The 144,179-nt window shown below is 38.2% G+C and overlaps 1 protein-coding gene across 1 annotated transcript; it reads right to left on the bottom strand.

Moving 5' to 3' along the window:
- Positions 1-127,163: 127,163 nt before the first annotated feature.
- LOC149204696 (uncharacterized) lies at positions 127,164-127,619 on the bottom strand. Its single transcript, XM_089397186.1, has one exon. The coding sequence runs from the start codon at positions 127,617-127,619 to the stop codon at positions 127,164-127,166; it is 456 nt and encodes a 151-aa protein (XP_089253312.1).
- Positions 127,620-144,179: the final 16,560 nt, after the last annotated feature.

Here is a 144,179-nt window from a genome sequence, read left to right as displayed (position 1 = left end):
ACAGCACTACAGGATAGAGTGATGAGTTGGTAAATCAATTTTTGCATATATAAACCCAATGTGACTATGCTAAGAACCTAACAATCATTGAACAACAAGTTCAAGAAGCCCAAATATCAGGCCTAGTTCATTACAGATCTCAAGGAGATCCAGAAAAGGGTAAACGAGTTCGTGTGGGACTTTGATAAAATATTACAATGTCTAATTCAATAGGCTAATATGACCATTACAGATAATAAACATAGAGATTGGTACATTTCTTCGCTCCGACCTCATCTGAGATTACCATTGTCACAGCCGAAGATAGGAACGCAAGCGGAAGCAGTAGAGACTGCCATGAGATTAGAAGCTTCACCAGTGAAGGACACGAATATAGGGGTACAACAGATTTAGTCATAGCTCGCGAGACTGCACATGGAGTTGCTGAGTGTGAAGAAGGGAAAGGAAGTCCAACCTGAGGTGCACGCAAAATTTTGGTGTCTAAAGTGTGAAGGCCAAGGTCATGACAAGGATCACTATCCTGTTTATTAGAATTACCTTATTGGGGGAAGTCATGTTCCTCTAAAGCGAGTAAATATCATTGGACCAAGCGCAGGTGTAACCTTGTGGTGCGCTATCTGACACATAGCTGCAAAGCATGTGACTTATAATTGTCATCTCCTACAGAAGTTCATGAAAACTCCGTAACATTTGATTTGTAATTTTTGTAAATCGATAAGGCATGACAAGCACAACTCCCGAAGATACGAACTGATGATGGAGCAAACCCCTACATATAGAATCCATATGGAAAGTCAACCTTAGGATCAGGGCATTGGGGAAGCACACGGAGGATTCAAGGGTTGAGGAAGAGGACGAGGAGGAGGGGCTGGAAGGGGTTGCAGACAAGTCATTTGCTATAATTGTGGAGAAGGAGGTCATTTTGCACATGAATGTCAGAAACTAATGCATCCCTCATGTCTATATTGCCAATAGTTTAATCATGTTATGGAAGATTTCCCAATACTAATAGCCAAGATGTAGGAGAAAAGGCTCAAACACCAATGTAGAGTATTCAGATGATGAGAGTAGAGCCTCGTGAGGAGGAACCTAGCATTAATATAGTGACACGATGTGGTATGGCCACTCGAGAAGATAAAGGAAAATAGCCATAAACTAAATGATGGGTACACAAGGTTGCCAAGAAGGAAGTTGGATTCGATGTAAACCAGTTTAAGGAAACCTTTATGGAAGGCAAAAAGAGATTTTCTAAGACCTCTACCTCAGGAAGTCAAGAGATGTCTGGTAGAAAAAACGAAGCACAAGACCTAGATCCTTTGTTATTAACCAACTTTCTGAAGACTTGTATGAAGTTGTTTCAGGATAGAAAGGCGGTAAAAGGGCTCCAAGAGTTGATTGATTATTGTACAACTAAGGTTTAGACTCCCTTAGAATAGTGTGTCATACGAAAAGTGGGCAAAAGTATGAAATGAACAGGTTGTGAAATGAGGGTATTTGTGCAGATCAAAGAGTATGAAATAGATCAGCTAATTCTCAATCCAGGATCTCATGCAAATGTGCTATCAAAACAAACAAGGGAGAGAATGGGAAGATAGGTGCTGTAGTGGTCTCCTATTTAGCTATGCATGGAAAATCAATAGAAGATCATTCTGATGGGGCACCTGTAGGGGTTACGGTGGATATCGAAGGAGCAACCACTCTAGCTAACTTTGAAGTGATCGAGATAGTGGACGATAGTAATCCTGACCCTTCACTATTAGGCATTGATTAGGCCTTCGATATGGATTTTGTCATTAATCTTAAAAGGCACAGGATGACATTTGAGAGGAATACGCTTTGCATTATTGTTCCATTAGATCCAACTAAAGGTGCGCGATACACGGAAGCATTCCACGATTATGAAGGGGAGGATGATCTTGATCAGATATATAAGATCACTACATGTGATGAGGACTGGATCAATCCTATAGTAGATGGATGAATTAAATGGGATAGAGATATCTCCTACACCTCAAATTCCGATGTAGAACTTGAGAATTGGTAGAACAAACTACACGAAGTCTCCTTGTTGTGCTGCAACATGTTGACAAAATCACTTCATTCTATATCCAGGAGGTATGAAATCTACCTCATTATGATGGTTTAGATGATGTTAATTTTTTTTTGGAGAGGTTCGAAAGGGAGCTGTCAGATCAACATCAGTTCCAAGCACTCAATCTGGCACAATGCGCTATGCCTGCTCGCTAGTGGGGTACTCACAAAGATAGATTTGCTTATTGGAAAGAATACAGGTGAATGATGAAGCTAAGATTCAGGTACGCAAATACCCGTATGATGGATAAATACATAGGAAAAGATGATTTGCGTGAGAATTTGGTGTGGTGGACTAAATATTGGGGAGAGGAACCTCAACCTGAATGGGTGCACATCTTTTATCACAATTTGGATACCATTTCGATGAATTGGGACCTAGAAATTGAGCTATGCCATGGAACGACCGAGTGGGATATCCTCAAGGAAATTTTATTATTGACCTTTAGCTTTGAGGATGGCTTTTAATGCATTGATGAGGCGCTCCAAGAAGTTAAGGCTCTAATCTTTAAAATTCCTAAGGAACCAGTAGAATGGCTTCAACGAGACTAAAATATGTAGTTACACCATGTGTTGGAATGTTATAACATGATAACAAAAGAAGAAGAAGAAGATGACCCTAGAAATATCAAGATTTCGGAGTCTGAGAGATAGCGCGTAGTTTAAGGACCTAAAGCAACCATACCTGACATATCAGAGCCTTTGAAGACTAGACAGGTAAACATTGGATCTAACGTGCAGTTGAAGTTTGTAAAGATAGGTGACAATTGGTATGAGGATACAGTTGATAAGGTCACAAAACTGCTATGTGAATACCAGAACTTGTTTCCCACCAAGTTCTTAGATCTAAAGGGGATAGTAGGGGACATGGGTGTGATGAAAATTACTTTGAAGCGAGACACAAATCCTATAAAACAATGACCCTACCATTTCAATCCCAAGTACAAGGAAAAGGTGCACAAAGAGTTGGAAAAAATGTTAGAGCCTGGCATCATTGAGCTGGTGGAGGAGTCAGATTGGGTAATTCCTATGGTAGCTGAGTGAAAGAAGAAACAAGATGAAATCCAAATATGTGTCGATATGAGGAAGTTAAATGATGCATGTGTCCACAACCCATTTCCAACACCATTTACAAATGAGTCCTAGAGAATGTTGGAAGGAAGGAAGATTACTTGTTTGCTGATGGGTTCTCCGAGTACCATCATATCAAGATCACACCAGAGGATCGTAAAAAGACCACCTTCACTACGGAATGGGGGTGTTTTCAATACACAGTAATTCCATTTGGACTGAAGAATGCTCCTACGATCTTATCAAAGGTAGTAATGGTTGCTTTTAAGGAATTTATCCATAAGTTCTTAGAATTATAATTTGATGATTGGACTGTATTTGGGTTGGTAAAGTGCCACATTACTAGTCTGTACCTTATGTTCGATATTTGTCACAGACATTAGATCACATTGAATCTAAAAAATTCATCTTCTTTGTTCCTTATGGAATATTGTTGGGTCATGTGGTTTGCAAGTAGGGATTCATGGTAGGCCCCACAAACTTAGTTGTTATTATCAATTTTGAAGTCTTTAAGAATGTAAAATAGTTGCACACGACACTGGGACATACAGGGTGTTATATAAAGTTTATCAAGGCATACACATAAGTCACAGTGCCAAAAGAGAAACTGTTCAAAAAGGACACGACACTCTACTGGGATGAAGAGTGTTAGAATAGTTTGGACATTTTGAAGGAGAAAATGGTCACCACGTGCATTCTGGTGTTACCAAATTGGAAAAAGGAGTTTCATGTTCATGTGGATGCTTCTTGTATTGCTCTAGGTTCGGTGATGACCCAACCAGGTGAAGGTGATATTGGTCATCCTAGAGCATTTGCGAGTAGGAAATTGTGAAAGGCGGAGAAGAAATAATCAAATACAGAGCGCGAAAGATTGGAAATGGTGTACGTGCTACATAAATTTTGTCACTATTTGTTAGGCGCGCACTTCATGATGTCTACATACCATTCTGCTCTAAAATACCTAGTGAATAAGGTTGTGTTGTGGGGGAAGATATGCAAATGGTATTTTATCTTTCGAGAGTACGACTTTGAGTTGATTGTGAATCCCAGATGATTGAATGTTGGTCCTGATCATCTGTCCTAGATTGAGATAGGTGATGAGCCTACTAGTTTTGAAGAAGGGTTGCATGATTCACAACTCTTTTTTATTCGTGTCGCAGATGATCACTTTGCTGATATAATCCAGTTTTTAACAACTAGAATAGCTCCAAAGGGATATTCTACACAACAAAATAAGGATTTTTTGGTTCACGCGGGTGATTTTTTTGTGATCACTAGAGACCTATATAAATGGGCTCCGATGAGATACTGCGTCGATATGCCCCAGAGTTTGAACGACCAAGCATCCTTGTAGAAGGACATGGAGGAGTAGCGGGAGGCCACTATGCAGGAAGAACGACTGCGTAGAAGATCGTACGAGCAGGACTTTGGTGGCCAACGATGCATCAGGATTCAATCAAATATTGTAGGGTGTGTGATGCTTGCCAAAGGACGGGGAAACCATCATGGAGGGATGAATTCCCTTAAATCCAAGGATAACTTTTCATGTGTTTGATAAGTGGGCGATTGATTTTGTGGGTCCAATCTAGCCACCACGGAAGAAGACTGGAATATGATATATTATTATGACAACTGAATACTTGATGGGATGGGAGGAAGCGCAAATGGTGAAGGATTGTAGCGCAACTACCACTGCAAAGTTTATTTTTTAATTTATATTGTTCCGATTTGGATACCTTAAGATATTAATGAGTGACAGGGGCACACACTTCTTAAAAAAAATGATTGTTGCGACGCTTGAATAATTCCAGGTCTATCATTAGAAGGGTATACCCTACCACCCTCAAGCTAATCATATGGTTGAAGCCTTCAACAAAATCCTAGAGAATGCTCTAATGAAGGTTTGCAACGTGAAGTAGAATGACTAGGATGTGCGCATACCAGCAGCCTTATGGGCATATAGAACCACTTGTAAAAAGTTGACAAGCCAAGCCCCCTTTAGATTGGTCTATGAGCAGGAGGTTGTGATGCCCATGGAATATATTGTGCCGAGTTTGCGGATTGTAGCACTGACCAATATGGCTAATCATGATACTATGGAGGAGCATCTTGCACAGCTGATGGAATTGGAGGAGGATCATTTTTTAGCATGATTTCACCTATAGGCACAAAAGGAGCATGAAATGGAATGGCTTGATCAACATATAAAGTAGCTCACCTTACAAGTTAATGATTTAGTATTATTATATGACATTAATTTTATGAAATTTCCTGGGAAATTCAAAATTCATTGGCTTGGACCCTATGTGGTAAAATAAATTATAGATGGTGGCATAGTTCAGCTCATGAAACTAAATGGAGAATTGTTTCCAGGTAGAGTCAATGGCAATCAAGTAAAATTTGTACAAGGGTTATCCCACCCCTGCGTAATGACTATATGATGGTGGGAAAGCCTTAGTACTCTAGGCAGCTGCAAGGAATTACAGGACTCTAAACTACACTACCCAAAAAGTGGAAAGACGATGTAAGAGGATTGTGCGATGGAAGAAATTAGGGCATCAAGGGGAGTTGTGCCAATTTTGTTGGGAGCCTATCGGGATGGTGTTGTGGGGGAAAGTATCCAACTCAGAATGACCCTAACCCACTCTAAGGGTGACAGTTCCTTAGCAACAGCTGAAAGCAAAGCTATCTAAAGTTTCTTCTTTATGACATGCAAGAGATAGAAGGAAGAGATCCACTTACCGATGTCTTGCGCAAATGGTCGATCCAATCTCCTTTGTTTGCCGCTTGCTCCCAGATCCAAGTCTTTTCATGGGCCCAGCTACACGAGATCCTGCAAATAAGACAAGAAAAGGAAACTACAAGAGGCATGCATTCATAATCGATTCAAGGATTAGCATAAATCAAAGACGCAAGTAAGACAATACACCATTGAAACACATGCGAATAGAAGAACCTCAAATGCTTTATTAATATATGGAAGTAAGGTTCAGGCGGTGATACAACCATGAGAGGTCCAATCCAGCATCACCTTCCTGACGGAGAGAAATCTCTTCTTCACCTCCCTCAAGCAATCACCCAATACTCACAACTGTAAACCAACAGCAATTCTTTGCACAAAATTCCGGCCTCCTCTTGATCCCATGGGATGAGATCCTTATATAGAGTTTTGGAGTGGAGATAAGTCAGCTTGATGTGTGACTTGTTGTCCTCTTCAACTCCAGTTGTTCTTCAGTTCTTCACTCGGAGTTTCTACCTTCCACTTGGAGTTTTAGAAGCTCTTAACTCATCATTAGGCGAATCTTATGATCAAGTGTCTTTTTGGAAGCTTCTTGGGCACTGGCACATTGAGAGAAAGATTCCTCCACATGTCAAAGTACGCCCAGCGCAGGTAGCCTTTGTTGAACTTGCGATGCAGTGCAGGTAACCTTTGTTGCACTTGCTATGCAGTGCAAGTAGCCTTTGGAGCAGCTGCTTTGATCCAAAATTGATCTGTTTTTGAGTGTTTTTCAGTGGAGAATTGATTTGCAGTGCTGTGGTTTGCTGACCTTATTCCTCTAAGGGTAAGAACAACATGTTTAGGGACTTTGGATCCCTCAGTTTATTGACATTTCATGCTCCATGCTGTAAGGCACAAAAATGTCTATAACGGTTGCCCCCTAAAGTATGAGGTCGTTTATCGGGTGAAATTCTTTATTAGGAGGATCCGAAGTTCATTCAAATCGTCGGGAGGTGACCTGTAACAAAATACAATACAATACATTATCTTTTCATACTTTCTTTTCATGATCTAGCTGAGGCGGGCATTTCCCATGCTCAGCTTTATAAATACATTTGCTGTACATAAACAGACGATCGTCTGATAATAGACTGATAATTCTCTGCTTTTAATTATCATCCTTTTAGTAGGATGATCATCTGCTGCACATGTCTATGTTTTTATCTCCTGAATATATATCACAGCCCGGATGGATGAAACTAGATCCGGGGTCTTCAAACTTGTCCGATCTTCACTCTAGTACAAGTCGATCCATGTGAGAATTTCTTGAAGTCGAACATGGAAAGACATCGCTTGATTACCAGTCAATAACGTAAACTGTTAACAAGCGCGAGAGGAATCACCGATAATGATGATGACCCTCAAGGTACTGCAGCACAATTCACGTGGTGTGAATATAGGATCTGACGTCGAACACCACGCAAAGTCTCCTGGTCGAAGGTCATTAATGTATACCTATCGCCGGGAGTGAGAAACTTGCCATTGAGGCATGCAAGCTTCAAAGTACTGAGGGGGTGTTCCTAAATCAACTTCTTGGATAGTGAGCTGATGTCGACAAGAAGTGATCCGTCAAAGGAGGGCCTTAATGAATCCCACATCAGTGACACGGAACGGAGCTAGTGATGATGGTGAAAACGATCTGTGAAATATGATTCAGGGTGGCGGTCATGGAAGGATGAAAGATGATGTACGGTAGTGGATGGGACCCGGTTGACACTTTCTGAATGACATCTCTTGAACATATAACGACACTGATGTGATGGATCGGTAGCATTACCCCATGTATGGATGGTATGGCGAGACCATGGTGAAGGGACCGGTGAATGATAATAACCCAACCCGATATTTACGGAGGCAAAAGTGTCATGTTCAAGAGCGACTTGCTACCATTAAGCTTTAAGCTTTGAGGTTCTTCCCAATTTTTCCCCAGTCATTTCTGACCAGTACCTCTTTATTTTTGTCAAGCTTGAGGAGGATAACATATGCTTGTTCTATAACCTGCCCTTCGGGCAAGCCCATCGCTATGTTTTAACGAGCCTAGCGATAGGGAAACTCGTTCTCATCTATAGACAAGTTTGTCGCTATCTAATATTTTTAACGAGCCCAGCGACAAAGACAACTCGGTCCTTTTCATTTTTAGAGAGTCTGAAAAGGTTACATAAAGTAGACTCCAGGGGTCCTTTTTCGTCATCTAATCCCTTAAGTCCGAAAAAGTATAAAACAATACAGAAGGGATGAATGTTCGATATCTTTATCGAGCTGAACCAGACAAGCGCTCGATCTTTTTGTGCAATAATCCCTCAGGTCCAAAAAGATTAAAATCTAGAGGAGGGATAGCTCTTCCGGTCCTTTTAACGAGCTGGAAGGCCAAAACTCGGAAAACTTTTCATTTTTTACGAGTCAGTGAAAAGAGCTCAAAGAAGACTCGTATTTTGAGGAACGAGTGATAAACAGGGATAGCAGCAGATTCCAGGTACAGGTTGGAATTTTCCAATCACGGCAGTGTCACAAGGATGGCTAGGTGAAACCACTCTTCGCAGCTGTTCCTCAAAATAGGTAAACAATCAAGTGGATGTGAATGATCGGCCAAATGAAAAGTGGAGGTGACGGTGCACAAACACGACCAAGGCTTTTATGGCTGATGAATTTACGGTCTCAAATGGTTATTTACCGGTTCATTTTTTCTGGATGAGCTTGAACTCTGGGGGAAGCTTGCTCACAGGTGCATTTATTTTTTAACGAGCATGAACTCTTGCTAAAACTGCTCGGTTTTTGCATGCCCCCAGCATCATAATAACGCATGTCAAAGGAGGGTGCCCCCCAAGCTTCATTGCATTCAACTTGGTGGTTGGAATGAAGGTTTACCTTTGAATTTTGAAAAGGGGATTTGTTTCATTTTTTAATGAGGTTGACACAGTAAAAGAACTATCCTCATGACTCCTTGTTTCATTTTTTAACGAGGTTGACACGAGATAAGAACCGTCCTCGGCGCCCACTGTATTTACAGTATTTCCATTAGGGCGATGATCCATGCTGACAAAATGTTTAGGAATCTTCTGAATCTGCTAGATATAGAAGATTTCATATTGTAGGTTTCCACTGTGGCTACTTCCGCCAGATTAGTTGCCGGCGGTAGGGAAAAAGTACCCATTAAGGCAGGGTCTTTTAGGATACCTACTCCAATATTTTGAAGCGAATGATTACTTTCATGGATCATTGTGCTGCTTCCCGTAACTTGAGAACTGTTGGGGAGAAATGTTTGTTGGTCGACGATTGTAATTTTTCCTTGAAAAGGAAATACAATCCTCCTGAAGTAGGTCGACACAACTGCAGCCATGGCATATATCCAAGGCCTTCCCAGTAGGATGTTGTAATCGAGGTTTCCGTCGATTACTTCAACATCAACTTCTACTGTTTTGCCCCCCAGTTCAACTTGCAAGTTACTTAAAATCCCGTATGGAGTGTATGATCGTCCATTAAATGATTTTAATGTCATTGACGATTTCGACAAGGGTGGTGAGCCTAAATTTTTCCAGCAACTCATCGACATAAGACATGTAGATGCCCCCTCATCAATAATTGTTCGATGAACAGTTTTGTTGAGGGCTTTCACTTGAATAAGGAAAGCTAGTTGAGCTGGTAACTGAGGGTCATATCCTTTATGATCAAAGGCCACAAGATTGGAATCCATTGGGCCAATCCCACTTATCGCTGATAGTAAAGCTTGCTCTTGGGAGGGGCAATTTTGCGGTACCTCAAGTGTCGACATAGCGGACGGCGATTGGGCCAGGTCCTCTACTATATTATAATTCTGTGCTATTTTTGCACGAGGATTAAATGTCGATTTGTGTACTACTCCCTTTGGCGACTTTATCATTGGTTCAGGAATGATGGGTGGCACGACTTTGGTCAAAGTTGTTGTTGAACTACTAGGTTGTTTATTTGCCTTGTTGTTCAACTGCTTTGGATTCCTGTAATCTTTATTCCTTGTCAAAGCATTATTCTGTTGATTTGAGGTGGAAAACATAAGCACTTGGGATCGGGAAGCATTTTGATTAGCAACCAGATTTTGTCTTGGATTAGGAAACGGATCAGTCAATACTGCTGGGGTTTTTGAACTCTTGAAGAGTTTCTTCACTTCAGCTATATGTGGACAATCTTTCGTCCAATGATCCTCATTGCATATATGACACCCTATCGGGGGTTTCCCTTTCCTTTTCTTTTTCTTCTTGCCCCCTGGTTGCTTCAGTTGTTTGCTCTTGTCAGTCGACATGGCATTTACTTCTGAGGCAAGAAGTTCCTCATTTGCATTTTGACTAGAGATTTTGCGTTTTCCAGTCACGCCATTATTGGCGTGAGAGTTAGTATTCGATTTAGGACGGGGAGGAATTGAAAATTCAGGTCTAGGGGCGTCAGGTATTTTGTCATAGAGCGTGCCCGACTGAGTATATACTAAGTCTAAGTATTGAGCACGAGCAATGACTTGCTCCTCTGTTACGACTCCTCCCTTGGCCACATCTTCCATTATAGCCGGAAGTAACGACTTTATAAACCATTCAGCTAACAGCTGATCGGGAACGTAAGTTTTCACCATCCTACGACGACGTCGCCACTCATGTATATGATCAGATATGTGAGTGGCCGTTGTCTGTTTGAAGTTGGTAAGGAGTTATGTTCCCGTTTCATACCTTATCGGTAATTGAAAATGGGTTAAGAAAGTCGTGGCTAAGGAGCTGAAATTGTCGAAAGAGGCTCTTGGCAATTCAATGTACCATTTAGCCGCTGGACCTGTCAATGTCCTCTGGAAGAGGCGAAGTCTTATCGAATCGTCGTTTAGAGTGTTCGATGAACACCACAGATGAAAAGTCATGACGTGATTCGACGGGTCTTCACCTGGATTTCCATTGAATTTAGGAATGTCCGATGGAAGTTTATGCGGAATTGCTGGCCACCAAGGGGCATAAGCAATTGGATCATTCGTCAACCAGTTTAGATCTGGTAATTCTAGAGTTGCTACAAAGGGCAACTGTTGGTTCAGGTTAGGCGAAGCATATCCAGGATAAGATGGTATCGCCTGAGCAATGGGTCTTTGCAGACCAGCATAATGCTGACAACTTTGACAAAGTTGATGGGCATGACCATTATAGCATGGTTGCCCATTACTTACAAAGACTTGTTGCTCAGGTCCTTGATATGATTGCTGGAATGGCGGTTGTTGAGATTGAACCAGCTCTGGTTGTTGGACCATTTGCTGTCGACCAATACTGGATGATTGACCAAGATTAGGAGTCACAGTACTTGTTTGAGCCTGAGTCGCTCCAGATAAGGAGGCACTACCCTGAGATTGTGATTGAGCCGCTGAGACAAGAGGTTGTTGTATTACAACATGCAGCGCTTGTACTTGCGACGCATTCGCCATAGCGGGTGTGGTGGGAATATTCGACTCAGGGTGTATTGGTTGCATTGAATATGCAACTCCTGATCGTTGAGGCAGTATTGGTACCCAACCGCTGGATGTAATTCCAGTTTGACCTGATCCTTGTTGTAAACTCTCATATGGTTGTTCTCTAGGAGGGAACAATGAAAGAGCATACTGCCCTCCACATGGTGGAAATCCAGTACTTAAAGGGTAAACTGGCCTTTGAAAACACATTGGATCAATTTGTTGAGTTTCAACATAAGAAGTACCAGATGATAATCCGGATGAAGAAATAGGAACTAACCATATTGTTGTCCCTGATGGGACTCCGGCTTGTTGTTGGCAATTTTCCGGGACAGATGGTATACCAACAAACATCGTTGGAGTAGCAGCAGGAGGTTCTGCTGCTGCTGTGTCAGACGACACAGTCCTAGATGTCGACGGTTGTTCAGACATATCTAGTCTATCCAAAAGATTTCTTAGCGATTCTACAAGAACTTACGATGCCAAAAGACTAACTTCGAAGATCAACGCAGGAATAGGAGGTGATTATGTTCCGTTTAAAAATGAATTTTATATGACGACGCTTTTAGACACAACTTGCTTTTTCACTTTTTAAGAGTCGAGAAAAAGCTAAAGATGACTCTAGTCTCCTTCGATGTATTAACGAGCCCGAAGTGACAAATGCTCGGATGGACTTTTTCAGTTATAGAGTTTGAAAAAGGCCAAAAGAAACTACTCTGGAGTTCTAGGCAAGGGTGTGCCAAACCTTTCGCGAAACCACAGAATACGTTTTACGGTACGAGTGGTCGATCTTCGTGAATGATGTGTTCACTGCATCGCGATCAGTAGGGCGGCCGACACGGCTTCCTATGGATAAAGGCTTTGTTCCTATAGGGGTCCCCCAATATACGCGACGGTACGCGGGGGCACAAGTCCGTATTAGTGCTATCGTCCCTCAGGAGGAATCACCCACCTTCGTAGAGACCGACAGTCACTATGTTTGAAGACGCCGGTTCACGTCTCTACCTAGACCTCTACTATGTTTCGTTATGTTTCAAAGCGTTGTTAGATAAATTCAGTTCTTTTTAGGTTGATCTTGCTTAGCAGTTTGCCTTTATGGATCACCACGTGATGTATGATACAACTCCTAAATGCAGTCTAAGAATGATAAGCAAGCTTTTTTCAATTCTTTCAACTTATGAAAATCTTAACTACTGAAGGAAAAGAAAGAAATCATCTTTTCAAACAGATCATAGAGCACACACTGATGCACTTTTCCTAAATCGACATGCAAACTGTCAAAATGCACATGCACAATGCAAGTATTTCTTTTCTTCTTCCTTAATGTTGATGTATTACAAAAAGAAAGCTGTTGTATAATTTCGAATTCAATTTCAAGTGAAAGAAAACAAGTTTTGTCCAATAATCAAAAGAACACCTTAAGATTCACTCGTTTCAACACAAGAAATACTGAAATTCGAACCATATAACGAAAGCAAATGCTCAAGCGGCTATGAACAGCAATAAACTAGCTCTTAGAATCACAACGACACTTTCTCATAGGTCTAGATCCAAGAGGTCATAGCAAGACTAGTTCACTTTCGCTATGGGAAACTATGAATGACGGCAAGAAATACAATAAGAAAAATCACGGTTTCTTCATACAACTGAGGCGGAATGAAGGCAAAGAGAAGTGGTTTCAGCTGGGTATACAGGTTGACAACAGGCTGCAAAAACAATACTGAAAACTGGGCAACAGACAGTGGGGAATCCCAGTTGCACAAGGCAAAACTGGATCAGCGCAGGTGCTGCACTGTCAAACTGCGATGCAGCGCAGGTAGCCCCTTCGGGACCTGCGTTGCAGTGCAGGTAGCCTTTGTTGCAGCTGCACTGATGAGACAACTCTCGTCTCTCTCAGATTCCGGGTCACAGTTTGCTCAAAAATCAACGGTTTTTGGCCAAATCAGAGGCTATCAGTCAAGTATACACTAGAGGATGATTGAGGGAAGATGAACACTATCACAAAGAGCTAAAAAGAGTCCTTGTGGATCAGCTCTTCAAATCATAAACATGCCCAGCACTGGGCTAGAGTAGCTTCCCTCTACTTTGCATTCGAAGGACTCGAATGCAGTTCGATTCGGTACTCCTTTGTTTAAGAAATGAATAGCAAGAAACACAAGCTACCAACAAGACACGATCCCCAGTGGAGTCGCCAGTCTGTTGGGGGGGAAAGTATCCAACTCGGAATGACCCTAACCCACTCTAAGGGTGACAGTTCCTTAGCAACAGCTGAAAGCAAAGCTATCTAAAGTTTCTTCTTTATGACATACAAGAGATAGAAGGAAGAGATCCACTTACCGATGTCTTGCGCAAATGGTCGATCCAATCTCCTTTGTTTGCCGCTTGCTCCCAGATCCAAGTCTTTTCACGGGCCCAGCTACACGAGATCCTACAAATAAGACAAGAAAAGGAAACTACAAGAGGCATGCATTCATAATCGATTCAAGGATTAGCATAAATCAAAGACGCAAGTAAGACAATACACCATTGAAACACATGCGAATAGAAGAACCTCAAATGCTTTATTAATATATGGAAGTAAGGTTCAGGCGGTGATACAACCATGAGAGGTCCAATCCAGCATCACCTTCCCAACGGAGAGAAATCTCTTCTTCACCTCCCTCAAGCAATCACCCAATACTCAAAACTGTAAACCAACAGCAATTCTTTGCACAAAATTCCGGCCTCCTCTTGATCCCATGGGATGAGATCCTTATATAGAGTTTTGGAGTGGAGATAAGTCAGCTTGATGTGTGACTTGTTGTCCTCTTCAACTCCAGTTGTTCTTCAGTTCTTCACTCGGAGTTTCTACCTTCCACTTGGAGTTTTAGAAGCTCTTAACTCATCATTAGGCGAATCTTATGATCAAGTGTCTTTTTGGAAGCTTCCTGGGCACTGGCACATTGAGAGAAAGATTCCTCCACATGTCAAAGTACGCCCAGCGCAGGTAGCCTTTGTTGCACTTGAGATGCAGCGCAGGTAGCCTTTGTTGCACTTGCTATGCAGTGCAGGTAGCCTTTGGAGCAGCTGCTTTGATCCAAAATTGACCTGTTTTTGAGTGTTTTTCAGTGGAGAATTGATTTGCAGTGCTGTGGTTTGCTGACCTTGTTCCTCTAAGGGTAAGAACAACATGTTTAGGGACTTTGGATCCCTCAGTTTATTGAAATTTCATGCTCCATGCTGTAAGGCACAAAAAAGTCTATAACAGATGGGGTCCCTAGGGTTAAATTTGGTATTTCCTTTTTGTAAAAATGTAAAGTCTCCATGATTTGTGGAAGTGGATCACGAAGATACTAAGAGTCAAAGGGGATATATTCCCTTAGGTTGTTAGGTGCTAAGAAGGTTTTGAGAGCCACCCATGGTCTGCAGACCATGGTATTGTAAATGGAAAAGATATAAATAGAAGAGTCATAGCGAGTTTGGAGAAGCACCATAAGATAAGATCATTGTCAGAGAAAGTAAGCTAAGGAAGGAAAGTTGTTTCCTATACTTAGGTGAAGGGGAAGGCTCCTATAGCTGAGTGCGCAGAGACCTTGGAAAGTCCACAAGTTGAGTGCTTGGCCCTTACAGCTGAGTGCGCAGGGAAGAAGAGTTTGTACTTTGAAGATCACATCTAATAAAGGCAGTTTTGATCCATACTTTGTGTATCTGTTCAATTGTATTTAATTCTGCTATTTATGTGGTTTCATTTTGCATATGAAAGTATATGAATTAATGTTTATATAATTCACAAAAGATTTAGATCAATATAATTTATGCATGTTATGACTAATTAAGTACCTTCGCGAAGATATAATTTTTGTGTATAATATTTAATGTTATTAACTGTTCTGGAAGGATTAGGGTTTTCGAAGATATGACTAAGACCAGTAAACCGTAGGAACCCATCACACAAACCTCTAGATGTAGAAACCTAGCTTTGTCATCCTCCAATACTATTTTGGGTGAGACTACAGCCTGTGCTACGTGGGTTTTTGCCGAAAGGGCTAGTCATTTAGGGTATTGTTGGTTGGCACAACTAATGTTGAACCTAGGTCAAGCCCAATCAAGCCAACATGGATGTTCTCATGTTTACAATTCTATAAGGAAGGATCATCAAGATTAAGATAAGCATCATCATCAATATCATCACCAACATCAGCCACATTGTCATAACCGAGTCAGTACCCCTGCCATTGTTGAAAACAATGATCACTACTAAGGGGAGGGGGGTGAATCAGTAGTGATGGACTTTATACCAATTTAAATATTTTTCCACAATTTCAACCATCCATGCATACTCAAAAAATTAGATCATCAAAACCTTTATGTAGCAATAAACTCACAATATAATAACTATGAGAAATAACCATGATAAATATCAACACAAGCATGCACACATAAGAATACAAGTATTTCTAGTGAAAACCCTTTCGAGAGAAAACCACCTTGTTTTTGTTGCACTGCTCAATTATTTTTATTAATATGATAAAAAAACTATACATGGATTAGATTACACCCATGCACTGGAAGACTTGACTCGTTGAAAATTCTGTTAGCATCTATCAATTCAAAAATTAATTTCTGTCAAGGATATCTGGACTGCCACCCGCTTGAAACTCCCACAACCAATGGTCCTCACCCAACCGCCATTCAACTGTCCAATGCCTATTGGATGGAGAAAACTATTCCTACTACTGAATGCCAAATCATTGTCTAGATTGAAGCCACCACACCTTCACTTCCTCCACGTGAACCACATTTATTAAATGTTTCATACTGGGCTCTCAGTTCATTCAACATGAGCAACCCAATAGCTCCATCATTCTACACATAAAATGTGAATAAAAAACTAGCCCGGATATGGATTTTTCTTCCCTTCTACTAATGCCCAAAAACTACTCTCAAACACACCACAAGCTCCTAAATATTCTCCACTGTACAATACATATGATCTGAATTTTGCATACACACTCTTTGCAATACAATGTGAATAGCTTCAACAAATTTTACTAGCTCACAATAAACCCAAAATAACATACTCTAACACTCTCACAACAACCAAAAAAATAAAATCAATACCTTGCTTTATTTAGCATTTTTTTAATTTGAGCCACATAGTAAATGCTACAGGTTATGGATCACGCAACAATTCTATTCACACGCTTAAGATTTAGTTAAGATAGGATTTTTGACCAAATTAACCACTAACTCAACTAGCCCTTTGATATCTTCAACCTTGATCAAGATCTAGAGATCCCATGAAATTTTCTGACCATATTCCAAAATATTTTGATCAAGAACATCACCATACACCCAAAGGTAGCTATGAAGCATTAGGAATTCAAAGAAATTTTCGTGAAAACCTTAGACGTTCCCACAAGACAATCTCCATGTGATTGGAACTCCTCAGTCACTCCCATAGGCCTTCATGCCAATGACTGGAGGTTTTGAGTCACTCCCAAAAGCTTGGGTCCATGCAATTGTGGCTAGAGATGGTCAAAACTCTATGAACTCAGCTCAAAGATTGCTCCACCCTCTTCCAGAGCTTGAAAATTCTTTGTAGGACCTCTAGAAGTCATTGGCGCCTTTGCAACACTTCACCAAATCACTACCATGTCACTGTCCTCTTCATCAGTCAAATTAGGTTGACTAATATTCCAACCAACAACCACACTATCACCTAGGCCATCAAACTGATCCAAAAACACTCTTCCATCAATATGCAGCTACAAAACCTGTCAGACATCAACTAACACTTGTACAACCATCTCAAGCATCCACTAACACATGTAGATCCTCTCCAATCCCAAATTATAACATCATCAGCATGGGAGACCTAATCAACAAGGCTACTAACCTCTAACTCTTGTAACAACCACCAAGACCTATATGCAGCAACATGATCAAGAAGATCACCATCATAAAAATGCCTCCAAGCTAGTGTGACATATCATCATCCAACTCAACAACAACATGATCATGAGGATCATGACAATAGGAACATCTACAAATCATACATGCACAAGCCACCTGCAAACACACATATACATGTATAACAAACTCACCTGTAGGCTAAAAAACTAGGTCGACGTCAATGTCAATCAAAAACACATCTAAAACACTCTAACACACATCAATGCCAATAATATCCCCTTTTGGGATTGATGCCAACCCCTGCTAAACTAATAATCTGAAACTAACCTCTGAAAACTGATCAACATCCTCAAATTCTCCCTTTTTTACATCAATGGAAAACACCTAAGCATATCAAGGACAAATGCTACAAACTCCTCTGCATGCAAGGGGTTCCATCAAAAACATAGGCTCCACTCAAAATCATATGCAGGTGATGAACAATAAAGTGCAAGACTAAGAATAACAAGAACACTCCCCCACATAACTGAAAAATATGTGCAATAAACTTCCCCTAGACACAAGCTCTGACCAATCATCAACACATTATAGCAGTAATATACATCTCCCTACCAGCAGTAATAATAAACTCTCTCACTCAACAATAGCGAAAACTGAAACATGTGCTCTCTCCCCCGAAGCGACAACAACATAATCCATGACATAATAGTAGCATCATATCAAATCACCAACACATATCAGTAGAAACATAGTATGAGAAACTAGAAACAACAATAATTGATCAACTCTATAGCAGCAACAACATATATCCCACAAACTCTAAACCAACAACAACAAACGCATCCTCTTCGCACTGAACTATCTAGCAATAGAAAACTCATACATCAATAGGATTAATGAATGTCTATATAATATGACCAAATGATATGCAACAAAGTACATGAAATACATGGCTCCAACAATACTACTAAAATCCCATACAAATATTGACTAACTCTCATGACTCATTATACAACATATGCCAAACACGGCTCTCATAACAGCTCTCTCATCAATGTATGTCTAATAGAATGTCAAGATGCAAGTACATAGATCATATGATTAACCACATTTTCTCTCTATGGTGGCAAGATAAAATCAATATAAATCATATAAGAGACATGTATCAGCCTCTCCAAATCATCAAGCTTGAATCAATATTCCACCAGTAGTAATCAACAATCCATAACAATTTATAGTGGCCCAAAAAAAGCATATATCAACATCATCATAAATCAACAACATATCACATCAATCAACCCAATATATCATCTCTCTATAGCTATACATGGTAGCAACAATAACCATCACATGGATCATGAACCTCTACAAGATAAGAAAAATTGATAGCGACAACATCACATCAACAACCATACTAAAAAATATAAGCATCATGTACCATCGTCATACTAATTTCCATGGCACTAACACATGCATAACATCATCAACCTAAAATTCATGATACAAGGCAACTGCATTTCAACTCATATAGGCAGCATAAAATTTATGCATGATCAAAACATAAACATCTGCAATGGATTAGCACATAGCATGAGATTCCTAGACAACTCCTCAAAGAAAACATGATGTCATCAAAATCTTGGAAGCATATAAAGTGCTCCTCCTAAACATGTGCCATCATTCTCCCTGATCACACCATAACAAAGACATCATCAGTGCTAAAATAAAATCCATCATCATGAAATCATAATCAAGGCATCAATACAAATTACCGCGTGCAAAAAAAAATGTTCCATATACTCCCTTGAGCCTACGAAGGCTTCATATCCATTTTGCAATCTAAATGATCTATCATGTAAAAATGGACTACAAAATTTGGTGATCTCTTCTACTCAAAATCTAAAGATGAAGAGTACCTTTGTTATCTCCTCTCTTTGCTTACGATTGCCTTCGATACATAAATACTGTCTAATGTCTTAACTCCTTTAGAAATTACCCTCTTTGATCCTTCTTTCCTAATGAAGAAAACTTTGGAGTTAAGTACCATTTCCTTACCTCCACCTACCATTTTGATCCCACTTAAAATATGGTTCTTTAAATAGTTTATGAGCCACACATTTTCTACATTGGTCCTCTTCTCCCCAAGGTTGGCTTTATCGCTTCCAAACACTCTTGCTAGTTCACTCCCTTAAAAAATAACATGACCACTATTGATTCTCTTTAGGAAGTGAATTTTTCTCCTGTCTCCTGATATATGATGGAAACATATGCTATCAATTTACCATTTATAATCCTCATCACGACAACAAAGAGAAATACCACATTTTCCTAATTGTTATTCCTTTTTCGTCAACATACCACTTGGTTGGTTCCCTTATTTTGCATGCTTCTTTGGATGTTTCTTTTGTACTGAAGGTCTCATGGGTCGAGGCATACTGTAATACTTGGCCACGTGTCCAAAGTTGTGACACATAAAACATTCTACATGACCAAGATAAGGATCCAAAGGATGTGATCTCGTGATGCTCATGCTAGATCTCCATCTTCTCATACTATTCCTACAATCAATTCCATGATGGCCAAAAGGGTTATTAGCATAACATAAAACATTAAACAAACTTGTATACCTAAAGGAAGATCCCATTATTTTCTATCCAAGTTGTTGCATAGATGTATCCGATTTGGTCTTACAAAATGCTACTATTTTCTCAACCAGATGGTAATTAAAACAACTCAATCTTGTTCATCAAAGGAGAAAATGAATTCTAATTTATCCTTTGAATTATGATATTATCAACTCTAGGAGTGAATGATTTTCTTGGCATAGAACATCCTTTCAAATCTCTTCTTTGTTGTTGATGAAATTGTTGCCTCTTTTCTCCAACATTGTCATGGTTGCTCACAAATTTCATTGTAGGAATCTTTGAATCTATTTTGTTAATCTTTCCTACATTTTAACTTACATCTCCTCTTTGAAGGTTAGAGCTATATTTTCTCTCTGATATGTTGCACTTAAATTTTTAAATTTGTTGGTATTTCTCTTCGATTTTCTTTCTCAATTTAACCACTACATTTTCGAGTGCCTCAACATAATATTTCTTTTCTTTTGTCTGTTTCACATGACCTATTCATTTATTTTTTAATCTTCCAACTGGGTTCTCAAGGTAGTGAGATCCTCCTTGATATTTTTCTCTTTCTCATCACAAATATGCAACAATTTCTTATGATCTCTACATGCAATTGTTATTTTTTCCACTTAAGCAAATAATTCTTTGATCACAATCATTTCATATTCATATTCAACTTTAACAATAGAAATATCCTTATTATCTTCACTAAGTGGTTCTACAGAATCATCATAACCATAATTCAAATATTCTTTCAAAATATTTCCTCACGACACATCTGATTTGGGTGAGAGTTCATAATTTACAACTTCTTTTGCAATGGTTCGATTTTCTTCCATTTTCAAACCCTTTGTCTTTTGAGACATCCTCTTCTTGCTTCTAGCCATAATCCATGATCTGCTCTCCAAGCAATCAAGCTTCACTGAAGAGCACCAAATCGGATACCAAATGTTGGAAAACATTATCACTATTGGGGGGGGGTGAATCACTAGTGACAACCTTTATACCAATTTAAATATTTTTCCACAATTTCAACCATCCATGCATATTCACAACATTAGCTCATCAAAAGATATATGAAGCAATAAACCTAAAACATAGTAACCATGAGAAATAACCATGATAAATATCAACACAAGCATGCACACATAAGAACACAAGTATTTATGGTGGAAACCATTTCAAGAGAAAATCATTGTGTTGCTGCTACGCTACTCAATTCTTTTTATTAATATACTGAAAAAATTGTACATGGATTAACTTACACCCATAAGTTGAAAGACTTGGCTCCCTCTATAGTATGGTCAAATATATTAATTTGGAAATCTATTTCTCTCATGGAACTATGGACTACCATCCACTGGAAGCTCCCTCGACCAATGATCCTCACTCAACTACCATTGGATTATTCAACTCCTATTGGATGGAGAAAACGTTCCTACTATTGAATGCCAAATCACTATCTATATTGAAGCTTCCATGCCTTCACTTCCTCCATGCAAACCATGTTTCATAAATGTTTCATACTGGGCTCTTAATTCACTCAACATGAGAAAACCAACAACTTCAACATTCTAACATAAAATCTAAATAAAAACTTTTCCCAGAGAGGGACTTTTCTTCCCTTCTACTCACACCAAAGCACTGCCGTCAAACACACCACAAGCTAGGAGATCTTCTCCACTTTACAATACATAAGATCTGAATTTTTCATACACACTCTCTGAAATACAGTGTGAATAGCTTCAGTAAACTCTACTCACTCATAATGCCCCCACAATAGCATGCTCTCACACTCTCACAACATCCACCAAAATAAACTCAATTCCTTCCTCTATTTATCATTTTTCTGAGTTAAGTCACATAGTAAATGCTACAATTTATGGATCACTCAATGATTCTATTTTAATGCTTCAAATTTGGTTAAGATAGGGTTTTTTTACCAAATTAGGCACTAACTCCACTAGCCATTTGATATCTTCAACCTTGATTAGCTTCTACATATCCCACGAAATTTTTTGACAATATTCTAAAATGTTTCGATCAAGAACATCACCATAACACCAAAATTAGTTGAGAAACGTGAGGAATGCAGAGAAATTCCCATGAAAAACCTCAACTGTTCCCACAATATAACCTCCATGTTATTCAAACTCTTTAATTGCTCCCATAGGCTTGCATGCCAATGAATGGAGATTTTCAACTTCTTCCATGGGCTTGTGGAGAAATGGTAAAAACCCATTCAACTTAGCTCAATAACTACTGCACCCTCTTCCAGAGCTTGAAAAGCCCTTGTAGGACCTCTCTAAGTCATTGGAACCTCTATAACACTTCACCAAATCACTACCATATCACTTTCTTGATCATCAGTCAAACTAGGGCGACTAGGTTCCCAACCAACAACCATGCTAGCACCTAGGCCATCAACTAATCCACAAACACTCTGCCATCAATATGCCGCTCCAGAACCTGTCAGACATACTCCAACACATGTACACTATCTCAAGCATACACTGATACATGTAGAACCTCTCCCAGCTCGAATATAACATCGTCAACATGGGAGACCTAATCTGGGACATGGATACCATGGAGACCTAATCAACAAGGCTATTGAACTCTAACTCCCATAGAAGCCACCAAGACATTTATGCAGCAACATGATCAAGAAGATCACCATGGTGGAAAGGCCTCCAAGCTAGTGGAACACACCATCATCCAACTCAACAACAACATGATCATGAGGATCATGACATAGGACCGTCGACACATCATCCATAGACAAGCCACCTATAGACACACATACAGATGCATAACCAACTCACCTGCAACCCAAACAACCAATTTGACACCAATGCCAACAAACAACACATCTACAACACTACAAAACATATCAATGCCAATAAGTGTATGCCACATATGCATCATTTGGTAAAAAAACTCACTATAAAATGATATTAGAGAATGATGCCAAAACAAGCTCACTCTAGAAATAGATAAAAGCATGATGTTGGGAGGTTATAGCCTCTAGGAGAATTCTCTCTAATTCACGTCCAAGTGACATAGGAATAACATCACTAATCATGTCACTATATAATGACACAAAGATAATGATTGTCCTTCACTGGACAATTTTCCTATATAGATCAAATTGATATGGGGGCTATAACCCTAATTAGGTCACTATACAATGACAAAAAAATGCCTATCCACTGAATCATTCTTCCTAATTCAAGTCAAAGTGACACAAGGACTACAACCATAATTAAGTCACTATACAATGACACTATAAGAATGTCATTCCACCAAACCATTCTTCTTAATTAGGCCTATTTACTTGACAGAGGGATAACCTCCCTAATCAGGTGAGACTACATGACAAAAGAACAATGTTAGTTCTTGATGCTATCTAATCTTTCAAATCATTTTGCCTAATTTTTTTCAATGTAGTTAACATAGGGATAATCACCCTAATCCTGGTCAAAGTACAAGACATAGGAAGAAAACATATCCATGATGCAATCATCACTCCCTGTCAATCAAAGAGGAAATCCATAAGCCTAATCTTGTTCCAAAAATACAGAAACTTCCCTCTAGAAAGCTTTTTCATCAGAATATCAACTATTTTCACATCAATGGATATATACTCAAGCTTCATTGCTCCCTTTTTTACCATGTCTTTGATCATGGTTGACTTCTACACTTGATCAAAACCTACAAGTGGCCTTTGAATCTATACTACTTCTTAACTTGCTAACTCAAGTGCAATATACGTGGCCTATGACATAGTGATTCATGCTCATCTAATAAATTATAACTAAACCCAAATGGATGTAATATATTCTTCAGAACTACTATCTCTAACACATGAGTCCTTCTTTCCTCAGAGATAAATCATATAGAATCATTCTTGATACATTCAACCAAGCTCAAATCACAAAGTATTCTTCAATCTTGAGACTTATTTTCATATTCTTTAAAATATTGAAATAAAAATCTTGTCATGATCCTCTCCCTCTTTCTAGGAAAACATTATCAACTCTTGCTCCCATTCTACCATCTGCTACATGTTATATCTTGACTTTACTTAGACACAATCAATGCATACTTCAAACTTCTCACTCCCTCTGATATTAGGCATCATTTAGTGCAATATCCTTTGAGTAGAAATTTTGGAAATTCCTCCTACTGTTCTTTGTTCTTCCACATCTTCCACCCATTTTCAAAATTTGATAACTTCTATTGTCTACCTACAATACCCACTAAGAGGTCATGGAAGAATAATTATAATCAAGAAAATAATTGAAGGACAAGAGACTAACAAATAACAATAATAGTAATAGTAAAAAAAGAGAGATATAAAGTACTTATATTTTGATAAGAATGTAAGCTCCCTCTTGATATTAGCCTTCTTACATCCATCTTGCAACTTTATTATCTTTGACCATGTCATGTGATCTGAATTGGATCCATAAAGAATGATAAACAGAGCCATGGCTGTACCAGGTTGGGACAGACTTCAAAGAATTTACAACAGTGATCAAAAACACCTCTAAACCAGTCATAATGGCAGCCAGTGTGGAACAACGAGGACCTCTATCAAAGCGTGTTGATCGAGGTCCATGGAGACTGCCTAGGAGGTAAATTTAGCCCCTGGGAGGCCCGGATCATAAAGGACAGTGTTAATCGTGCATCACTGGGTGAAAACCCTCAAAATGGGGAAGCCCCGAGCACTCGATCGCGTGGGAGCCGGGAAAACCATGGGATAAAATGGCTAAGTGCTAAAGGTGGGACCCGCTCCAAAACCGAGGGTATTGATCGGGGGCATCCATGGGCGGTAAGCAGTTTTGATGGAAAAGGAGTGATTCCACTCAGTGCCCGACGTGTGGCAAGCAGAGGAGAGAGAAAATCACTGCTCATCATGCGCTAACAGTTGAGCTAGTCAACCGCATGGGACGAGCGAACAACGTCGGGTCTGGGGGCTCAAAATCTAACGGTTGAGATCGCGCCTGATGGAGAAGATGGAATTGATGGGGGATTAAGCCATGATATGAAATAATTTGAAGTTTGGATTGACCACCATGGTGGCAAAAGACTCATTCCACGATGTAACCAAAGAAATGAACCGATGACACAGGATGGCACAGTTCACAAGAGGACAAGTGGCCACTCCCTGAGAATAGGGAACTCCAAGTGCAGCTGCAAGTAGGTGATCTGACAAAGGTGGAAGAGGAACCGAATCGCTAGGATCCTAAGTGGCTTTAAAGCCATGAACAGAGAACACAAAGGAAGAGAAGTGTTGAGAACCCAAAGAGGAACACCGAAGACAGAAGATAGAGAAGAGAAAGAATCAGTGAAGCAAAAAGTAGTAAGAAGATAGAGGGTCAAGCTGACCAAAGGCAGCGTTGAGCACTAGAGAGCTTGACAGATTCAAGCCATCCCAGAGAGGATCTATTAGACTAGAGAGGTCAAAGAGCTGGTAGAGAAGAGATTCTGTGTACTCCAGTGGTTTAGGGAATCCAGGAACCACCCTGCCAAGCCAATCTGTTTCAAGAGACTCATATTGAGCTCCTTCATTGTAATTCTCTACTTCAAGACACAATAAAAAGAATGCCACCACTGAGAGCTGGACCGGAGATGTAGCCCTGGAGGATAGGGTGAACTCCTTATTAATTTTTTTGTGTTCTTGTCTTTGCTTACTGTATTTCTCTGCTATTTTCCATTTCAAGTGTTTGTGTATTTTCAATCTGATCGATCCGTTGCTTAAATAACATAGACACACACATGAACATATGAGTCTGTAATACCTTCATTTAATAAATTCTTAACTGAGATCACTCATAGGGTGATTATCAGATCAAGTGGTATCAGAGCACTAGGCTGTAAGGTTAGACAAGCTTATGTTGGTTTAGTTGTTGAATGCTCACTAGATCAAAGCTCAAATTAGGAGAAGGGGAGTTGGTCGAAACTAATCCTGAAATTGGGAGAGTCTATCCTCAAAAGACAATGTCAGACCCTCAATTCATAGAGAGTTTCCTAGCTATAAAGTCTATGGTAGAAGAAATGTATAGGGACATTAGAAAGCATAAGGATGAAGATTAATCAGGTTCTAAACAAGATAAAGAAGAAGGTGAGTCTCATTCCCATGACCACTCAAAAGGAAAGGGAAAGAGGAAAACTTTCTCACACCTCCTAATAGCCCCCGTGCATAATAAGAAAGAATCTTTGATTAAGCTAGATGTTAAATTTGACTTGCCTATATATGATGGAGAGCTAAATGCTGAAAAGTTGGACAATTGGATTAGACAAATTGATGGTTATTGCAGAGTGCATAACATCAACTCAAACAAGAGAAAAATTCAGTGGAAAAGCCTATGCCTAGGAGGGACTTCCTTGGTTTGGTGGGAAGGAAAAACACAAGTTGACATGAAAAGACATGGTAAGACCATCTCTATCTAGGGTGACTTTATTTCTGCAATTAAGAAGTAGTTCTACCCATTGGCCTACATGCAACAAGCCATGATGAGTTGGCAAACTCTTCTGCAGTTGAAAGGGAAAAGTGTGCAAGGGTACACTCAAGAATTTAGAAAGAGAGCATTGATTCTAGGGATCTCATTAGACTCATCAGAGACTCTTTTGAAGTACATTGGTGGTCTACACAGCTACATGAGGCCTACCATCCTCATGTTTAATCCCACTAGTATAGATGAGGTGTCTATACAAACTGATCATCTAGAGGCTAGAGGAAAGAATGGAAATCTAGAAGTTGGGGGACCATCCCAACCCACTGCAAGCAAGATCAAGGAGAAAAGAAAGTAGAAGTGGAAAGCAAGGAAGGCTAACACTGAACAGAAAGTCAAAGCTTCATGCATTCACTGTAAAAAGGATGGGCATGATGATGAGCACTGTTGGATTCTGCATCCAGAGCTGAGACCTAAGAAGTCCGAGGGCAAGAAGAAGAAGACTGCTTTAGCTATTCAAAAAGATTTGGGGTCAAACTCGGGAGATGAAACAATTAATGCAGCCACAGGTATAGAAGGTAAGAATTTTGAAGCATCTACTAGTAATTTTGCTCAATCTATTATTCATGAAGAACATGAGAGAAAAAGACATGAGCTTTTCCATATTCGAGTTATTTCCAAACATCAAAAGATTGATACTTTGTTTTATAGTGGCTCACAAGTAAATTTGATTTCTAAAGCAATTGTAAAGAAATTGGGATTAGCAACTACACCTCACAAGAAACCATACCCATTAGGATGGTTGAATGATAAAGCACAACTACAAGTGACTAGACAGTGCAAACTCAAGTTTTCTTTTGGGTCAGCATTTGTAGATGAGGTTGAGTTAGACATAATTCCTTTGGATATATGTGGAATTGTTTTAGGAAGTCCTTACTTGTATGATAGAAAAGCTATTTTCTATAGAGCTGACAACAAGTATCTACTTGTTAAAGATGGAATCGAATACTTTGTCAGAGCTCATAAGCTCAATAATAATTATACTCTCATAAATTTAGGGCAGATGAAAGGAATGATAAATTCATGCAAACAATTCTTACTAATGGTTGTAAAGGAAAAGAAACCTAATAAAACCCATGTATTTGAGGGCTGTAATGCTAAGTAGCAAGATGATATAGAAAAGATTGTTTCAGACTATGATGTTCTATTTCAGGAACCTAAAGGTCTGCCACCCAAAAAGGAAATAGTACATGATATTATTTTGCAGCAAGATATTCCATTGCCTAACATTGGAATGTATAGGTTTTTTGCTTTAGAGAATGCTGATATCAAGAGGCAGGTGCAAGAGTTGCTCGAGAAGGGGTTTATCCGGCCTAGAACATCACCATGTGGGTCACCAACTGTTTTGGTGAGAAAGAAAGATGGCTCTTGAAGAATGTGCATTGACTACCGAGCACTGAGTAAGATAACAATAAAAAATCGTTATCCCCTTCCTCACATAGATGATCTTTTAGATCAATTAAAGGAAGTTGTTTATTTCACCAAGCTAGATTTGCACAATGGATACCATCAGGTCAGAGTTGCAGAGCAAGATGCATGGAGGACTGCTTTCAAAACAAAGTAGGGATTGTATGAGTGGCTGGTTAAGCCTTTTGTCTTGACCAATTCCCCTGCTACTTTCATGAGACTAATGAATGATGTACTCATACATTTTCTTGATGATTTTGTTATTGTATGTCTAGATGACATTCCGATTTTTAGTAAAATGTGGGAAGAACACTTAAATCATGTTAAGCAGACATTAGATGTTTTGAAAAGAGAAAAAATTTATGTTAAACTCTCAAAATGTGAATTTGGCAAAACATCTCTAAATTATTTGGGTCATATAGTAGGGGGTGGTGAATTGAAAATAGATCCCTCTAAAGTGGCAGTTATTGTAAACTGGCCTAAACCCAAGTCTGCTACAGAAGTGAGAAGCTTCTTAGGAGTAGCACAATATTGGAGGAAGTTCATCTCTAACTTTTCCTCAATTGAAGCTCCCTTACATGCTTTGACAGGATTGAACAAGGTGTTTCAGTGAGGAGGCACACATCAGAAAGCCTTCGACACCTTGAAAGAAAAGATTAGTACAACACCTATACTAGCATTGCCTAATCTACAAATACCATTTGAGATCCAAACAGATGCCAGTGACTATGCCATGGGAGCAGTGTTGACACAGCACAATAAACCCGTATGTTATCATTCTGAGACTTTTAATCCTGCAGTAGTTAACTATCCTACATGTGATAAAGAATTGAATGCATTAGTTCAAAGTGTGAAAATGTGGAAACATTATTTAATGGGAAAGGAGACAGTAATACATACTGATCATCAACCGCTTCAATATCTACACTCCCAAACTAAGTTGCAGCAGTCAAGACATTACAGGTGGATAGGTTTTCTACAACAGTTTCATTTAGTCATCAGATATAAAAAGGGCATACACAACAAAATTTCAAACATGTTATCTAGACCTATTATAAATGCATCTACTATACTGAAGCATAATTTTGTACTACATGAAAGATACATTGAACAATATGCTCAAGATATAGACTTTAAAGATGTATATGCAACTTTGAGTCAAGGAAAAAAGTTAGAAGAATTGGATTATCATGTGAAGGACCGACTCTTATAGCATTGTGGGAAACTCTACATTCCACAAAGTAAGAGAGTAAAGATAATTAGAGAGGCACACACTTCTCTGATATCAGGTCACTTTGGGGTAAGTAAAATAGTTGCACAATTGCCAAGATTTTGTTATTGGCCGAAAATGAATGAGACAGTTTCTAGATATGTAAAAGGGTGTACTATGTGTGCTAAAAGCAAGCCCAACAATAGAAAACTAGGCTTGTACACTCCATTACCAGTTCCTTCTCACCCTTGGGAAAGTGTTTCCATGGATTTGTTCGAGGACTGCCTAAATATAGGAAAGGTCATGATTATCTGTATGTGGTTGTGGATAGGTTCAACAAAACGTGTATAATGATACATTGTAATAAACAGATTATAGTTGAACAAACTGAAAAACTATTCCTTGAACATGCATGGGTTCATTTTGGATTACCCACTTCTATTGTATCTAATCGAGACACCCAATTTGTGGGGAAGTTTTGGTCAAGTTTGTGGGAGCTGATGGACACCCTACTGAAGAAAAGAACAACTTTTCATCCACAAATTGATGGCCAGACCGAGGTAGTTAACAGGACAGTAATCCAGTTACTTAGGGGATATTGCAGAAAACATCCTAAGGTTCAGCATGAACACTTATGTTATGTGCAGCATGCTTACAATAAAGCAAAACACTATTCTATACAAAGATCTCCTTTTGAGACCTATTTTTGTTTCATACCAAGGTCTCCTTTGGATTTTGTCCTTGGTAAAGATACCATAGTTGATGGACACAATGAAGTGGACAAGGCAACTAGGTTCATTGAACAGATCCAGGAGATCCACTAGGCAGTAGAAGAACAACTGGAAAAGAGCCAAGCCAAATACAAGGCAAAGCATCACAAGCATCGGATGGAGCATAGTTTTCAAGTTGGAGACTAGGTCTAGCTGTATATCAGCAAGGACAGGATGCAAGGTGAAGGTAAAAAGCTAAATCCTATCAGCTATGGACCTTTTAGGATACTTGAGAATATTGGTGAAAATGATTTTTGCCTTGATCTACCAGCTTACATGCACATCTACTCAGTCGTAAATGTAGATTGCTTGAGATTGTTTGAACCTTCAATGATTGAGGATCCTGAAGAGCAAATTCAATTGCCTTCTATTAATGACCTGCTACCTGAATATCTGAATGAATTGCAGGAAGACACAGTCTTGGACAGGAAGGTGAGGACAACGCGCAGAGGAGATGTTGAGTACCTCAGAATTGGACTCAAAGGTTCGAAGCCGAGCAGTGTAAAGTGGATTGAGATTGGGCAAGTGAGACAGCAGCACCCTCACTTAGTCGATGCTTGAAAGAAAACCAACTTTTTGTGGTCCAAAATCTTTATAGTGGGAAGGTTGTGATTCGAAATGGATCCATAAAGAATGATAAACAGAGCCATGGTTGTACCAAGTCGGGACAAACTTCAAAGAATTTACAACAACGATCAAAAACACCTCTAAACCAGTGGAAATGGTAGCTAGCGTGAAACAACAAGGACCTCGGTCAAAGCACGCTGACCGAGGCCCATGGAGACTATGCGGGAGGTGAATTTAGGCCCTTGGGAGGCCCGGATCAGGAAAAAGAGGAGGTTTTTGTAGCGCTAATCGTGCATCGCTGGGTGAAAACCCTCAAAATGGGGAAGCCATGAGCACTCGGTTGCGTGGGAGCCGGGAAAATCATGGGATAAAAAGGCTAAGCGCTAAAGGCAGGACCTGCTCCAAAACCGGTGGTATTGATCAGGGGCATCCATGGGCAATAAGCATTTTTGATGGAAAATGAGTGATTTGACTTAGCGTCCGACATGTGGCAAGTGGAGGAGAGAGAAAAATGTCACTCATCGCGTGCTAACAGTTGAGCTAGTCAACCGCATGGGATGAGCAAATGACGTTGGATCTGGGGGCTCCAGATCTAATGGCTGAGATCGCGCCCAATGGGGAAGACAAAATTCATGGGGGATTACGCTACAATATGAAATAATTTGAAGTCCGGATTCACGCCACAGTGGTAAAAGACTCATTCCATGACATAACATAAGAAATGAACTGACGATGCAGGTTGGCACAGTTCGCAAGAGGACAAGTGGCCACTTCCTAAGGGCCTGATGATGACCCTGAGAACAGGGAACTCCAGGCACAAGTTGCAAGAAGGTGATCCGACGAAGGTGGAAGAGGAACCAAATCGCCAGGAGCCCGAATGGTTTTAAAGCCATGGACAGAGAACAAAAAGGAAGAGAAGAGTCAGGAACCTAGAGAGGAACACTGAAGACAGAAGACAAAGAAGAGAAAGAATCAGTGAAGCAAAAAGCTGTAAGAAGACAGAGGGCCGGCTGACCAAAGGCAGCGTTGAGCACCACAGAGCTTGAGAGATTCAAGCCATCCTGGAGAGGATCTGTCAGACTAGAGAGGTCAAAGAGCTGGTAGAGAAGAGAGTCTATGTACTCGAGTGGTTTGGGGAATCCATGAACCACCCTGCCAAGCCAATCTGTATCAGGAGACTCATATTGAGCTCCTTCATTGTAATTCTCTGCTTCAAGACACAATAAAAAGAATGCCACCACTGAGAGCTAGACCAAAAACGTAGCCCTGGAGGATAGGGTGAACTCGTTATTAATTTTTTTGTGTTCTTGTCTTTGCTTACTGTATTTCTCTGCTGTTTTCCATTTCAAGTGTCTGTGTATTTGCAATCTGATCGATCCGTTTCTTAAATAACATAGACACACACACCAACATATGAGTCTGTAATACCTTCATTTAATAAATTCTTAACTAAGATCACTCATAGGGTGATTATCAGATCATCATGAAGATGATGTTATTCTTTGCTTGAAAGAGCTAGGGTTAGGGTTTTTATTTTTAGTAGAAACGTCAAACATAACATTTTGTCCATAAACTCTAGGATTCACTTACCCAACCCCTTTTTCGATTGCTAGGGTTTTAAACCTTAATTATTCATAATTCTGTAATATTGGTATATGGATTACGAACCCTAAGTATGTAATACTTGTCCTTGGATCCAATTGAAAATCCATACAGAAATGTCCAAGGTTATATACCAATATCTGTAATGATCTTTTTGAAGATATGGACTCATAGTTAAGTATAAATATTTTTCGTAGTAGGGTACATCAGCTACTATAAGTGATTTTTATTTACTCAGAGAAATTTCTTCTTCAGTCATGAGAAAGGAATTTGAATTATTCTAAGCTCAAAATATTTTTATACTCTCCAACAGTTCTTGAGATGAAAGGAACACTAGATATCAAAACTTGATTAGCAACAAGAGTTTCAAGGGGTTTACCTTCAAGTGACCATCTTGATCAAGTCAAGTAGATCAACCTCCATTAGATTTTTATAATTAAGTAGCAAGGATTTCAAGAGATTTACATCAGATTTTATAGCCAGTCTTCTCTAGTATGATGATATTCCAAGAAGAAACGACATAATCCTATTACTTAGGAAGAAGTTATAGTCTTGCAGAGACATACTGAATATCTGGACTTATTGAAGATCTACATTCCCATGTAGCATACATTATAATCGTTATAATAGAATTATGATATTTATGAACATCAAGCTTAGACATTAAATTCTAACCCTTCTTTCTAGAATTTACAAATGATGTCTTTTCTAGCAGACTTCACACAAAGATCTTTTGTAAACTTCCTTGGGCATATTTATTTAAGATAATATTAGGCTGGCTTCGTAATAAAATCGATACAAGAACACCTTCTCTACCTTTTGAGATTATGAGATTTATTATAACTATACCAAATAACCCTGGTTCATATAAATATGGGAAGTAATCATTAAAGGAAAATTTAGCCTAAAAGTGGACTCCGAAGGAAAAATAATAAAAAAAGAGCTATCAATTATTTAGGGAAAAAAACAAAGCTACTTCTTTTACTTGTATTTTTGGCTTATATCCTTATCAATTTGTCAAAATTTCAAGTGTAGATACTCATTGGATGTGGAATTAAATTCCACATCCAACGAGTACCCATTATGCATACTTTTGAGAACACCCACATTGACAAAAATTGAAGATACATTAAAAAAGCCTATTGAACACGCTTTTGTAATGTATCTTCAATTTTTGTCAATGTGAGTTTTCTCAAAAGTGTGCATAATGGGTACTCATTGGATGTCGAATTTAACTCCACAACAAACAAGTGTTTACACTTGAAATTTGGGTAAACCAATAAGGAGATAAGCTAAAAATGCAAGTAAAAAAAGTAGTTTTTCTTCTTTTACCTCCAAAATATTTACATCTTCCTATTTCTAAATTCAAAGTATTTTGTTTGGTTTACATATTATGACATGGAAATTACGTGAAAATTTTATGGGCACTTTTAGGCTGAAATTTCCTCTAATGCTTTCCTTTGTAATGCACATTAGCAATTCTTATGCATGATTGTAGAGGTTTCTTCGTACAAGGTTGTGATCATCTTTGGATTTATTTCCTCAAATCTTGAGGTTTTTGGCCACTCAATATTGGTGAAGGGACCTCTAATAATTTTGGACAGAGACTTCTCCCTAGATGTAATAATTAGTAGCTTTCCTCCATATTACTTCTTATCACATTTTATGTTTGGAGGGTAAATCATATCGGGGCCTTAGCATTGAGTTTTAATCAAATTTCAGGTGTGTTTCCATTTAATTTGGAAATACCTATGTTAACATTATAAAGGGAAAACACTGCCAAAATAAATGGCAGTGATTGGTTCATTTCTAAAAAATGTGGCACTGACAAATTAAAAGCCATGTTTTAACATCATTTTAATCAGGAAAATTAAATCCATCAGTAGAAGCATTGATGATCATAGTTTAAATAAAAATGATGAAATCATGAGGGAATGCATTCATTATCTATCCTCCTGTCATTTTAAAGTTTGATATTTTTATGACAAAGGAGAAGTAAAAAAAGAAGTGTTACCAACATTTTCCATGACACAATTTTTTCCTGTTTTAGTCATCGTCTTCAAGCATAGTTTCCAAATAGTTGGAAATTTTTTAAAAATAAAAATTATTTTCTATGCGAATGGACCGATTTACATAAAAAACTCTTTGTTTTCACATAGCTATAATGTCTTCGAATATATGAAGGAATATTTGCAACACATTTTTTTTTAGATTTAAATATTTAATGATTTCTTGTTTTAGTCATTAACTTTGGGTGCACTGTATGAGAAGTTAGTGATGCATTTAAAAAAAAAATAGGGGTTTTTATTGAATTCACTGATTTAGAAAAGCCCCTTTCATGTTTTTAAAATGTGTTTTGGTTTGGAATATTCAAAGGGATCATTGGACTCAATTATTTAGGAATTCGCGAGTTATTTTTTTTAATAAAATCACCCAATCAGCTTTTAGTTGGAGAGAAACCTCATCAATTCGTCTTGGGAATAAAATATTATTTCCTAGATTATTTGATTCAATAAGCTAAACAAGGAGGAAGAGGTTTGAGATCCATTACCTTTGGATCTTGATAAGAATGTAATTTTCTATATAAACTATAAGAAGAGTGTACAGAGGGTTGGGTTTTTAGTGAAATCTTTGGCTACAATATATCAAATTGTGTTAATATTGAAGGAATATTTTCAAGAAGATTGGAAAATTTCCTAAATATTCGTGTGATGCCATTTTATGGTCTATTTTTCTAGTAAATGTCTCTCTATCTATGTATTTCATATTTTTTATTTCCTCAATATCTGAATGATTGCATATGGAATTGGAATTCATATTTGATGCTTTGATTCATTAAAATAGAATCCATCTTTGATGTTCTACTCTATCACATTTATATATTTTTCCATGCCCTTCTAATATTATTACAAAACTCACTATTGTTAGTGTTGTATTTTCATTGAACTGTTTGTTTAAATATTATTATCTACATTACCTTTGAGAACTACTTGTTCCTTAGTTAAGCATTCAAACCTTTGATTAATATCTCATTTATGACTCCATGCCCAATGTATTTTCTCTCTATCCGACCACTCATTACAAACTTACCCTACCAAATATCTAACCACTTATCTAATCACACGACTAGATTTTGAAGTGACCTTGGAAAGCTAAGTTGTAGAGAGATCCCTCTCTAGGTTGGAACAGCTAGATTCCCATCTCCAACATTGGTTCAATGTTACCTCCTAGTTTTCCTTTCAGAGGTGGGAAAATTACGGATTGATGATAGGACCATTTTGACTTCATTAAGATTTGAACTTCGGTGAAGTCTAATTGGTTTTTGAGACTTTTGTATATTGTAACCAATATAAATGAAGACCAAGTGTGACAACTAACAATGGACTTCTGAAATAACTTTGTTGTCCTGAGATCCTTAGCCATTCGGTCCATAATGACTGAGGTCCGAAACTTTGATCTCTCACAAACTAGGTCAAAAACATTTCTTTGATACTTCTCTGGGACCTTATCTTGGATACCATGTTCAAATTCAATAACAAGTACAATTTCTAAACATGATAATTACTTGTGATCAATTTATATGTTTTATTTTGAAATTATTTTCATTTAATTATGTCATCAAGCAATTATACATTGAAATAAGAAGTATAGATCATAATGAATAAAGACAAGATACACCAAAAATTAGGCTAGCAATTAGGGAAAAACTCATAACTATAAAAACCAACAATCCTTTCCCTATAATTTTCAATAAGTGATAAATCCAAGTCATAGAAAAACTAACCAAAAAACCAATTACCTAAGTGCCCAGTCAACCCTCCACCAAGCAACAATTATCCACATGAAATCTGTCACAAGATGCCATATGCATGTCCATAAGTTTATTGTAATAGCCAAAATTTCTTATCCTAATGTACACAATGTAAATAATTTTATAAATTAAAAATGTCGAGAGAGGGTCACAAATTCCATTGGTTAATGTAGGATATTTCTTGAGGAAATTTTTTATTTAAAAATAATTCCTTGGTTGGCTGAAGAGTTTACTTGATTGGGATGCTATAGGATGCTTGGTGTGTTTTAATGGATTGGTTTTCAAAATTAAACTAGGCAATAAGAGAAGTATGTAGACCCATGCTGCATTGGAAAACATTACGAGGCAGGGAGGACAAAATTTATAAATATTGGACTACACTGGCAGTAAGGATAGTGGGAGGAAATCACTGCATAGGAGTGAAAATAAAAGGTGGAGGAAAGGAGAGGGGATATTCTCATTCAATGCTCTCATTCGACTCTTATTGAGTAAGGGAGAATATCAAATGAATATAGAAGGGATCTTGCCTCACTCACTAACCTAGTCATTCACACACTTGAGCAACATTCAACAAATAGAAAGAGAGTGGAGCCAGAGAAAGAAAGATTTGGAGCTACATTGTTGAGCTTTGGGGAGAGTAATCAACCAACTAAAGGCCCTATCGAAACTTGTTGGGCATAAACATTACAAAGAGAAGTGGCTTTCCTTGAGGAAAAAGGAAGGGTGGCCTAGTGGTTCTTGGGTTCAATTGTGTATTCATTGTAGGTGTCACGTGAAATAACTACACCTCAAGATTTGGAATATGGCTTGGGGGTGATAGCTATAAGTAATAGTGGTTATAGCTACTCTATGGTTGGCTGGAGAGTTAGAGTCCCACTATTTGTTGGAACATTTTTGTGTTGCTTAAGACAAGTGTTCTTATACTTGTTTTTTACAATAAAACATGTTTTCATCTCTGTTTTAGATGATGTTATTGTTTCAAGAGGCATGTCTACATTATTACTACTTGTAGGAATGGAAAACGTTTTTTTTTTAGGCTTGAAAGTGTTGGAATAGAATGTAAAGGATATTGAATATTATTGCAATGTTTAGCATGAGTATTTTACCTTATTGTAACATTATGGCTACAAGATTTCAAGATTGCATGGGCGGTGATTATGTGTCCACATGGTGAGATTGGGGGTTCCTCCCTTTTCTCCTCATTGGCCTGTTAACTTGCTTGTTTTATGAGCATGTTGTCGTTGAATAGTTTTACATAGTGTTGACCCTAAGTTTGGGTCAGTGTATTTACTCTTTCCAAATCATAGAGCCAAGAGAGTCCTTGTCCCAAACTTAGTTGCCGAAAACATTCCACGATGAGGGTTCTTATGCATTTGTAATGCTAATGAATATGAATTTATATTTCTAGATTGCAATTGTGCTTATGAATGTGATGAACATGTGTTTTCGTTTTTGGATTGAAATGTTGTGTTGTGTGAAATTCTTGAATTTGTTATTAATATCACATAATAAATAATAAATATGAAATGTATAAGAGAATTGAAAGGATCTATGGGGATCTTAATTGAGCATGATGACACTTGGCACACATATTTCTTTCATTAATTGTAGAATGACTACATTAGGGACTACCTGTTTGACAGGGCCTGTTCATATATTGGATACAAGTATGTGATTCAGTTTATGTGGAATTGTGCTAACATTGAGGAATCTATTCCTCTTTTAAGTATAATAACCTATGATTGTACATAAGGGGATATTTAGAATGCTGATACAAATTCCCTATTGTAGGGCTACATTACTCATTGACATGGGTTTGGTCCAAAGGACCTATGTGCATTTTGAGTAGCATCTAAGATGTGAGAGTATGGTTACTTATTTCCTAGATGGTTAATAGTAGCCATGTTGTTTGACAAGTAATATCTCATATGGAAGGGAATATTAGTGCATCATGTCTAATAGCCAATTTCCCTTAAAACATTTGAATGGTGCTATAGAGCTACTTGCAGGGTCACTTTGAAGTATGGTGCTCTTGATATGTAGCAAGAGAGGTGGAGGCCCTTCAAATGTTTGTGACAAGTCCTTAGAGGTGGGTGGTCAAAATGTTACCAACGAAGACATGCATGGAACTCCATGTCCCTAAGAGGGGAATGCTGAAGGATCAAGAATTTATTCCATCTAGGCATGTATGTAATGTGTCTGCCTATATTCAAACCCTCAAAAATATTTCCCCAACCCTTTGAATAATTCCAACTCTCATGTGGCCTTCATATCACCTTTTCATTCCTGTGGGCTCAAGAAGAATGGTTCTAGCATCAACACAAGATGGGTAGCATCGTTAAGTGCTTTAGTAAGTCATAGTAGCCACAAAAAAACATTGGCATAGATCTAGAGGGTAGAAGGGTCATTGCATATGAGTCATGAGTAAATCCATGCTTGAATGGCGAACTTTGGCATAGAGTTGCGCTATAGTGAGGTTAGGTGAGGCCTTAGTCTTATAGCTTAATTTGATGAGCTCATTGATAGGTTTTGGGGAATACCTAGACGTGGAAGCCATGGATTTTCTATCAAGATTCTACCTTATCATAATTCAACAATGGAAGCATGATGTGGCCCGAAGGCCACTTCCCGAAACCTTTGATCGATGACGCTAGGAGCATGCAGGGTGAATGGGTGCCAAGATGGTTGGGTTCACATCTCAGGGGTAGAGAGAGATCCAAATAATTAGGATAGAGCCCATATGATAGCCCATTCCTGAGAAAAAAAAATCTCGTAAGTTTTGAAAGTGGAGATTGTAATGGAGCATGGGATGACATGGGGCCGGGACAGGGTAGCCTCCACATAGCCCCGACTACAATAGGATTGTTGTAGCAAGAACCCACTTGAAAAGTCCACCTAATGGATCAAACCCTGAGCATTTGCAAGTGTGCATGATGAAGGGAACGAGGTGAGTCATCACGGGATGTCGTGGTAGTGCAATGATTTTGCACTAGTTAGGAGCGAGGGTCGTATGGGGTGTGATTCACCAACCCACGTGTTCTAGAGGATCACCCCAGAAAGACAAAGAGATGCATACATGAGGAGCATCATGGTGTTGGGGTTGGGATGACGCATCTTAGTGTTCCCCAATATAGGGGTGTAATATGTGTCGGTTGTAGGCATTGTCAAGAGGACAGGACTGGGGTGACATGTCTTAGAGGTTCCTACCCTGGTTAATTAAAAAGGAGCAATGGAAGAGGGCACTAGGATGGTATGCATCAAGGTGATTTGGTGCTTGAACCACATGGGCTGATTAGAAGCAATGGTATGTGGAAGGGAATGGCCCATAGCCTCCATGTGCCCTAGAGGTCCCATCCCAAAGGTTCACAAAACAGTAGTTAGGAGAGCACTGGGATATTAGGACCGGGTTGATGTAGCAAATTGATGAGCTACATTTACTGTAGTGCGCTCATAAACATGTTTATAAACTTGATACCACCTTTTTGAAACCTCTGTGATTGTTTTGGAGAAAGGTGATGGAGGGTGTCGAAATAATTTCTAGTCGTCAATCTAGAGATGGGCAGGTTTGATAAATCACCCATTCTGTTGCCCCTACCCTCATTAACAACCAAGCATGTTGACTATTGGATCCATCTGTTGTGGGAACACAACCAAATAACCTATACATACGTACATACGTACATACGTACATACATACATACATACATACATACATACATACATACATACATACATATACATATACATATACATATACATATACATATACATATACATATACATATACATATACATAAATATATATATATATAGATATATATATATATGTATATGTATATGTATATGTATATGTATATGTATATGTATATGTATATGTATATGTATATGTATAGCTAGACCAAACCCTTCTTAGCACTTAAATCCATATATATATATACATATGGTCTAGCTATATATATCTATGTATGTATACGAAAATGGAGGAGACTCTAGCTATGAGGCTCAGAAGAAGACTTGATAATTCCAGTCAATCAACTAAAACCTTAGAATGAGAATTGGGAATTAGAAATGGATGAAAGACAAAAATAAATTACTACAAAATTCCTCTAAATTTACTTGAGGTGTTGGGTTAAGTCAATAGCCACACCACTAGTAAGCAAGTGGATTGGTGTTGTTATAGGTGGTATCAAAGCATCGAGGTTCAACACTTGGACTGGATGGGCTATATGATGGGTAAGTGATGGAAAAGTTACCCAAAATAGTTTTCATAATGTTCTTTAGTGCTTGCATGGTAATAATGTATGGATCCTTGGTTTTGCAATGGAGTCCAAATTCCTTGCATCTTTAAAGAATGAGGCTGATTTAGTCAATGTTGAGTTTTAATTCTTATAATACATGATGGTGCATAAAATGATGTCGATGTAATGATTGGCTCTAATTAAGTTCCTTAAAGACTGCAGTTGCTTGATTACCAACCATGGTGCAACGGTTGAAATTAAACTTCTAGTTGGTATCATTATAAGAGGTTGAATGGAACTAATGATGTTGGCTTTAGCACAGTAACTTCTCTTAATCTTGGTTGCACTTGACAAATAAAACATAGCTATAAATAAGTTGATCCATGCATGTACATCTAGCAACACTAGTGTTTTGAAAAACTTATGAATAATATGCTTATTTATGTCAATGGACTTCACGTCATGTGGCTAATATATAAATTGAGATGTGTGTATAGTGCAGGGAAGCTTGTTATGTATAGTAGGGTAAGGAAACTAGTATATTAATTTATTTTATTTTGCACTAATAGTTAAGTGAATGTGGCAGCATATAGCAAGACTTAGTGGCAACGAAAGGAAACATGTATGATGGCATGGTGCAACAAAATATGAACCAATCCCATCGAGGATGAAAAGGAGGGACATTTATCCAAAGGAAAATAACCTTCAGGAATTTGGAGGTCAAGATGAAGGACCTGGAATATGAGCTAAAAATATGCATGGAAGAACTTAGAAAGCTCACTAGGAATCAACAAAAATTTGTTGAGGTGAATAACGAGTTGCAAAAGTGGTTATGTGAAATGAAATACTAAGCTGAATCCTCAAAAAAAAAGAAAAGAAATAGCAAGAAGAGGCCTCATGAAGTTGAAAAAGAGAAGGGGATAATCTCTTGTTGATGTTGTGGAGAAGAGCATCAGAAAAGGGATTTTCCCCGCAGGAAGAAAAAAAAAATCATATTGGAGGAAAATTTAACTAAAAAATAGCTAGCTAATAAAAAATTATGAAATTAATAAAATAATGCCATGTAGACATTTTTAATATATCATTTTATTAATTTACTTTTATCAAAATTATCTAAATAAATGTCACGTTTATCAAAATAATCGTATATATATTTTATATTTAAATAATTTATTAACACAAGATAAATAAATAAATGCACTTTATCAAAATTTCCCCACACACACATATATATAATATTTAATAAAATTTAAATTAAAAAATTAAATTTAAACTTTAAATCAGTTATGCCTCATTAAAGACTAACTCAACCCATGATTTACCCTTCATTAAAAATATTATCAATATTATAACATTTATAGAATAAGATATTTATTTTATTTTAATATTTAATGGAGTTATGGATTAGTTGGGGACCATTCACGCTTAAGGTACATAAACTATATTATTTAAAAAAATTATTGGTGCCTAGTCACACTTGTATCTCTTTTGAATTTTAAAGGATTTTGATTGACTTACACATTATGACATGGAAATTCAATGTTAACCTTTTAAAATAAAATTTCCTCTAATTGCAAATAGTTGTTACGATCAACAGGGACATGCAACAACAATGAAAGACACTAAGAAGGAAGAGGGTCAACTCTTTCAAGTTCCTTGACGTACACATATATGTGTTGGTAGATTCCCTAGGAACGTTTGGAGGAACATAAGACTTCATGCTTGTTGCTATCCTTGTAAAGAAGAATTGAACTGATTTGGTGTATAAGTGTACATATGCACACTTGTATGATGGCTGAAAATGCCATGAATTCTTGACTCATGGAGATTGAGTTGATTTCTGAGTATTCTTTATTTGATGCTTATGTGTTGTGGCTTTAATCTATTGACTTCATGGATTGATATCATTTTGGTTTTAGTATTGTGCATGTCCATGCTGGTTTTTGGTTTTGGTTATCATGATCTTTTTTCTCTTGATTATGATGTTCCTTTACTGACGATTTCCATGAATGACTGTTGTTGTGAATTTCATGTCCTTTTTCAATAATTTCCCGTGTTTTTCCTCTTGCATTCATTTTCAAATTTCGATCTGCATGTATGGGGATCTTGGACTAAGGAGGTTGGAGTGGCAAGAAGGCCATGAAATCCTAAAAAGGGTAGTGCTTAATAGACATGAAGGAAAACATGTCGAGTAAAGTTCCAAGAAAAATTGAACAGTATTGGGCGATGGACATGAACAAAATAGCAAGTGAAAATGAAACAATAGTAGTATGAAAAGGTCATATAATGCATGATTGGCCTCAATTAGGGAGTCATATAGAACCTAGATTTATTTCACAAAAGATAATGGTTGTTGTGACCATGCTTAAGTAATGTAATAGCCTAATGGGTTGGTTGGGTCCACGAGAATAATGGACAATGATATGTGTAGTCAGGCAAATGTCTAGAAGGGAGTTCTCTTAACCCTTCACTATACTTGCACGTGTACTTATATCTTGCATAGATGACTAAGCTAGTGGCCAATTGTATGATGAATCCATGATTATGCTAATCGATGGTCGTATATTGTAGACATGTCATGCTGACCAACACACACACACACACAGATATATATATATATATATATATATATATATATATATATATATATATGTATATGTATATGTATATGTATATGTATATGTATATGTATATGTATATGTATATGTATATGTATATGGATATGGATATGGATATGGATATGGATATGGATATGTATATGTATATGTATATGGATATGGATATGTATATGTATGTAGGTATGTATGTATACATACGAAAATTCTATTGTGTCTAACAAGGCTATCAAAGGTTATTCAAATGGAAACATGAATTCTAAAAATTTTAATTCATGATATGGATGGCACAAAAATATTCCCACTATGGTGAGGGATTTATTGTGCATAATATATATATAACAAAAAAAAAAAGCAAAACAAAACAAAGAAACCAAAAAAATAAAAAGCTACTAATTTATCATTATGTGAACATAACTCTTACTTTGTGCCCTCTTGAGGTTGTGATCAACACCCTCCAAAAATTTTCCTACACGTGAACTTTCGAGCCTACTAAGGATCTAATGATCTTTCATTCCATACTCTCCTCATGATCGATGAATGTTATGCTAAGTGTTTAGTTCTTCTTCTCAATTTGTAAGTGTTGAAGTCACTTTCATACACATGTTTAGGTCATAACAAGTTCATGAGGGAATTATCTTACACAAGTTTGAAAAAGCGTAGTACAGTTCATTAAGACAGTTTATGTGCATTGTTCAACCTATGTTGATAGTCAGTGTGGACTTTCAATTGATTGTCTCTCACTTTTGCTTGAGATTGTGCTTCTATTTCGAAGAGTATTTCCAATTGTTTCTTATGTGCACCTTCCCTTTCATAAGTGTTGCTTTCATGTTTATGTTGAAATATGTAACTAGGTTTGGTCTTCATAATGAAAGGTGTTATTACAAAAAAATTGATCATCTAGTCTAATTTACTAGACGGATCGAAGTACACCATGTAAAACCAATTTTACCATAGTAAAAGTGTTTTCACTGTGAGAAATTACCTAATAAACCACCTTTATTAAGTAATTTGTAGTTAAATCCATGAACAATAATTAAATAAATCATTATTTATTTGATTTTCTTCTAGGAATAATTAATTTAACCACTGTTTTATTATTATTCCTTGTCAAATTTGACCCAATCATGAAAAATAAACACATAAATCATTACTTTTATTATTTTTCTCTAGGAATAATTAATTAATCACTAATTAATTATTATTCTTTGTTAAATTTGACTAAATCCAATACAAATAATTAAATAAATCCTCATTTGTCTATTATTCCTTAAATAATTCCTTGAAATAATAAATAAATCATTTATTTATTTATTATTTCTAAATAAAAGTTTAAATATTTTTTCCCTCCTAAACAAATATAATAAAATATTCTAGGTGGTTATTCCAAGAATGGGATCAATAATATTTTATTATTGACCATTATTCGAGGATAACTCAATATTTTGTTATAAATAGGAGGGTTTTCCATTCATTACTCACTTTTGATTATTTTCATTGTTGCACTCACTGTTGTAACTCTCATTATTTTAATTATCACACACCATATTTTTGTTAGGTTTACGCATTATAGAGGAGAGAGAATCTACAGAAGCTGAAAGCTTTTGAGGATTGCCAAGAACCCATCCCATAGAGGGGGACTGGTATCATATATTTGTTCTCTTCACAGGTGCTATAATAAAATCATTCTTTACAAATCTGGTTTCCACTGGATGTTTTGGGGTTCTTACTCTTCATTTTACTGTTTAACTATGATTGCAACATATATCAACATTTTTGTAGGTTTTGATTCTATCAATAGCTGCAGATCTACAATGTTTAGCAGTCATTTCTATTGTTGACATCGTTTGTCATCCACGATCTTAAGTGGCTTCTTTTCATACATCATTGAGAAGAAAACACTACAACAAATTGGTGACTCCACTGAGTTTTACACTTTAGATCCAAAAAGATGGGTAACCTTTGGTTTTCATCTTAGGGTTTCCTCTTTTTTTTTCTCTTCTATTAATGTTTCCTAGTATTTTAACCATAGATCTAATAAATTTCTGACTTCCATAAGCTTTATAGTCGTTTCTGCAGGTCATAGGAACCAGTCGCAGCAAAGGTGGCACTATTTTCTAGAATTTGCAGACCGGAAGTCTCAGAGCAGAAATCACAATTTAAAGCCCAAAAGGTGTGATCTGGGCTCCAGAATGCAGCTTTCTTCCCAAAAAGTGTGATTTCATCAAAAAACAGGTCAAAACCCGCGATTTCCGGGTTTAGGGTTTTTCTCATATATGTTTTTGGGTTTTACTAAGAGCTACCTGTTGGGCGTCTGGCCTCTGTCTCATCCTGCTCAGACCTTGATTCATTATGTTTTACTCATCAAAGTAAAATTTAGCCTCCCTCACGGTTTCAAGTACACTTTTTCCTTTCTAGGAGGAGTTTAGCTGAGTGAGAAGTATAATTTTCTGCAGCACTTTCAGCCACATTTTCCAGATCTATAACCTTTTCTTCCAGATTTGATAAGATAGGTTGCTAACATCCATAGTTTCACATTTAAAATTGTTTGGTCATTCCCTTAGGGTCCCATCAGTTGCTCTAGGTGTTTCACCCATCTCCCTATCCTTTCGCAGCAGTCTTCCCCTTTGGTTTTTTGTTGTTGTTGCACCACTTTCTAGTAGCTTAGAGTCACTTGATCCCAGTCACACTGACATTCATATCTCTTGACCTTTTTAGTGTATTTTCCATCGATTTAGCCACCTAACAGTACAGTGTTTTCATACCCAGTTTGGGTGGGGTTTAGTTAATTGCTTTTATGTTCATTTTATGTTATTTATTTCAGTTTATTTGTAGCAAGAATTTTTCTTTTTTTTACAAACACGATCTAGGCTTAATCAATTAATGCACTTTCACACACAAGCACACCTCAAGCGAAGGGCACTTGGTTTACACTGCCAAGCAAAGACTTAACATAATAAACTTACCTCACCATATCCAAGAAAAAAGATATATTTTTGATCTCCCTTCACCATTTCCATGTTCTATGTGTCCTTCCATCATTGCGCCACCAAGACATGAGTCACGGATATTATTAGGCCTTCACACTCAGTTTCTGCTTAGCTGTATTACTCCTCCCTATTGGGTTCGAGTTCACAACCCTCAGAGTCCCCATCCCGACTCTTCTCCTGGTCCTTCTGATTCTGATCTGATTTTGAGCCTCCTTCATCAATTATTATCACCATGTCTAGACCCACAGCTGATGTAGGAACCCAAACGGTGGTGGCTTCGGTGCTATTCCAGTGGACACATCAGGCGAAATAGTCTCAAACACCGTTCTGGTAGCCCCCATGCTCCATTTTATGGCTAGGTTAAGACTACTAGATCTTAACCAGTTGATAAATGACCCCATACACCATGATGTTGGTTCACCCTCTATGCCGACCAATCTTCCCTCAGACATCTCAATGTTTCAAGGTATTGTTGGAGAGGATCCTACCAACCATGTCTGATCCTTCCACACATGGTGTTCATCCAACTCAATAATCGATGAATCCATTCATCTTTGGCTCTTCCAATGCATGATCACTCAAGAAGATGCAAAATGGTATGTAGACTAGCCGTCCACCTCTCATTCCATTTTGGCAATGCTTGCTAAAGCGTTCTTATCATATTTCTAATTACCTCTCTGGTATGACACCATTACTGAGCTTTTGACCACATTCTATTAATCCTCCACCACTTGCCTTTCTGACCATGATCAAGAGTGGCATGATCAAGACTGGCGTTGATGGAGGAGCACATGTCATGCCCCGCCTTTCAAAGACCATGTTTATCTATATTGTTTTCTCAAGAGGATGTTATCCCCCATCAGGAAATATGTCGTGTCCCATTTTCCTCAAACCAAGGAAGAAGCTCTCAAGACCGTTTTGAGATATGATCTGATTTATGCTCAATCCGGTTGTCTATATCGTCATTCCAGACCTCCCTCTCCTTAGAAGTGCTAATGCACCGGGGACATCTCACGCTGTCAATGGTATCGTTGGATCCATTTCACACTCTTCTCCATATTCACAACAGAGTTATGGATATCCACAAGGGGGTACCAGCTCCTCCAACATTTATGCCCATCCTGTTAAAAACATGTTTCGAGGGCCCCAACCCATCTACCAACCCATTTCTCCTTCTTATTCACAGCACTACGCTCCAGCCCCTCGAGCATTAACGCCACAACCTCCCATGCATCCTCAGCCCCAGCAACCACAACAGAGTGATACCAATCCCCAGAATTCAAAGAAAAAGAATAAGGGCAAGGACAACCAGGGTAACCAGGGTCAGCAAGGTAACTAACCTATTGAACCCCAGGGGAACCAACATAACACTAACAATAAGAAACAAGGCAGCAATCCCAAGAAGAAAAAGGTTATTTGTATGAACAAGGCTTGTGCATGTTGTGGTGTACATGGCCACTATACACATGAGTGTCCCATCTTACCTGAGATGTGCCAAACGTGGGAAGCTCAAGCAGCTTCTCGAGGCCAACAACCGCCTCAGAATTCGATGCCACCTCAACCGCACATGCTCATAAATCCTTTCCCTTAGAAAGGATTTGTTACTGCTCAACCCTAGCCAGTTCAAGAAGCCCACCTCCCTGAACCTTCTGGTCTCAGTGACTACCATATCCTGATGATGAACTCTGATAAGGTTAACCCCTCTAATATCAACCTACGAACTCAGTCGCATCAATATGACAAGCCCTCCACTTCATCAACTGTCGGGTCCAAAACCAAAGTGTCCGCTCAGCCTCTTACGACACCAAATGGTCCTTTACAAATCCCTCAACCCAAGGCTGAGTCCATTCCCAAGATTCCAAAGGGACCATTATGTCGTAATGAGGCTTCTAACATAGATTCCCATACATACAGTATAATAGATGACTTGGTGCAATCACCTGTCACCATGTCAACACTGGAAGTCCTCCAGTCATGCCCTTCCTAAAAGAAGCCTCTAATAACCTCCTTGGGTGTAGTGGACCCTTCCGACGATTTGTTGATTGTCTTCCTAGTTGATACTGTTAGTGTCAGTATCTTCATCCCTCCATTAGTGATCAAATTCTCTTGTTGCATTACATGTTAAGTGTCTCACTCGATTAGCTGCATTCCATTAGGGTTATGGATCATCTGATGGTAGTGGCATATTATACATTTTCTCTCATATCCTTTACCTGCTGGCCCATTTTCATACATCTAGGTCATTTGTAGTCATTTTTTGTCTTTAAATCTGCAAAAGTCATTTTTAGGATTTTAGGTATCATTAGATCTAGGGTTTCATCAATAAAGTCTTGTAAACGCTCAATAAAGGTCAGCAGGTGCATGAGGAGGTCAAATAAAGTTTCAACAACAATAATTTCCATAATCACATGCTCAATGATTGATTTTTCCTCAAAACCCTGTTTTGAGGAAAAAATAGAGTTTTCATGTTTTCATGTATAAATTTCATGTAATTTCATTTTTTCCATATGTAATAACTTCAGAGGTAGCCCTGGTCACCTTGCCAAGCTTTTGAAACTCCATCACCTACAAAAGAGACAAAAAGTCAAAGCATTCAGTCCATCGAAAGCAAAAATAAAGCAAACTACCCAAAAACGGAGTTTTAAAAGCAAGTCAAAGGCAAACATTAAAAGAATGGGTTTTGTAAATGAAAAATCAAAACTATATGTATATAAACTATTTTTCATGTTTAAAAAGTTCATTTGTGTCCAAGGGAGAAAGAGTGAGCAATTGAAAAGTCGTGTTGAAGCAAAGGAGGCAAAAATCACAGCAAGTTTGGTATTCTCAGGGGCGCGGCGCACTGGGGTTGGAGCACGGCGCACTCATCCAGCACGACGCATTGGGCAATAGTTGGTATTGTAATTTTATAATGGGCGCGACGCATTGAGAGAGTGTGATGCTCCTGTGAGGTGGCGCGACGCATAGGGCTGCAAGGCCGATTTCACTCACAACATCTTCCAAACTTACAAAATTTCTAAATCCTCAATTGTCCAAGTAAGTTAATGCATCCTCCTCGCCAATAGATGAATTTATCTTGGTGTTTATGGTCATTTAATGGTAAAAAATTGAAACCCTACCTCCTTTCATTTCTTCTTAAAAACAATTGCATAGGGTTTACACTTTGCCTATTTTGCTACTAGAACTACCCCTATCATTTTCATCCCCTCATTCCCTCACTCCCTCACTTCATTTTCTCCCTCCCTTTTCATTCTCATTTACCCACTCTCTAATCCCCATATCCCTAAAACTACTAATCCTAAATCCCTATTCCCATTATCCCAAACCCTAGTTAAAATATCCCCAAAACCCTAATTGTTGTCCCAAAGCCCAAATATTATTCCCTAAACCCTTCTATTCCCCAAAAACCTGTCAGCAACATTCCCAAACCCCTCATACACATTCCCTCATACATTCATATCTTTGGCAACAAAAACCTAAAGACACCATAAAATCTCTTCATATTCATCTAAGAAAACTTAAACATTGGCAAACATGGAGTCAGATTCTTCCTATGACAGAGATGAGGAGACAGTCAGTGATTCTTCTAGAGAAATGCATGCACCAAGGAGGCCTCACAAGGGGGGAAAACATAAGCGGGAGGAGCTTACTTCACTTTCCGAGTTGTCGGCCTGTCCTCTCTCTGTTACATGCTTTCAACACCAATCTTGTTATCAGTTCGTGAGATGGTAGAGAGAGTCAAGTACCACCATGAGCTGGCCAGATTGTTTGTGCTCCATCTTCATAATGGCCAAGTCACTTTGGCAGGTGTGACATTCACCTTGACACCTGAGACTATTTCTCAAGCAACTGGGATTCCAAATGTCGACGAGCAGTGGAATAAGAGGCAGTTGATACATAGAGAGCATTATGAGGCTTACATCAAGGCTGGTTTTTAGAGACATATTAGTAGAGTTTTTCCTTTCAAGTATCTGCAGGACACATATGCTCCCTTGATGAAACTCATAATTAAATATTTCAGTTGTGAGGGCAGATTTTCTTGCCTGTATGCCTACCACATCAAATTGTTGATGCACTTCACTAGGGTGAGAATGATGAATCTCCCCTATTTTAATTGCCGAAACATTGAGAAGATAACCACCTTAGTGCACAGGAAGCCTCTTTAGTAGCAATATAACAGCATATATCATTTTTCACTAATCAAAATTGTGGTCTTGCATCAGCTTGGTTTACTGAACATCTCATGGGAGGATTTCATTTCACATGAGGTCTTTATAGGTCCTTAAGTACCCCCAACATTTTTTCATGAGGCAGGAGGGCCTTCACATCAGCAGGAGATTCATGAGGCACAATCCACTAGCGTGCCAGTGTTTGTCACATACCAAAAGGGCGATAAAAGGTTGTTTGTAGTAGCAAAACGAGTACTATCTCCATCGAGGGTGGAAGGGGTCTCATTTCCTCCATCAGCAGAGCAGGTACAGGACAAGAGTAAGCAGCCATTACATGATGAGGAGCCTTCAGGAGGAAAAAAGACATATTTCATTCTTATTTAGGACAATGACACCAATTTGGGCTCCCAAAGCTCAAAGCTCAAGGAGATCATTCAGGAACAACAAGCTGACATTCATGATTTGTCTCTCAACCTGGAAAGAGCCAAATGGATAATCAAATCTCTAGATCAAAGAAACAAATAGCTAGATTATCAACAAACCATTAATGAGCTACAAAACATACGAGAAAACCAGCAAGCTACCAAGAGGAGGAAAATCAAGCTGACACCACTTGAACAAGAAATTGATGTTGATCGTGAATATTGGCTCGAGGGGAGAAAATATGCACTTGGAAAAGATGCTAGAGAAGGCCAACAGAGAGAAAATGATGTTGAGGCACATTGCCTACGACTACTTGGCGAGAAACAAGGTGTGCAAAGCAAGAATCAGGATTTTGAAGGCCAAGTTGAAGAAAGAATCGAGGAAGCGAAAAGAGAAAGATAGACACTAGATCTTGGCTGAGGCTTCCTTGGCCCAACACAACACTTAACAAAGGACACTCAGCCCAAATTTCAAGAAATTCGGTACACTTTTTGCAAATTTTGAATTTTTGGCCCAAAAAACAGGTTTTTCTGCCTGATGTGCCGCGCCACTTGGCGCGCGCTTTTCCTAGAGACCTCCTTTTGAGGAAAACTTAGAATTTTTTATTTTTCATTAAAAAATATGAGTTCCCTCACATGGCCAAGAAATTTTGATTGGTTTTGAGCTTCAAAAAAGGTCAAAAACACCTCAAAAATGACCTTTCTGACCCTTTTTGGACACACAAGAAACAGTGTTGGGAGAACTTAGTTTTGGATGGGCAAGTGGAGGCCAGATTCAGAAATTCCACTTTTTCTTGAATGTAGAGAGACAGATCTTTCCAACAAGCCTACTTGGAGCAAATTTGGTGTATAGGAAGGCCTCTAAAATCAGTTGGAAAAAGGCACTACACATAGGGAAATCAACGCGATGCATAGGATGAAATTTGCTCATTTTGGCCAAAAAAACTCTGTTTTTCGCCTAGTTTCCTCACAGTTTGACTTTTCTCTTTCTAAAAGTCAAACTCATGATGTAATTTAATGTGAATTTATGGATTTGGATGTAATTATGCTAAATTTTCACTCATAGAGTAGATTCATCAATGAAAAGGTAGTTTGCAACTGAATGAATCAGTTCCCTAGTTTTTAGAGGCAAGTTGTTCCACTGCCTACTTTTTAGTTCTCAGTTTAGACTTTGTTGGAAAAAATCCTAAAATTATGAGCTTAACCCCTAAAGGCTAGGACGAGTTGTTTATTGCCTATATCTACTATAATTTCAGTCATTGGCAAATGTTGGACTTTTGGGAAAGCTTGGAGCTTTATTGTATACTCATTTTAGCAATTTGGCAAAGGAATAGACTAGGGTTTGTAGCACTTTATGGGATTCTTGTGGAAACTTGATTTCGCATTTTGTTTCCTTCTGTAATTGCAAGTTTATATGTGTTTTATTTATGCCATTATCTCTTTCTATTCATCTTAACTAAATGAAACAAGGATAAAAGTAGAATTCATTGATTTGCAGTGCTCTACCTAGGGTTTTGTTTAGTTATTTATGTTTTCAATTGTTTGAAGAGGATTCCTGAGACTTTCATGCCATCTTCAACTCCTTACCAGTCTAAAATCTCTCCATCTCATTCAATTTGAAGTACCAAACCATTTGCCTACCTCGCTCCATAGAGATCTCTGCAAAACTGAGCCTCATTCCCCAGACCCAAATCTGCCTTTCACATTTGAGCTAACAAACCAAAATTAAATTCAATCAAACTCCTCTGAGCATATACCTAGCCTAAAATCAGTCTTTACATTAGTCATCTCAATCCCTATTGATCATATTCTTCTGAGATTAACAAGAAGAGAGCCCTCTCCCAACCTGGTAGGGCTAGCTACCAGGTTAAGCATGGTTTGATGTTATCCTAGATCCTACCTTTCTCAGCCTAAGGTAGATTTAGGCTCTAACATAGTGGTGACCATACTGGGGAAGAGATTGTTTGTTTGTTGGTGTTCTTTGTTTTATAAACTACAGACGGAGCCTGAATTTATGCTAGGTAGCCTTTGAACTTCACATTGCTTTGCAAGTGCATAAGTAGATAAAAGCTGCTTCAGTCAATCTCCGGTCTAGTCTTATAAACGGAACATCTGACTTGAAAATTTCTCCAGTACATCAAATAATTTAGGACTTTTTGATGATGAGTTTAGAATTTGATAGGCTGAACAAGTTGATAATGTCCATTTGATTTTTTGGGAATAAGTCAACACACTGGCTTCCAGAAGATATACTGGAGAAAATCCTTATCCCGATCCACCTCTTGTGTATGAAAATCCCAATATTATTCTGAGAATTCTTCGCCAAGAAAGTTCTGTGATTCCTATTTTTAGATCTCATGCATGCCCAATTGTTTTTGAATATCTTGAATATCTTGAGTTTGATGAACATTTTCATCTGTCGTTGTTTGAGACTAAATCTAAAAGTGTTGTTGGTTCTACTATCCTAAATCCAGAGTTTGTCAAAGATCTTGAAACTGAAAAGGCCAATAAATAAATTTACGATTATATCTTGAAACTTCAATCTTCCATTGTGGCTACAAACATTCCTGAATTCTTAGAGTCCGCATCAGCAACTCTTGCGTCATCCGCTATTGCATCTAGTTCAGAAATTCCTACTAAACCTCCTTTCATTCCCACCATTCCCATGCAGCCTTCCATCTTTGATCAGAAATCTGTAGTGTTGTCAACTCCATCCACTCCTTCTACCCCTCAAACATCAAAAATTTCTTCACCTCCATCCACACCTCATACACCTTATACATCAGTTGCTCCAACCCCTCCTACATCCCCAAGATCAGTCGTAAATCCACCTCGAGCAATGGCTACTAGATATGCAACTCTTGTTTTGCCCCAAATTTTGGATGCCATGCCCACTGATTATCAAAGCAAAATTCAATTGTTTGATGGCACCCCACAAAGTATCACAGCTCAGCAGCATGTGGATAGGATGGAAGATTTCTTTGACCTTCATGAGATTGATGCTGAAAATGTGACTATGAGACTATTTGTGCAAACTTTGAAGTGAGGAAGTGGTTTAGAGCTTTTCCAGCTGCAAGTATCACTACATTGGCTAATCCTTAGAGACAATTCTTGGATTGCTAGGAAGTAAAAAAAAAACCCTCTTCAGATCCTTTCTAAATATGAGAACATTAAGAGGAATGTTGGTGAGACTGTTCAAGATTATTGTATTAGATTCAATTTTGTTTACGATGTAATTCCTAATGATATAAAGCCACCTATAGGATTGGATTTGATTAATTTTCCTGATGGTTTCAATCCTAATATGGCCTATCAATTAGAAGAAATAGATTCAACCACTTTGGAAGACATGCAGAAAATTGCAGTCAGCGTTGAAGCAAATTTGCTTGCCAAGAGAGCTAGAACAAAGGCTGAAAAGAAGGTAATAATAAAGGAAGAGGTTTCCACTTCAGATCAAGTGCTCTGTAATATTGAGAAGATGTTTGATAGATTAACAATTGATAAGCCTGAAGCACAATTCAGAAATCCAAACTTCCGTGGTCAGCAACAACCAAAATTCAGAATCAAGTAATGAGAGCAACAAGCACAAGACCAAGCAGCACAGAAGCAGGTGAAGACACCCTTACAGCATAATTTTGTACATGGTCTGGAATCAGATGATGAGGAGAACGTAATTGGAGAGGAGAAAAATTTCTTTACACCTGATGATATGCCAATTTTTATCACCGAAGATGAGGAGTATTCAAAAAACCCAGTTGTACAAAGGGATGAATATTTCATCTTAGCAAATGAAACAGTTCTTGAAGAAGAGTCTGATGAATATCAGAGGGGATACATGAATGCTTTGATAGCCTAGAAGTGACAATATTCACTCAGGAGTAGAGATGTACCCATAAATCCAATTCAGGAAAGGAAGGAGGCGACACTGCTAAATAATGATCCTCCCATTTTGCAGAAAATGGGAAAAGAGACAGCTAATCCTACCACCAACAAAACACCATCAGAAAATGAAAGATCAAATCATCCAAATGTATCAAAGGAGAAAACTGAAAAGAAGGATGTTTCAGCCAAAGAGGTAGAAAAAATTTCAGTTTTTAACTTAGAAAATGAAATTTCTAAGTTAAAAGTATCTATACCTTTGACTGAGATGATGAAGAATAGTAGCAATAAAGGTCAAGTGTCTAAGATTTTGAATTTAGATCCATTATCTAATATGGTAAATGTGGAGGATGACCAACCTGAGTTGATCTTTGGTCCAGCATTGGAAGGTCAGTCCCAGGATAGTGATGTAGCTCCTTTTTACATCAGCCTTAGGGTGCATGACTATGTACTACACAATGCTATGTTTGATTTCGGAGCCTCTCATAATCTCATGCCCAAGGCAATCATGGAGAAATTGGGTTTGGATATCACTAGAAAGTATCACGAACTTTACTCCTTTGATTATGGTAGAGTAAGATGCATTGGTCTTATTAAATATTTGGTGGTCAGTTTGAATCAGATTCCAGCAAAAAATGTTTTGATGGATGTGGTTGTGGTGGATATTTCTCCTAGATTTGGCATGCTTCTTTCCAAATCTTGGGGAGCAAAATTTAAAGGGACATTGTAGCTTGATTTCTCCTATGCTACTATTCCCGTGTTTGGTCAGATGAGGAAATTATACCGGGGGCAAAAGATGAAGTACATGATCACTAGCAAGGAGAAATCAGTGAATCATCCAATCAACTATGTACATACTGATTTAGAATCATTTGTTTCATATTCTGATAGCTTTAATGATGTAAATAACCAATTAGTTGAAGTAGAAGACATTCCAGAGATCACTGAAAATTTTAGAGAGGTCTTAAAGAAAGAGAGACAAAGACTTGATAGTACCACTGAGCAATCAGCCTTCTGACGGCAGCAAAATATTGATGGAAATCAAGGAAAAGTAAAAGAGCAAACAAAATTTCAGCATTTGGAAGAGGATGAAGCCCGTTTGTGGAGCATGGATTTTGATGGTGCAGTAGGAAGGGAAGGTGCTGGAATTGGCATTTGGATACGCAACCCTTTTTTCTCACCAAACAAAGTGCCAAGTAATGTAAGGGTCTGTTCGTATAAATTGGCTTTTGATTGTTCAAATAATGAGGCTGAATATGAGGCTTTAATTGCTGGTTTGAAAATCCTTAGAAAGGTAAATGCTAAAATAATTTCAGTATATGGCGACTCCAAGTTAGTTATCAAGCAAGTGAAAGGGGAATACCAAGCTAAGCATCCTCGAATGTGGGCCTACGGCAATGCGGTATTAGATATCTTGATATTTTTTCCAGATTACACTTTGACATGTGTTCCTTGTGTTCAGAATGTTATTGCATATTCACTTGCAATAGTAGCAAGTAATTTGAAAATTCCGATGACTTCAAACAAGTTTGAAATTCATGTGAAACATCCCCCGGCTGTCGCTGACAATCAAAGGTATTGGCATGTGTTTCAAGATGATAAAGTGATCGAATAATTTCTGCACAATGAAGGTAAATTCAAAGACACTTCTATCGATGGGGAGCATGATGATGGTGAAGTAGATATAGAAGTCAATCAGATGGAAGTTTTGCAGCTAAAGGACAATGTCATTCCTAAAGGTCTAATACCTTTAGAGGAGCTGTTTGATCAAGATGATGTAGCCCAAAAACCGAGCTTGCTGCCAACCGAGAAAGGAGTTCAGGATGTGAACATTGGATCAATAGAAAATCCTATAATGGCGAATTTATCAAAGGCGTTGCCTCCACAGGAAAAAGCAAAGTACATTAGTTTATTATCTTCATTTATTGATGTATTTGCATGGGACTATTCAGATTTGAAGGCATATGATACAAGCATAATTTAGCATATAATTCCGATCAAGCCAAATCAAAAGCCTTTTCATCAGAAGCTAAGAAGAATAAATCCAAAGCTACTACCCTCAATAGAGAAGGAAGTGAATTGATTGTACAAAGCTAGTATAATTTTCTCCATAAGATTTTGATATTGGATTTCTAATTTGGTGCTCATGCGCAAGAAAACAAGTGAGATTCGATTATCTATTGATTTCAGAAATCTGAATAGAGTATCTTTGAAATATAACTATCCATTGCCCAAGATGGATCACATACTTCAAAGAGTAGTTGGATCATCCTGCATGTCACTACTTGATGGGTATTTCAATTACAACCAAATTCTGGTCCATGAAGATGACATGGATAAAACAACGTTCACCACTCTTTGGGGAACTTTTCATTATGCCAAGATGCCTTTCAGATTGAAGAATGCTGGTGCGACCTTTTAGCGGGCAATGGCTATTGCATTTGCTAATGAAAAAGATGTCTTTTTAGTTTTTTATCTTGATGATTTGACAGTTTTTTATAATTCAAATGAAGAGCACCTTTATCATTTGAAGATTGTATTTCAGCGGTGTAGAAAGTATGGCATATCTCTCAATCCAAAGAAGAGTATATTTGCCATGGATGAAGGCAAACTTCTTAGTCATATTATATCAAAGGAGGGCATCTGCATTGATCCAGCTCAATTGGAAGCCATTCAAAAGAATGATTTTCCACGAAGTAAAAAGGAGACCCAATCATTCAACGGTAAGATGAATTTCTTACGCCACTTTGTGCCCAATCTTGTAGAACATTTAAGGGAAATCACAAACATGCTAAAGAAAGATAGTGTAGTGAACTGGACTGAAGAAGCAATTAAGTCCTTCAATTTGGTAAAGTTGGCCCTTTCTTCAGCTCTGGTTTTGATCAGCACAGGTATACTCAAGATTTCATTTTGTTTTCATTTGCTTCAGATCATACTATGGCAACGGTCTTAATGTAGAAAAGAGACCAGCTCGAGAAACCAATTGCATTTTTCTGCAGAAACATAAGGGATGCAGCTTTAAAGTATAACATTATTGAAAAGCAAGCTCTTGCTTTGGTAAAGGCATTGAAAGATTTTCGAGTCTATATTCTACATTCTCACATCCTTGCTTATGTCCCTAACACTGCTGTTAAAGATGTATTAGTGCAAACAGATCCCGAAGGGAGACGAGGCAAATGGATTGTTGCTTTGTTGGAATATGACATGGAGATCAAACCAACAAAGCTCATCAAAGGACAGGGGCTGGCCAAACTAATGGCTGAGTCAAATTTGCATGCCTTGGACATTAAGCTCATTATTGCTATGTCCGAGGAAGATGAAGAAAGTTTGCCTGCTCAGGTATCAGAAATTTTTCTTCTTTCTCCTTAGTATTTAGACATTGTTTATGTGCTCCAAAATCTATCACCACCACCTGGAATGGCTAAGAAAAAAAGTAGGACCCTGAAATTAAAGGATGCCAAATTTTGTATAATGAATAATGCACTTATTGGAAAGATCCTGGTGGTGTCTTGCTCAATTGTCTGGTTGAAGAAGAGGAAAAACAGGTTATGGAAGACTTTCATAAGGTGCATTGTGGAGGTCATCTAATCTAGAAGACAACAGCCAATAAAATTTTGAGAGCGGGATATTATTGGGCAACACTCTTTGTTGATGTGTACAAAACCATTACAAGTTGCCACTAATGTGAGATTTTTCAAGGTAGGAGAAAACTGCAGCCTTTACCGGTCAAGTCGATTGAAGTAAGTGATCCATTTCAGCAGTGGGGTTTCGACTTCATTGGCGAGATCCATCCTACTTCTTCAGCGTAGCACAAGTGGATCCTCACAGCGACAGACTATTTTACTAAATAGATTGAGGTGATTCCCACTAGGCAGGCCACTGATTCAGTAATCATTTCATTTCTTGAAAACAATATTTTGTCTCGTTTTAGCTGTCCAAAAAAGTTGATAACTGATAATGCAGCAGCTTTTAAATCTAAAATAATGATTGACTTTTGTAATAAATATCAAATTACCTTGGGGCACTCAACTACATATTACCCACAAGATAATGGATTGGCAGAATCCAAAAATAAATCCTTGGTTAATATTATCAAAAAGCTGCTGGAAATGAACAACAAGAGTTGACACAAAAAGCTTGTTAATTCACTTTGGGCAGGCAGAGTAAGTCAAAAGAAATATATAGGAATGTCCCCTTTCGAGCTCGTATATGGTGTTGACACATTATTCCCGACCTCTCTCAGTCTCGGTGGTTAAACTCCTACAAGAAGATGGCAGCGAGGATGATCATTTGCAGCGAAGAATCAATCAAATGATTCATTTGCAGCAAACTAGAGAGGAGGTTTTTTAGAACACTTTCAGGCTGCAAGAGAGAATCTAGAAGATATATGATCGAAAGGCAAAGGCGGACAAGTTTCAAATAGAAGACATAGTGCTGAAATGGGATGCGTGAAACAAAGACAAAGGTAAGCATGGCAAGTTTGAGAATCTTTGGAAAGAACCTTTCAGAATTAATGCATATCGGGGCCAAAATGCTTTCCTGCTGAAAGAAATGAATGGAGAAGATTGTCCAGGTGGGCCGATCAATAGTTGGCTGCTCAAATGGTACTGTTTCTGAAATGTTTTCTACTGTCATATGTATCATTGTACATATCAATTTATTTTATTTCATTGCAAGTGTGTATTATCATCATTCATTCAGTTTGGGGCCCAAAGTGAAGGCTATAAAACTGAGATGAGATTTTAGTTTTGGTTTAGATTTTTTGAGTCAGGTCTTTTCGTCGATTTCAGTCTTGAAATTGAGTCAGTTTTGAGTCAGATTTCAGTCTTGAAATTGAGTCAAGATATTGTTTTTGGTTTGTTGAATTTTTTGAATCCATAGCCCAATGGACGAATGCACTGCCTACTTTCCCAGAGATATGTAGTTCTTGGCACCTCCAAGGAGCTACCACTCCCATTGGAGCCAATGTTAGTGTCAGTATCTCCATCCCTCCATCAGTGATCAAATTCTCTTGTTGCATTGCATGTTAGGTGTCTCACTCGATCAACTGCATTCCATTAGGGTCATGGATCATCTGATGGTAGTGGAATATTATACATTTTCCCTCATGTCCTTTACCTGCTGGCCCATTTTCATACATCTAGATCATCTGCAGTCATTTTTTGTCTTTAAATCTGCAAAATTCATTTTTAGGGTTTTAGGTATCATTACATCTAGGGTTTCATCAACAAAGTCTTGTAAACACTCAATAAAGGTCAGCAGGTACATGAGGAGGTCAAATTTCAGCAACAATAATTTCCATAATCACATGCTTAGTGATTGATTTTTCCTCAAAACCCTATTTTGAGGAAAAAACATAGTTTTCATGTTTTCATGTACAAATTTGATGTAATTCCATTTTTTCCATATGTAATTACTTCAGAGGCAACCCTGGTCACCTTGCCAAGCTTCTGCAACTCCATCACCTACAAAAGAAACAAAAAGTCAAAGCATTCAGTCCATCGAAAGAAAAAATAAAGCAAACTGCCAAAAACAGAGTTTTAAAAGAAAGTCAAAGGCAAACATTAGAAGAATGGGTTTTGTAAATGAAAAATCAAAACTATATGTATATAAACTATCGTTCATGTTTAAAAAGCTCAATTGTGTCCAAGGGAGAAATAGTGAGCAATTGAAAAGTTGTGTTGAAGCAAAGGAGGAAAAAATCATAGCAAGTTTGGTATTCTCAGTCACGCGGTGCACTGGGGCTAGAGTGCGGCGCACTCATCTGGTGCAGTGCATTGGGAAACAGTGGGTAGTGTAATTTTATAATGGGCTTGACGCTCTGGCACCTGTGAGGTGGCATGGCACACAGGGCTACAAGGTCGATTTCACTCACAACCTCTTCCAAACTTACAAAATTGCTAAATCCTCAATTGTCCAAGTAAGTTAATGCATCCTCATTTCCAATAGATGAATTTATCTTGGTGTTTATGGTGATTTAATGGTAAAAAATTGAAACCCTACCTCCTTGCATTTCTTGTTAAAAACAATTCCAAAGGGTTTACACTTTGCCTATTTTGCTGCTAAAACTACCCCTATCATTTTCATCCCCTCATTCCATCACTCCCTCACTTCATTTTCTCCCTCCCTTTTCATTCTCATTTACCCACTCTCAAATCCCCATATCCCTAAAACTACTAATCTTAAATCCCTGTTCCCACTATCCCAAACCCTAGTCAAAATATCCCCAAAACCCTAATTGTTGTCCCAAAGCCTAAATATTATTCCCTAAACCCTTCTATTCCCCAAAAACCTGTCAGCAACATTCCCAAGCCCCTCATACACATTCCCTCCACAGTCCCTCATACATTCATATCTTTGGTAGCAAAAACCTAAAGAAACCATAAAATCTCTTCATACTCATCTAAGAAAACTCAAACATTGGCAAACATGGAGTCATATTCTTCCTATGACAGAGATGAGGAGAAAGTCGGTGATTCTTCTAGAGAAATGCATGCACTAAGGAGGCCTCACAAGGGGGGAAAACATAACCGAGAGGAGCCTACTTCACTTGCCGAGTTGTTGGCCTATCCTCTTCTTGTTACATGCTTTCAACACCAATCTTGGTATTAGTTCTATGAGATGGTAGAGAGAGTCAAGTACCACCATGAGCTGGCCAGATTGTTTGTGCTCCATCTTCATAATGGCCAAGTCACTTTGGCAGGTGTGACATTCACCTTGACACCTGAGACTATTTCTCAAGCAACTGGCATTCCAATTGTCGGTGGGCAGTGGAATAAGAGGTAGAGAATAGATAGAGAGCATTATGAGGCTTACATCAAGGCTGGTTTTTCAGAGACATATCAGTAGATTTTTTCCTTTCAAGTATTTGTAGGACACATATGCTCCCTTGATGAAACTCATAATTAAATATTTCAGCTGTGAGGGAAAATTTTCTCACCTGTATGCCTAACACATCAGATTGTTGATGCACTTCACTAGGGTGAGAATGATGAATCTCTCCTATTTTATTTGCCAGAACATTTAGAAGATGACAACCTTAGTGCACAGGAAGCCTCCTCAGTAGCAGTATAACAACATATATCATTTTGCACTAATCAAAATTGTGGTCTTGCATTAGCGTGGTTTACTGAACATTTCATGGGAGTATTTAATTTCACATGAGGTCTTTATAGGTCCTCAAGTACCCCCAGTAGTTTTTCATGAGGCAAGAGGTCATTCACATCAGCAGGAGATTCATGAGACACAAACCACTAGTGTGCCAGTGTTTGTCACATACTAAAAGGGCACTAGAAGGTTGTTTGCAGCAGCAAAACAAGTACTATCTCCACCCGGGGTGGAAGGGGTCTCATTTCCTCCATCAGCAGAGTAGGTATAGGACAAGGGTAAGCAGCCATTACATGATGAGGGGCCTTCAAGAGGACAAGAGACAAATTTCATTCTTATTTAGGGCGATGACACCGATTTGGGCTCCTAAAGCTCAAAGCTCAAGGAGATCATTCAGGAACAACAAGCTGGCATTCATGATTTGTCTCTCAACCTGGAAAGAGCCAAATGGATAATAAAATATCTAGAGAAAAGAAACAAATAGCTAGAGGATCAGCAAACCATTATGGAGCTACAAAACATACGAGAAAAACAGCAAGCTGCCAAGAGGAGGAAAATCAAGCTGACACCACTTGAACAAGAAATTGATGCTGATCGTGAATATTGGCTCGAGAGGGCAAATATGAACTTGGAAAAGATGCTAGAGAAGGCCAACAGAGAGAAAAATATGTTCACGCACATGGCCTACCACTACTTGGCGAGAATCAAGGTGTGCAAAGCAAGAATCATGATTTAGAATGCCAAGTTAAAGAAAGCATCGAGGAAGTGAAAAGAGTAAGATAGACTCTAGATCTTGGCTGAGGCTTCCTTGGCCCAAAATAGCACTTAATGAAGGAAACTCAACCCAAATTTCAAGAAATTTGGGACACTTTTTGCAAATTTTTAATTTTTGGCATAAAAAACAGGTTTTTCTGCCTGATGCGCCACGCCACTTGGCACGCGCTTTTGCTAGAGACCTCCTTTTGAGGAAAACTCGGCATTTTTAGATTTTGCATGGAAAATATGAATTCCCTCACATGGCAAAGAAATTTTGACAGGTTTTGAGCTTCCAAAAAGGTCAAAAACACCTCAAAAATGACCTTTTTGCCCCTTTTTGGACACACAGGAAGCAGTGTTGGGAAAACTCAGTTTTGGAGTGGCAAATGGAGGCCAAATTCAGAAATCCAACTTTTTCTAGAAAGTAAACAGATAGACCTTTCCAGCAAGTCCACTTGGAGAAAATTTGGTCCACGGAAAGGCCTCTAAAGTCAGTTGGAAAAAGGCACTACGCATAGGGAAATTAGCGCGGCGCGTAGGATGAAATTTGCTCATTTTCGCCAAAAAACTCTGTTTTTCGCCTAGTTTCCTCATAGTTTGACTTTTATATTTCTAAAAGTAAAACTCATGATGTAATTTAATGTGAATTTATGTATTTGGATGTAATTATGGTAAATTTTCACTTATAGAGGTAGATTTATCCATGAAAAGGTAGTTTGCAACTGAATGAATCAGTTCCCTAGTTTTTAGAGGTAAGTTGTTCCACTGCCTACTTTTTAGTTCTTAGTTTTGACTTTGTTGAAATAGCTCCTAAAATTGTGAGATCGACCCCTAAAGGCTAGGATGAGTTTTTTATTGCCTATATCTACTATTTTTTCAGTCATTGGCAAAGGTTGGACTTTTGGGAAAGCTTGGAGCTTTATTGTATACTCATTTCAGCAGTTTGGCAAAGGAATAAACCAAGGTTTGCAACACTTTATGGGATTCTTGTGACAACTTGATCTGGTATTATGTTTCTTTCTGTAATTATAAGTTTAAATTTGTTTTATGTATGGCATTATCTCTTTCTGTTCATTTTAACTAAATGAAACAAGGATAAAGGTATAATTCATTGATTTGCAGTGCTCTACCTAGGGTTTTGTTTAGTTATTTATGTTTTCAGTTGTTTGAAGAGGATCCCTGAGACTTTCATGCCCTCTTCAACTCCTCACCAATCTAAAAGCTCTCCATCTCACTCAATTTGAAGTACCAAACCATTTGCCTACCTCGCCTCATAGAGATCTCTGCAAAACTGAACCTCATTCCCCGGACCCAAATCTGCCTTTCACATTTGAGCCAACAAACCAAAACTAAATTCAATCAAACTCCTATAAGCATATACCTAGCCTAAAATTAGTCTTTACATTAGTCATCTCAAGCCCTATTGATCATATTCTTCTGAGATTGACAAGGAGAGAACCATCACCCAACCTGGTAGGTCTAGCTACCAGGTTAAGCGTGGTTTGATGTTATCCTAGATCCTACCTTTCTCAGCCTGAGGTAGATTTAGGCTCTAATAGATACATCAAAAAATCCCCCATTTCCTTCATTTGTTGCTTTCCAAACACCAGTTAGAGTCCATAACGCCATCATCTCCAGTTGTATTATTGATGAATGTGCATCCACCTATGTGATGTGTATTGTTGTTTGGAAACAACTAAAGTCACCCAAGTTGTCCCCCTCCACCATCATTTTGCGTGCTTGGGATGGACACTCATCCTAGCCCCTTGGCATGTACCACAAACGTCCAGTGACCCTTGTAGGAAAGACTGTCCATGTCGATATCAAAGTCATTGATGCCCCTTTAGATTACAACATTCCCTTAGGTCATAGTTACACATATTCGATATCCATTATCACCTTTGTGATGTTTTTCAAGATGTACTTCCCCCATGAAGGGAAGATCATTACCATTGATCATTTGACTTACTATGAACCGACATCTGTGACCTCCCACAAGTCCATCATCTCGTTAGTGTCTGATAGTCAGTCTTCAACTCCTTGCACCAGTATCTCACCCGGAGTCTATAAAGACTCCTCATTTTTGGGTGCTTTCCTTTGTCCTCCCCCTCCCATCTCAGAGATTAATGCTCAGAGCGTTTCCCTGTTACAAGCATCTCCCTTGAGTTCCTTGCAAGTTATCCTCTCAAAGGTTTCTGCACGCGCTTCTGTTGAACCTCTTTCGACAGAATCGCAAGTCTCAACATCATTAGATCCTCCCTCTACCAGCATGTCATCTACCATTCAAGACGATACGTATGTGAACCTTCTTTCTTAGGTTGATACACTAGGTAACACTGCTGCATCATGTAGCCAGCCTTCCTCCCATCTGCCCATATTCCATTCCGATGAGGACATCATGGAAGCCATGTCTACCCCTTACTACCCTTGGGATGATATGCACCACCGTGCATACTTCCTGCCACAACAGCCGCATGATTAGTATGTTATGGAATTAAAAGACTTCATCTATGGTGAAGTCGATTGGTTTCGAAATCCAATACCTTCCTGAGATGCTTTCGAAGAAGGGAATATGGACAACATCTCTCCTACTATAATAATAAACATTTCATATCAACTAGGGGTCGAGGAAAACATTTCCTTGGGGGCACAGTGCACCCTGAAATAAAATGAAGCTTACACCAAGCTCTTCAAATAATTTTGTGATGTTTTCGCCTGGTCCTATTCTGAGATGCCCAAACTTGATCATGCCATTATTGAACACCACATCGCCACATGCCCCGATGCCACTCTTGTCCAACTGAAGTTGAGACCCATCCACCCTTCTTGACATGAGGCCATCAAAGCCAAAATCGACAAGCTCAAGATGGATGATTTCACCTATCCCATTGAGTATACCACATGGGTATCCAACCATGTTCCTGTTCTCAAAAATCAAGGCACCATTCATGTCTGCACGTATTTTCACAACATGAACAAAGCTTGTCCCAAAGAAAACATTCCCACACCCTTTATTGACCAGATCATAGATGAGTGTGTGGGGCATGAGGTTTTATCCTTTATGGATGGATTCTCCAGATACAACCAAATTAACATCCATCATGCTAATCAGTTAAAGACAACGTTAATTAGTTCATGGGGAACCTTTGCTTATCAGGTCATGCCATTCGATTTAAAAAATGTTAGAGCCACATTTCAGTGGGTGATGTGATACTTCTTTCATGACTTGGAACACCTTATCCTTACTTACCTTGACGATCTTACCACTCGTTCGAGGTCTCGAGTGTAACATATTCATGACTTGTGCACCATTTCTCTATGATGTCACAAGTATAACATTCATCTTAATCTGTTGAAATGTGTCTTTTGTGTTCCTTTCAGCCCTCTATTAGGCTTGATTGTGTCAAAATATGGTATCACTATTGACCCCTTCAAGGTTAAAGACATTCTTTAACTGCCACCTCCCCATACCTTGCACTAGTTACAAAGCCTTCAAGGCAAAGCCAACCTCCTTCGCAGGTTCGTGCCTGACTATGCGACCACCGCACATGGGTTTCTCAAACTCCTTTTCTCCACCATTCCATTTGTTTGGGCTAATCATTCTCAATAGAATTTTGATGCCTTGAAGCATGATCTTACTTCCACACCCTTAATTAGTCCCCCTGACTTTACTGACAACTTCATCTTATATAGCTCAGCTTCTTCCTATTCTGTCGCTAGGGTTCTTATTCAAGAAGATGAGGATCAGAATGAATATGTTATCTATTATGTCAGTAAGAACTTAGCAATCCCCTTATGAACTACTTCCATGAAGAGAAGTTGGCACTGGATGCCATATTTTCTATCTAAAAGCTCCATCACTATATCCTCACGCGTACCACGAGGGTCGTAACAAAACCCAACCCCATGACCTTCTTATTGAGTCATTAGATCTGATCCAGGTGGATGTTCATGGCCACCCACCTATCCCATTTGGACCCCCACAACTATCTCTTTTAGTTTTTCAGTTTCTGTAATTGTAGCACAATTTACGATTTTTAGCAATTTTTTGAGTCTTCAATTTCCAAAACCATTTTGAGGCTATAAATGGCGTTTTTTGGGAAATCTGGGAGCAACATGGGTCCATGGACTGATGCTTCTCTTCCCAAAGTTGTAGTGCTCGGATAGGTCTTTCTAACGAGCATCGGGTGCCAAAGTTACGACCCCGGGAAGTTGATGTACCAACTTACCCAAAACGAGGTCCACAATTTGGCATTTCATCTTTTAGGGTTAGGTTTTGGGATGCTAAGGGTTTTCCATTATTTCTCAACAATAAATAGTCCTTTAAGCCTCATTGTAAGACATTTGAGAGGCATGTAGTCGATACATCGCTTCTCAGAGATAAGCTACCATTGCCTTAGCTGGTGTATTTCAATTTCTGTTTGTAAGCATATTTCAATTATTTTACATGAATGAAATCAAGTATTATTTCCACTAAATCTTTATGTTTTTCATTATCTTTGTAATTTTTTGTGTTCCTATTTCAATCTGGATCAGTGGTATCAGAGTGGTCTACTTTTTTTCTCTATTTTTCTTTGCATGTCCCCAACAAGGTCGGGCTTGAATGGATCGAACCTTTGCAAGACCAGCCTCACAAATCCCGACGACCTCCCATGGCAGATGAAAAGAAAGAAGAGGGGGTAGGAGATCCTATCAAAATCTTGCTCGAAGAAGCCCTTGAGTGACAAAGGAACACGATGATAGATAGCTTTGGAAAATCCTTCAGCGACTACCCAAAGGCGATGCATCGGATTCCAATAGCTACTCTAGAAACGCCACACCATTTAAGGTACAAGTTCATTTTGAAATCCACATCTTCGAGGGTAAAATGGATGCAGATACCATAGATAAATGGTTTAATATGCTAGATGGGTATTTTTCTGCTCATGAATTTTCGAGTCGAGAAAAGATTGTTTTTTCTCTTCTCAAAGAAGCCCCCCAGGTGAAGGACTGGTGGGAAACCTACTGCGAGCAGAAGAATGAAAGTACGGGCTCACTATTTTTAGCCGCACCCACTTGGGATTCATTCCGGGATGCTGTCAAGGAGCAGTACTACTCTATCAAAAGCTATGAGGACAAATACATCAAATGGACCACACTGCAGCAGGGAAGGGACCAAGATGTGCCCGAGTTCACAATCATTTTTCATACCCTTCACACACAGTTTGGTATCAAGGACTCTGAGCTACATTTGGTACTCAAAATACTACGGCTGCCTACAAAGATACATCTAGGAAGAGATGGAGTTCCTGAACATCTCCTCGCTCGGCACGACGTACTGATATGCTGTCAAAAGCAATTAAAAGTTAAAACAAAAGAAGTGAGACTTTTGATCTACAAATCTGAAGACCAAAGGACAAAGCCAAGGTGGGGTGACCCAAGACAACCCATCGAAGCTGGAAGAAAAGAGCAACATGACGAAGTCGAAGAAGGACACAGGAAAGTGGTGTGAGTTCCACAAGGGTCCCAGTTATAACACAAGTGAGTGTCGGACCAGGCAGTTGCTGATGGCCGAGTTGAAGGCTTCAAAATCATATGCATGTTCCGACCCTGAGTCAAAACCTGACGAGGGGAATGGCAAAGGAAAGTAGATCATTGATGCAAAGCCCAATGTCACTGTTGCCACTGCAAAGATCTAGAAGAATGAGCCTGAAGGCCAAGAAGAGGGGGAGCATATTTTCCACTCACAGATGTGGGTGAAGGGTTCACCGCTGCAATACATTATCGATAGTGGCAGCCAGAAGAACCTCATTTTAGCAGAATTCATGAAGTGTTTGGGCCTACCAACTACACCACACCTGCAGCCATACAGTATCGGGTGGCTTCATGAAGAACGAGATCTCAAAGTTCACCAGAAGTGTCACCTTCCCTACAACATCAAGCCCTTCACAGATAAGGTATTGTGTGATGTTACACCTCTGGATGTTTGTGATGTACTATTAGGCCAGCCATACTTGTGGAGGTGACATTCTGTGCATGAGTCAAGGCCTTGCGTTGTCATTATTTCTTTGAATAATTCATTATATAGGATACTGGACATAGCCCCACCTACCGCCACCTCTTTGATCACTGCCAACAAAGGCAACAAGCTCATCTCCTAGACTAGGAAATTCATTTTATGTCTGGTTCGCTCCCAAATTAAGGAGAAGATCGTCATCACATCCATGACCCCCACGAAGGGTTTCCCCACGCAGCAGCAGCAATAGAGGGATACGGTCATGAAAGAACATCGGAACAACTTCTCCTCACCCACAGGGATACCACACAAGCTTCAGGTGGGCAACAAAGTCTGGTTGCATCTGCAGAAAGAACTCCTTACAAGAGCCCATCAAAAACTCTGACCATGCCTACATGGTCCTTACACCATTACCAAGGTTGTGGGAAATAATGCTTTGGAGTACAACATTCCTCCATTCCTTCACCTCCACCAAGTATTCAATGTGTACCACCCTCAACCATGCTTCCCACCATTACCAGACACATTCGAGATTGCAGAACTACTCACTCGGGAAAAAGTTCAACAAATGGAGGAACTCAATGCAATGGGGACCATTGCTTCCTAATGGGGGAGGAATGATCTAGGTGGATGTTGGTGGCCACCCACCTATCCCATTTGGACCCCCACAACTATCTCTTTCAGTTTTTCAGTTTTTATAATTGTAGCACAATTTACTATTTCTAGCAATTTTTTGGGTCCTGAACTTCCAGAGCTGTTTTGAGACCCTAAACGACGATTTTTGGGAAATTTGGGAGCAACATGGGTACATGGACCACCTTTGCTCTTCCCAAGTTGTAGTGCTCAAATACATCTTTCTAACGAGCTATTGTACGCATCAAACAAAGATCGGGTGCCAAATTTATGACCCTAGGAAGTTGATGTACCAACTTACCCAAAACGGGGCCCACAATTTAGCGTTTCATCTTCTAGGGCTAGGTTTTGGGATGTTAAGGGTTTTCCATTGTTTATGAACAATAAATAGGCCTTCGAGCTTCATTATAAGATAGTTCAGAGACATGTAGCCACCACATCTCTTCTCAGAGATAAGCTACCATCGCCCTCACTAGTGTATTTCCATTTCTGTTTGTAAGCATATTTCAATTATTTTACATTAATGAAATGAAGAATTATTTCCACTGCATCTCTGTGTTTATGGTTATCTCTATAATTTGTTGTGTTCCTGTTTAAATCTGGATCAGGATCATCAATGGGAAGTATGTATGTTGGATCATCATCCTCTAGGAATTCGATCTCAAGTTTGTTATGCCTAAGAGTAAGAAAGGTTTGGCCCTCACCGAACTCATTTCTGAATTATCCATTGGTGCACGTGACCCTTTAGTTAATGACAAGCTCCTGGATGAACACTTGTTTGTCATCACTTCAGATGATCCTTGGTATGGAGATATTATCACACATTTGTGAACCTAAAAGTTTTCTCCACATCTTTCCCATGATGGTCAACGACGGATTTGATACCAGGCCCCTCGTTATCTCCTCATCGATGACAACCTCTATCGTTGTAGTGTGGATTCTATCCTCCATTGTTGTGTCACTCGTCCTGAAGCAGAGTAAGTGCTAAATACCTGTCATAGTGGTCCTTGTGGTGGTCACCTCTCTGGTATTGACATTTCCCAAAAAGTCATGTGCACTGGTTACTTTTGGTCTTCTCTCTTCATTGATTTCATTAAGGTAGTCAAACACTGCCCCAATTGCCAACATTTTTCCCCAAAGTTAAGAGCCCCACTAACTCTCCTCCATCCTGTCATCACTGCTGGTCCTTTCTGTAAATTGGACATTGACTTTATGGAGTGTCGACCACCATATTTTAATAACCATTAATATATTATTGTGGCAAATGATTATTTTACCAAATGGGATGAGGTCATGCCAACGTTCAATAACACAACATATATCCCATCCCTTTCCTTCTTTAACCATGTTATCAGTCGAATTGGGGTTTTGAAAAAATTTGTCTATGACCATGGCTGAGATTTTGAAGATGAGGTATGGCATGAACTATCCTCACTGTTGGGCTTCCAACACCAGTAGTCATCATCTTATTACCCCCAAGGTAATGGACAAGTTGAAGCATTCCACAAGATTCTCAAGACAATGCTTCAACGGACGGTGAATAAGAACAAGACCAACTGGCACCTTATGCTCTTCCTAGTTTTGTGGGCCTATAGAAATTATGTTAAAACTGCCACCAGGTTTACTCCCTTCCACCTTGTCTTTGGCAAGGAGGTAGCCTTACCAATCGAGTGTGAGATCCCTTCCCTCCACCTAGCTATCTAACTTCTCCCCATGACCAAACATTAGAAGAAAGACTTGTCATGCCTGAACACACATTTGAAGACCGTTGTGTTGCTTTGCAAACCATTGAAGTGGCCAAAAAGCGCAACAAAGCTTAATATGACCAAAAAATCACCCCTTGTGCCATTCACAAAGGTGATCTTGTTCTGGTGTATGACTAGGATGATGATACCCTGGGGTATGGGGAGTTTGAATCATTATGGCTAGGACCTTACATCATTCATAAGGACTTAGGTAATGGGGTATTTATCCTAGAGGATTTCGAAGCCAACTCCTTCCTAATACTCATAATGCACTCTACCTTAAGAAATTCTACCCATATCATTTCCCATTGATTTGCGTGTATTTATTTCGGTCATGCATTTAGGTAGGTTGCACCACTTCATTTGATTATTTGAGACTTCACCAGGAAGCCTTTATTCCAAGAAGTGTCACTTCATCCCCTCTTAAAATCGAAGTTCGTCATAACGAGACACTTATATTTTGAGGTCCACTACCTCTTAATATGTGTCATACCATATGTCGATCTCCATCATGAGTAGACATCATTTACTCATGTTTTCATAGTCCCCACCAGGCCTAGTCTATGTGGTAGCATCATCAAGTCACCCTTGTTTAGAGCATCCACGATGAGTCACCCTTGCATCCTTGGAGTCTATTTCATGTCCCATCATATCATGTCACAGTATTCCATCCATATTTGCATACCATCCATCCCATGTTTCCCATTTTGGTCTCCAATCATACTATCCCCATCCCATCTGGAGTTAGGTCAGTTCCTGCTAGATCAACCATGCACTTTATGCTTTGACAAGGGTAGTCATAAGTTTGTCCCTCAATCCCCTTTTTGCCCACTATCCCTGGTGTCAGTCCATTAGTCATATTACTATTTTCCCTTGTTCTTTAGTTGAGGTTCTCCATTGTCTCATCTACCACGGGCCCTATTATGTCAACATTAGCTCATTTATTCCAGAAGAAAGACCTAGAGGGTGGTGTACCTTAGTTCCAGCTTCGATTCTTGTTTAATACCTTGGATCGAGTAGAGGGTCTCATTATTGCCCTTTGACTTGGTTGTTTCATGTTTGTGATCCATACACTTGATGGTCTAGTGATTCAGCATATTGTACCAATGATTCCTGGGTATGTGTGAGATGTTTTAGACCTCATGAGGGGGTGGCTCTTTAGGTAGTCCCCCACATGCCCAAATGCATACCTACCATGCTACAACCTCAGATGCATTGCCACAAATTTGATGGGTTCAGTTCCTACTAATTGCAGTGTTCATAGCATGCAAGTCTCCTCCAGATGATCCATTCAGTTTTACAGAGCCCTTCCTTATTCAGCAAGGCTTCTTTGGTTGTTCTACCCTCCCTCCCACCCATTTTTTTAGTTAAAGGACTTTGTATCTCTTGTACTAAGATATTATTGTATTCAGTCTTGCCTCATATTTTTACCAGGTGCATTATGTATATGGGACACAATGTATTATTTTCTTGCCCTGTTATGCCAATGTGTCATGTACCATTCAGCATGTACTTTATTACTCAGTTTCATATTTCTAAGCAAACCATTATTTTTGTACTAAATTATCTCAGTGGGTATGGGTATGCCTCCCACGCCTCATTGAGGTCCAGTACCACAACAAACAAAAAAGGAGACTTGTATTAGTCTTGCCCCCTCTATCACTATCCTCTCTCAACTTCAAATTCATTGGTCTCTCTCTCTCTCTCTCTCTCTCTCTCTCTCCCCCCTTAATTCCCCTGTGTTGACTAAGTGATTGTGCCTTTACACCGTACTTCAGTCATACGTTTTGCTCCCAACACTTGTACGTTGGGGGGCAATCTGTTATCACCAAAAAATTGATCATCTAGCCTAATTTACTAGACGAATCAAAGTACACCATGTAAAGCCAATTTTACCATAGTAAAATTACTTTCACTATGAGAAATTACCTAATAAACCAACTTTATTAAGTAATGTATAGTTAAACCCACCAAAAATAATTAAATAATTCATTATTTATTTGATTTTCTTCTAGGAATAATTAATTTAACCACTATTTTATTATTATTCCTTGTCAAATTCGATCCAATAAAGAAAAATAAATAGATAAATCATTATTTTTCTTATTTTTCTCTAAGTATAATTAATTAATCACTAATTAATTGTTATTCTTTGTTAAATTTGACTAAATCCCTTGGGAATGATTAAATAAAACCTTATTTGTTTATTATTACTTAAATAATTACTTGAAATAATAAATAAATCATTTATTTATTTATTATTTCTAAATAAACATTTAAATACTTTTTCCCTCCTAAACAAATATAATAAAATATGCTAGGTGGTTATTCCAAGAATGGGATCAATAATATTTTATTATTGCTCAGAGGATAACTCAATATTTCGTTATAAATAGGAGGGTTTTCCATTCATTATTCCCTTTTGATTATTTTCATTATTGAACTTACTATTGTAACTCTGATTATTTTCATTGTCGCACCATATTTTTGTTGGGTTTATGCATTATATAAGAGAGAGACTCTACAGAAGCTGAAAGTGTTTGAGGATTTCCAAGAACCCATCCCATATAGCGGAACTGGTAACATACAATTGTTCCCTTCATAGGTTCTATAATAAAATCATTCTTTACAAATTTGGTTTCCATTAGATGTTTTGGGGTTATTACTATTCATTTTACTATTTAATTATGGTTGTAGCCCATCGCCCACTCCAGATGCTCGCTCGCCCTCCGTTCAAAACCACCTAGCCCCAAAAGCAGTGTGATGATTACCGCTTACCACCCTTCCGCATAGCGACAAAGCGTCACATCACGCTGACGTCATCCACCCGATAAATGCCAAAAAGTCCCGCCAACCTTATTTTTGCTAAATAGAGCGGAAAAACGCCATTTTCACTATTATTCATTGTAGACTATGCTCCCATGCAAAACAAAATCCCTATCGACTGTTCAAGCTTGCAAACCACCACCTAGTTAAGAACCTTGCTGCGAAGCTACCCAGAATTTGTCATCCTCCCATCCAAGCATTATTCACCGTCTTGAAATAGGTATTTATCCAAGCTGCACCGAAACCCTGTGATTTTGGTTTTTTCCTTAAAATTCTACAAGAAACAGCCAAATTCAGGTCTATTCCACATTTGTATTGGCCATACAAATCTCCTAACCTATTCTCTTTCCTATCTTTCACAGAATTTCCCCCATTTCCATCTTTGAATCCACAAGAACCAAAGATGGAAACCCATGTAGCCCTGAATGTCGCACCCATTAATGCTCCTCACAAAGGCTTAGATTATCTGCCTCTTGCATATAAATATTTTCAAATAAAAGTTTTATCTGGTGACAAGAACCATCTTCAGGCCTTTTGAAAAGTCAGAGATAGCTATCTAAACAAGTCTGACATTTTTGGACTGTGGGAATCTAATCTTCCCATGTATTTCCTCCCCGCAGTCCATGTTTTCCCAGAAATAATTCATCATTGCTGTGCTAACTATGACCCTGTCCATAGAGCAGTTATGTCCCCATCCCAAAGTGTCCTTTTTCCCATAACTGCTAAGTCCATTAATGAAATGATACAGTTCCACTACATTGAGCCCCTTGCGCCTCTTTCCATGGGTGTCTACTTGAAATAAGCCGTATTTCTTAGACCTTCATGTTACCAAAGCACCAGCCTCAAGGTCCACCTCCTTATCTGCAAACTTTTTTCACTGACACTGGCAGACTCATTGTTGAAATGATATCCCTGATCATGGGATTCAATTCCAATGAATATGTTGATGACATCACCTTAGTTTTACTATCAATCTTTACTCTAGGACAGCCCCCTACTGTCAGATATGACTATGCCACTTTCATTGCCAACAAAATCCATGATCAATTCATAAGTTTGGATAGGGAAGGAGTCTTCAAATATACATCTTTTATATACCATCTTTTGTTGTATCATCAGCCAGACAACTTTTCTTTCCCCATCAGGAAATTGGACTCAAAAGGAAATCGAAGGTCTGTGATTTTTTGGAGTTCCATCTTTCATAATACCAGTGAGTCCCCTTATACTTATAATGAGTTCATTGACTGGTTTGTACATCCAACAACCACTTTATTGATAGGAGTTTCCCCTCCTAGGATCATTGGTGACATGAAGAAGATTCTGCAGCTCTCTAAACAGTACATGATAGGTGACTGGTACTTATATGAAAATCACACAGAAATCAGAATGTATGGGTGTGAACTTTTCCCTTTCAAGTTACCTAAATATGTGCCCATGAGATTATTTGCACTAGAATATTTTAGACAGCTTATAAATGCAGACTTAGTCCATTTTTGTAGCACAAAGAAAAAGGCTCAGCTAAGAATCAAGAACCAGTTAGGCCCTTTTGTCATCAATTCTAGAGATGCATGGCAAGAAGCTGAAAAGATTTTAGAAGACCACCTTAGATTGAAGAAAAGTTTTTGGTGGGTGCCATATGACCCAAATAGTTTCATATGTGACAGAAGGACAAAAGACAGGCTATCAGTTTATATACATTATAGAATCACAGAAATTGAACAGTTTGCAAATCAGGATGAATGGGTAAAAGGGACCCTAATAGAAGAGATTAGTGAACAGGAAAAGATGGAAAATGCTATGAGAGATCTTGAGAAAACCCTTGACCTGGATTCTTTTGGGCAGGTATTTTTCAAGCTATCTCAAGGGCCAGAAAGGGGGGCATCCATTGCTGGAACTTCTCAACAGCCTCCACCGGAAGTCAACATACGAGCTACAGGCACACCTAAAGGGAAGGAACTAGAGGCCACAAAATAGCCCACAATAATAGATCAGCCTGAAAAGTCCAAAGAACAGGGTCAAGTACCAACTCCTCCACCTCAAACTAAAACAATAGAAACTCTAGTTTTGCAAACTCCTCTAAATGAGGAAAGAGGCAAAAAGAGGGACAGGGAAACCACTACTCCTACCAGTGGACCCATGGAATAGCCTAGGACTAAAAGACAAATATTGAATCCTCTCTTAGAAGAGGAAATGATGAAAGAGACTATAGATAGCCACAAAGAAGAAAGGGCATTGAGCCAACAAACTTCTCCATTGGGAGAAACATCTCTTAGCTCACAAAGGTAGGAGCTAGAAAGACAACACAGTGTAGAAGTATCATCCACCAAGCCACAAAGCAAACAGGCCTAAGACATTAAGAAGACATTTACAGAAATAAAAGCCAGGAATGATCCAGTAAGACTTCAAATTTATAATCAGTATCTGAAGATGGCCCCGTTAAACCAGTAGAGATTGATGTCAGCTTATGATATTAAAGAAGGAAAAATGTTAATGAGTTATTTTAAGCCAAAGGTGCAACCACCTCAACCAACAGTAGATTACATCAGAACAAATTTGGAGGTCTTATCCAAAGATATTCATCCTATGGACCAGATTGAACTTCACAAGCAAACTGGGGAAATGGTCTATTCCACACTGGCTGACAAAGCAATGATGGCCCACAAGTTACAAAATTCCTTGGATAATACAGCTGCTCAACTTCACTTGGAAAACACCTCTTCCCTAGCCAAGCATAACAGAATCAAATCATTAGAAGAAATCATCATTGGATTGGGACATGATCCCAAAGATGCTAAAGGCATACAGGCTCTGATCAAGAAGAAAGAAGAGGACATTTCTGCCCTGAGGAAACAGTTGAAGCTACCTCCTTCAAGGCATCCTCAGACAGTAGAAGTTGTACAACAGAAATCAGAAGAAGATATGATGGACTTGCTCCTGAAAATTAATGAAAGATTGAATGACACAGAGCAGGCATTAGAGAAGGCACTGAAGGAAGGGCAGGGAGAGTCGACCTCCCAGCCTCCTGAAGTAATTCCTACAGGTACATCCAAAGCAGTCCCTTCTGTAATTGGAACAACATTGGCTCCAAACATCCCAACAGGCACAACAGAGGTGATTACAGGTACATCAACAGCAGGAACAACATTAGGTAGCAGTACTAATATGAGCATTGAAGAATTGATGAAGGCCATGGAAGAACTGAAATTACAAGTTACAAAATTAAAACAAGCAAAAGAACAATTGGATAATATAGAAAAGAAGTAGGATGCCTCAAAAAATAAGTGTGGGAGAAAAAACCAGGGAGATTAAAGCCTTAGAAAGGAAAGTTAAAACATTAGAACAAGAGCTCAATTTTGACAAGCCCCTTGCAGAGATCAAAAAATTCCTTTGGGCCAACATCATTCAATCTATAAATGATGTGTGGGCATCTATCCAAGTGATTTATGAAAAAATTGATTTAGTGAAAGCAGCACATGTATAAATTCAAAGGACAAAAGCTTTGTTAGGACAGATGCCTGCACAAGCCAACAGAATTATACATCTTTTGAATAACAGAACTAAGGAACAATTGGAAAAACTTGGCATCCTAGATAGAACAAACACCATTCTGGAAATCAAAAGAGTGCTAACCAAGAGGACTTTAATGCAGAACCTAGAGAGAAGATGCCAAGATATGTAGGTGGAAATCAATTCTTTCCTGGAAAAATTCACATTATTGTAGGATAAAGGGCTACCGAGCCCTTTAGTGATTGATGATAGGTTAATGAAGCACATTGATTATATAGACAAGATGAATAAATATGCTAGCAATCAAGTGAGTTCATCCACAAGTGCATCAGGAATAAAAGCAATCCCCGCAGGCCGAGTTCTCTATGACAGCTTGGAGAACTTTTTCTATATTGAGCATGAGGTAAAGCACTTGTTTCAACTGCAGCCTAATTTTTTCAGATATACAAAGACTGATGAAACTATGAGGAAACTTCAAAAACACAGATTGCCAAAGCAGAAATGGTGGGAAGACATATTGAGAATTTTGTAAATTTACTTTTGGTAAAATGTAAATTTTGGGCTTTTACCATAGCAAGATGAAGAAAGATGAAGAGGGGTCAAACAGGTCAAAGTGTATTAGAAAAGGTGAAAAGTATTGGTCAAAATAAGGCAGCTAGCACAGAGTTACTAAAAAGGACAGCAACAAGCCAAATAAAAGGGCCTGCCTCCAGCACATTCAATGAGAATAAGAACAACACATCATCAGTTCACCTTTCTCCTATCTTCGAGACTAAGTGTCTCTATTTTTCTGTAAAAATAAGTTGGTCATCACTAGAATATATCTCTCTCTGTTATGGGATATTTTCGTAAACATTTTTTCTATAATAACCCCCTCAATCAGAGTATTGAGGGTGGATTCTTAGACATTGTTGTAACATTGACTATTTTGGAATAAAGTGATGTTTGGACCAGCTTTGTGGCTTGTTGGATGAAGAATTGGAGCTAAGGACTTTTCTCAGAATTCTTGAATCAAACACTAGATCAATAAGTTCATCTATACATTGTGTTTTAAAGTTTTCCTTGTTTAAAATATCATCTACGTTTCACATCTGAATGATAAACGAAAAATAATAACTCAAAATTTGCTTAATTGCACTCTGTTTTCAATCATTATTATTCTCAATGTTTTCTTCTGAACTAGTATAAATAGTGAATTCTTGATTGCTCATGTTTCCTAGTTTGTTCATTTTAATCAGTTAATAAAGAATTCTTAATTGCTCTTTATTGATGGTTAGTCATATTCTACTCTTTAAAGTATGTTAAAGGATTCTTAGTTGCCCTTTAACCCTTTAAGCACATTCCATCTTTCAGTTTCGATCTGTTCCCTGTTTGACTACCTTGCTCTGTTAAACCATCCTTTGTGAAGAAACCAAGTCCAGTTAAGCCATTTTCTTTGACTCCATTAGCCCAATGGACTAAGCTACTCTGTCTTACCCCTTTGCTATTGAATCTCACCACCCAAGCTCAAACAAAACTCCTAAACTTCACAACTAGCCTAATATATTTTAAAAACCAAGTTAAATCATAAAGAGAGAGCCCTCTCTGAGTATAGATTGGCTAGAATCTGTACTTAAAAGTTGGTTTGTGGTAACCTCGGACCCCTTTCCTCTTCTCAACAACTTTTACGAAAATCTTAGTGATAACATAGTGGCGACTCCACTGGGGACCTGAACATTTTTTTTGTTACTATTGTTTACTTTATAAACTATAAATGGAGCCTGAAGTTAGACAAGTAGCCTTTGAAATTCTCTTTCTTTGCAATTGCAAAAGTAAATGAATGTTGCTTCAGTCTATCTCTAGTCTAGTTTATGGATTGAACACCTAGTTTCAAATTATTGATCAATTCCTTTTATCAAATAAGTCTTTAAGAAAGTTCAAATCCCATATCTAAAGCTTTTTAAAGAAACTGTAAGAAGTTTTTTTCCCAACCCTTTTTAAAGAAAAGACTCAAAAATACACCTAGAAACCTGCCTTCAAAAAGGACTCGTTACACCAAAGCTAACCCTGATTCAAATCCACCCCCTGTGCTCAAAAACCCTAATCTGATCCCTAAGATTCTAAGGAGACAAGAAAGACAAGAGAGTTCTGCTAGTTCACGGCCTTTATACAGATCAAGATCTTGTCTAGTGAAGTGGATTTACCTTGAGGAAGAACCTTTTGATGAGTGGTTTGAGACCTCTTTATTTGTAACTTTTTCTGAATCTGGGTTAGCCCACACAATTCATGATCCTTTATTCATCAAAAATTTACAACTTGAGGTTGTCACTTCACATCTTGACAGACATTTGCAGAATTACATTCAATCTGAACTTACCTTGTAGGAACATCAAACCTTTCTGTGATCACTTCAGCCTATCCAAGTTCATCTCAACCCCAAGCTACCCCTTCCACCCCTCCATCTACAACTCATATTCCCATTGTTATCCTTGCTCAACAATCTGTCACACCTACCCCTCCAACCATGGAAAACAGATACACTCCTCTGCATTTACCTGCCAACCCAGGGGTTATGCCCCAAGACTATCAAAGTAAAATCACTCCTTTTGATGGCTCTGGTACTTACACTACACAATAACATACTAAAAAGACGACAGACTACTTTGAGATATATGAGGTTGATGCTGATGATGTTAGAATGAGGATATGTGTTCAAAGTTTAACTGGAGATGTCAGAACATGGTTTAGAGCCCTTCCTGCAAATAATATTAACGACCTACAAGCTCTTTATCAGACATTCTTGAACAAATGGGAAAAGAAGAAAGACCCTCTCCATATTTTGTCAGAGTATGAAAACTTGAAGAGAGGAACTCAAGAAACTGTACAAGACTACTGTACCAGGTTCAATAATGTTTACAATGCTATCCCTCAAAACCTTAGACCTCCTCCAGATTTGGAATTAATGAAGTTCCCTGATAGATTTGATTCAGATATGGCATACCAACTCAGGGAAAGAGCTCCTCGAGCCTTAGAAGAAATGAAAAGTATAGCTGTCAGCGTTGAAGCTAACCTAATATCCAAACGAGCTAGAGCCAGAGCTGAAAGGAGGATACCTTTAAAAGAAGAACCTTCAACTTTTGAACAAAAACTGGACGCTATTATTAAAGGTATGGAGAGATTAGGAGATAGAGTAGAAACAATCGAAAGAAAATCCCCTTGGGATGGAAAACCTAGAAACACTAGGAGAAATCCAAATTTCAGGAAGAACCAAAATCAGAATACTGGGAAGACTGGCCCTGATCAAAATATTAGGCCCCTTTTCAAAGAAAATTATGCTAAAGTCTCCACTTCTGATGAACCAACAGAAGACACCCAAATCAATTTTGATGGGACTCAATAATGGAGAACAAGTTTTCTTGACCCAAGACGATCAAGAAGCCTATGTTCTGAAACAATTCCAAAATCAGTCAAGTGAATCATTTGACTTTAGGGGGGATATGATACTACCATTTATGAAGTCCATAAATAGTACAATCTGAGGAGCAGAAGAATAGATGTCCATGAAACTAATAAACAAAAAGCTGCCAAGCAGCCTAACAAAGGTAAGACTAATAATATCCCTGTACATATTCTTTCTAGAATAGACCCTAACCCATCTAACCCAATTATTGAAGATGTGTCCTATAATCAACCCAATAATAGACAACTTTCCACTTCTATTCCCTCTAAAGGAAACGTGGAAGAACCTCCAGAAGTTTATTTGGAAACAACTTTAGCCCATAACCCCACTCCTGAAAAGGAGAGAAACATAGAGAACACAAATGAAAAAGAGAACCTAGTTGTCCAGAATACAAGAACTCAGTCTGAAAAGCCTTTTAATTTGGAAGTTGAAGTAGGCAAATTAAAAATAGTTGTTCCACTGTCTGAACTAGCTAAACATGATGTCTATAGAAGCCAAATTAACAAGTCACTCAAAATCTTGGTTAATGAAGATTCAGTAAATGTTTTTGATGATCAACCTGAATTGATTTTGGCCCTAAAGTGAATGGGAAATATGTAGATGGAGGAATCCCTCCTTTCTATGTAAGTTTGAATATACATGATAAAATACTTCATAATGCCATGTTTGATTCTGGTGCCTCTCATAACTTAATGCCTAAATCTATAATGGAGAAGTTGGACCTAGACATCACCAGACCGTATAAAGACATCTTTTCTTTTGATTCAAGTCAAGTCAAATGTTTAGGTTTAATCAAAGACTTATGTGTGTCACTGGTTCAATATCCTGGCAAAACAATTCTAATGGACATAGTAGTAGCTGACATTCCACCAAAATATGGTGTGTTATTGTCTAGGTCTTGGGGTGCAAAATTTCAAGGATCTCTACAACTTGACATGTCTTATGCTACTATTTCAATATTCGGTCAACCCAAGAAACTATATAGAGAAACCTTAATGAAATGCATTGTAAGTAGTCAGGAGAAACCCCAAAATTTCCCTATCTACTCAGTTCACTCTGATATGGACTCTTTCATTCTCTACAATGCTAAAATTGATCCTTCAACTGAATAAGAAGTTTTAGAAAAACCAAAAGAAATTGCAAATGATAAATATAGTGTTCAAATACATGAAATTTCTGAAAACAATGAGGCATCAGACACCCTAAAGAAAACAGAAGAAAGAAAGGAAACAAATCTCCCTATTAAACAAATTCCTGAGACTCCTGACACCAATTATGAACATGAGATTCTCTGATACTTAGAATTTGATGGTTCATTTAACAAATTAGGAGCAGGAGCAGGAATTTGGGTACATAATCTTGAAAACGACCATGCTGAAGGCCATGCCTACATATTAAACTTTAGATGCACCAACAATATGGCAGAATATGAAGCTCTGTTGCTAGGTCTTAAACTGGTTAAGAAATTAGGAGCAATTAGGGTGTCTGTCTTAGGAGATTCTGAGTTAATAGTTCAACAGATTAAAGGACAGTATTCAACAAATGATCCCAGACTGAAGTATTACAGAGATACAGTGATAGAGATTCTCAACACATTTTTGGAAACTAAGCTTGCCAAAATCCCAAGAAAACATAATTTGCAAGCTCATAGTCTGGCAATGTTTGCCAGCACCTGCAAATTACCATTTGAACCCAATCATCAGTTCATAGCTGAGATTAGACATAGGCCAGCTATACCAGACAATTTAAAGAACTGGAAAGTGTTTGATGGTGATAAGCAAATTAGCAATTTCTTAACCTTAGATGAAGAATTTTGTAGCATAAACATAGATGTAGATACAATTAGTGAATTTGATCAAACAAATAAGATAGAAACAGACATTTCAGTAGAAAATGCAACTCAAATGCTTCACCCAACCAAATTTACCAAACAAGAAATGCAAGAACTTCAAGAGATGGATATTGATGAAATTGTTGAAGGAGAATTTGAAGTAATCAATTTAAAGGACAATCATTTGCCTCAGGGATTAACACCTTTGAAAGATCTTTTTGATTTCAATGATATTCCTAAGAAACCCAAGATGGAACCCTTAAGAGCAGATATTGAGGACTATAATTTGGGAACTGAGGATGATCTTAAAATATTGAAGTTATCTAAATCTTTGCCTCTTGACCAAAAACTCAAATTTTTTGAGCTAATGAGAGAGTTCCACGATGTTTTTGCCTAGAGTTATGAAGACTTGAAATCTTATGACACCTCCATAATTCAACATACAATACCTCTGAAGGAAAACCAGAAACCATTCAAGCAAAAGCTTAGAAGAATTAATCCTGTACTTCTACTCTTAATTGAAAAGGAAATCAAACAAATGTATGAAGCAAGAATAATTGCTCCTATCAAGTTTTCAGAGTGGGTGTCTGATTTAGTACCCACTAGGAAGAAAACTGGAGAAATCAGATTGTGTGTCGATTTAAGGAATGTTAATAAAGTTTCTCTGAAGGACAATTACCCCTTGCCCAAGATGGATCACATTTTACAGAGGGTGGTAGGTGCTTCTAGGATTTCACTCTTGGATGGGTTCTCACGCTATAACCAAATTCTAGTTCATCCTAATGACTAGAAAAAGATTGCATTTACAACACCATGGAGTACATTCAAATATGTTAAAATTCCATTTGGACTTAAAAATTCAGGGGCGGCCTTTTAGAGGGAAATGGACATAGCGTTTGCAAAGGAAATTCATGATTTTCTGGTTATATATCTAGATGACCTGACTGTTTTTCTAAATTAGATTAGCGACACTTGGATCATTTGAGACAAATATTCTTAAAATGTAGAAAATATGGCATTTCCTTAAATCCTAAGAAGTCATTGTCTGGTCTAGAGGAAGGCAAACGTTTATGCCATATCATCTCCAAAGAAAGCATTGGGATTGATCCTGCTAGAATAGAAGTTATTTTGCAAATACCCCACCCTAGAAATGTTAAAGAACTTCAGGCTTTCCTAGGAAAGATCAATTTTTTGAGAAGATTCATATCTAATTTAGCTGAATTAATTAGATTTCTTAATAATATGTTGAAAATGGATTCTAGTATTGGTTGGACAGTTGACGCCAAGAAATCTTTTGAAGAAATTAAAATGGCTTTAACTAGAACACCGGTCCTTATAAGTCCAAAGTTTGATAGAGATTTCATAATATTTTCCTTTGCATCAGAACACACCATAACTGTTGTTTTACTACAAAAGGATGACCAAGGATGTGAAAAACCAATAGCCTTTTTTAGTAAAGCACTTAGAGATGCACCACTGAAATACAAATCATGGAAAAACAAGCTTTTGCACTGGTGAAAGCTACTAAAGACTTTAGATTCTACATATTGTATTCCCATGTAATAGCCTATGTGCCAAATGTTGTTGTCAAAGACATCTTAACTCAAGATGGAATTGAGAGCAAATGAGGTAAATGGATTGCTGCTATATTGGAATATGATATTGAAATTAGACCTACAAAGCTTATAAAAGGACAGGGATTGGCTAAACTCACGACTGAAACAAATTGTCAAGCCCTAGATATTAATGAACTCGATAACAAATAGGAGATGGCGACTCCAAAAATCAACTAGGCTTTCTTAGATTCACCATGGTATGCTGATATAACTTATGTATTATTAAACCTATAGGCTCCTCCAGGGTTATCCAGGACAAAGAAAAGGTTTTTAAATCTGAAAGCTACAAAATTTTGTATTTTAGATAATGCTTTATTTTGGAAAAATCATGAAGGTATTCTATTGAATTGTTTAGTAAAAGAAGAAGCTGACAAGGTTCTCTAAGAATTTCATGCAGGAGACTGTGGTGGACACCTTTACTGGAAGGCAACTGCAGACAAGATCCTGAGGGCTGGATTTTATTGGCCAACCTTGTTCACCAATGTAAATAAATTTGTAACTGCTTTCCATAAATGCCAAATTTTTAGGGCAAGAGAAAACTACTCCCTTTACCCCTTAGACCAATCTCCACTGAAAACCCTTTCAACAATGGGGCTTAGACTTCATTGGAGAAATACATCCTCCATCTTCTGGCCAACATAAATGGATTCTCACTACTACAAATTATTTCACCAAATGGATAGAAGCCATTCCCTCTAGACAAGCCAATGATACTGTGATTATAGGATTCTTAGAAACCAATATATTGTCTAGATTTGGTTGTCCTGAGAAGATCTTAACTGATAATGTTGCTGCCTTTAAATCCAAGAAAATAATAAGTTCTTGTAATAAATACCATATCACTCTAGGCCATTCCACAGCCTATTATCCTCAAGGTAATGGTCTAGCTGAGTTTTCCAATAAAAGCCTAATTAATATTATTAAGAAATTATTGGAAGAGAACAAGAAAAACTTGCACAAGAAACTTACTAATGCAATGTGGGCAGACAGACTTACTACAAAGAAATCCATTGGTACTAGTCCTTATGAATTAGTCTGAGGCTGTATTTCCTTCATCCTTAGGAGTTCCAGTAATGAAACTACTTCAGGAAGCTCAAGTGGAGCCTAATGATATTCAAAGGAGAATTAACCAGACCATCTATTTGCAGTAGACCAGAGAGGAAGTATATCAGAGATCTCAAGTGGTACAAGAGAAACTTAAGAAAATATATGATAAAAGAACCAAGGTAGAGGACTTTTACATTGGAGACAAAGTTTTAAGATGGGATTCTAGGAGAGAGGACAAGGGAAAAAATGGGAAGTTTGACTTCCTATGGAAAAGGACCTTTTGTTATCCATGCTTTACAAGGGAACAATACCTACTATCTCAAAAACTTGGATGAAACAAAAACAAAAGAAGGACCAGTTAATGGTCGGATGCTGAAGCATTACTATGATCCCACTTTTTAATGTATTATGATTCTAACATGTAAATACTATATCCTTGGTAATGTCATAGTTTGGATTGGATAGTAACTTACTGGAGTTGAAGCCCGGAGAGAAGGCTCTAACCTTCAGAAGGAAAACTGTCATACATACAATAAAGCAACCAGTAGAAGAAGATTTCAGAGCATAGTCAAAGTCATTCAGAAGGCCATTTGACCTACTGTTCTTGACTTTCCACCAGAAAAAGCCATCCTCAAGTGGAGCCAGTGTTATGCTCCTATACTAATAGGTGTCATATTTCATGATTGACTTGATGAGCTCTATAATATGTTCATACCTTTCCTTGTTGCAAAGGTTTTCCATATTTTCAAAAAATCAAAAAATTTAAAAAATGTAAAGAGGGTATACCCTAAAAGAAAAATCAAAGGGTAAAAAGAATAAAAATGGTCGAAAAAATGAAAGAAAATGAACCCCAAACAAAAATAGACCAGGAAAGTGTGCAAGTCTAAATGCCACTACTATTTCAGTTTCTGTAATAAGTAATTGTGTGCAACTTGTTAATCTTATGCCACAATTGATGAAGAGTCAAATTGTTTAAACTTGGCTCATTCATTTTTCAATTTCATGTTGTAGATAGAGAATAAAATCTAACCAAACTGTTTAATCTTGGCAGATAAGTAGATAGGTAGAGTGAATAAAAGGAGCTCAACAGTTTAATCTGAGCCCTTGGATGTAATAAGGTTAGATTTAGATAGACTTCCATATGTAAAAGAAAAAGTGTGATAAGGGTTTGCCAGTCTAAGTGCACCCTAATAAAGAAGAAAAAATGTCAGGCTAAAGTAGGTAGGGTAGGTAGATGATGTTGCAGAATGATACTTGTGATGAAAAATGCTTCTAAATGTGTTGATCTTTACTTTTCTCACCAGTGCAAGGCATACATTACACTTGATGTAGTTCAAGCAAAACAAGGTTAAATAACTAATTTCCATTCACATTTTTACTTGAAGATTTCACTAATTCCCCCTAAAAGTATTAAGGACTCTGAAAATCAAAGGGGCTCAGAGCATTTCTCTGATTTCTGGAGGGACCGGACCCTCGGCCCAATGATCTAAAAGCCTAAATACTCAAAATCATTCGTCCATCATTCATTTCGTTTCATAAAGTTGGCCTAAGTAAAAAAAAACCTATTTACTTAGGAAATGCATAATATCGCTTGAAAGACCCCTTTTCCACTTTAGCCTAAGTTTGAATATATACTTCAATGTTTTTTCCTTATCGCTTTCCATTAAATTTTTCATATTAACTTATTAACAATTATTATATAACTCCAAACGAAATCATTTACCCATTTCCCGTGTTATGTAATTATAGGTAAAACCCCGAAATGTTATATAATTGATCCAGGTGGATATTGGTGGCCACCTGGACCCCCACCATTGTCTTTCTCAGCATTTTCAGTTTCCTTAATTGTAGCACAACTTACTATTTTTAGCAGTTTTTCGGGTCCTGAACTTCCGGAGCCGTTTTGAGGCCCTAAACGACGTTTTTTGGGGAATCCGGGGGCAACATGGGTCCATGGAATGGACCCATGTTGCCCGTTCCAACAATGATAGTGCTCGGATAGATCTTTCTAATGAGCTATTGTACGCGTCAAACGGAGATCATATGCCAAAGTTACGACCCCGGGAAGTTGATGTACCAATTTACCCCAAAACGGGGCCCACAGTTTGGCGTTTCATCTCCTAGGGTTAGGTTTTGGAATGTTAAGGGTTTTCCATTGTTTCTCAACAATAAATAGGCCTTCGAGCCTCATTGTAACACAGTTCAGAGGCATGTAGCCATCACATCTCTTCTCAGAGATAAGCTACCATCGCCCTAGCTGGTTTATTTCCATTTCTGGTTGTAAGCATATTTTAGTATTTTCCATTAATGAAATGAAGTATTATTTCCGCTGCATCTTTGTGTATATGGTTATCTCTGTAATTTGTTGCGTTCCTGTTTAAATCAGATCAGTGGTATCAGAGCGGTCTGCTTTTTCTCTGTTTTTCTTTGCATGTCCCCAACAAGGTCGGGATATAAGGAGTTAGGGCTTGAACTGGTTGAACCTTTGCAAGACCAGCCTCGCAAATCCTGACGGCCTCCCATGGCGGACGAGAAGAAATACGAGGGGGCAGGAGATCCCATCAAAATCTTGCTCGAAGAAGCCCTCGAGCGACAACGGAACGCGATGATGGACAATTTTGCCCAGATCCTTCGGCGGCTACCCAGAAGCAACGCATCGGCTTCCAGCAGCTACTCTGGAAACGCCACACCCTTTAAGGTACAAGTTAATTTTGAAATCCCCATATTCGAGGGTCAGATAGACGCAGATGCCGTAGATAAATGGTTAAATATGCTAGAGGGTTATTTTTCTGTTCATGAATTTTCGAGTCGGGAAAAGATTGTTTTTGCTCTTCTCAAAGCAGCCCCCCACGTCAAGGACTGGTGGGAAACCTACTGCGAGCAGAAGGATGAAAGTACTGGCTCATTATTTTCAGCCGCACCCACCTGGGATTCGTTCCGGGATGCCATCAATGAGCAGTACTACCCTGTCGGAAGCTATGAGGATAAATACATAAAGTGGACCACGCTGCGGCAGGGAAGGGACCAAGACGTGCCGGAGTTCACCAATATTTTCCATACCCTTCGCACAAAGTTGGGTATCAAGGATTTGGAGCAACATTTGATACTCAAATACCGTGGCTGCCTGCACAAGTACATCCAGGAAGAAATACAATTCCTAAACATCCCCTCGCTCGGCGCAGCATACTGATATGCCGTCAAGGTCGAGCAGAAGTTTAAACAAAATAAGCGAGACTTTGGATCTGCGAATCCAAAGCAGGGGAAAGGTGCCCCTAAACCACAGAACAAAGGACAAAGCCAAGGCGGGACAGCCCAAGACAACCAGCCGAAGCTGCAAGCAAAGAACAGTGCCGCGAAGCCGAGAAAGGACACTGGAAAATGGTGCGAGTTCCATAAGAGCTCCACTCACAACACAAGTGAGTGTCGGGCCAAGCAGTCACTGGTGGCTGAGCTAAAGGTTTCAGAATCAGATGCATGTTCCGACTCTGAGTCAGAACCCGATAAGGGGTATGAAAAAGGGAAGCAGATCATTGATGCGGATCCCAGCGCCACGGTTGCTACCGCAAAGATCCAGAAAAATGAACCCGAAGATCCAGAGGAGGAGGAGTGTCTCTTCCACTCCCTGATGTGGGTAAAGGGCTCCCCGATACAGTTCATTGTTGATAGCGGGAGTCAAAAGAACCTCATTTCGGCAGAGGTCGTGAAGCGGTTGGGCTTATCGACCACAGCACATCCACAACCATACACCATTGGGTGGCTTCACCAAGGATGAGATCTTCGCGTGAGCCAGCGGTGTCGCCTTCCATACAACATCAAGCCCTTCACGGATGAGGTATTGTGTGACATTGCTCCCCTTGAAGTTTGTGATGTATTACTAGGACAACCATACTTGTGGAAGCGACATGCTGTGTATGAATCAAGGCCCCGTGCTGTTATTATTACATTGGGAAATAAGTTGTTCAGGATACCAGAGGTAGCACCACCTGCCGCCATCTCTTTGATTACTGAAAAACAATGCAGTAAGATCATTTCCAAAACCAGGAAATTTGTTTTCCTGATGATACGCCCTCAAGGAAAGAAGAAGACAGTGGCCGCGGCCTCCAAACGGGGTCCCTCTGCACGACAACTACAGATGGACAAGATTGTGGAGGAGTACGAGGACATCTTCACCTCCCCGATAGGGGTTCCTCTGCACTGTCAAGTCAAGCACTCCATCGATCTGACCCCAGGTGCGCCGCTACCCAATGGACCAATTTATCGGCGCTCCGTTCTGGAGAACAATGAAATCAAGAGGCAGATTCAGGAGCTCCTGCAGAAAGGTCACATCCGTCCAAGTTCATCGCCCATCGTCCGAGTTCATCGCCCTGTGGGAGCCCGATCGTGTTGGTACAGAAGAAGGATGGGACGTGGAGACTCTGTATTGACTATCGGGCGCTGAACAAGATCACTGTCCGTAATAGGTACCCGATCCCGCGGATTGATGACCTCCTAGACCAACTAAAGGGGGCGAAATATTTCAGCAAGATCGATCTGAAGTCAGGATATCACCAGGTACCAATCGAACCCTCCGATGTGTGGAAGACTGCCTTCAAATCCAAGGAGGGCCTCTTCGAATGGTTGGTCATGCCTTTCGGATTGACGAATGCTCCTGCAACCTTTATGAGGCTAATGGATGACATCTTGCGGCATTCACCAACTCCTTTGTAGTAGTATACTTGGATGACATTCTGATCTTCAGCCAGAGTTGGGAAGAGCACCTCCACCACATCCGACAGGTTCTCCAAACACTGCGGCAACACAAGCTATGTGCCAATTTGGAGAAATGCACTTTTGGCATGACCGAGGTTCAGTATCTGGGATACATCATTGATGAACAGGGGGTGCATGTCGATCCAGCCAAGGTCCAAGTCATTCGGGATTGGCCCTCTCCAACCACTCTAACAGAGCTCCGCAACTTTCTAGGTCTGGCCAACTTCTACCGCAGGTTTGTGTTGGGGTTTTCTCATATTTCTTGGCCCTTGAGTCAAGTCACCAAGGGAGGGGCGAAAGCAAAATTCTTCTGGTCAGAATCTCAACAAAAGGCATTCAGGGAGTTGAAGGATCGCCTCTGCACGGCACCAGTGCTCGCGTTACCAGATTTACAACAACCATTTGAGGTCGAGACAGATGCCTCTGACTATGCTATTGGGGCAGTCCTTACTCAACATGGGCATCCAATGGCATATCACAGCGAAACACTTTCAGACACAGTCCGGAAGTACCCCACTTATGATAAAGAGATGTATTCCATTGTACAGGACTACCGACAATGGAAGCATTACATCTTGGGGAAGGAAACGGTCATCCACACAGACCACCGACCCCTACAGTTCATACAGACCCAAGGGAAATTGCAGAATGATCGCCATCAGAAGTGGTCTACATACCTGCAACAATTTCACTTGAATATCAAGTATAAAAAGGGCAGCACCAATAATGTTGCAGATTGCCTCAGTCGACCACCGATCATGGCGCTAACCACCGTGCTCAACTCTTGTGGGCATGAGACTTCTGATTGGCCACTTCTCTACAAAAGCGACCCAGAATTCGGCCACACATACCAGACACTCTTGGAGGGTCGGCATGTTGCAGATTTCCACCTTTAGGATGCCCTATTATGCCACCTCGGTCACCTTTGTGTTCCTTCAAGCGAGCGTGCCAAGATGATTTGGGAAGCACACTACAGTCGGGCTGCTGGGCATTTCGGGGTCGAGAAAACAGTGGCAGTACTGCAAAATTATTTCTATTGGCCGAATCTTCGACAAGATGTTGGGAAGTACATCCGATCATGTACTGCCTGTGCCATTGCCAAACCGACCATTAAGAAGCACGGCCTCTATACCCCGTTGCCTACCCCTAGCCGACCTTGGGAATCCATCTCCATGGATTACATGTCAGGCCTTCCTTCCACTAAGCATGGAAATGAATGTGTTTTTGTGGTCGTCGATAGGTTCTCGAAGATGGCCATTATGGTGGCCTGCAAGAAGAATATCACAGCAAAAGCCACTGCTAAACTCTTCTTTGAACGAGTGTGGGTGCACTTTGGGATCCCACAGTCTATCATCTCAGATCGGGACAGTCGGTTTCTCAGCACATTTTGGTCCAGTCTCTGGTCAATGCTGGACACCAAACTCACGAAGTCCACAGCCTTCCATCCTCAAACTGATGGCCAGACAGAGGTTGTCAATAGGATGATTGTGCACATTCTGCGCATGTATAACTCAAAGCATCCACGCACATGGGACGAGAGCCCCCCATATGTTCAGCATAGCTACAACCGAGCTCTTCACAGCTCCACTGGCCATAGCCCTTTCCAGGCGGGTTTGGGATTCTAGCCACTATGCCCCATTGATGTGGCCATGCCACTTGCAGCTACTCACATGAATTCAGCTCATGTCCAGTCCGAAACAGATAAGGCCACCAGCTTCATTGAGCGCATCCAACATATTCGCCAGCAGGTCCATGACATTCTTGAGAAATCAAATGCCAAGTACAAGCAGCGACATGATCAACATCGGGTGCCACACAAGTTTCAGGTGGGCGACAAAGTCTGGTTGCATTTGCAAAAGGAACGCCTTACTGGAGCCTATCGGAAATTGAGACCACTTCGATATGGTCCTTACACCATTACTAAGGCTATGGGTGACAATGCATTTGAGCTCAGCATTCCCCCATTCCTTGGCCTGCACCCAGTGTTCAATGTGGACCGCCTTCGGCCATACTTTCCACCATTGCTAGACACATCCGACATTGCAGAACAGCTCAAACCCACAGAATTAAATCCAGATTGCATGGAACAAGCTGCAGCTGATCGGATCATGGACACACAGATCAAGAACACTCGCCAACAGAATATCCAACTGTATCGAGTTGTCAAAGCAGGCCAACTCCTTCAGCAGGGCAAGTGGCTCACCAGGGAACAAGTTCAGCAGAAGTTTCCTCATCTCATGGAGGAGCTCAACGCAATGGGGACCATTGCTTCCTAAGGGGGGAGGAATGATCCAGGTGGATATTGGTGGCCACCTGCCAAGTCCACCTGGACCCCCACCATTGTCTTTCTCAGCATTTTCAGTTTCCTTAATTGTAGCACAACTTACTATTTTTAGCAGTTTTTCGGGTCCTGAACTTCCGGAGCCGTTTTGAGGCCCTAAACGACGTTTTTTGGGGAATCTGGGGGCAACATGGGTCCATGGAATGGACGGATGTTGCCCGTTCCAAAAATGATAGTGCTCGGATAGATCTTTCTAATGAGCTATTGTACGCGTCAAACGGAGATCATATGCCAAAGTTACGACCCCGGGAAGTTGATGTACCAATTTACCCCAAAACGGGGCCCACAGTTTGGCATTTCATCTCCTAGGGTTAGGTTTTGGAATGTTAAGAGTTTTCCATTGTTTCTCAACAATAAATAGGCCTTCGAGCCTCATTGTAACACAATTCAAAGGCATGTAGCCATCACATCTCTTCTCAGAGATAAGTTACCATCGCCCTAGCTGGTTTATTTCCATTTCTGGTTGTAAGCATATTTCAGTATTTTCCATTAATGAAATGAAGTATTATTTCCGCTGCATCTTTGTGTATATGGTTTTCTCTGTAATTTGTTGCGTTCCTATTTAAATCCGGATCAATAATTCCCGCCCTGGTTAAATAAACCCTAAACGTTGTTTAAAAAGGGATTAATAAACTTGTCCGGAGTTTGTTAATAACCTTCCCCACTGCGCAATACGAGATTAATTAACAATTTGGGTTAATTAATAACCTACCCATCAACCAATAAAATTGGCCCCGATACGATTAAACCATGTTTTATTGTGTCGGGCCCCGCTGCATAACTCCCTGCCATCTCCAAAGCTCGTCAGCCATCCAATCATTGCATTCCCATCCGACGGTTGACGACGATATTGCGACCATCCTTCCCACCTCATTTTAACTCGTGATTGCCCAGCGGTTTTTCGCCGTACCCCCGCCACGCGTCGCCCGCTCCACATGCTCGCTCGCCCTCTGTTCAAAACCACCTAGCCCCAAAAGCAGTGCGACGCTTACTGCTTACCACCCTTCCACATAACGACAAAGTGTCACATCACACTGACATCATCCACTCGATAAATGCCAAAAAGTCCCGCCAACCTTATTTTTGCTAAATAAAGCGGAAAAACGTCATTTTCACTGTTATTCACTACAAACTACGCTCCCATGCAAAACAACGTCCCAATCAACTGTTCGAGCTTGCAGACCACCACTTGGTTAAGAACCTTGTTATGAAGCTGCCCAGAATCTGTCATCTTCCCATCTAGGCATTATTCACCATCTTGAAACAATTATTTATCCAAGCTGCGCCGAAACCCTGTGATTTTGGTTTTTTGCTTAAAATTCTACAAGAAACAACCAAATTCAGGTCTATTCCACGTTTGTATTGGCCATACAAATCTCCCAACCTATTGTCTTGCCTATCTTTCACAGAATTTCCCCCATTTCCATCTTTGAATCCACAAGAACCAAAGATGGAAACCCCTGTAGCCCTGAATGTCGCACCCATTAATGCTCCTCACAAAGACTTAGATTATCTGCCTCTTGCAGATAAAGATTTTCAAATAAAAGATTTATCTGGTGACAGGAACCATCTTCAGGCCTTCTGCCAAGTCAGAGATAGCTATCTAAACAAGTCTGACATTTTTGGAGTGTGGGTATCTAATCTTCCCATGTATTTCCTCCCCTCGGTCCATGTTTTCCCAGAAATAATTCATCATTGTTGTGCTAACTATGACCCTATCCATAGAGTAGTTATGTCCCCATCCCAAACTGTCATTTTTCCCATAACTGCTAAATCCATTAATGAAATGATAAAGTTCCACTCCACTGAGCCTCTTGCGCCTCTTTCCATGGGGTATCTACTTGAAAAAGCATCTCAATTGCCCACATCAGAGATAAGTCATATTGCTCAGACCTTCATGCTACCAAAGCACCAGCCTAAAGGTCCACCTCCTTATCTACAGACTTTTTTCACTGACACTGGAAGACTCATTGTTGAAATGATATCCGTGATCATGGTATTCGATTACAGTGAATATGTTGACGACATCACCTTAGTTTTACTATCAATATTTACTCCAAGACATCCCCCTGCTGTCAGATATGACTATGCCACTTTCATTGCCAACAAAATCCATGATCAATTCATAAGTTTGGATAGAGAAGGAGTCTTCAAATATACATATTTTATATACCATATTTTGTTGTATCATCAGCCAGACAGCTTTTCTTTCCCCATCAGGAAATTGGACTCAAAAGGAAATCGAAGGTCTATGATTTTTCGGAGTTCCATCTTTCATAATACCAGTGAGTCCCCTTATACTTATAATGAGTTCATTGACTGGTTTGTACATCCAGCAAACACTTTATTGATAGGAGTTTCCCCTCTTAGGATCACTGGTGACATCAAGAAGATTCTGTAGCTCTCTAAACAGTACATGATAGGTGACTGGTACTTATATGAAAATCACACAGAAATCAAAATGTATGGGTGTGAAATTTTCCCTTTCAAGTTACCTAAATATGTTCCCATGAGATTATTTTCACTCGAATATTTTAGACAGCTTATAAATGCAGACTTAGTCCATTTTTGTAGCACAAAGAAAAAGGCTCAGCTAAGATCAAGAACCAGTTAGGCCCTTTTGTCATCAATTCTAGAGATGCATGGCAAGAAGCTGAAAAGATTTTAGAAGACCACCTTATATTGAAGAAAAGTTTTTGGTGGTGCCATATGACCCAAATAGTTTCATATGTGACAGAAGGACAAAAAACAAGCTATTAGTTTATATACGTCATAGGATCCCAGAAATTGAATAGTTTGCAAATCAAGATGAATGGGTAGAAGGGATCCTAATAGAAGAGATTAGTGAACAGGAAAAGATGGAAAATGCTATGAGAGATCTTGAGAAAACCCTTGACCTAGATTCTTTTGGGCAAGTATTTTTCAAGCTATCTCAAGGGCCAGAAAGTGGGGCATCCATTACTGGAACTTCTCAATAGCATCCACCGGAATTCAACATACCAGTTAAAAGCACACCTAAAGGGAAGGAAGTAGAGACCACAGAACAACCCACAATGACAGATCAGCCTGAAAAGTCCAAAGAATAGGGTCAAGTACCAACTCCTCCACCTCAAACTAAAATAGTAGAAACTCCAGTTTTGCAAACTCCTCTAAATGAGGAAAGAGGCAAAAAGAGGGACAGGGAAACCACTACTCCTGCCAGTGGACCCATGGAACAGCCTAGGACTAAAAGACAAAGATTGAATCCTCTGTCAGAAGAGGAAATGATGAAAGAGACTATAGACAGCCACAGAGAAGAAAGGGCAGTGAGCCAGCAAACTTCTCCATTGGGAGAAACATCTCTTAGCTCACAAAGGCAGGAGCTAGAAAGACAACACAGTGTAGAAGTATCATCCACCAGGCCACAAAGAAAACAGGCCTCAGACATTAAGAAGACATTTACAGAAATAAAAGCCAAGAATGATTCAGTAAGACTTCAAATTTATAATCAGTATCTGAATATGGCTCCCTCAAACTAGTAGAGATTGATGTCAGCTTATGATATTAAAGAAGGAAAAATGTTAATGAGTTATTTTAAGCCAAAGGTACAACAACCTCAGTTAGCAGCAGATTACATCAGAACAAATTTGAAGGTCTTATCCAAAGATATTCATCCTATGGACCAGATTGAACTTCACAAGTAAACTAGGGAAATGGTCTATTCCACATTGGCTGACAAAGAAATGATGGCCCACAAGTTACAAAATTCCTTGGATAATACAGCTGCTCAACTTCACTTGGAAAAAGCCTCTTCCCTAGCCAAGGATAATAGAATCAAATCATTAGAAGAAATCATCATTGGATTGGGACATGATCCCAAAGATGCTAAAGGCATACAAGCTATGATCAAGAAGAAAGAAGAGGACATTGCTACCCTGAGGAAATAGCTAAAGCTACCTCCTTCAAGGCATCCTCCGATAGTAGAAGTTGTACAACAAAAATCAGAAGAAGATATGATGGACCTGCTCTTGAAACTTAATGAAAGATTGAATGACACAGAGCAGGCATTAGAGAAGGCACTGAAGGAAAGGCAGGGATAGTCGACCTCCCAGCCTCCTGAAGTAGTTCCTACAGGTACATCAACTACAATCCCTTCTATACTTGGAATAGCATTGGCTCCAAACATCCCAACAGGCACAGTAGAGGTGATTACAGGTACATCAACAGCAGGAATAGCATCAGGTAGAAGTACTAATACAAGCACTAAAGAATTGATAAAGGCCATGGAAGAACTGAAATTACAAGTTACAAAATTAAAACAAGCAAAAGAACAATTGGCTAATAAAGAAAAGAAGTAGGATGCCTCAAAAATAAGTGTTGCAGAAAAAAACAAGGAGATTAAAGCCTTAGAAAGGAAAGTTAAAACCTTAGAACAAGAACTCACTTTTGACAAGCCCTTGGCGGAGATCAAGAAAATACTTTGGGGTAACATCGTTCAATCTATAAATGATGTGTGTGCATCTATCCACATGATTTATGAACAGATTGATTTAGTGAAGGCAGCACATGTAGAAATTCAAAGGACAAAAGCTTTGTTAGGATAGATGCCTGAACAAGCCAACAGGTTTATATATCTTTTGAATAACAGAACTAAGGAACAATTGGAAAAGCTTGGCATCGAAGACAAAACAAACACCATTCTGGAAATCAAAAGAGTGCTAACCAAGAGGACTTTAATGCAGAACCTAGAGAGAAGATGCCAAGATATGGAGGTGGAAGTCAATTCTTTCATGGAAAAATTCATAGTGTTGCAGGATAAAGGGCTACTGAGCCCTTTATTGATTGATGACAGGTTAATGAAGCACATTGATTATATAGACAAATTGAATAATTATGCTGGCAGTCAAGCGAGTTCATCCACAAGTGCATCCAGAGTAAAAGCACTCCCCACAGGTCGAGTTCTCTATGATAGCTTGGAGAACCTTTTCTATATTGAGCATGAGGTAAAGCACTTGTTTCAACTCCAGCCTAATTTTTTCAGATATACAGAGACTGATGAAACTCTGAGGAAACTTCAAAAACACAGATTGCCAGAGCAAAAATGGTGGCAAGACATATTGAGAATTTTCTAAAATTACTTTTGGTAAAATGTAAATTTTGGGCTTTACCATAGCAAGATGAAGAAAGATGAAGAGGGGTCAAACAGGTCGAAGTGTATCAGAACAAGTGAAAAGTATTGGTCAAAATAAATCAGCCAGCACAGAGTTACTAAAAAGGACAGCAGCAAGCCAAATAAAAGGGCCTGCCTCCAGCACATTCAACAAGAATAGGAACAACACATCATCAGTTCACCTTTCTCCTATCTTCGAGACTAAGTGTCTCTATGTTTCTGTAAAAATAATTAGTCATCACTAAATATATCTCTCTCTGTTATGGGATATTTTCGTAAAGATTTTTTGTATAAATACCCCATCAATCGGAGTATTGAGGGTGGATCCTTAGACATTGCTGTAACGTTGACTATTTTGGAATCAAGTGTTGTTTGGACCAACTTTGTGGCTTGCTGGATGAAGAATTGGAGCTAAGGACTTTTCTTAGAATTCTTGAATCAAACACCGGATCAATAAGTTCATCTATACCTTGTGTTTTAAATATTTCCTTGTTTAAAATATCATCTATGTTTCACATCTGAATGATAAACGAAAAAGAATAACTCAGAATTTGGTTAATTGCACTCTGTTTTCAATCATTATTATTCTCAATGTTTTCTTCTGAACTAGTATAAACAATGAATTCTTGATTGCTCCTATTTCCTAATTTGTTCATTTTAATCATTTAATAAAGAATTCATAATTGCTCTTTGTTGATGGTTAGTAATATTCTATTCTTTTAAAGTATGTTAAAGGATTCTTAGTTGTCCTTTAACCCTTTAAGCCCATTCCATCTTTCAGTCTCGATCTGTTCCCTGTTTGACTAGCTTGCTCTGTTAAACCATCCTTTGTGAAGAAACCAAGTCCAGTTAAGCCATTTTCTTTGACTCCATCAGCTCAATGGACTAAGCTACTCATTATTACCCCTTTGCTATTGAATCTCACCACCCAAACTCAAAAAAAACTTTTAAACTTCACAACTATCCTAATATCTTTTAAAAACCAAGATAAATCATAAAGAGAGAGCCCTCTCTGAGTACAGATTGGCTAGAATCTGTACTTAAAATTTGGTTTGTGGTTACCTCGGACCCCTTTCCTCTTCCCAATAACTTCTAGGAAAATCTGAGTGATAACAGACTGCACAGGAGCCGCCGAAGTGGCTCAAAGGAGTAGAGAAGGCAGGATTACTCAACCTATCGTGGGTGCCACACTATAACCGCACCTCGTGACAATTTTAGTCATCAAGCAGTTGCTGTGTTTGGTGCATGATGGGTGTCTATGGCTGGAGCAGCCGATACCTGTCACCGATATGTTGATTCACCGCATAACATGCCTATCGTATAAAGGAAAAAATCCAGCTATGATATTTGGTGGAAAGGGTGGCGAGCTAGTGCTCACAGAATCAATGAAAGAGAAGTTCAAATTGGTGAATAAGTTACGTGGGTATGCAATCTCTAGCATCTGTGACCCCGCTTTGAAGGTGGCAATGAAAATCCTTGCAGGGAAGGTGATGCAAAAGTGTTGTGATGACGAAGTGTTGGCGCTTGTCATCGTGCTCAAACAGTAGTGTGTGGAAGGAGTCCAATTTAACTGGTCAGACTACCTTTGTAGAGAGTTCCTGGCAAACTTTCACGAGGCACAAGAGCAAAGAAAAACGTTCCACTATGCGTGGCTCTTGCTATCTATTTTGCTCGTAGTGTGGGAGCTACCAGAAGAGAGGAAATTCCCCTCAGTCATTCCAGACCTTCCTAAAGAAGCAAAGTACACTTCACTATGGGAAACCAACGACAAGAAGCACATTCGGGACAGCAAGATCTTCTGGATCTTTATGGAAATGAATATCAGGATGGCTATCAATCACAAGCCATGATTGTCGCCCACGGTATATGCTAACCTGCAGAGCTATGTCGAATTCAAAGCTGATTTCCATCAGATATCAATTAGGGTGCAGAAGGACCCTACGCAGATGTGGTATGATTTGTTGTACCTATCCACAGATGATTCCATCAATGCAGTGTTGGATAAATGGCTGGCAAAGTGTCACACCACCACGGACTTGGTGGTGGGTGGAAGCAAGTATGCTGCATAAAAGAAGAAGGATGAGGCCAAGTTGAAGATGGAATAGGTGGTCAAAAAGAGGAAGAAGGAGGCCACTCAGAAGACCAAGGTATAACAGAAAAGTGGCACAGAGTGGGGCTCTGACAAAGGTGCATAATCGCCTTCACCTGACACTAGAAGGCGCAAAGCAGCACATCACAAACCCTCGGGAGATGTTCGATTGCATTAAGCAGCTGAGAAAGTAGGAAAAGGGATGGTCCAAAAAGAAATCAAAGACAACCAAGACCTCGCTGGACCCCATCACACTAACGGAGGGAGATTTATACGACATCAATGACATAGTTAGATATATCACCGTGGAGGCCCTGCAACAATTTGAAATGAAGAAGTAGATCATCCTAGGGGCCATCCAAACTGAACTGCAGGAGTTTTAGACCTACGCATCGCAAGTTGGTATGGTGTTTACCAGCTTGGCTATCGGCACATCAGGGGTTGTCGATATGCTGCGCATGAAGGCTTCTAGTGCACTAGTGCTGCTGAATGGAGCACTGACAACAAAACATGAGGCTGACAAGCCCATTGTCAGTGACTTGAAGGGAGTGGGATTGAACCTGGGAGCACTCCCACGTGAAGCACTCCAGATCTTGCAGGATGGAGTAATTGCAGAGCTGAGGGCCTGCGAGCACCACGCTCTCCAAGTGATTAGTGAACAAAAAATCAACAATGAGTAGATGGCCTTACAAAGGGATGTTGCCATCGCTGTCGAGGCCGAGGTGACCAGCCAGAGCAAGAAGATCATATAGGTCGTGGAGGAGGCCTGCAGAATGGTATCAGAATTGGCCATTCTGGAGGAGGAGCCAGTCGAGGTCTGCATTCGTAAATTGGCCATAAGGGTGCGCGACACTTGGAAAATGATGGTGTGGGTTCAATTGGAGATGAACCTGCAGATTACAAAGATCTAGTAGAGGGATCAGCCTTCAACACCACTAGAGGTAAAGGAACAACGGGTAGCCATTGTCACAAAAGCAATCGCAGTAGTGGAGAGTGCACTAGTAGATTGCACACAGTTGTTTGAACAATTGTTTGAGGTCCTGATTGGCTTGTAGGAGGACCCAAACATCTAGAGGCTAGAGACAGAAGCACACAAACTCCAATAGCACTATGAAGAAGTTAAGGGAACAACATGAACCATCGCGCTGACACAGAGGTTAACCAAGTTGTAGGAAGCTAGGCAGCTGAAGGAATAGGTGGACACAAAGCTACACAAGGAAATAGTTCTGAAGGCATGACTAAAGCCCTGGTTGGAGGAAGCTTATGCATTCATAGGAAACATTGAATGGAAGCTTGTGACTCTACAAGCACCACAACAACAGCTTCAGGCTAACAACGCAGGGGCAGTAACTAAGAAGACAGACGAAGATGCGAAGCAGGCAACAGCTCAATGCATAGCCGAAGTTGTAGTCATTAGGGTCAATCTCGATGGGCTTCGTGCAAAGATCTTTGTGTTTGCAGAGTGAATCGAGGGTGAGTCACGATGTTTGTATTGGGGGTTTGTTGGGAGTGGGATCCCCCAAGGGTAGTTTTGGGGGTAAAGGCCCATGTTTAAGTCAAGTTTTTGTAATATTATTGTAAAGACTCGGCATTTTATGGTTGCGGAGCACGAAGGTGTTATGTGTCATAAAGGGTAGTCTGCCCTTAGTTTCGTAAAGTAAATTCGGTTCTAAGAGATCTACCCATGGTCCGCGGACCATGGGATGGTATAAAAGGAGCTAAACTCTAAGTAGTTAGTAGCATCAAACAGGTAAGAGAGTCATCGATTTAGAGCAAGAAGTTAAGCCTTTGGTTGTAGCATAGGTAGAGGCTCTGTAGCTGAGTGCTCATAGGCCTAGGGTAGAAGTCTGTAGCTGAGTCCACAGACCCCTGCAGCTATGTGCGCAGGGTGAATAGATTCTGTAACACTTGGAAGATATTAATAAAAGGAGTTATTCTACAATTTCTGTTTATTTGTTCTATTGATGGGTTGGATATTTTGTTTATGAATTTCCTTTATTATGCTTCTATGATGAATACGGTTACATTGAACAATTAAATGCAATTATAAATATCTAATTACATGGTGATAACTTTAAGTATTTGGCAAAATACGAAAATCACTTGGGGTAATTAAGGAATCTACATGGCACACTACCATAACAGCACGAAAGTACCTGATCCCCAAGTTAGGGCTGCACGAAGGTCAATCATATACTTTCGTGAAGGTATTGAATGCTGGAATAAAGGTTTTGTCTTACAATCCCTAGAGCGGGATCACTTGCATGAAGACAGGGATAGAAGAGATCAAAACAACGCCACAACCATCTCAGGGTGCGGAAACTTGGTTCCAGCATCCCCCCATACTGCTTTGGGTGAGACTTTGTTCCACGCTCAGTGGGCTGATGCCGAAAGGGCCAGTAGTGTAGGGATTGTTTGGGTAATTAACGTTGAACCTGGGTCAGGCCCCCTCAAACCAACAATATACAAAGACAATATATTAATTCAAGTTGAAGGGGAAGATTACATATTAATAGTCTTCCTACAATCTTCCTCTCTTACACATCCTTCACACTCAAAAACTCAACATATTTCACTTTCTCCTGATTATATTGAAAAATATACTACATAGAGCTCTCCAACCCAAACACAACAAGCTTAATCTATTTTGCTAAATAATCTAAAAAATTCTTAATATATCTTAGTCTATCCATTTTCATAGAAGCTAAATGGCACTTATCCTATAATCTCTAGCAATAAGTATTCTTTTTTGGATTTATAACTTGAAAAATGTTAGATTTTTAATTAAAATTAAGGAAACTAACTTCCTTTAGTAAATATATTGACCTAATATTATCAATTAGAGGTTTTGATTGGTAGATGCTCCCGCATCAGACTCGTGAGTTAGAAAATAATTATTCATGAGGTCTTCAACATTTGTGCCATACTTGGAAATTTCTACTACAATCATGCAAGTGTAATTTTCTACTGGTTGGTTCCTCAATTTGACCAAATACTAAAAATATTATTTACCGTTGGTTACCTTAGTTGTCCTTCGATCCAATAATATTTCAATCACTTTCTGAAGTTATTTTGGTATTGTTTCTTCCATCTTCTAGTCTGATCTTCATCACTTGCAGGATCATTTCCTCTGACACTTTATGTCTGCTTGAAATAACACATATATGCAAAAATGAAAATTGTAAAATCCCAATATTAATTGGGAGTTGTAACTCATAAGTATTACAAGTTTTTTTTCTTAAAATCTTAGATATAGCAATTTTTGTAAGTTTTAATTTATTGTATGTCCCTATAGGAAACATTTCCTTCCTAAGATATGCTATCACTAGGTAACCAAATTCAAAGTCTAGTTGTCTTGTTCTCATACCTACTATTTATTTATACTTGTTGTTGTTCTCTTGTAACTACTTCTTAATTATTTCGTACAATTCTTGCATGCTTGCTGCAATGCCTTCACCATCAAATCTCCTTAATTCTTGTTTTCCCAAATTTGTTAACTCATAATTTTTTCTCAGATGCATGGTGTATAGTATTTGAAATGGACTCATCCATGTGCTTCTAATTGGTGAATCATTATATGCAAACTCAACCTCAGCAATTACTTAATCCCAATGTTTGGGATGCCCACTTACCAAAATTCTCAAGAAATTTTCTAAGCATTTTGTTACCACCTATATTTTCCCATTAGTGTATGGGAGGTATGTTGAATTGAAATTCAATTGACACCCTTGTTTCTTACACAATCTTCTCCAAAAAACTGCCTACAAATATTTTTTAACTATCTAAAATAATACTTTTAGGAAAACCATGCAACCTTACAATCTCTTTTAAAAAAAAGTAGCAACATTAGTTGCATCAGTAATCTTTGTACAAGCTATGAAATGTGAAATCTTTGAAAATATTTCCACAATATGTTAAATAGTATAATTATCAAATTGTGCTTTAGGAAACCCCAAAACACAATCCTTACATACAAACTCCCATGGTCTACCTAGAATCAACAATGACTTATATAGACCTACATTTTGAGTCCTTCCTTTCGCATGATGACATACTCTGTACCTGTCAAAAAATATTTTACATTAGCTTGCATACCTTGCTAAAAATAAAAAAACATTCAAGAAATCACTTTTTTTATGTTGTCTGAATAAAATCCCCCAATATGATTTTCCTTTACCAAATTGTCTCTCACTGAGAATTTTGGTATGAAAATATTCTTACCTTAATAAACAATCCCTCTTAAACCATATAAAACAACCATTAAGTTTTATTATTGCTAACAACATTTTCATAGGTTGCATATGTATACATAAAAAACTTGCATGACCTATTTACATCTCTTCTAACTCATCAAACCCAAAAAAATTAACTTGAAATCCATTTAAAGTTAAATAAATTTTACCTAATGCATCAACTACCTTGTTTGATGTAGAAATTGCGGGCTTAAGAAAAAATGTAAAATTTTGCAGAAATTTTACCCACTTAGCATGTCCTTCATTCAACTATGGTTGAGTTTTGATAAACTACAAAGCATGATTATGAGTATACAAAATAAACTCCTTGGGCAGTGGATAATTTCTCTATTTCATTAAGGCCTGAACTATGGCATAAATTATTTATCATAAGAGGAATATTTCTATTTTTCTTCATTCAATTTTCCACTAAAATAATAAATTGGCTTTCACTCCTAACTCAAGCAACTCCAATAAAAATTTCACTTGCATCTGTCTCAACTTAAAAAAGTATATTAAAATTTGGGAAGGCCTAGACAAGTTGTTCCATTATGTTTTTCTTTAACAATATGAAATTTTGTTTTGCTACTATAGGTAATTTGAATGGTTGTTTGCCTTCCTTCGTTGTCTTTATAATATGAGATCAAATTCTACTAAAGTTTATAATAAAAATTATATAAAATATTCCTAAGCCATGAAATATTCTCACCCCAAAGACATTTTCCATAACAATCCAATTAATGATAGATTTAACTTTATCTTGGTCCATTTGAAAACCATCTTCAGAAATAAAAAAACCCAAGTATATCAATTTATTCTTCACAAAATTGAATTTCTTCAAATTAATGAATAATTTATCTCATTAGAAGGTATTTAAGACTAATTTGAGATGTTTCAAATGGTCCTCCTTTGTTTGACTATATAACAAAATATTATCTAGATAAACTATAACAAACATGTTAGTAAATTCCTAGAAACCATCATGAAGGTGCAATGGGCATTAGTGAGACCAAAAGGAATCACAAACCATTCATAAAATCCATTATTTTGTTTTGAAATTTGTCTTCCACTCAACTCCTCTAATCCTAGTATGATGGCATCCATTCTTTATATTAATTTTAATGAAATTCTTGGCACCACTTAAAAAATCAATTAAATCATTAATGTGTGGAAGTGGAAATATGTAGTTTATTGTTATTTTATTGATGGCTTTGGAATTAATACACATTCTTCATCCTCCATCCTTATTTGGGCTTATTATTGTGAGAACACAACATGGACTGAAATGTTCCTTGTTGACTAATGCTTCCAATTAGAGGTAAATTACTTAGCAAATCATCAATAATAATATCAGTAAATTCATCCAACAAAAAAATTTTAATTTTTTAGGAAAAACATCTAATATTGTTTTAGTAATATTTACCTTGGGTTTACCAAACAAAGAAAAATGCAATTCTTCTTCTTTACTTCTTGCAGTAGCTCCTTTTCACTCATTAACAACACACTAGGACAAACTTCTTCCTTTACTCCTTCATCTTGCAAAGGTAACAAGACATGTTTCTAACCATTCTTGTCAATTGTAAAGGTGTTCCTCCTATAATCATCAATAATATTTCTATCGTACTACCATTTTCTTCCCAACAAATATGTAAAACATCCATGGGAATTAAGTCACAATATCTGTCATCCTTATAGCTAACAGTCAAGAACTCCATCTTGCATTGTTAATTCACCAAAATTTGATGTTTTTTTTTTCGATTGTGATACTTTATAAGGATTAGGGAATGTTATTCTCTTTAAAAATAAATTGTGTAACATCCTAGTAGAAACAAAATTATTTGTACTAACACTACCAATCATAATTTTTCAAAACTTATCATTTCACTTGCATATATTTGTGAATAAGATTTTCTTCTATTCTAACTCCTTTGCTTCTTTCTTCGATCTGATCAAAAAATTCTTGATCAATAATGATTCTCTTGCTTTAGTGGTTTCTTTATTTGTAGTTGAATTTACACTTTTTTTCTCTTTCACATGTGAACTTATTTTACTTTTTGGATTACCTTATGGACATTCTAATGACATATTTCCCAATTTTCGACATATGTAATATCTAGGCTAATAATCATTTCCTCTACCTATACCTCTTGGGAAAGGTATTCTTCCTCTAGTGTCACGTCCTATTGGTAATAATTGGCTACTTGAACTTCCACCTTCCTCTATTAAGGATTGAAATGTTCCTTTGCCACTTTGTTGTCTATTTCCCCTTGCACAAATTCTTCATCTACTTTTCTCACTATGTTTTCTTGCTAACTTCATTTCTCCTTTAAAAGTAGCTTGATAAGCATTTTCAACCATGCTCGGTGAGACCAACCTTTTCAACATCCTCTTCAATATGACCAGCTCTAATCTTTAATATGTAAAAGTCATCAATCCATTCCCTTTCTAACATTGATATTTATCTAAGATGTTGCAATTGCTTGAATATTTTTAACTCGTAATATTTACGTATGGACTTACCCTTGAATTTAGCGACCATTATATCCCAAATCTTGATCTTGGACTTTCCTTTCATCTTTCTATCTACTTGCACTCCATCCCACCATAGGGTTGCATGACCGTTCAATCTTTTCCTTGCATAATTTACTATTTTTTCTTCATCAATATCTTCGTAATCAAAATATTTGTCCATTGCATTGATATCATCCATCAATTAATCAATGTTTAAATTACCCTCATATAGAAGCACCTCCATCTCTTTGGTCTGGAACTCATATTAGTTATCATGTTTGACATATTTTCCTCTTATGATTCTTCACCTTCTTCTTCACTAGAATATTATTCTTCTACCTCACTCACATCTCCCAGACTAGATCCTATTTTTTTAATAGTCTCCATCACCTATAATTTTGACTGAGTGGGCCTCATCTTTGCTTGTGAGGCAGCATTCACTACAATCATTCTCTACATGCTTGTCAAGTTGCTCATTTGTGACTTTTTTCCATATCTGAGCACTCCTTACTTTGATACAAAAAATTATGTTGTTCAGTCCCCTTCAACTTATTTTTCTCGTAACTCCGGATCGATTCTCTTTGAAATTCTCTTGACATATCTGAATATCTCACTCTATAGTAAAAAATTTGTGTGGAATTAATGGTTGTAAACCTGAAATTGAATTTTGACATTACTTTCTCTCTATTAAAACATCAACTACCAAACTCACTTGAAGGTAGAAATCCTAATTCCTTGTGTAATTTGGAATCCAAAGATCAAGGTAGATTTATTTTTGCTCACAATGCAGAGATCTAAAGTATCTAATTGATCCAAATGTTCCAACCAATCCAGATATCCTGTGATCTGAACTCCTCCTTTAATCCATTTATCCTTCTGGTCCAAATATGTCTTCCAATCTAGATTATTTGCTTTGATCCAGGATTCGTGATCCAACTTAAGAATATAAATTATTGGTAAGTTCAAACCAAATACTTCATAGTCTAGATTACCATCTGCAATTTGAAATCTAGTTAATGACTTAACATTAGAACCATTGTTGCAACCAAATACCTATTATGAGTCTAAATAGATGGAAATATGTGATGGAAACTTTCACATTTCCATCAATTGAATAATCTAAAAAAAAAAAAAAATTGTATTATCAAATGCTTTTGTGTTATAATAAATTTTGTCTACTCCAGTATAAAAACTTGTGATGTGACCATGATTTGAAGTTTTGATCATGAAATTGAACCTAGGAACTAGTTATCTACATTAATCAATTCTTCCTACAACATATAAATAAATCTAAATTGATCCACACTCAACTAAAAAAAATCACCATAAACACAATGAAATATACACAAATGATATATTAAGTCAAGCTAAAGGGGAAGATTACAGATTAAGATTTTGCATACACTCTTTCTCTATTAAACACCATTTATGCTGGAACAAACTTGGCATTACTCAATCTCTCTCATTTACATTGAAATATCTATTACATAGATCTCTCTTAACCAAACTCAATAAAATCAATCTATTTTGTTGAATTAGCTAAGAGATTCCTAGTTGACTAAGTCTATACATTTTCATAATATATTCCTTCTAAATTAACTACTACCAAAATATCACAATTTAAATAAAACTAAGGAAACCAACTTACTTTAGTAAGTTACTCCTGCATCACTTCCTCACTATTTGAGTTCTAAATACTCTTAATCTATTAGATCTTCTTGTATTATAGCATCTAACTTTCTTTACTTTATTCCATTTTGGATTTCCTTGTAGAATTCCTTTTGGTCTTCTCCATAGGTTTGATACCTTACCAAGAGGTTCTATAGGTATTATGTCTTTCAAATACATCCTCCTAATATTATAAAATTCCCACAAATGTTGGGTCTAAAAGTGACTCCAACCATAAATATAGGGAATTACATGAAGAACCCTTTGCAATAAAATAAATAGTCACTAGTTAAAAGCAAATCTTGTAAGAAAAAAAATGAATAGAAAGGTATTATAATGTTTACATTCAAGATTATATCATATTCCTTATTATCAAAAAATCCATTCAAATTCAACTATTAAAATAAATAAATAAATAACAAATCATAACTGATAAAATAGAAGAGATTCTCACTAAAATAAATAACATTAGCTTGAAAGATAAATTGAAGCATGAAAACTATAACCTAATTATTACATCACACATCAACTATAAACCACCAATTTTTTATATCATGTCATCATTTTTAAGGTTGGAAAGAACCTAAGGATCACAATCAAAATGCAATATGGAAATGCAAAATACTTATCTCAAACAATATTGTAACCCACATCTGTGGAGTTGATATTTAGAGGTGAAGTGAATAAATCATAGTGTTCAAATAGATAGAGAATATTTCCATATCATATTTCTAATTTGTATTCCTATTTATACTTGGAAGTCATTTGTCAAGGTTGATGGTTATCAAGTAACCCTTATTATTAGCTTATTTTATAAGGTTGAATTTCTTTTTTTTGTAGATAAATAAGCACAGTCTATTGCATTACGAAAAACAAGTTACATGGGTACATAGAGAAACATGGGCATAGCCTAGGCTTGATTGCTAACTAAAAACACCCATCAAAATTCCAGTACATAATTACTCAGACTACTTTGTTTAGCCGCTTAGAAACTAAAATTTTGATCCATTACAAAATGATATGACCATCCATAAATGAAATAAATAGAAAAACAAAAACAATAACCATGCATCCACCATCAACTACAGAGACTAAGCATTAACAACCATCATCCTTTATTGTGAAAAAATGAACATGAAACACATCAACCAAAGACCTCTACTCTTTGTACATTAGTATTCCCAACAAAAGAATAAGAAGTAAGCTTGGAATGCACTGTCATTACACTAGGAGTGATTCAGCCATACATCAACTAATCTGACGTAGGAACAAAGGGTTTGGAAGAGATGAAAAAATGTTTTGCAATGGGATCTCCTAGAGGGTCCATAAGGTCCCCAAAATCACAATCTTATAGCAAAGATCTCTCTATATCAGACAATTGACCATCCAATAATTTACCTTAAAACTGATTTTTTTAGAATCTTCTTGATGTCCTCTATGATAGAGAATAGATTGTAGTTGGTTACTTGGTTATTTGGCATAACTAAACAATGAAAAACATCCATCGATAACCATGCAACAAAGTAGTGTAGACAAAATCAACCTCATTTTGTGCATTTTACTAGGGTCTAGAAACCCTTTTAATTCTTTTTTAAGGATCTCTAAATTTGAGTAATAAGAACATTCTCTGGATTTTTTTTCTTCTACGAATAAAATGTCCTTGCACACCTTGAGTGGAACTACATTGAAGAAGCATGAAATGGATCCACCTATAAAATTATGGTTTCCTTGTCCCCCAACATAATTACTACCAACCTGACAACTCACTACTCAGAATTCAAACTCCACTAAAGCCGAATTCGACAATAAAAACACCAGTTCAAAAACCAACCCCTTCTCTACTGAGTGTAATAAAGTACAAAGTACATTGGTGTCCCTCACAAAACACCGTGAATAGTAGTGAAGGTATAATGCCTCATACGACTGCCACACACAAAAACACATGAAAAATGAACTGTACATCATCGTTGAATTCACCTAGAAACTAATTGTGAAGCCAAAAATGTGGCATACCTAACCTCCTCTGTATTGCACCTAATTTCTTCACCACCCCATGTAGGGGAATTTAACATGAAGGAAAATCCAAGACCAGGCTTGACTACTTGCTCTTACCCTATGCCAGACCCACAACTTCATATGTGAAATGTCCACCCTAGCTACGCACTCCAAATGTTACATTAATTATAGACCAAAGGTAGACAAAGGCAACCCTATCAGGGAAAACACCAGACTTTATTGCATAATATTCACCCATCCTTTGTAGTAAAAGGTTTACATTATTATGCATGGTGGTGAGCGTGCATGACTAGTCAAGGTTTAAGTTGTCACATGTACATCCCCAATTGTGAGTAAATATGCCACCCGATTGCCACCTCTCTTGATATGATGAACAAGAGTGTAAGAAAACCTAGGTATCAAATAATTTATACTGGAAACCACATTTCCAGTCTCCAACTATGTATCATTTTATTTACTGGTTGGCAATGTAATAGTTTTTGAATACATTGAATTACCAATTGTGAATCTCCGTCCACCTGCAATAAGGAATAACCTTCCCTAAAATAAATTCATAAACCTAATTCTACTACCAAAAATTAGTCCATGTTATTAGTTGGGACCCCAAAATACATGGAAAAATCTCTCAATGGCATGGTATGTTCATCCCGGATTATCCCACCACACCTTGCAATTGTAGAGTTTCATTTAGCAACCCAATCAAAATTTAGCTTAATAAAACATTGTGGAGGTGATGAATATGAGTTAGAATTGTTATGACAACAATCCTACACTAGGAGAATATTTTCCATAATACCTGCTTCAGATCCTTGAACTTGCCATTTATTAGTATACCATGGTAATTTAAGGATAGTATCTCAAATATTCTTCAGAACCACATTTGTAAGTACCATAGAAGATCTATTCCTTGAATAAAAAATATGATAATTTTTCTCTTTCCACAATTTCCAATGAAGAAATCCTAATGCATGCACCCAAGCACAATAAATAATGGGGTTCTTAAATTTATGGTAATACCCTTGATCAAATAACGAATGAATATACTCCAAAAGTAGTTAGTTTAGACAAAAAAATATGAATGATATCCCACATTTGAATAAAGAAATCACATGAGATGAAAACACGATTTTTCATTTCTTCCTCCTTGAAGCATAAAATACATAATGATAGACCCTCAAGTCCCTTCCTTCAAATAAGATTTGTGGTTAGAAGGTGACCCCAAAAAATTAACCATAGAAAGGTAGAGAATTTAAGCTACCACCATCTCTCCCATAGATTCTTCAATGTTACCTTCTATTCCAAACTCTAGAAATCGACAATAAATGAATAAGCCTCTTTAACAAAAAATGAACCTCAGAGTTTCTACCCCCATCACAAAACATCATGTCGCTAAGAACATTAAATACTCTAAGCCTCTAAAGTATTATGGAAATCCTCCCAAGGAAGGTCATTTGGAGTTTTTGACCAAGCATCATTTTCTTTCCACTACTACCAAAGCATATTTTGTTGAGAATGTTTGCAAAAGTGTGAAACTTTTACTCCCAAGCTTCTGCTGAAAATAGGGAAATATCCCCTACTTTTATATCCCATAATGCATATTTCCTCATGACACTTTTCAATCTCCTACCGATTTCCAGACACTCGAACCAGGAAGTATACAATCCCATCATAATATATCTTCTTATTGTAGCAAGGGTACATACATCCACAACCAAATTTTCTTCCACAATTCCTGTCCACCTTTAACCTAAATCCACCACATTTTTTTCTCCAAAATATTTAATACACATTTTCGGATCTCCTAACCCCAAACCACTAGTATATTTTGGTAATATCGACTTATCCCAACCAACAAGGGACCAACACATAGCTTTAATTGCACCTCTCCAATGAAAATCACACCACAACGAGTGAAGTTGATTACAAACTATTTTCAGGATAGGCATGACAACCATTTGGTAATTTGGAAATGCCTGCAAGACAAATTTGATAAGGACAAATATTCCAAAAAAATTAAGAGCACAAAACGTCCAACTATTAATCTCATAATATGTTTTAAAGAGTAATTCTTCCCAATTGGATATCTGGTTCTGATATAACAGAAATGGTATGCCAAGGAATTTGGACAATAACTAGGCCTTATGAAAGCCTAAGATTCTTGTCAGATGTTCCTGGATGACTTCCTTACAATTAAAGAAAAAAACATTGGTTTCATGATTATTAATTAACACAAAAAAAGCATACACAAAAAAATTCTGAATTTGAAAAATTCCTTTCACTTATTTAACTGTGAGCATCCACAAAGGAACAACATTATTACAGCCCCTAGTTGATTTCCTATGTGAATAAAATAAGAGCAAGGCCATGGGACACATATTCCAAGGCAAAAGTTTGGAAAAACACTTTAGTGGGCATCACGTGTGATTAATTATTGGCTATGGAAATTGGAAAAAGTCATTGGCAAAGGAAAAGTCGCAATAACTGGCATTTATTTATGAAAATAAAGGAAAATAGGAGAAGAGGAAGGTGATGAGACATATATTTTCTTTTTCTTTGTAAGCTAATGTAGGACCTTTGCTATTATATTCATACAATTTTAACTATGTACAAACACTTGGTGACCTCAACCTGCCCCGAGGGGAAACCAGGTCTGTTGGTCACCACGAGTCTATAGAAGCCACCCCATATCATAAGTACAGAGTCTACAAAACATGTCTGAAACACTACTCTACCATAAACTATGCTGGTTTCCTACCAGATTTAACAATTTAGATCATTTCAAAAGGAGAACTGTTTCTCAAAAAACTTAATAGAAATAACACTTGCAAAAACTAGAAGACTCAGTCTACCATAGTTTCAGGCTTGATCTCCTCCTCTCGCGGCACTGTGGTTATTTTCTTCAAAAGAATTTGGATTTCCTCTAGTCTCCCATCCTACATCAGAAGAGTGAGTTGAAGGTTTTTCATTTCCCTTCTTAGATTTGGGATTCCTTGAGCCATTTCTGTCATCTCCTCTGCTACCTTCTCCATAGCCTTGGCTAGTAGACGTTTCACCACCCATTAGACATGCAGAGACTGTTTGTATAGGGATAGATGTCCCCTTGTATTTCCTGGGTCCAGCAGCAGGTTGCCCTAGTCCTCCATTTCCGGGTCTGAATCCTCCTGCATTGCATCATTTTCTAGCTCTTGAATAATTCTTCTTATGTCACCACTGGTTCCTTCGTTATACGCCCTCTCCGCTTCCCAGACCATCTGCTTCCTTGAACTCCTTCCTCGTTTCTGTCTAGTTGGTGATGGTGCCTTTACTTCCTGACTCTCTTTTTTCCTTGCTCTCCCACGGCCCCTGCGTCTTCTCCCTCTACCTGTGTGGGATAGTCTTCCCCTAGTGGTACTACAGCTTCCCTAACTGACCTCGAAAGATGCCTTCTCCACAAAATCTTTCCTGCCTGGCTCCATTTCGTCCTTGCCTCGGTTACCTTCTTCTCCCGACTGCTCTTCCTCCGGCATGTTTACCCTCACCGATCTTCCCTTAGTGAGAGATTGTTTTGTAATTCCCCGAAGGTCTTTCTTCCTCACAATCCCTCTGCTCATCTGTCTCACTCTGACTCTGATCCATAACCATCTGGACTCTCTGCTTATCCTTATCCTGTCTTGTCCACCTCCTTCCTCATCTACGTTTTCTCCATCCTTCCTTCTTCTCTCAGCCATTGTCTTCTGCCCCTTACTGAGATGGTTATCAGGGACTCTCTGCCAAATTCTCTCAGCCTTCATCACCTTTCTTAACCTCAAATTATCTGTAGCTATGCCTTTACCTGTTCTTATAAGTTTGTCGGCACCTTTCTTCATTTCGTCGTCCGTGCACCTCCATTCTTTACCCCTGCCTTCTCCATTATTCTTCCATCACCTCACCTCGGTTTTTGTCCCTGCCTGTCGACCAGCTCTGCATCCTAGGGTACGATTAGCTTGGGAGGTGGCTTGTGCTTCCACCTTCTGACCTCCATCATTGTTTCTACCAGCGTCCTCTTTTCCACCCCGATCAGGGTCCAACTGTAGCTTTGATCATGTGGCTGTGGTCTCATTATTGTCCTGAGTGATGATTACATTTAGGGGTTCCCATCATGTCCCTACCAAATGCGAAGGCCATATGCTATCCACTTTCCCATCCGGTTCATTACAACCCTAGTTGGCTAGGAAGTCCGTAGCTCTATTGCCTTCTCTCCTGATGTGATTGATAATCATATAGTCTATATTGTTCATAATTTCAGCTAGGTCCTGGATTAGACCAGCTATCCTCCAGCTCTTTGCTATATGTTCCAAATCCTTCCCATTATTCAATTTTCTAAGAATCTCAATCACTAAATTTGAATCGCCCTCGATTTCTAGCTTTGTGTATCCATTTCTTATTGCTACTCTGATGCCTTGATATGCGGCCATAAGTTCTTCTTTGTTATTGCTCATTATACCTCCTCGATCTGCATAGATCAATCTGGTGTGGCCTTGACTATCTCTGAATATCCCTCCATATCCTGCTAACCCCGGGTTCCCCTTAGACGCCCCATCGAAATTTAGTTTGATGAAGCCTTCGTGAGGGCGAATGAACACAGTTGGGCTTTGGTTCTGTATGCTCTGATTTTTTTGCTGCTGAGGGTAAACCATGCCTTGTTCCAGATTTAGGCTAATTAAGATTCGTTTTTCTTCTGTAGTCGTTTTCCAGTCCTCCTGGTCCCAGGATTCCGATAGGATTGTTTCCCTTATCAGATTTTTTTTGCTTTTCCATATCAACTCCAGAGGATTGATTTTGTTTTGAAATACTCATCTGTTCCTCTCTTTCCAGATAAGCCATATATTGAATCCCACTACAAGACTCCACGCTCTCCTCACCACTGGGCTTAAGAATTGACCTTTTCCCCATTTGAAAATGGTTTTTTTTATATCCTGAGGATCACGGTTAGTCTTGTCGAAGAGATTTCTGATCTCTTCCCACTATTGCTGCGCTACCAGGCAAGAGTTTAAGATATGTTCCTGGGTCTCTATGTCTTGTTTGCATAAACTGCATCTAGGAGGGCCTAGGAACCCGCGTTTCTGGATTTGATCCCAAGTCAGGATGCGTCCTCTTCCCACCAGCCAGGTAAACATGGTAACCTTTGGCCACCACTTGTTCTTCCATATTTGTTTCCATTTTTGTAATTGTTCTTCCCACTCTTGTCGAGTCAATAGAAGGTAAGCTTCCTTAATCGTAAAGGTACCTTTTGTAGATCTACCCCATCTAAGTATATCCGGCCCTGTTCTAATTTTAATTCTTCTTGAGTCCATTTCTTTTGCTAGTAAAGCTTTTTGATCACTATTAATATTATTATCCCATTCTTCTGGTTTCTTCCATTCTCTCCAAGTTTCATTATTTTTACCCTCTTTCCAGTAATCACTGACATAATTTAGGCCCTCTACTTTGGCCTTTCGGTATATGTTTTGCAGGTCCTATATCTCCACCATTCTTTCTCTTTGTTTCCAGGCTTCTTCCCAAAATTTAGCAATTTTTCCATCTCTTATCTCCCAGAAAGCATGCTTGTTGATGATGTCCCTGTTCTGGCTTGACGAATCCCAGATTGTGGAGCCTTTTGGCATCTCCTCCATTCTAAGAATTCCTTCTAAAGTTGTAGGCATATTGTATTTTTGAGTCCATATTTTTTTCCATAGATCTTCTCCACCTTTCATCCACCGCCACCAAAGTTTCACTCCTAGGACTTGGTTCAAAGTATACGGGTCTCTAAGACCTAGTCCCCCTTCCTCTTTTTCTTTTTTTATACTCTTCCATGATATTAAGGCCCATTTCTTTTGTTGCTTTGGTCCTCCCCATATGAATTTCCTAAAAATCTCTATCATTTTTGCGCTCACTCCTTTAGGAACTTCCATTATCGATAGAGGGTAAATGCGGATTTATTGAAGAGTCGATTTGAGGAGCACTAATATTGTTGCTATGTTTAGAGACCTGAAAGACCAGCTGGCTAATCTATTCTTGAGTTTCTCTAGGGTAGGTTGCCAGTTTGCGATCCTCAGAGGATTAGCAGCTAGCAAAGTGCCCAGATATTTTGTAGGCAATTCTCCAGATCAGAAACCTAGAGTTCTAGTCAAGTGGGCTTTAACCATTTCTAGTGCATTAAATATGAAGGTATTTGATTTGTCCTTGTTAATCTCAGTGCCTGAAGCTTCCATAAATAAGTCAAGGATCCCTTTTACCCTCTTGACTTCTCTCAGAGAAACTGCACAAAATAGCATAATGTCGTCCACGAACTGTTGGTGCATAACAGGTAGGTTGCTTCCCCATGGTCTCAGACCTTTTATTTTCCTTTCTCTCAGTTATTTTTTGAAGTATCTTCCCAGTCCTTCAGCAGCTATTATGAACAGAAATGGTGATAAGGGATCTCCTTGGCGCAATCCCCTTGTGGCATTGAAGGCCGAGGTAGGTGAACCATTCAGAAGGATGGAGAAATTAGGTGTAGAGATCATACTATATATCCAGTTCACCCATCTGTTGCAGAAACAAAAAGCTTGTAAAATTGTTTTCAGATAGTTCCAATTTAGGCAGTCATAAACTTTTGAAAGATCAGGTTTTATCATCATTCATGGTTCCTTTTTTTGTTTCAGGGTATGGATTACTTCCTGAGAAACTACTAGACCATCTAGAATTTGTCTCCCTTCCACAAACCCAGTTTTCCCAGGGGAGATTATACTAGAGAGAATTGGCTTTAATCTTTTAACCATTAAATATGCAATAATCTTATATATTACGTTACACAGAGAAATCGGTCGGAAACCCTGGGCTGTTTCCGAATGAGCAGCTTTTGGAATAAGGGATAAAAGAGTTGAGTTGAGGCCTGACCATTCCTTCTGCTGCCTGCGCGACTCCTCAACCACCTCTAGTATCTCTTGTCCTAGGAACTTCCAGCTTGCTTGGTAGAATTCTGCTGTGAATTCGTCTGGACTTGGGGCTTTGTTTCTTTTCAGACCTTTCATGATTTCCTCCACTTCCTCCAGAGTTGCTGCCTGCATCAGTGCTAAGTTTTGGTCCCTAGTAATCATTTTTGGGATTTCATTGCATATCTTGCCTATTGCCTTTTCTCTGTTCCCTTGAGGCTCAGTCAGAATATCTTTTAAATGCCCTACAAGAACCTATTCCATTTCTTCATGCTAGGTTACATGTTGTCCTCCCTCATTTTTGATTGAAAAAATCCTGTTCCTTTGTCGGTGCTGGATCATGGCTTAATGGAAGAACTTCGTGTTTCTTTCTCCTTCGCGGAGCCATTTTATATGATACTTTTGCTCCCATAAAATCTCTTCCTGTTTTCTATGTTCCTCTAGCTGGCCTATTACTATGCCCTCCTCTCTACTTCTCTCCTCGTTCCTTCCTTTTGTTATAATTTCCTGTTGCAGCTCACTCATTTTTTGTTCTAGACGTTGTTGTTATTTGAATATATTCTTGAATTCTTCTTTGTTCCAGTTTTTTATTTTTCCCCTGAGTTCCTTCAGTTTTAATTGGAAAGTCTACATCTTGCTATGCCCTCTTTTCTGACTCGTGGTCCACCATTCTTCTACCTTTGGCATAAACTGGTGGTTCCTGAGCCGAAATGATTCAAACCTGAAAGGTCGTCTTTTAGGGCCCTGCTTAAGGTCAATTTCTAGCTTGATTTGCCAGTGATCTGAGCCTATTGCTGGGAGGATCATTGCTTCAATGTATACATCTCTATTCATGATTTGTTCCGATACTAGGAACCTATCCAATATCGAGCCTATTTGATTTGCTCCACCTCTGCGGTTATTCCAAGTACGGATTCCATTCATTGTTTGTATATCCACCATTCTTTGCTCCGATATCATATCTCTAAAAGCTTCCATGTCTTGATCTGTTCTACTCGGTCCTCCCTTTTTTTCCCCTAAGGTCGTGATCATATTGAAGTCTCCGCCTACAATCCATGGCATCTCTGGGTAAAGTCTTCGTATTGTCTTCATATTTTGAAGGAATCCTTTGCGTTCATTTGGTGAGTGTGGCCCATAGACCCCTGAGAGAACTATCCACTTTGATGTCCCTATCAATCTAAAAATACCTGAGAGAATCCAAGGGAAGCTTATCTAGTTCCCAAATTGAATTTCCTCTGGATTCCATAGAATTTCCAATCCTCCTGCGCTACCTGCCGCATCCTGGCCCATTATCTCATAGCGAGTATTAGACCTGCTCATTATTTCTTCCATTTTCTGAAAGACTGCCACGATTCGTAAACATTTACATTCTGGTTGGTCACCTGAGGCCACAAAGGCAGTCCAACTGTTAAAAGTTGAATGTCAGAATCTCCCTGAACTCAAACCACCAGGTAATGGTTTCCTTATTTTACAGACTGATGCCTCTGATAATTTTTTGGCAGCAGTCCTTTTTGAACGAAAGGGAGAAGGAGAAGAAAAAGAAGAAGTGTTATGTGCATATGCCTCTAGCGAATTTTTAATTCACCAGAAGAATTATTTTCCAGCAGAAAAAGAAACCCTTGCCATATTCAATGGTATACAGAAATTTGAGCTTTACTTAGCTCACGCCAGATTTTTAATCAGAACTGATTCTATGAATTTTAAATATTTTCTGGCAGCCATGAAACTGAAGTCGAAACTACTGAAAGTCATGAAATTGTTGAAACTCCTGAAAATTGGAATCCTCCTGCTCTTCATGTTACTGATGTCTATAAATTGCCTATGACTTTTGTTTTTAAATGAAAATCCTTTTTGAAAGAGGTGGAAGTAACCATCAAAATCTCTGGTCCCTCTGTTCAAATCACTGCTCTGAACATGTTCTCGGATGATGAAATTAAAAAGTTTAGGCAGTATGTTAAAGATGGCAAATATTCCTATCTCCATTTTGGTGGAATCAGAATTGGTCTTGCTCCGTTATTTAGACATGGGATAAACACTCCTTGTATTGCTGAATTATTTGATACCCGTCATCAAACATATGATAGTGCATGTATAGGAACTATCATGGGAAATCTGTCTACTGGATGTCAATATGGAACCATATTTCTTGATTATTCTATCAGTTTGAATGATGCCCATCTGAAAGACTGTTGGAAACTTTTAACTGGAGTTCAAGGTCTCAATATGATAGAAGATAGTGAATATCTCTCTACTATAGTTCAAGCATCTTTTCAGTTAACTAATACTGCTCATCCAAAGCTGAAACAACCTGTTCTGAAAGATTGTGTTACAGTTGGTTTGTCAAATGCTCAAGTCGAAGGTGTTCTGTATGATCCTTCTGAATTACCAAACAACTGGTATTTCCAATATAAGTCACTGGCTGACGAAAAATCACCTGAGTCTAAGCTTAAACGAGTCTCAATTGATAATGGTCAAGTAAAGCTTATTCCTGCTAAGCCCAAAATTCATAAACCAATTACCAGGCCTCGTCGCTATGTGTTCCCATTAGCACCAGTTGAAGCCTCTTCTAGCCATAGTGGTTTATCTACAGTTGAAGAAAATCATACTGATACCACTGAACCACAATTGTCTCCAACTGATTTGTATATACCTGAATCCAAGCCTTTTTTACCTGTAAATAAAATGCATCGTGTGTCTCATACTAGATATCCTCCTGTTGAAGAATGGAAATATGCCAATCATCGCTTTGTCAAAGGTGGTAAATGGCCTCCTAAAACCAAGTTCTGCACAACTTCTTCATCCTCCAAGCAGCCAACCACAAGAGCTGATTGTGCTCCTCTTATAGAACATAATGCACACAACACTACAGATTTAGATCAGACTTACCAAATTGGTAACTATCTTACTACATGGTGTGCACATGCAGAAGAAGTCTTAGATGATTTAGGTTGCCAGAGTGAATTGATTTTGGCTAATCTCCAGCTGTTGCAAGATGAACAGCAAGCAGATAAAAACAGAAGAGAAGCCAAAGAAAAAAGGAAACGAGAAAAGAAAAGGAGAGAATCCCAAGCACCAAAATTTTCTAGATCTATGGAAAGTCCAAAATTTTGGGATAAGGATGAAACCCAAGAAGGAAGTGAAGCTGAGTCAAGTGCTCAAGCTGAACAGCGAATAGAATCAGCTAAGCCTATAAAATTTCAAAAGGCTAAAAGTGAAATAGCCACTCTAGAGAATGCTGCTTCTAAATTCCCTTCATTTATACACCCTTCTCTCCAGAAAGCTAATGTTTTCAATGATGTCAAAAGATACCCAAGAATCGAAGAAGATTTGTTTGCTGCAAATTCATCTGGATATGTGCTTGATTTAGATAAATCTACAAATCCAGCAGAATCTATTAGAATATGGATTGGTGCCCTTTATCAGATGCAAGTTGTCTCAAAATTGGATAATATATCTATATTCTTGTTAGCAGAAAAACGGATGGCCGACATAGTTCATGATTGGTGGATGGGTGGATCGGAAGAAGAAAGAATGAATGTAGCTGTTGCAGGTCTAGCCACATTAGAAGTACTCTTGCTAACTCAGTTTGTTCCTGAACCAGCTGATGAGAAGAAACAACTCATCACTGATCAAGGATAATTTTAGGGGCGAATGTTCGCCCTTTGGCGAAATTAAGGGGTTTTAAATTTTTAGTGGGCGAGTATTTTGTATCATAGTACATTTTTACAAATCACCTCAAATAGCCCACCTTATTTTAAGGGAGAGGGTAAAAAAGGTAAATTTAGCCCTTGAAATTAGGAGTTACAACCTTCCATTCGCCCATTTTCAAGAATAGGTTTTATTTAAGTGAATCCATTCGCCCATTTTCAAGAATAGGTTTTATTTAAGTGAATCCTATGGGACAAATACCATATTTATAAAAGAGTTATGGTAAATTAATAAAAATATAAAAAAATGAGAGGTATGGTAAATAAATAAAACATTTTTTATATTTACTCCATAAGTCACCTATTGTAAACAAATAAAAATATAAGTAAAGTGGAGGTATGGTAAATAAATAAAACGTCTTTTTATACTTACTCAAAAAGTATGGTAAATAAATAAAAATATAAAAAGTATGGTAAATAAATAAAAATATAAATAAACTAGACGTATGGTAAATAAATAAAACCTCTTTTTATATTTAGTCCATAACCCTCATTCTATTTATGAAGGCTTAAGAAAGTTTTTTTATTTAAGTGAATCCTATGGGCCAAATACCATATTTGTAACAGAGGTATGGTAAATTAATAAAAATATAAATAAACGAGAGGTATGGTAAACAAATAAAACATTTTTTTATATTTACTCCATAAGTCACCTTATATTTACAAACACTCAAAAAATGGGCCAAATACCATATTTGTAACAGAGGTATGGTAAATTAATAAAAATATAAATAAACGAGAGGTATGGTAAACCAATAAAACATTTTTTTATATTTACTCCATAAGTCACCTTATATTTACAAACACTCAAAAAATGGGTTATATTTAGGTGAAACCTATGGGCAAAATAATATGGGACAAATACCATGGACTAGATTGTTATCAATACCATGCAAAAAACCATTATTAACCCTCATATTATAATTAATAAAAATAAAAATGGCACATGGTATTGACCCATGGTATTCACCAAAATGGCACATGGTATTGACCCATGGTATTCACCTGGAATGTAGCCTATTTAAATGGGGGAATTAAACCAACATAGATCCATCTTTACTCTGGATCTACTAACCCCCGAGAGGTATCAAATATCGTGATATGCAAACTAGCATAGAGTGAAAAAATATTTGATCCTCTTGGGGCTTGGTCAAGAGTAAAAATGGATGTTGTAATTTAATGTAGGTTAAACATTTTAGCTTGGTTAAAATAAAAAATAAAATAAAAATCAACTATTAATTTTATTAATTTTTATAAATTACTAATAGTAATTTTTAAGCTCCAGGTTTATGATAACCCATGGTAATACCATGGTATTCATGTGAGCATAGACTATTTAAAGGGGAAATTCTATCGTCTTAGATCCATACAAAGTTTTATTATTTAGTGAAAGACTTGCCAAGATCTTACAAGATTTTATAATTGAGTAAAATATTCGCCATGCCTGGTGAGAGATTCGCCAAAAAATTATATATACATATTATATTATTGATAAAATCGCCTTCCATTTTTCCTATATACCATGGAGATTCGCCCATTTATTATATTTATAAATTTGGGGGGGTTCTTAAAATTTTCCCTGTCACTGATTTAGCAAGAATGGAACTAAAAGATCTAAAGTTTTTAGATCAATTTGGCAATGACTACATGGCAAAAATCTATAAGGCTAATCTCACCAATGATGCAACTCAAAAGATTTCCTTTTTGTCTAAATTGCCTGGAAATTTAGGTGATATGATAATGAAAGATTTAGAAATCCAAGGCAAAAAGGTTGATCAAACTTACTGGATAGATCTCTTGTTCAGATGCCAAGAAAAGGTCAAATATCTTTGTTGGCAAAAACAATCCCAAGATTTGTCTCCTGGTTTAAATGTTTGTCGCTCTGTGTTACCATGGACGCCATTTAAAAAGAGAAAATCTAAGAGATACGGTAAGTTTAGAACCAAGAGAGTTGCTAATCCTAGAAGACCTTTCAGAAAATTCAAATATCTGAAAAAACGCCGACAGCCTAAAAGAGACAATGCCTGTTTTATATGCAAGCAAGAAGGTCACTTTGCTCGCAAATGTCCCAAGAGTTCTTCAAACAAATTGAAAGCTTGTATAGAAATTGAAGACTTTGTAGATAACTGGTCTATTGTTGATTCCCAAGATGAAGTGTCCGATGTATATATCTTAACTGATGCTTCCCTGTCCGATACCGAGTCTGTCCCAGATGTGAGTCAAAAAATGAATATTTGTTATTATAATGATTGTTCTGAATCAGAAGATGAACAAGAACTGCATTACAGTGATGAATACAGTTCAGATGAATACACTGATGAAACTTCAGAAGATTTTTCAGATGCCACTGTCTCTTCTACTTGTCAAGGCCCTGAGAATTCAAGCTCCGTTTTCATTTCTCCGCCTCCACAATCCACTTTGAATTCTTTTTGTCCTTACCCTAAGACAGTTGCTTCTTCATCTTCATCACTGCCTATTTCTACCCCTGTTAGCAAAGATGAAAGCTCTTTCCTTAAAAATATTGTTAAATCTAATAATCTCCTATATATTCCAGTTGAAGTTCTTGTAAAAGGAGATTGGATCTCTGTTGATGCTTTCATTGATACAGGTGGTTCCAATAATCTGGCTCGACCTTCATTATTTAAAGGTTTATGGAAACCTTTGCAGAATATCTTAGTTTCTGAGACCATTGGTGGCTCTGTAAATCTCACCCATTATGTTGATAATGTTTCTTTAAAAATTGGGGGGAGTATTGTCAAAATGTCTGCAATTCAACACTATGATGCCTCTGCAAGTTTGTTTCTTGGAATGCCATTTATAAATTCTGTTTTTCCTGTGACTATTAGTGAAGACAAGATCATTTGTAATATCAAGAAAAAAGCAATAGCAGTCCCAAGGTTGACCTTAGCTAATTCTGAAGCCAGAAAAGAAAATAGTCAAAGGAAAGCAGGCATCAATAAAAACAAAGATGGATCTCATGACTGGCAAGAAGTATTGCAGATTTATGAAAAAAGGAGTCAGCCAAAACAAAAAGCCAATAGAAACCCTGAGTGGTCTCCAGCACAAATCAGTCTTTGTGATGAATTGTTAAAATGTTGTTCTGAGAATCCTAAAGCATTCTGGAGTATAGAAAGTCCTCAACAAGAAATAATTACTCTCCATGACAACGGGGTAACTGGAAAATTAATACCCTGTACTCTAGCAGATGAAAAAGAAATCAGAAAACAGATTGAAGAATTGTTGCATCTCCAGTTGATCGAACCAAGTGCTTCACATTATTCTTGTTCTGCATTTTTGGTCAGAAATCATTCTGAAATTGTCAGAGGAAAAGATAGAATGGTTATCAATTATAAGCCTCTCAATGCTATAACCAAAAGTTTTAATTATCCTCTGCCCAGACAAGAAACAATAATGCAGAAAATTCAAAATAGCAAGATCTTTAGCAAGTTTGACATGAAATCTGGTTATTATCAGATTCAAATCAAGGAAGAAGATCGTCATAAGACCGCTTTCACATGTCCTGCCGGTTTTTATCAATGGAGAGTTGTTCCATTTGGATTGAAGAATGCTCCAGCCTTCTTCCAAAGATGAATGGATCATATCTTTGGTAAATATGATTTCATTGTTGTATATATTGATGATATTTTGGTTCATAGTCCTGATCTTGAAACACATATGAAGCATTTACAGATCTTTCTTGAGGAAGCAAAACAGCATGGTCTTGTTTTATCAGAAAAGAAGATGCTTCTTTTTCAAGATAGCATTGATTTTTTAGGTATTCATGTTAGCCATGGGAAAATTCAGATGCAGCCTCATGTTCTTACCAAATTATCTGAGTTCCCTGATCATTTGCATGATGTTAAGATGATTCAACGTTTTCTAGGAATTTTGAATTATGTACATAAATATATTCCTAGACTTTCTGAAAAGACTGCCCCGATTCGTAAACATTTACATTATGGTTGGTCACCTGAGGCCACAAAGGTAGTCCAACTATTAAAAGTTGAATGTAAGAATCTCCCTGAACTCAAACCACCAGGTAATGGTTTCCTTATTTTACAGACTGATGCCTCTGATAATTTTTGGGTAGCAGTCCTTTTTGAACGAAAGGGAGAAGGAGAAGAAAAAGAAGAAGTGTTATGTGCATATGCCTCTGGCGAATTTTTAATTCACCAGAAGAATTATTTTCCAGCAGAAAAAGAAACCCTTGCCATATTCAATGGTATACAGAAATTTGAGCTTTACTTAGCTCCCGCCAGATTTTTAATCAGAACTGATTCTATGAATTTTAAATATTTTCTGGCAGCCAAGATTTCTAAACAGCTTGCACGAGGATGACTCTTGGCATGGCAAATGTGGTTTCAGATGTATGATTTTGATATTGAATGGGTTCCTGGTAACTCCAATTATTTAGCTGATGCTCTTACTAGAGAAATGAACAAGGCTCATGTTCACAGAGACATTTTTGATCTTCCTGGTAAGACTCCGATGGATGACAGCTTTGAAACCTTTGTCAAAAGATTCCAACTTCTTGATATTGTTCTTAATGATGTTGTTAAAGAAATTAAAAAAGTAGTTGGTCTGAGACTCAGAAGAAACCAGTGGATACAACAATGCCAAGCTTGGCAGACTAAAAATGTTGGTATTCTGTTGGGTCTAGATGAAGATTTGGTGAAGGTATATCCTTTACCCAATATGAAAGTAAAGCTGTTTTTCAAGACTCTTGATGATTACTGGACCAAAAGCTACACTGATGAAATGATCAGAGTTTTGCAGATCTTGAATTATTATCAGATAATTGGAGGAGTTGATTTTTCTTTTGCTGTATATACTACTGCCAAGATGTTAGATTTAGAAGAGATTAATATGAATGAGAAAGTTGAAAGATTTTTGAAATCATTAAGAATTCCTGATCTTTTTGAGGAGTTGGAAGTTGCATTTCTTCAAAGCAATGACGAGAATTTTGCAGGAATAGATTCATTTCCCCAGTATGAACTTTTTGCACCCTTTGCAGATTGGGAAATCCGAAATGGCTTATGTCAAAAGAAGATGCAAACAAGAGCTTCTCAATGTGTAGAAAGAACATTACAGTATTTGAGAACTTTCTCTGCACCATGGGATTATCAAAGTATGGAATTCAGAACTCCTATAGTGCCAAATCCTTTTGCACAGGTATATGGTTCGCACAAAGTTGAGGCTTCCATGATTGCTAATAATCAAGAAGAAATCAAGAAAATTACATCGTGGCTTAAAGAATTCCATACCCTGAAGCTACCAGAAAAATTGTCATTAATCAGAACATTGGAAAAGTTTCAAGGAAGATTTGGTGTTATTAAATTGTTAATTAATCAAAAGACTTTCATTACGATCAGTGTAATGTCTGGAAATTGGACTGATGATGTAGTTTGCCTGATCAATTTGTTACTATCAACTTCAACATGCTCCTCTATGATTTTTGAACTTGGGTGGCAACAACAAGAAAATATCAGCCATAATTGCAAGCTATGGGTCCAATATGCCATTGAACGATCGGTCAGTATGTTCCAAATCTTCAAGTGGGAATTATTAGATGGAGTGGAGTTGTCAGTTCAAACAATGCCCGAGTTCCATAAAAGTAAAAAAGATTCTTTCCTTAACATAGAAATCGATCCACTTGCCTATGTTAACAGATGGACTAGCGCTGACAATGAATATGTTTTCCCTCAAAAAATCTTTATGTCACGACAGATACGATAAAGTTTGACACAGGACAAACTTCACGGGCACCACTCAAAGGTGAATCTTCTACAGTCATGGCCAGCTCAAAAGGAAAAGAGAAGGTATCCGAGGAAAAGGAAACAGTGTTCGTAGACATGTACCAAGATGCTCAAGAACAGAATGACCCCACATGGGAGGACGAATATTTGAGGTGGCTGAATACTTCTTGGTTAAAGCAAAAGCTTCCGTCTCAATCATCTGAAGATCATGATCCAGGATCAGATTACGACAGTGACCGAAGTCCGAAAGGACCTTGGTAGCATCTTACTTTTTGTTAGTGTGTTTGTACTCGAGAATATTGGGTAGACACCGTCTCGGCTAAGCAATGTCGGACAAGGACCCTCAATAATTCTCATATGCTTTTAGTTCTATATATAGTGGATTTGTGTGAGTAGTTAGGCATCGAGTGCGAGTGTGTGAGTGTAAGAGTGTTTGTATTCTGAGCTCTCAGAGACCAGAGACTAGAAAGCTCTACTCTTGAGGCTTAACTTGGTATGTAATATTTTGCTTGAATTAATACTGAAGCCTGCTGGGCCGCCTGTCTGAGGACAGTTTGTTCCAAGATCATCTCAAAGAAGGAGATTGTAAAGCGCATTGAGGAAGCAAAAGGGTCGCGTGTGTCCGCGTATATCTCAGGTTGATGTGAGGAAGTTCCGCTTCAGCACACCTTTCAGAGGTTCAACTAAGTTACGGAGTCCATCATCTTCTAATTTTGGTTTCTTGTACTATCATTATACTTGGTTTTTCCTTTTTCAATCTATCTCTCAGATATCTCTATTTGCCCCTGCTATTAAGACCTCTGATGTTCCAGCTTGTAAATATCATTTTAATAATTTTGGGGATTGTTGAAATACCTCTGAAAGAGGTATGACTCTTCCTGAATTCACTAGCATTTCTCCCGCCTCTTGAATTGTTTCACTCATTGTGCACCTGCATCTCTTTCTCCCTCCTTTTCCAGAGCTGCCCACTCCCGTGTTCTGCGTCCCTTGTGTTTCTAGCTGTTCCAATTGACTTGCTGCAGTTTCCCCTGCCTTCTCTTTATATTTTTGAAAAGTCTCTTTATATAACTGCTTCTACTCTTTAGGTATAAATATTTCATCTAAAAACCTCCATTCCTGTAGCAGTTTCCTCATGATGCACTCCTCTTCTCCTCCTTTATCTTTTTGAATATCTATCTCCATTTGAGTTTGGTCATTTGGTTGTTCCACATTCTCCTCTACCTCTCTTTGTTCCGTGTTTCCCTTGCTTTTATCTTGTTTTTCTGATACTTTTAATATTTCCATTGGCTCCTCATCACTTTCCTCCTTTTCCATTTTTGTTTCCTCTTCCTGAAGGGCTTTGAACTTGTTTGGAGTTTCCAGAGATATATTTTTACTGGGTGGTTGCCTCAGAGGCATTCTTTTTCTTGGTTTTCTTCTAGTGGCCACTTATTTAAATCCCTCTTCCTCTCTTTCTGAATCCTCTGCTGTCTTTTTCTCCTCTTCTTTCTTATCCATTGCTTCCTCTATTCTATTTAAAGGGCATTGTCTGTAAAGATGGATGTATTCATGGCATCTTCTACACTGGAATGGTATATGTTCATAATCCATTGGTTGCTGCCAGACCTCATCATGATATTCTAGCTCGATAAATTCTAGGAGGGGCTCAGTTATATTCATATACACACATATCCTGGCGTAAGACGTGTATCTCCCTCTTTTGGTAGATTCAGCTACTTTCACAAATGACCCTATTGCGTTACCTATCCCTTCAAGGATCTCTGGGTCCCAAAACTCCATTGGAAGCCCAAAAAGTCTGATCCAGATAGGTGCTGCCAACATTTTCTCCTTGTCTGGATTGTAACAGTCTTCCCAGTGGCGGATGAATAGACCAACATTGTTCATGAAATAGGCTCCTCCCTCAAAAATCCTTTCCTTATCTTCCAGGTTAGAAAAAATTACTGTAAAAAAACCTTTGGCCCCCAGTTTTAATTCTATGTGGCCCTTAGGTTTCCATCTCTATTGTATCCATTTGGCCAGATCTTTCTCTGATGGCCAAAACCCAACAAACTTACATCTTAAAGCATAATCTCTCATATAGCTTCTATACTCATCAAGTTTATTATTCGGTATTACAAACCTGGGTTTTTTTCATGCCATTGGGAGATATTTTCCGCTTAATCCCGTCTGCCAACTGGTTCCCTTTGCTGAGTTCTCTCTGTTGTTTACCTTCGGCCCATTCTGCGGTCGAGCCCTACTTGACTCCCCTACTGTCATGTTCCTGTAGGAGGGGATCTCTCCCCTCCCCACACTTGCTACCATTAATCCTTCAGTACCTGCCATATTCTCCTATCTCTCCTTTACTGATATCTGCTGCTTTCCGATTTGATCTATCACAGGAAGGGTCGTGCTCCCTGCACTTGGTCTTCGCTTCAATCTGTGTTCGGGAAAACCGAATCAAACCCTCGCTATCTTTGAAACCCTAGCTCTCCTCCACCCTGCATTTTTCCGCCGAGATTTTTCTAGGTGCAAACTTCGACGAGACATATATTTTCATGCTAAGCAAATTAGAGGAAAAAATGAAGGAAAATGAATAAAATAGAGGCCTCAAAGGTAAAACTACTTTTGAGGATCAGTTCACTTCCTTTTGTCAGTTTAGCATTCTTCTCTCATAATCTTTCACACTTATTGCATTCTCGGAGCATGCTTAGATAACCCTCTTATTCACTTAGATTGGAGAAAGAAGGTGAAGGAAAGCATGAAAATGCAGTGAACAGTTAGATCAATAGATACAGCTGGAGTTTTTTACAGGTAGTAGCTTGTATGTGTGATTTCCATTATTATTTATGGATGCATGGTATATGCATGTGATTCTCTGGTTATGTGTTATAATTGGTATGGATATTTTCCTGGAGTGAAAGTGGTTTTAGCCTTGCCTTTCCATTTGTTTGATAGCCATGGTGTTGTTGGTTTTCCAACTATTTTTCTGATTGGTGCTCAAGTTCTTGATGGTTATGGCTTGGAACAAATGCTCTGGAAACCCTAGAATATTTTGGGTTGAGTTACTAGTTCCTAGAGTCGTTCATTGGGACAAATGCTCTTGAGCTCTTAGTGGATTGAGTTAGTAGTCCCTGTAGCTATAGTTGAAACAAACACTTTATAGTCCTGGAAGGATATGGATTGAGTTACTAGTTCTTGGAGCCCTATAAAACTTGGGTAGATACCTATATGGTTGATGTTAGTGATCTCTGAACCGTAGAGGTGGAATCACTGTGGTTCAGGGTCGAGGTGCTTTTGCCTCAGGAAGCCCTGGTTTGGTTTTACTTTGGTTCATTCCATGAGATACCACATTCACGCTTGGAATATGGCACAAGGGTAATTAGCTGAAAGAGAGATTTGGTTCATCCCAATATATGGTTGGGTGGTACATGGAAGTCCTTAACTTGGTTGGAATTTTCACATATTAATATGAGATATTCTCCTATTGTGATCTATGAGAACATGTATTGATATGATGTTGATGTTATGGATGAATTTCCATGGTATCTATTTTTGTTATATGTTAGTTATATGTTGGTTATATGATGAATGTTATATACGTTTCTTGTCATTTTCTCCTAAGAATTTGAATGGTTATTTAATGACTAGCCTAACAAGTGTTATTATAGCTAGTTAGATAGGGGTTGGAGCCTTCTTTGTGATTCTCAGATGAATACTAGCATATTATTATCATATATGCATTCATGACCTATATCTTACATGTTTTCCATATGTTTGACGAAATTTATAGTGTGTTCTCAGTAGTCTAGGTCAATTTTCTGATTCGAGTTTGAATGTTTATCTTTATCATCATGTAAATTATGATTCCAAAAAGTTATAGGAAATTATTGGGAGTGATTTGGAGGCTGACTTGAAAAGGTGGCACAGATCCTAGGAACACACACATAGAACTGGGAATTAAGGCCATAACTACATGGAAGTAGGCTTATAATTGCACCCTTTCATTGTTGTTCATACGGATTGTTAGAAAATTATATATGACGGTGCAATGGAACACATAAAATGTTGCAGAAATATAAACACAGAAAATGCATAAAACAAGAGAGACACAGATATACGTGGTTCACCCAGTTTGGGTTACGTCCACAGAGAAACAACCAATCCTTCCTTTTATATTATCCAACAAACTGAAGAGATACAACCTACAGCAGATCCACTATAACACCATCTTCGCTCTCAATCTCCTCTCTCTTTCTCACTCAGGATACAGATCTACATAGACGCAATACAATTCCCTCATATATAGTGAGGGGTTTCCTTCTAGGGCAAAAAACCCTAAATTAAACATAACTTCGACTGTCGGATCTCTGCCTAATGAACAGCCCAGATTGACTAGAAATTACTATACTTTTACAAGGGAATTTTACATCTATTCCCTACCAGGGTGGGGCTCCCCAAAGGTCATATCCGCCCCCCCTAGAACCCCCCTGCAGCGAATATTTTATGGGGCGGAGTTGCCACCCCATTTTGAAGTTGGGTCCAATGTGGCAATACCTTTGAATACAGAAGATAATCGGGCTCCACACCCAACACGGATGGGGTGTTAGGTAACTGAAAAAGGGTTCCACCTAAAGGATTGATCACTTGGGGTTGTAGTCCTACTCCTGAGTGACATGTAGTCCTTGTAAGATGTCATTTTGTGGTCGGTTTGTAATCCCCACTTCCTAAACTAGAAATTGGAGGTCAAGTCATGTCATAGTGACAGTTGCCTCATGTTTACCCTTGCGAGCTTCTAAAATTGGGTAAATGTAGGAGGCCTTCACTACAGGGTGGTATCAGAGTGAGATTGTAGCACCATACCTCATGGTGGATGTGACTTTTATGCATGCATGTTATTTTTCAATGTGTTTGCCATGCATGCATTGTGATGGTCATTGTTCTAGTCTTGTGCAATCATGATGCTGATATTGAGATGGTTGATAGGTTGATAGATATATATCATGCTAATCTCAATTTATTATGTAGATGAGATAGACTCCTGTAAACTTCACTAAGGTGTGTTTGATTATGTTTATATACGCTTTATGTGACATGGTAAGTTTTGAGGAAGAAGAAGATCAAAGATGACAACAAAAATGGTGGATTATATTTCACGTGACTCTCCTTATAGATCAATTGAGAAACATGGGGAAGAGTACTCTCCTAACATAGCAGTTACCTTGAGAAGTCTAAAGGTAGAAATCAAAAGTTCCAAGGTAGATAATGAGAGGTTAATTTAATGATAGCAAAGGCTTACTAGAGCTCAGGTAAAGCAAGAAAAGGTAAATGCAGTGATCCTTCAGAGCTTATCAGATATGGAAATATATGGACAACCGAGAATCCATTATAGACAAAAGGAAAGGACTAATGGGACATATGGTAACATGTCTCGCAAAGGAAATAGGTTATACAGGTATGACATAGTCCAAGGTGGCAGATGGATGGATACACCTGACATGACAAGTAGTGTTTATGTGTTCTATTCTAGTTTGGGATCAAAGAGACATCATGATCATAATTGATATCATCCTTATAAGAGGAGTGAGAAGCAATACTTTCCAAATGAATTTAAGAAAGCTAGACCTCATACATTTGATGGAGAGTTGGATAAGCCAAAAGATGAAAAATCATGGGTAATTGGGATGAATAAGTTCTTCAAATTACATTATTATACAAAGAATATGAAATCTACGATAGCTATTTTAAGTCTTAAGGGAAAAGAAAATATCTGGTGGGAAGATGTAAAGCATGTCATAGGCATTAAGACATAGGACTTGAGTTGGCATGAATTTAAAAGACTCTTCAGGAAGAAGTACTTATCTAATAGATATTATGATGGAAAGGATAAGTAGTTATATGAGTTGAAGATGGATTCTATGTCGACGAATAGTACATGACTAATTTTATGGAGTTGTTGTTGTATGTACCGTATCTTAAGGAAGAGAGGGAAAACGTCCAAATATTCATTAGTGGATATCCTTTCGCATTTAAGGATCTGATTGAGTATGATGAGCCTCAGTCATTGGAAGATGTCATTAGAAAGGTGAAGCACTATTACGAGTAGTCTAAGAATAAGTATGATCCTCACTGTGGTTGGAAGGGGAATGACAATTTGAAGGGAAGTGGGATAAGAAGAAACATATACCTCAGGATGCAGGTAACAAGGAGAATGTGGTGTTGTACAAGAAGTTAAATGTAGGTGACAAAGGATATGGGTCTTAGCCTAAGGAGAAGAACAACATTGATGGTAGGAAGCCTTTGCATTGTTAGACTTGTAGTAGAGAGCATCACAAGAGAGTTCTTCCATAACGTCAAGATGGAATACATATGATTTATAGTTATCAGGAGGCACAAACAACTTGGGATGTTGGTTAGAGCATTCCTCAGATTTATGCCGCAGTCGATAATAGGAAAGTTGATAATCAAGCATTTTTTATTGAGATGGAAGGTAATATTTGTGATCAAGTTGTTTCTATTTTGATTGACCCCGAATCTAATTATCGTTATATCAGTATTGACCTCTTGGATAAGTGTTTCTTGAATAAGGAAGTGCATGCAGAGTCTTAGTTGGTGCAATTGGCTACAGGGACCAAGAAAATAGTTCTATCTTGTGCATTTGAGTTGAATGGTATGTCTTCATCACCACATCTAAATGTGCTTCCTTTGGTATCATAAAATATCATTTAAGGCATGGATTGGTTGTTTATTCACAACACTAGAGTAGATTGTTATGAGAATGCTATTAAGTGCTTGGATGATGATGGAGGGACGAAAATATTATAGGGAAAGGAGAAGCCTGGATTAGTGAGAATATTGGTTACAACTATGTAGAAAATTGTAGTTATAGGAAAGGATGTATATTGTTTGCAGTTCATATTTCTAGTGACAAAGGGAAGGATTTTAAGGATGATGAAGTCTTGAATAGGTATCATGTTCTGCAAGAGTTCCAGGATGTATTTTTATTAGAGATTTTAGATTTCCTCCTCATAAGGAAGTGGAATTTCTATTGAGTTGATGTCAGGAGCAACACCAACATCAAAGGAACCTTATAGGATAAGTTCTCCAGAGTTGTTGGAATTGAATTTTGCAGCTTAAGGAAATGCTTCATAAAGGATACATAAGTCAAATTCTCTCGCCTTAGGGTGCACTAGTTTTTTTTTTGAAGAAGAAGGATGGTACCCTGAGGTTGTGCATTGATTACAAGTAATTGAACAAGGTGAAATCAAGAACAAGTATCCTCTACCATGGACTGATTATTTGTTTGATCAGTTGAAGGGAGTGGCAGTGTTCTCAAAGATTGACTTGAGATCAAGATATCATTAGGTGCACATCAAGGAAGAAGATATTTACAAGACAACATTCCATACTAGGTATGGGAATTATGAGTTCATAGTGGTTCCTTTTGGTCTTACTAATGATTCGTCTACTTTCATGTGTTTGATGAATAACGTGTTATGTTCTTATATGGACAAGTTTGTGATAATATTTATTGATGATATATTGATATATTCTAAGAATGAGGAAGAGCATGTAGAGCACCTGGAAGTAGTGTTAAGATTAGTTAGAGAGCATTGGTTGTATGCCAAGCTTAGAAGATGTAGCTTTTATCATACTAAAGTTCACTACTTTGGGCATGTTGTTTCAAGGGAAGGCATATTAGTGGACTCGGAAAAGATTAAATCCATCATGGAGTGGCCAAATCCTTGGAATGTTGATGAGGTTATATTATTCATGGGACTAGAAAGTTAGTACAAGAGGTTCTTTAGGATTTTCTCACAAATTTCCTATCCTATTACATCCTTGAGAAGAAAAGGGAATAATTTTTAATGGAATGAGGAGTTTGCATCTAGTTTTGAGCAGTTGAAGCATTTGCTTACAAATTCTCTAGTCTTGAATATTGTACATCCTAACAAAGAGTGTGTGGTATGTATAGATGCTTGCAATAGAAGACTTGGTTGATTCTTGATGCAAGAAGGACAGTTGGTATGCTATCAGTTAAGGAAGTTGAATGAGCATGAGCAGAACTATGTGACTGATGATCTTGAGTTGGTAGCTATCATTAAAGCCTTAAAGATGTGGAGGAATTATCTTCTTGGTAGGTGTTTCTTCTTGATGAGTGATCAAATTGGACTAAGGTACTTGTTTTGAAAATCCAATCTGAATGTTACACAAGCTAGATGGTTGGCTACTCTCAATGAGTTTCACTTCGAGATCAGGTACATTAAGGGCAAGGAGAATAGGGTTACATATGCTCCTAGTAGGAGAGTGTAGGTGAATTCTATTTCATCTATGAGTTCATATGGGACACATTTGCAGGAATAGATATTGTAGGTAGGACAACATAATGACATGTATTAGTATTTGAGGCATAGGTTGTAGCAGTAGGGTGAAGGTGATATGGGTGAGGAGTATCACCTTATGAGAGATGGCTTGGTTAGATTCAAGAACATGATTTATGTGTCAGATAACAGTGAGTTCAAGAATCTTATCTTGAGGGAGTTTCATGTCAAGCCATATTCAGGTCACCTGGGATATAAGAAAACTATGACGGCATTTAAGAAGTTTTGTCATTGACCAAACTTGAAGAAAGAGGTGGCTAATATTGTTGTGAGATGTTTGGAATATTAGCATGTGAAATAAAAGTGTAAGAATCTAAGTGGTTTATTACAGCTGATTTCAATTCTAGAGTGGAAATGGGAGCTCATTTACATGGACTTCATTATAGGTTTTCCGACGACATCAAAGTAGGATGATTCCATCATAGTTGTGGTGGATAAGTTAAGTAAGGTAGCTCACTTCATATCAGTGAAGTCTATGAATTTAGCTAGTGAGGTAGCTCAAATTTTCTTTAGGGAGATAGTAAGATTAGAGCATGTCCCCAAGAATATTATATCAGATATAGATGTCAAGTTTAATTCTAGGCTTTGGAAGGAGTTGTTTGCAGGCTTGTGGACAAAGCCAAATTTTAGTGCAAATTACCATACATAGACAAATGGACAAACAAAGAGGATCACTGGGATTCTTGAGGACATGTTGAGGATGTATTTAATGCATCGGCAGTGGAAGTGGAAAGAGTATCTTCCACTGGTATATTTTTCATATAATAATGGGTATCATGTGTCGTTGAAGATGAGTTTGTCTGAGGTTCTTTATAGGCGGATTTGGAATAATTTTATCACCTAGTGTGATCCAGTGAACATGGTGTTGATTGAATTGGATATGTTTGCTGAGATAGAAGAGGAAGTTTGGGTTATTAAGAGGAATTTGAAGGTATCACAAGACAAACAAAATATTTATTCATATCAACATGGGGCATTCAAGGAGTTTCATGTTGGGGAACATGTGTACTTGCACATCAATCCCATGAGGAGCTCCTTGAGGATTGGATCATGTGCCAAGCTAGCATCTTCGTATTATAGGATTTTTGAGATCCTTGAGAGGATTGTACTAGTGGCCTATAGACTTGCACTGCCTCTGACAGTGAAAGCCCATGATGTTTTCCATGTTTCATTTCTTAAGAGATATGTGAAGGATGTTGATCATGTGATTGACTGGTAGGTATTGGAGGTGGAACCAGAGGGAGAATTCTAGCTATAACCACAATGCATATTGAATTAGAAACAACTCATGCTCTCGAACTGAAAAATTGATCAAGTTAAAGTGAAACAAAAGCCCTTTGGGCTCAATGAAGCTACATGGGAGATGACTGATTAGACGTTGGATTTATATACTTCATTATTTGTTGGTTCAAGTATAGATATATATATATGTGTGTGTGTGTGTGTGTGTGTGGATTTTTTTTGTAAATATTGCAATGGGTTATGTTATGAAGCTCTAATAAGGAGTATGTTTGTTTTGTCTTTTAGCAGGATGTCATTGTAAACATTGCATCGAGTTGGGTCATAAAGCTCCATGGGTAGTTTGTTTTGTTTTTCGGTGGTTTGTTGGTCATATCTGTCATTGAAAACCGACGATGGTGTTTCCCTAAGGGGGTGGGTTTGTAACAACCCCTTGTCGCTTTCCCATGTAAATAAAATAAGACCAAGGTCATGGGACACATATCCCAAGTTGAATGTTTGGATAAACACTTTAGTGGGCATCAGTTGTGATTAATTAATAGATATGGAAATGAGCAAAGGCATTAGATAAGGAAAAGTGGCAATAATTGGCATTTAACTATGAAAGTAAAGGAGAATAAGATAAAAGGAATGTGAAGAGACACAAATTTTCATGCTAAGGAAATTAAAGGAAAAAATTAGGGAAAATGAAGAAAATAGAGGCCTCAATGATAAAAAGGCTTCTGAGGATGAGTTCATAACCCTTTTTCAGTTTATCTTCTCTCTCATACTCTTGCACACTTAGAGCAGTCATGGAGTATGCTTGGAGCACCCTAGTATTCACTTGGACTAGAGAAAGAAGGTGAAGGAAAGCAGGAAGGAACAAGCAAAAAACTCAATCAACAGTTACAACTCAATTTTTTTGTAGGTAAGAAGTTCCATGCATGATTTCCTTGTTGATTTCTGGATGCATTATATATGCATGTGATTCTTAGGTTATGTGTTGTCTTTGGCATGGGCATTTTCATAGAGTGATGGTGGTTTTAGTCGTTCCTTTCCATTTATTTGATAACCAAGGTGTTGTGGGTTTTTCACTTGTTTTTCTAAATGGTGCTTACATTTTTTATGGCTATGGGTTGGAATAAATCCTCTAGAAGCTCTAGAGCAACTTCAGTTGAGTTACTAGTTCCTCAAGCCATTAGTTTGGACAAATGCTCTGGAGTCCATGGTGGACTGAGTTACTAATCCCTAGAGTTGTATATGGAACAAATGCTCTGTAGCCTAGGAAATTTGTGGGTTGATTTACTAGTTCCTCGAGCCCTGGACAAATTGGGTAGTGACCAATTTGGTTGATGTTAGTCATTTCCAGATCGTAGAGGTAGAATCAATATGGTTGAGGGTTGATATGGTTTGTCCTATGGAAGCCCTGGTTTAGTTTTTCTTTAGTTCATTCCATGAGATCCCACATTTATGCTTAGAGTATAGCGCAAGGGTGATTCGAGAGATTTGGTTCATCCCAATCTGTGGTCAGGTGGTACATGGAAGTCCCTCACTAGGTTGGCATTTTCACATGTTAATATGTTTTCCTACTCCGGTTTATGACAAAATGTATTGATTATGATGTTGATGTTATGAATGATTTTCCATGGTATCTATTACGGTTATATGTTAGTTATATGATGTATGCTATCTACGGTTCTTGTCATGTTTTGATAAGTATTTGAATGGTTAATGAATGTGATTTCTAAGAGGTGTTATTGTAGCTAGCTAGAGAGGTCTTGGAGTCTTCTTGGTGATTATGAGATGAATACTATCATTTTATGATCAGATATAGATTCATGACCTATAGCTTACATGTTTTCCATATTTTTGATGAAATGTATAGTGTGTTCTAGGCAGTCTAAGTCAAGTTTCTGATTCAATTTTGAATACATAACTTTGTCATTATGTAAATTACGATTATGGAATGTTACAAGAACTTCTGGAACTGGTCTAGATGTTGGCATGAAAAGGTGGCACAGATCCTAGGACCACATGATCAGAGTTGGGAATTTAGGCCATAATCGCATGGAAGCAGGCCTATGTGTGCGGTTGGAGGCCTATAATCACACCCTTGCCTTGTTGCGCATTAATTTGGGGTGATAGGTTAGTGAAAAATCTTTCCAACTCAAGGGTTGATCACTTGAGGTGGTTTTATAACTCATAACTAGTCAGTAGTCTTTGTAGGGTGTCGGTTTGTGGTCATTTTGTAGGCCCCAATTTCTTAACTAGAACTTGGAGGTTGGGTCATGTCATAGTGACCCTTGTCTCATGTTTACCCTGCCAATCTTGTGAAATTTGGGAGGGGTGATTACAAACATCATCAATGAACTGTTGATGTGTAACTGTAAGGTTAGGTCTAAATAGTCATAACCCAAAAATGTGACCCCATAAACAAGAATGACTATAAAATATCCCAAGCCCTACCATGGATAGAATGAAAAGGGATGGTCATAAAGGATCACCTTGCTGCAATCCCCTTGAAGATTTAAAAGTGTAAGACGAGGAACCATTAACCATAATAAAATAAAAAGGGGAGGCTATAAGAGATCATACCCATGCAATCCATTGATATGAGAAACCAAAAGTAGTGAGTATTAAGACCCTACATTGTACCTTTTTGATCACATATTTTGCTATCATTCCACCCTTTTTCAATCCATATTTAAAGTCCATGTTATTAATTTAATCCATTTTTCCAAAGGTATACAACATTTCTTCTCATTACTATATGTTTAATTTATTTTACATATAATTTTACATTACCTTCATAGTTAATCGTTGATCGGATAGTTACTGAAATAGTTTTATCATTGTGGTCCACGTTGCTGAAATGGTTTGAAGACTGCAGATTTATCATTACAGTTTACGTTGTTGAAACAGTTAGAACAGTGCGCAAATCCCGTTGCTGAAACAGCCCGTGATTTTCATTTTGGATTCGGCAGCAACAAGAGGAGATCGTTGAAGGAATTGTTACACTGGTTGTAACAACTACATTCCAAAGTCGGCATTTTCACAACCATTGTAACAGCATTTTGTTAAATGGAAGAACCAATTATCCTATTTTAGCATATCGGGTTAAAGATACAATTTATAATGTAATCGATTGTAATAGATGTCTCCTCTTTAAAAAGAAGATACATCAACATTAGAGGGACTGCAAATAGACTGCGGGAAGGTCTAGCTGAAAGTAAAGGGACTTGAATCTTTTGTAATATGATACATTGACGGATGAATAAAATATTGTTCTGAGCATTCCTTTTCAGTTCCTTTTTCTGGGGAATCTTGTGAGAAGGAAAGGGCCCACCTTCATCACAATATTCACCCATTAATTCCTGTAGTGTGTTAAGTGTTATTTTTCATTCATACCTTGTTAAATTCTGTTTACTAAATTTGCTTATGGGTTATTGGAACTCTGTACTTATTGCTGAAACTTTGTTTCCCAATTGATTATTGCATTGTTTTCATAAATTCATTCATAGCTAATTAGTGAGTATTTTAATTGGTAATCGGGTTTACAAAGTGAGTTTGTGAAGCATAGCAATCAGAAATAGGTGCTGAAGATTCCTGCTTGGGGAATAGGGTCTTGTTCTCTGTTATAGCATAACTAGTCTTTTCCTCTGCAGATTGATTTCTTTTCCTAGATTGTTCTTTTTAATGTAATCAAGGATTCTTTGATAATTGTCTACAATAGAGAGATTATTCCTGTTGTAACTCAGGGTAGAGCTTCAGTTTGTTGAAAGCAAGGTGTGATTAGTGTAATTTTTACTACAACTTTTCATTGCTTTTTGAGATTGAGCATATACAGTGTGTGGTTGCCTTTGAAATAAACAAAATTCCCTGGGTTGACAATTCATGTAGCACTTAGTTTTTTGAATTAATAAGCAATTAAAGTGACCAACATTTTGGCGCTGTTACCAAGGAAGGCAATCGTAGATTTCAAAAGCATTAATGTTTTTCTTTCAGATGTGCAGAATGCATGAAAGGACACAAGAAAACTAACCCTATAGGTGGCAAGGGAAAAGGAAGAGGAGGAAGAAAGGCCTTTATTGATGAGACTATATCAAAGCTAAAACTTCTTAGAGGCTAAGCTCTCAGAAGCCAACGAATCAGCATTCTCTTCAAACAAACTATGAAACGAAGGAAGTTGTGGGCCCTTAAAAGGTTGAGGAAACAGTAGAAGATATTGAGGAACCAGTAGAAGACATTGAGGAACCAGTTGAAGACATTGACGAGCCAACAGAAAACATTGAAGACAGGGCAAGTGCAGCAAGAGAACAACCAATGGAAGGGAACAATGAAGGATTCTTTGCTAGAGGACGGGTAGGAGGAGAAGGAAGAGATGAAAATTCTCTCTCTACCTTGGGATTTCCTATTCGTGATCTTCCCAGAGGAGCAACTCCAATGAAGAATATCCCACTTTCAGCCTTACCTAACTTCCATGGTTTATCTTCTGAAGATCCTAGTGAGTTTCTTTTTGAGTTTGATATATTATGCAAAAGCTATGATTATGTTACTAATGCTCAGAAACGGAAGCTATTTCCAGCAACACTAAAAGGAAATGCACTAAGATGGTTCATGAGTCTAGGAGGCCATGTAATCACAACATGGGAACAGATGAAACAGAAGTTTCTGACCAAATATCAAGACTACTTCGGACGAGAGAAAAAAGGGAGGAACTTTTTAAGATTGTACAAAAGGAGGACGAAAATCTGGAGGACTTCGTGGAAAGGCTACAATATAATCTGCAGAGATCCAATCATCCCGATGTAAGTAAAGATATTCTTAAAACAATATTATTGAAAGTGGTAAGGGATGATTCTCTAGACATGCTAATTATGCTTGGTAAAGGGGACATATCTAAAGAATCATATGATGAAATTGTTAACCTCTGCAAAAGCTTTTAAAGAGGAGCAGCAAGGAATAGATCAAACAGTAGGGATAATACATATTCAAGAGTTCAAAAATCAGCGAGTGGAGGGGAAACAAGAGCTAAAATAGGTAATTTACTTGAAGAATTTAAAACTAAAATGTTAAGTTATTTTCCTTCACAGATTGACACCTTGCAGGTTAAGAAGAAACAAGTAGAAGCAGAAGCTTCTTTGGCTATCTTCTGTCCCAAATGCAGAGATAAACATCCACTAAGAGAATGCCCATTGTACAAAGTGCCAATTTGCACCCTTTGTGAGAAGGATCATGAAACACAACAATACCCTTCTTTACCAGGAATAAAAGCAGCATTGCAACCAACTGAAGAAGAAGCTGAAGCAGTCTATCTATTGACATAGAGAAGGAAATGGAAACCACAAGGACAAGGTATGAGCTCTAACATGCCATTTACATCTTATAATCGTTGGAATAATTATCCTTTTTTTAATCAAGCAAACTACTCGCCCTTTAACCAGATGAAATACCCGCCCTTCAATCAAATGAGTTACCCACCCATGCAACAAAAAAACCCTCCCTTTGTAGACCCAGCAATGTGGACTCCTTGGCCTCCACAACAACAATCTTACTTTAATCAATGGAATCCAAACTGGAGAGATCAAAAACTCCCATTTCCAAATCAATTTCCTCAATTTCATCAACCACTCCCTCTACCATTAGGGGCTCCACCAAATAATCAAATGATGAGACCCTAGCTGCCTATACGACCAAACCCTAACCCAAATAATAAAGCTATGCAAGTCATTGATATTTAGAACCAGCCTATACTTTCAGTTTTCCTTGCGCAGTGTAGTGATATTCACTTACAATTTGGGAAAATAGTCAAACCCATTATTGATGATATTACCTCTTCTGATTCTGATAAAGAAGAGACAAATAATTTACATAAGGAGGTACAACCACCCTCTAATAAGGGTGCTGAAACAGCAGAACCACCATTCCTTGAGCATTTAGCTTTGACTAAAATGCCTGAGCCACCTGCTTTCAATCTTTTAGGGGAATTAGAAAATCTTTATGTTAAAATTCCACTCTTACAAGCACTTAGATATGTACCAATTTATTCCAGAACTATGAGAGGTATTTGTATTAAGAAACCCGGTAGGAAAGCTAAAGATTCCCTTATAGTTCATGTTATGGGTGATCTATATGCCTTAATGTCTGGTAAAGCCCCTCCTATTAAATATGGTGATCCTGGCCATCCTACGGTTATAGTACAAATCAGAAAAACTATCATTTCACGAGTTCTGGTAGATTTAGGTGCTGCTATAAATATTATGACTCTTGAAACTTCACAACTGTTACAGCTGAAGAATGTGATCAGAGAGACACCAACCATTCCAAAGTTAGCTGACCATTCTACAATCAAACTGGAAGGGGTGATTGAAGACCTAATCATCTCAGTTGAATCCTAGAATTACCCAGCTGAATTTGTGGTATTGCAAACTAAAACAAAGTTGGGGGACATCCTCTAATTCTGGGAAGGCCCTGGTTTGCCACAACCGATGCCTTTATCAGCTGTAGATCTTGTTCAATGACAATTTCTAATGGATGTGTAACCTAGCAGCTTACTCTCTACCCTCATTCCACACCCATGATTAATAATGATAATTCTGTATGGTTGGACTATGATGATATTGCTACTCAACCTATTTTGACTATCGGACAAGCTTTAAGTCTTAAAGATACCACGAAGGATGATGTAAATAGTAATTTTATTTGTGAACCCTCCTCAGTCACTTCTGAAACATATAATCAGTTGACTACAATTTTGAAATCTGATACCCAGGAAAAGCTTAAATCTGAAGATCTACCTCAAACATCAACTATCATCTCCTCTAAAAGCATAATAGTAGAAATCAAACCTCGCAAGACATTGAACATAAACCCCAATTTAACAGATGCTGAAACACAATAACTAATGAAGTTACTTCTTGAAAATAAGGAAGCATTCGCATGGGACTATACAGATATGAAGGGAATCTCTCCTAAATTATGTACTCATCGCATCTATATCAAGGAAGGTTGTCGACCAATCTATCAACCCCAGCGACGAATGAATCCCAATTTGAGGGAAATTGTTAAAGAAGAACTTCAAAAATTTCTTAATGTACGGTTTATATATCCCATATCTGATAGTGAATGGGTTTCTCCATTGGTAATAGAACCTAAGGAAAAAGGGAAATGGAGAGTGTTTGTAGATTATATAGCCCTAAATAAAGCCACTCAAAAGGATCACTTTCCCTTGCCATTCATTGATCAGGTGTTAGATAGTTTGTCAAGAAAGAAATTATTCTCCTTTTTAGATGGATTTAGTCGATATAATCAAATCAAAATTGCACCCCAAGACCATGATAAGACAACTTTTACTAGTCCCTAGGGAACTTTTGCCTACAGAGTTCTCCCATTTAGACTATGTAATGCTCCAGCAACCTTTCAAAGAGGAGTGATAGGAATCTTTTCTGATATGCTTAATGACTCTATGGAGATATTTATGGATGACTTTACCCCTTATGGTGTGTATTTTGAGGATGCATTACAAAACCTTGAGAAAGTACTTAAACGTTGTGTACAAGCTCACCTTTCCTTAAGTACTAAAAAATGTCATATGATGATGAATGAAGGAATTGTACTAAGACACTTTATTTCATTTCAAGGAATTCAGGTAGATCCGTCCAAAATACAGGTAATTCAGAACCTTCCTATTCCTAGAACACAAACTGATGTGAGAAGTTTTTTAGGGCATGCAGGTGTTGGAAATAATACTGAGAGGGGGGGTGAATCAGTATTATCAAGTCAATTATTTTTCAATTCAACCACAGATTTGTATACGCTACTTAGTTAGAGAAACCAACATATATACGCAACTTCAATTAAGGAAAATAGCGTATAACTCATAGACTTGTAATTTAGTTATTCTTAAGATGTTAATCTTAAATCTGTGTGTCAAAACCATATAGACATCAACCAGGAATAGAAAAATAGTGCAGACAGTCACACATAAGTGTTATAGACATTTTTGTGCCTTACAGCATTGAGCATGAAATGTCCATAAACTAAGGGATCCAAAGTCCCTAAACATGTTGTTCCTACCCCTAGAGGAACAAGGCAAACCAACCACAGCAATTCACAGAAGTTCTCCACCTGAAAACACTCAAAAACAAGCCAATTCTGGATCATGTCAACTGCTCCACTGAGCATCTGCGCTGAATGTCAACTGCTCCACTATCTACCTGCGTTGAATGTCAACTCCAACAAAGGCTACCTGCGCTGAGCGTAATTGGACAAGTGGCGGGCTCATTCCTCAATGTGTCAATGCCCAGGAAGCTTCCAAAATGGCACTTGCATCAAGGAATTCGACTGGTGATGAGTAAGAGGTTCCAAATCTCCAAGTGGAAGCAAGAACCTCCAAGTGGACACAAGAACTGAGAGAGGGAGAGGACACTAGTCAGATCTCAAGCTGACTCATCCTCTCTCCAAACATCTATATATGGATCTCACCTCCATGAGATCTAAAGGCTGGAATTTGGTTATTGCAAAGAATTGTTGTTGGTTTGTGGCTGGAAACATTGGGTGCTTAATGCTTTGAAGGGAGCTGAAGAAGGAATTCCATTCTGCTGGGAAGAAGATGTTGGATTGGAGCCCTATGGGTTGTATCTCTTCCTGAACCCCGTTACTTATCAATAAAGCTATCTTGATTCTTTCCTATATGCTGGTGTATTTTGTATGATTGCATTAGTGTATTTGATTTACTTCTAATCCTGAATCATTTATGAATATGTATATTTGCCTTTGTATTGTGTTCTTCTCTTGTCGCAAGTAGCTGTTCTCTTGTCACAGGTAGTTGTTCTCTTGTGATCTCGTGGGATTCAAGTAGCTGTTCTCT

The sequence above is a fragment of the Pinus tabuliformis genome, chromosome 1_2 (assembly GCF_031772625.1).
Source record: "Pinus tabuliformis cultivar Carrire ecotype Pingquan chromosome 1_2, CPIR1, whole genome shotgun sequence".
Taxonomy (NCBI): domain Eukaryota; kingdom Viridiplantae; phylum Streptophyta; class Pinopsida; order Pinales; family Pinaceae; genus Pinus; species Pinus tabuliformis.
The sequence above is the reverse complement of the archived record's forward strand: the minus strand, read 5'-3'. Positions and strand labels throughout refer to the sequence as shown.

Bases quoted from the DNA above. Each gene is read 5' to 3' on its own strand.
- LOC149204696 (XM_089397186.1), bottom strand. From the start codon at position 127,619: ATGAACAATGTTGGTCTATTCATCCGCCACTGGGAAGACTGTTACAAT.